The sequence below is a fragment of the Pongo abelii genome, chromosome 11, assembly GCF_028885655.2.
Source record: "Pongo abelii isolate AG06213 chromosome 11, NHGRI_mPonAbe1-v2.0_pri, whole genome shotgun sequence".
NCBI classification, from domain to species: Eukaryota; Metazoa; Chordata; class Mammalia; order Primates; family Hominidae; genus Pongo; species Pongo abelii.
This window is the reverse complement of record NC_071996.2, coordinates 18,576,819-18,720,997: the sequence shown is the minus strand read 5'-3', so window position 1 is coordinate 18,720,997 and position 144,179 is coordinate 18,576,819. Positions and strand designations below refer to the sequence as shown.

General features: G+C 40.8%; 1 long non-coding RNA gene across 3 annotated transcripts; it reads left to right on the top strand.

Moving 5' to 3' along the window:
- Positions 1–58,862: 58,862 nt before the first annotated feature.
- LOC129057932 (uncharacterized) lies at positions 58,863–118,089 on the top strand. 3 transcript variants are annotated; one of them, XR_008522697.2, is made up of 4 exons: positions 58,863–59,099; positions 64,301–64,391; positions 74,294–74,490; positions 117,834–118,089. It is a non-coding gene; the product is annotated as an uncharacterized LOC129057932 (long non-coding RNA). The 3 variants fall into 3 exon arrangements; XR_010135953.1 differs by lacking the exons at positions 58,863–59,099; positions 64,301–64,391 and adding exons at positions 70,976–71,129; positions 72,438–72,979; XR_008522696.2 differs by lacking the exons at positions 58,863–59,099; positions 64,301–64,391 and adding an exon at positions 70,107–71,182.
- The last annotated feature ends 26,090 nt before the right edge of the window (positions 118,090–144,179 follow it).

The window sequence follows — 144,179 nt, the reverse complement described above, 5'->3', positions numbered from 1 at the left end:
AAGCAACCTGAATAGTCTCATATTTATTAAAGAATTGTATCTATAGTTAAAAACTATCCTACAAGGAAAGCTCTCTGCCCAGGTGCCTTCGCTGGTGAATTGAATGGACCATTTACATAAGAATAAATATGTTAATTCTACACAAACTTTTTCAGAATATTGAACAAGAGGAAATGCTCTATTTTTTTGTTGTTGTTTTCTTTTTTATTCTCATCCCAAAACTAGTCTAAGACATTACAAGAAAAGAAAACTACAGGCTAATAATACTATGGACATAGATGCAAAAATTCTTAATGCACTTTTAGTAAATCAATTCCAACAATATGGAATTGGCCAAGTAGGGTTAAATTTTACAAATCAATTTATGTAACTCACTAATTAGAAGACTGAAAAATAAAAATAAAACATATATCATCTTAGTAAATGTGGGGAAATCATTGACAACAATTAGTAGTCAATCTTGATTAAAAACTTTCAGTAAACTGGGGATAGAAGGGAATTTTCTCAAACTAAGAGCCATATTCAAATAACCTATAGCTAACAGTGATTAATGGCAAAACACTGAATGCTCTCCACCTAAAATCAGGGACATGGTGTGGATATCTGCCCTCACCAGTTCTAGTAATCATCATGGTAGAATTGCTAGCAAGTGCAATAGCTTAAAAAAAACCAGGCATTTATATTGGAAAGAAAGAAATAAAACTATATTAATCTGCAGATAACCTATGACATGATTGTCTACATAAAAATGAAATCCACAAAAAACTGCTACAACTAATAAGTGAGTTTAGCAAAGTTGTAGGGTACAATAACAACATAATTGAATTGTACTTCTACATAATATCAATGAAAAAACATAAGTTATCATTTAAAACAAATATTCTCTCTATTCCATAGCACTGCACTCCTGAGAAGCGAACAGGTAGCCTCAGCCAGGGATTTCCATAGCGAGCTTCCCAGCTAGGCTTTTGGTATCAGCCCACCTCCAGGGAATAAGTTGCTACTGATAACATAGGGAGGGGAGCACAAACATCCAACACATGACTTGGACATCTCTCAGAACAGATACAATTTCATGTCTTAAAAAATATGTTTTCGGCCTACTATTTCATGAGGTAATTTTTAAAACTCTACTATTTCCATTCAGCATATGCTTTACATTCTGTCTGAAACCTTGTGTCTTGAACTCCAGGCTATAAGCTGTAAGGTTACATGACGCCTTCCACATTTATTTACCCTTTGGTTTTTGGTAAAACTCCATGGAGCAAGACTCATGCCTCCGTGTTCCCTTCCCCAAATGTACAACAGGGTGGCTTTAGGGCGAAGACATGGGGTCCTGCTTGGTGGTCAATCCCTGGTTATCATGTGACCTGAGGTGTAGTTGGATCTGCAGCTCAGTCTAGAAAGCCATGACAACCCTCAAAGGGTAACCTAGGGTCCTACTGGACCCTCCTCTCTGAGGTGGTCTTACAAAGATAAAGTTTCAGAAAATGGTGTGCATGTGCTGGGTCTCTTACCCAGCCCCTCCAGAGGGATTCCCAGCCCTGAAGAATTGCCTTAGGTTTGATCTCATGTCAAACACAGACCCAAGGCTCTGACCCTTCATTATTTTTTAGCACTAAAAACTAAAGCACTTGGAGATCTCTGTGCATGAAGTTTGGAGGACCTGGCGGTGGGCTCCCATCCTGCCCTGCACAGCCTATTTTCAAGCCCCAGTCCATGTTCTCTCTTTCTGTCTTCTTTAGCATTGGCACCACGAGGCTCCATCTCTGTTTCAGTGCTTCTCATTTCATAATCCTCAACTCAGTGCCCTAGAGGGTATGTTCAAGTCCCAGCACTTCTCCTGAATTGAGCCACCCAGCCAGAATGGTCTACCTTGCTCAGTCTCCTCTTTATTTATTGCTAACTCTTCCTAGAAACACAAGGCAGGGGAGTGGACTGGGACCACCAGATCACTGTGGGCTCAGACATAGGTATTTTCCACAGCAGAACGTCGTGGCTTATCCCCACTCTTCATTTCACTGTAAGGCCTCAGCCCCCAAATGATGATCAACCTGCCTCATTCCCTCACATTCTTGATGGACCCCTCCTGAGACCCACTGCACATCTTCTGGTGCAAAACCTAAATATACAGAGAAATGGGCATTATGAGTGATTTGGGGATACTTTTTGGTCAATAAACAAAGACAAAAGACAGAGAGGGGATTGGACTCTCATTTGCTGAGAGCATGCTGTGCATGGAGCATGTTACCTCCAGCCATTCCTTATGCCGTAAGCAGGCTTTCCTCTCGCACCTGAGAACCTGACCCCTGGACCTAATCCTTGTGGAGATCTGCTCCTGATCCACCCTGATTCCTGCCCTCTGTACTCTTGCCTGTGGACTTTTATTATCCTTCCAACTTCATTCTTGTAGGGTCTCAAATCCTTTCCTTGGCTTCCCTTCAGACTGCCTCTGTGCTGTCATGGTCTTTCTTGGGAAGACCTGCTTTCTCTCTAGGAACAACTTGGCCAGGTATAGTTACCTTTCCCAAGATTACAATTTGGCCCAGGATTAGGTCACATGGTATCTCAGCCAGGATAGAGCCCACGGGCAAGATTAAATTATCTCATCCTCACAGTTAGATCTTTGCAGAGCTTAGCAATGCCATCTGAGAAAGGAGGCATCTGAAGTTATCAAGCTGACAGGTAATTCCGACCAATTCAGCACTCTGCCCCAACTCCAGATTCTGTGGTAGGCATCTGATATGGGGCTTCCAGCTTCCAAACAGCAGCTACATGTTCATAAGCGTCACTGGAGGTCTTTGGTACATTTTGTGTGGTTTTATAAAAAATGATATTTTAAGTGTTCTCATTCATTTTCTCTTTTTGTCAAAAAAAAAAAAAATGCCACAGCATTCAGCGTTTAAGTGGTTCAGGAGGACGAGTGTAAGCAGGTAGAATATGGATCATATCCCCATGCTCTCTCTGAGTCCTCCGTCTGAGCCCCACCATAAGCATAGACATACCGGCTACCACATTACCTCATCTTCTCGGGCTTGACTCAGTGTCCATATTAAATTCTCATAGTTTTTGCTGAATTCATTGACTCCCTGACACTTTTCCATACAATGAAAACGTTCTGGATTAAGATACAATTTATAAGTGAGTTCAGTATGAATTACTACTGCATAAATTTTCTTTTTTTTTTTTTTTTTTTTTTTTTTGAGATGGAGCCTTGCTTTGTTGCCCAGGCTGGAGTACAGTGGCACGATCTCGGGTCATTGCAACCTCTGTCTCCTGGATTCAAGTGATTCTCCTGCTTCAGCCTCCTGAGTACCTGGTATTACAGGTGTGTGCCACCATACCTGGCTAAGTTTTCTATTTTTAGTAGAGACGGGATTTGGCCATGTTGGCCAGGCTGGTCTTGAACTCCTGACCTCAGGTGATCCGCCCGCCTCGGCCTCCCAAAGTGCTGGGATTACAGATGTGAGCCACTGCACCTGGCCATATTGCATGCATTTTCTTCTGGGGAAAAAATCTTGCAAGAAATAGTCCCATTCAATAAAATGACATACAAATGTTTTGTTTTTTTAAATTAACTGTATTTGTAATAATTTATATATTGTAGAATGTACTCATTTAAGTGTAATTAAGTGAATATTCACAAATCTATTCATCCATGAAAACTCTAAAACAATAAAAAATGGACAACTTTTCCATCACCCACAAAGTTCTCTCATGCCCCTTTGATCACTACCTCACACTCCAGGAAACCACTGATAGGATCCTTCACCACAGCTTAGCTTCATCTGGTCTAGAACTTCACATGAATATTACCTTACAGTATTCTCTCTCTCTCTTTCTGACTGGTTTTTTTTTTTCATTTACTACTCTTAGGTTAATATCTAGAGGGAAAATTACTGGATTCAATGTTAAATGTATATTCATCTTTATAAGGAATTGGTAAACTGCTTTCCAATGACCTTGCACAATTTTTCATTGCTACCAGCAATATATGACAGTTCCAGTTCCTTTGCCTGTCACTCACATTTGGTATTAAAACCTCCATTTTAATTTTATTTGTTGCTACAGATGTGTTATTACATTGTATACTGGCGTTACAAGATCTTTGGGGTGTTGTTTTCCTGGCCAGAAATCTCTGTGGCCAGTGGCGCCTTTGCCTGAGTTTTGTTCACGCCCACTGGGCTCATTTTGCTCACTCAGTCTGGCAGGCTGCACTCAGCTCACTCTACTGGCCTGGGTCCCAGGCCTGCCAAGGGTGAGTCCAGTGTGGAGCAATGAGGGATGTGTGAGCAAGTGTGGGGTCGGGCCACCGCACACAGTCAGGCATGCCAGCTGCTGCAGCTGGGCAGGCAGCTCCAAGTGCCAACATGGCCACCCGCTCTCTGTGAGGCTGCAGCCAGACCAGGTGCACCACAAGCAGCTTCCACAGCTAGCACCAGGGAACACGGTGGTGCCCAGAAGCTTGGAGACACCAGGAACCACAGGGCCCCATGGTCTGGGCTCCCTGAAGGGCCACAGCTCTTCTTTCCTTCTCTTTGCCTGCAACATGGTGAGGAAGGGGCATGTCTTAGCCCTGTTTGTGTTACAGCTCTTTTAGGCTTACCATTTGGTGGCTCCCAAGTTCTTGTCCTGCAACCAGGAAGAATGAAGTATGCACACAAGTGGAGGGTGTGCAAGATGAAGAGGAGCTTTATTGAGCAATATAACAGCTCAGAGGAAACCTGCAGGGGGCATCTCCCTTCCACAGCGAGGGTATCCCAAGGAGTGTTCAGCTCCTAGCAGAGAGGGTATCTCCTCTCTGCTAGGCAAGTCATCCCGACAAGAGTTCAGTGGGGCAGAGACGGTGGCTCCCCTCTGAAGCTGGTCATCCTGACTGCTCAACTCTGACTGAGCTCGGGGCTTTTATGGGCCTCAGAGGGGAGGAAGTTCTTGTTGATTGGTCCATGGGTGGCCCTGGGTAGGCCTGGAAAAGCCACCATATATTCCCATTTTGATCTGTGGGACTGGCAGCCCTGACAGCAGCCTTCAGGCCTTCCCTGGCCTGAAGGTGGGGCCTCACTGGGGACCTTCCCCCTTCTGCCCAGGAACGTGTTTGCCTCCTGCTGTCATTTATGGTGTCCAGGCTGTAGGTGCCAACGGGTGCCTGCAGGCCAGCACTGAGCTGCCCTCAGCACCCCCTTGGCTTCCTTCCTATGTTCATCAGTGCCCAAGTCTGGAAGGGGCCAAGGTGGCAGGGGCTGGCATGTCAGCAGTGCCCTGAGCCTGTGCACACCTGGCTGGGCTGCAACAGCTCCCAGGCTCGGCCCTGACTTTGCTCTGAGATCGGAGCAGGTGCCAATAGCAGGGAGAAGCCAGGCTGTGGGAGCAGGCAGTCTTCCTGGGCCCCCAAGAGTGCAAAGAGACCTGGATCCACAGCTGCAGTTTGGGTGGCTGCAGTCTGCGCCTGGGAGGGCAGGGCTCCCACCTGCTCCTGGGCCTCAAGAACACAGGGATGCCGGGGTCTGCAGCCATGGCTTGAGCAGCTGCAGTGGGAACCGGGAACCCCAACTCAGAAGGGACGGGGCTTCCACTTGTCACCAGGTCCAGCAGGCTTCATGGAGTGTGCAGCCCTGCTGTGCCCCCATGCTGCAACTGGCATGATGGCAATGGCCAATCCAGATGGGCTGCCACTGCCATCACTGGTTGCATTTTTCATTTCCTGGTGACTAATGATGCTGAGCGTATCTTTATGTGCTTTTTTTGCTATCTATGCCTCTTCTTTGCTAATTTATTTCTTCAAATTTTTTCCCCATTATTTTTGTTTTCTTATTATTGTGTTCTAAGAATTCTCAATATATTCTAGATACAAGTTTGTAAGATATATGTATTGAGAATATTTTCTCTCATTCTATGGCTTGCCCCTTCAAAGATACCTTTCCAAGACCAAGTCTTTTAATTTTGGTGAAGTCCAGTTTACCAACACTAAAGAAAAAACAACTAACATTGATGCAATACTATTGACTATAGAGTTTTTCACATTTGTCATTTGTCCCAGTAGGGTCCTTTTTTCCATTCAAAGATCTAATCCAGGACGACATTGCATTTCATCACCAGGCCTCCTTAGTCTCCTCCCATCTGTGACAAGGTCTCAGTCGTTCTTTGTTTCTTGGTGATTGTGACACATTTAAAATAGCAGATATTTTGCAGTATGTGCTGCAATTTGTGTTTGCCTGATATTTCTCATGCATAGATGGGGGTTATAGAATTTGGGGAAGAATACTACAGAGGTGAAGTGCCCATCACATCCTGTCACAGCAGGGGCACATGATATCAGCAAGGCTCATTACTGGTGACGCTAACGTTGACCAGGTGGTTAAGGTGTTCTCTGCCAGTTTGTTCCACTGTGAAGTCATACTTTTTTTCCTTTCCATACTCTACTTATTAGAAGTAAGTCATTAAGACCAGTCTACACTCAAGGCCAGTTGGATTAAGCTCTACCTCTTGGAGGGAGGCACAGGACATAATTTGTGGATACATGTTAAAACCATTAGAGTAATTAACAAATATTTGTAACACTTTGAAGCTATAGAACTATCCTGTTTCTTCTTAAAGTTTACCTGTCTGATTTTAGAATTCCTTAGTGGATCTTGCCTGCAGCAATTATTACAGTTGCAGTCGAATGGTGGTTTTCTATTTCCCTGATTCTTTTTACATTTATTATTTGGAATTCTTCTGTAAGGAAGATTTGTTCCTTATCTCAATTCATATATTCAATCATTTAAATTAGCACAGATGCATGTATTTTTATTTTCTACTCTGAGTTATAACCCCAAAACACTTTACTTACTTTGTTGCTCAAGTTTTTAACTTTGGTCTTCGATTTCAGTTTGGCATCTATGCCCAACCACACCCCTTTTTAAAAGCATTTTCTAAGTTTTTGGCACAAGATGCTTCAGGCTTATTTTGTATTTCTTCAGTCCCACCCCTCAAATCATCTACTTCTCCAAGATATTCTAATTCCTTTTATAAGAACGTGGTATTTAGAAATCAAGATTTGATTTGCTCATTTGATTTGTTCTTAATTTGCTCATTGTTACTGGGTATCACTGCCTTGAGGCTCTCAGCAGACAGAGCTTAGCAGACAGACCTAGAAAATATATATGTATATGCATATGTATATACCTATATATTTATGTATGTGTGACTGCATATATTTATATATCTTGTTATGTGTATATATATCAAAATAAATATGAGTTAAGAGTGATATCCATGACTATAAGAAAATGCCAAAAGATTCATTCTAGCCTTTTCTGCCCTGCTTACTTATAACTTCTTTTCCTGACGTAATCTAGCTCTCACTATACACAATTTATTGACTTCTTTTTCAACCCTTGTATACATGTAGTGTAGTTTCAGAATTGCTAACCTGTACTGGTATGAGAAAGAATTATCAACTGGAGTACAGCATTTATGTAAATTCTTTTTGTCTTGAATCTTAGAGTATCCAGCCAAACACTATTTTCCAAAGTTATTGAGGCCAGCTCCTTTATCCCCCAAACCCTTTGACCCTTAAGTGAGATTATATCACACATTTCTAATACAGTTATATTCATTTGTCCCAGTCTGCATTCCACCTGAGAATCCCCTAACACCTTGGTTCGTGGGCTTTTTCCCAATTTGCGTATAGAAAAATTCACTCCTTGTGGTTTACAATTTTATGCATTTCCTGCCATCAAGTTTTTTTTATCTAAAATGTTATTTTGCAATAACTGTAGATCGATTCACATGCAGTTGTAAGAAATAATACAGACAATTCTTGGGTCTACTTTACCCAGTTGTCCTCAGTGGTAACATCTTGCAAAACCATAGCACAATATCACAACCAGATATTGACACTGATATAGTCAAGATGCAGAACATTCCATCACCACAAGAATCTCATAGTCACAACCACACATCCCTTCTCTTCCCACCCCCTCATAAACACAGGCAACCACGAACTCATTCTCCATTTACATAATTTTGTCATTCAGGAATGTTTTATAAGTGAAGTCAGGAAGTATGCAATATTTTGGTATTACTTTTTTATCTAGAGCAATTCTCTGAGGTTTCATTCAAATTGTTGCATGCATCGATACTTTGTTCCTCTTTAATTTCTGAATAGTATTCCATTGTATGGACATAGCACAGATTATTTTAATCATTCACTCATGAAGAACATCTGGGTTCATCCCAGTTTTTGACTATTAAGAATAAAGCTACTAGAAACATATACATATAGACTTTTGGGTGAATATCAATTTCAATTTATTTGGGAAAAACATTGAAGAGGGCAACTGCTTAATTGGTAGTTGTTACATATTTAGTTATTAAAAAAACTACTTAGCTGTTTTTCAGAGTGGCTGCACTGTTTTACATTCCCATCAGCAATACATGTGTGATTCAGTTTCTCTGCATCTTTTTCAATATTTGATCTGTCATTTTTATGTTAGCCATGTGAGAGATTTGTAATGATATCTCATTGTGGCTTTAATTTGCATTTCTCAAATCAGCTAACTATGTTAAACATCTTTTCATGTAATTATTTGCTTGTTTCCCATCTTCATAAGCTCTTTGATGAAATGCGTGTTCATACCTTTTGCCAATTTTCAAATTGGATTATTTGTTATTTTACTGTTGACTGTTCAGAGTTCTTTATGGAGTCTAGATACTAGTTCTTTGTCAGGTGTATGGTTTGCAAATATTTTCTTCCAGTCTGTACCTTGTGCTTTCATTCTCTTAACTGAGTCTTTTGCAGGACAAAAGTTTTTAATTCTGATAGTCTTTTCCTTTTCCTTTTATGGGTCATGCTTTTGGTGCCAAGTCTAAGAGCTCTTTGCCTAGCCTTAGATCTGAGATTTTCTACTCTTTTTTTCCTTAACGTTTTATGGTTTTATGTTTTAAGTCTGTAATCTAATTTGAGTTAAGTTTTGTAAAGATGTGAAATTTAGGCTGAAGTTTTTTCTTTTGGTTTTGGGGTTGGGTGTTTTTGTTTCTTTGCTTGCTTTTTTTGCCTATAGATTATTCAGTTGCTGTACCACCATTTATTTCCTTCATTGAATTCCTTTGCATATTAAAAAACTGTTGGACATATTTGTGCAGGTCTATATCTGGTTCTCTGCTCTGTTTTACTAATCTATTTGTGCATCTCTCCTTTAATAGCACACAGATATGATTGCTAGATCTATGTAGTAAGGCTGCAGTTGGGTAGACGAATTCCTCTCACTTTATTCTTTTTCTTCACAATTGTTATAGCTAGTCTAGCTTTTTTTTTTCTTTCCATATACATTTTAAAATAACCTCAACCATACTTTCAAATAGATCTTTCTGTGATTTTTTGACAGGAATTGTATGGAAATATTGAAGAAACCATATCTTTACTATATTGAATTTTCCAATCCATGAACATGGTATTTCTCTTCATTTATTTAGATATTTGATTTCTTTCATCAGTATTTTGTAGTTTTCAGCATATAAATTCTGTACATGTTGTATTAGATACACACCTAAATATTTCCATGTGTGTTAAATTGGCAGATTTACAGTTTTAAGTGCTATTTTAAAATTTTATTATCATATGTGCATTGTTAGTATATGCCTATATACTATATACAATTATATATACAAATATACAAATATAGTATATGCCTATATACTATATACAATTGATTTTTGCATGCTAATCTTGTATCCTGCAACTTTGCTTAGGTCCAGGAGGGGTATTTTTTTTTTTTTTCTGGTAGATTGTGATTTTCTATGTAGATAATCATGTCATCTGGCAAATAGGGACAGATTTACTTCTTATTGCAGGGAGGTTGATGAGGGCATAGTTATGTATTCACCTTCATGGTACCACCCAGAACAGTTCCATCACCCTAAAAATTCCCTTTTGTAGCCCCTTTGAAGTCAGTATCTTTTTCCTTTTCCAGTCTTTGCCAACCACAGACCTATTTTCCATTCCTATTGTTTTGCCTTTTACAGAATGCCATATAGATGTAATCATGTAAAAATGCAATATGTAGCCTTTTGGTGTGGTATTTTTTAAACTTAGAAAATGTATTTATTATTCATACCTGTTTTTCATAAGCCAATTGTTTGTCCCTTTTAATTGTTTAATATTATTCTATTTTATAGAGACATCATAGTTCATCTGTTCACCCTTTGCAGGATAGCTTGGTGGTTTTCAGGTTTTGAAAATTATAAATGAAGCTTCTATAAGATTTGTGTACTGGGTTTTTTGGATATAAACACATGTTTCCAATTCACTAGGGTAAATACCAAGGAAGGGAGCTCTGGGTTGTATGGCGAGTGTATATTTAACTTCACAAGCATCTGTCAAACAATTTTCTACTATCACTGCCTCAATTCACATAACTACTAGCAATTAATGGGTGTTTCCGTTGCTATGCAGTCTCAGCAGCATTTGGTTTGTTAGTTTTTTCCCCATTTGTTATAATAATAAGCATGTAGTATATCTCATCCTGATTATAATTTTCTAGAGGTTTCCAATTTCAATTAATTATATTTTATCTTTCTTTTTCTCTTTTGATATGTAGTTTTTGGGTACTATCTGAAAATCCTTGAGCTGATGAAAAGTCCTAAACATTTTCTCTGCCATTTTCTCCTAGAAGTTTAATAGATTTAGTTTTCATTTCTACATAAAATTCTTTAAAAATAAATATTGTGTACGCTATGAGTTAAGTGTAAAAGTTTAATTTCTTCTTCCATATGGATATCCCATAGTGTGGGCATTTTCTATAAAAGCTATTCTCTCTCTATTGAAATACTTTAAAACCTTTGTTAGAAATCATTCATGATCCACTGAACTATTTCAATTCTTATACAAAAGTCACACTGCTGTTGTTATATAGCTTTATAGTGTCTTGAAATCAAGTAATGTAGTCCTTCAACTTTGTTCTTTTAAAAACAGTTTTTGGATATTCTAAGATTCTTGAATTTCCATATAAATTTTGGGGAAAGCTTGTCAGTTTATATGAAAGTCTGCTGGAATGTTGATTGGGGTTGCAATGTTGAATACATGTGATGATTACAGACATTCTTGCATGTGTTGCCAATTTTAGGAGAAAATTGCTGTCTTTCATTTTTATTAAGTATGATGTTAGCTAAAGGGTTTTTGAAGATGCTCTTCATGAAGTTACAAAAGTCTTTTCTGTTCTCAGTGTTCTGACAGCTTTTATAATGAATTGGTGCTGAATTTTTTAGATTGCTATTTTTTTTGCCTCTGTGGTGTGAAGTTTCTTTTTATTCTGTTGATAGGGTAAATTACAATGACTAGTTTTAAAATGTTAAGCCAACTTTGCATTTCTTCAATAAACTCAAGTTAGTCATGATGTGTCATTAATCTTATTTCCTGATTTTTAAAAAAGTTTGTGTATCTTCATTAGATACATTGATAATTAGTATTCTTGTCTTCAAATGTTTTATATTAAATATTAGAGTAATAATGTCTTCATAAAATGAATTGGCATTTATTCCATCTTTATTTCCTAAAAATATATAATGTAGAATTGTTAATTATTTCCACCTTAAATATTTGGTATAACTCATCAGCGAAGTCAACTGATCCTGGGGTTTTCTTTGTGGGAATTCTGTCCATTTGTTTGTTTGTTTGTTTATCATCCAGCCCAAATGTCATTTGGGAATTTTTTTAATCACAAATATTTACCTAAAATATGTCTAGTCAGATTTTCTGCTTCATATTTTGTAAGAATATTTTCAAGGGATTAGATCATTTCATCTGTATTGTCAAACTTAACAGCATAAAGTTATTAATAACTTTGTTTTTAATTATTATTGTTCCTTTAATACCTGATATATTGACGCCCTTTTCTTCATTCCTAATGTTGAAAATTTTTGTTCTCTTTCATTTTTTCTTGATCATTCTAGCTAGATGTTTATCAATTTTAACGATTTTTATAAAGAAACATCTGTCATTTTATTTTTCTCTATTGCTTATCTGTCTGTTTTCTACTAATAGATTTCTGCCTTTGTTTTTATTGTTTCCTTTTCTGTATTTATTTTGTTTTATATGCTATTTTTCTAACTTATTAAAGTAGAAGTGTTGGTCATTGCTTTTATACTTTTCTTCATTTCTAACATAAGCAATTAAAGCTATACCTTCCCCACTAATGTTTTAAATTGCAAGATATGATCTTCTTGGTGAATGTTTTATTTACTCTTGAAAGAAAAATGTATTCTGCTACTGTTAGCAGGATACTCTATACATCTCAAGTAGACCAGCTTGGTAGATACTTTTACCCAACGCTTTTGTCGCCTTACTATCTTTTTGTCTGCTTGTTCTACCAATTCCTGAAAGTGTGATGTTAACATGTGCTATTATAACTGTGAATTTTTCTGTCTCCTTACAGTTATATCAGGTTTTGCTTCCTGTTTTCAAAACTTTGTCGTTTGGTGCCTATATATCATGAATTGTTATGTCTTCTTGACAAATTGACCATTTATGTCATAAAATCTTCCTCTTTATTTTTGGTAACATTTCTTATTTAGAAGTCTGCTTTGTCTGATGTTAATATTGCAGGTCCTTCACAATTCTTATGATTAGTCTTTACCTACTATTCTAGGTTCACATTCTTTTATTTAGTCTGTACTCTTTCTTTATATTTAAAGTATATTATTTCATATAGCATATAGCTGATCTTGCCCTATTAGTCAGCGTTTTAATCCTTTTCATTTAATTGGGATATTGTAACAATTTGCATAGAATGTGATTAATACCACCTTGGTATTTTTTCTAATCTGCTTTTGAACTCTTCTTGCTCTTTTCCTTCTTTCTTTTGAATTGAGTATTTTTTAACATTCTATTTTATTTATATTAGTGACTTATTGGCCAGACCACTCTGCTTATTCATTTATTTTAATGTAGTTGCTTAAGATTTTATAATATGCATCTTTAATATATCAAAGTCTTCCTTCAAATAAAATGATACCAGTTCATATATATATTTTTAAAAATTTATATATTTTTTCCAAACATTGTAAGTTGTTTCAGATATTTTTCTTCTACATATGATATAAATGCTACAAAAGATTATTAAGTGTTTTTGATTAAAGCAGTCAATTATATTTTCTTAAATAAATTTATGAAAAAGTTGTATCTTTTATATTTATGTCTTACAATTTTTTTTTACCTTATATACATATTTAGCATTTATGACATTCCTTACTTTTTGTTAAGATCCTAATTTCTCTTTGGAATTATTTTCTTTCAGTCTCAAACCTTTTTAAATGTTTCTTGTACTGCAAGTCTACTGACTACAAATTCCTCAGTATTTTGTTTCTTTAAAAAAGTTTTTGTTTCATTGTTATTTATGAGTACATTTTTCTGTAAATATAATTCCAATTCATTTTTTAAATTGGCACTATAAATGTGCAATTATATTGTCCTCTGGCTTGCATTGTTTCTGGAGAGAAGGTTTTGGTTATTCTTATTTTGTCCCCCCATATGTAATGTGTCTTTTTCCTCTGGCTCCTTTAAAAATTTCTATTTACCACTGGTTTTTAGCGATTGTATTATGATGTACATTTGTATGGTTTTCCTTGTGTTTACCCTACTTTGGTTTCATTTATCTTCTTGGATTTATGAGTTTATAGTTTCGTCAAATTTGGAAACAATTCTGGTTTTTATTTACTGGAGTATTTTTTTCTTCCCTCCTTTTTTTCTTGACTTCTAGTTACACGTGTCACAGTGCTTCAGATTGTCCCAACGTCACTGAGTCCTTGCTCATTTTCAAAACTGTTTAAAAAAAGTCACTGTGCTTAATTTGGATAGTTTCTATTGCAATGTTTTAAAATTTTCTAATCTTTTCTTATACGGTGTGTATGTTAAGCCCATTTGTTAAATATTTTACTTAATATATTGTATTGTTTTACATCTCCAGAAATTCCATTTGCTTCTTTTTTATATTTTCTCTCTCTTCCCTTACTATAGCATGTTTGCAATTAAATCTTGAAGGATATTTGAAGCAGATTTTTTAAAAGTATTTTATGCTAATTCCAACACCTATGTTATTTCTAGGTCTGTTTCTTTTCATTGTTTTTTCTCCTGGTTTTGAAAGACATTTCCCTGCTTCTTTGCATGTCTAGTAATTTTATTACTGATGTTAAACATTTTGTTGACCATCTGGATTTTTTGTCTTTTTAAAAAGTTTTTTGACTTTAATATTTTTAGCTAACTGTTAATTTACTTTGGGTCAATTTGTTTCTTTTGAGGCATGTTTTAAAATCTTATCAGATCAGGTTTAGAGCAGTCTGTGCTATAGGTATAGTTATTATTACTACTAAGATGTGGTCCTTCTGGGTTTTGACAGAATGTCCTGAGTGTTTCACAAAGTATCTGCAATTGGACAGTTTGGAACTCAAATTTCTCCAAGCAGGAGGTAAGATCTAGGAACTTTTCAGCCTTTATCAACCCAGTAGTGTTTTTTAATGGCCTTGTGGTATTTTATGCAACTCAGGTGTAGCTTAGTATTCAGCAAAAAACTCAGAGAGACTCCATTTATTTTTACAGAGTTCTTTTTATGCCATCTTATCCATTACTTTGCCCTGTAATTTTCAGCCACCTCCACCTTCCGGTTCCATTTCTTGTATCCTCAATACAGTGAAACTGCAGTTTTGCCTGGCGTGCCCTCGCTGTGGTGCTTATTATCTGGAAAGTATCTTCATGCAGAAAACTAGAGCAATCGTAGAGGTCATCCACTTTTTCTTTCTCTTCTTGATCATATTTTTGTGTTGTGTCTTCAATGACTGAAAACACTTTTTCATATATGTTTCCTGTTTACTAGTTGGCCAGTGCTACAGAAGAGTGGAAGCAGAAATGCCAATTCATTTTTTTTGTTATGATTCTTGTGCTTTTCAACATTTACCTAAAGACAATTCCAAATTCCACTCTTCAACTTATCTAGGTGGTGTAGTTTTGAACTCCCACATATCTGAGAATGCCCTTGCAAAAGAAAGCACACCAGACTAGGACCTAAGGCTGGGACCTGGGGCTCCTGGCACCAGCGCAGGACCCCATGGCCTGTGCTGTCTTCTCTTCCAGCCTTTGTTGTGCAGAGAGGGATGGGCCAGCCTCAGTCTTGTTCCTCTGGAGGTCATCTGTTTTTCCATTTCTGCCTGAATTACTAAAGGGATTTTCCCCGCTAAAAATCTTTAACACAAGTGGTTGTCATAATGTATTCAGGGCCTAGAATTAAAATACTCTTTCTGATTTGCATGCTCAACCTTTTGTCATTTTAGAAAACTGACGTTGCTTTAGTTATCTGGATTAGTCCTGGGAGGACCTCTGACTGCTGGGTCAGCGCCCTACCCTTTGTCCTGCAGGGTTCTCATCTGTCCCCAGTCATCTCTCTGCATTTGTCCTTTAACTCTTCCTTGTGAAAGAGCCAAACCGGCTTGTTTTCCACATCAAACAGTTTTCTCCAGTGTCACGATTGCTTTACACTCCCTCTAATGTAGGTTCTTTGATAACATGTGTCCATTGCTTGGTGCTCTTAAGGATTTCCCCGCTCTTCCCTCTTATCTCATCCTGTTGTTTTAAAAAGGTCAGCCTGTTCTCTCTTTGGAATATTTTGTTCAGATCCACAGAATCTCCTTTCATTCAGCCTATTGAAAAGCTGAACAGGCAGGGTGAGGTGGCTCATGCCTGTAATCTCAGCACCTTGGGAGGCCAGGGCAGGCGGATCACTTGAGGCTAGGAATTTGAGACCAGCCTGGCCAACATTATGAAACCCTGTCTCTACTAAAAATACAAAACTTAGCCAGGCGTGGTGCATGCACCTGTAGTCCCAGTTGCTAGGGAGGCTGAGGCACGAGAATTGCTTGAACCTGGGAGGCAGAGGTTGCAGTGAGCCGAGATCGCGCCATCACACTTCAGCCTGGGCAACAGAGTGAGACTCTGTCTCAAAGAAACAAACAAACCACCAAAAAAAAAACACACACACACACACACAAAACAAAAAAGAAAAGTAAAGCTGAACATTTTTCTAAAAGTACCAGTTTCTATTTCCCCCATATCCCTTGTTTTGCCATCTTAGGAACTGCATTGTTTTGTGATTTATCAATCCTTAAACTAGAGGTGATCTAGCCAGTCCAACAGCCAGGTTGTGTGGTCTGCTCATCCCTTCTTTTGTTTCATCTGGATACTCTCAAGATCCCCTCTTCGTCTGTAAGTCAAGGATCCTGGCCCAGTTGTCAGGATGTCATGAAATGGTCCTCTGTGGCTCTGGTCCCTTGTGATTGAGAAAATCTTTTCCAAGCCTCATGGGCAGGTCTTCTGAAACAATGGAGGAAACGAGCAGCTGCTTGCCCAGCATGCAGGGATATCAGGATCTCCTGGTCTGCAATCAGCCAACACATTTCTATTGAATATACTTCCCCCAAGAAGCGAGGAGCCATGACTGGCCCTGCCATCCTTCGTGTCTTCTTGGTGAACAGAGACAGCCACCTCAGAGTACGTAGTGAGAGAGGCATCAGTGGTGGCGGGCTGGGGCAGGGTGAATGAGCAATGAGAAGAATCGGACTCATTCTTCGTGTCATGGGAGAGGCAGGGCCTGCTCAGCAGAAGGGCATCTGCCCAGTTTTGCCACATGCACAAGTCCTGGGCATCTAAGCCAAATGTCGGGAATGCATTTGTCCCACTTCAGGTAGTAGCGTGCCGTGTGTCTGCTGGTGAGATGAGACGCAGCTCAGCTCCCTCAGCCCTGGGGGAGGTCACTCACAGGTGGGCGGCGGTCGGTTTCTAGGATTGTGAGATGCTTTCTGGAGATCTGCGCTGTTCTAAGGTGAGAATATAAAATTAATATTCAACTTGTGATGGTGCCACTGCCTTCCACCCATGTGGAACTGACTTTCTCCCTGGCTGAGCCTGAAACATGACTCTCTCCAGATAAACCAAAGTGGGGCAAAGAACTCTCGGCACCCGGGCCTGCCTCCAACTCTAGGGCAGCCCCAGGCAGTGCCCAGATGTTGCCTCTTGAAATCCCCTCTTCCCCCAGCCCCAGAGTCCCAGTTCTCCCTCAGCTCTTTTCGTTGCCCCCTCCCTGCTCTGTCTCCCTCTGTTCACAGGCACTTTGAAGCCAGCGTTCTGGCTTTACTCATTTTTGTCCCGCTGTAACTTTTCTCTACATGTGGTCGAGATCATTCTTGACTTATACTATCGCATAGAGAATCACAGCCCATCCATGCATCCCTAGCCCAAGCCTCATAAGCCTACTCAGACGGCTGTGCCACTCATGCAGTGAAGAACCTGGGGAAGGAGGATGATGGTGCTCAGCAGAACCCATTTCCTAGGGAGCTGACTCATCAGTCTGGACTCTGATAGCAAGGCCCTGGGCCACATGAGAGATAAAGACTGGAAATATTGACCAAAGAATTGTCCACATTCCAAGCAGTTCTTTAGTTGGAGCTCTGAGAGTGAACTAAGTCACCCAGGGTGAAGGAGAAGGGAAGAAGGGTGGAAATGAAATCCCCAAGACAGTGAGCATTTAAGAGAGAGGCAGAGGAGATGAAAGCCATGAGAGGAGATGAAAGACAGGCCAGAGAAAAGGTAAAGCAAAGACTGTGACGCAGTGGAGCCCAGACAACCAAGGCTTCAAGCAGAAGTTCAGCCATACTCGCTGTCAAAAAATAGGAAGGCGACTGGTGTCTGAAAGATCCACTGTACTAGGCAAAAAAGAGGTCAGGGAAGACTGTGGCAGGAAGGGCGAGTGAAGGGCCCCGGGGGCTCAAGGAGCCGCCCAGAGGAGATGAGACAGGAATGCTAAGCACAGACAGCTTTAGGGTGGCCTGAGTGTGGCAGGAGAGAGGAGTTGAGGACAGTGTGAGGCAGGGGGACAGAGGGTGCAGGGGGTGGTGGGCCCATGCATCTAGTTTAAAATGGTGTGACTTGAGCTTATGAATAGAACAAAGAGATAAAGACAGAGAGAGAAAATGCAGAATAGGAGGTTGCAAGGAGGGCGGAGGAGAGGCCCTTTCTCTCCGCTTGTGAGGTTAGCTTCCTAAGAGCACACAGCCTGGTGCCTGGCGCATAACAGCTACTCAGTAAATATTTCCAGAGAGCAGAACAATAAATATTTCTTCCCTTACTCTGCTCCAGTTGCAGAAGGCAGGAGTGTTATGGGGAAGGGAGTGTGGCTGCTACAGAAAGGCTGCTTTGCAAAAGACCCAACAGCTCCACTCCTGGATACAGAGCCCAGTAGCAGGCCCTCTGTGCTGCTTCCTGAATGTAGCACCCTTGGAGAGAAGTGGGCACGGTGTGGGAGGTCATAGAGCTGGGCACCCTGCACAGCGTTCCAGCCCGGCCTGCAGCAGGAGCGCCAGCAACACGGACCAGGCCTCCCTCCAGTCAGCTTTGCTTCAAGGAGGAGAACTTGAGGCAGCAAAAAGCCTGTGAGTAATTTCCAAGTCAAAGTTTAATTTCATTTGCACCCATTCACCTTTGGAAATAGTGTAAAGCATAGGGATGATAACGCTCTGATTTCGTCTGGCACACTTAAAATGTAAAAATGAACGCCTTTATTGATTTTTCTTCACCACAAAATAAGCCATAAAACACAAATAAGTCAACCTCTCCAAGCAGAGCTCGTTTGCAGTGGGGGAACATGCAGGCTGACAGAGCTCATCAAGTACAGACTCTGAGTGATTTCTGAGCTTAAGTAGAACTTATGGGCCAGGGCTGTGACTCCACAATTGCCTTCTATCATGATTCCTCTCCTGGGCCCCATTGAAGCTGTGGGAAGTCCTTGGTAGTGGCCACACCGGTGGTCCTGGCACTCTCTGGTGGAAGCTTGTGCTCCACATCTAAGCACGGAGGGAGAGGTAAGAGCCCAGGGTGTCAAGGTCCTCCGCACACAGAGCCGAGGGCAGCTGGGGAAACAGCCATGCCCTCTGGGGCCCAGACCTGATTATTGCCTCTCTGTGCAGCATTAATTTCTTCTTCTACTCCAGGCCCCCCAGTCTCACCCAATTACACAGTTCCCTCATGTTGTATCAATCAGGCGGTCAATCCGAGAAGCAAAGGCACTAGAGGTGACATTGAATAAGGGATTTGTCATAGGACTAGGCCTTACCCAGGGTGGGTGCAGGCTGGGTAGAGTGCTGCTTCTGCCTCCAGCTCTGAGCCTGAGGTCATCCACCTATGGGTCAGCCAGGCATAGCAGTGGAGGAAAGCAAGAAACGGTGTGGACGAGGTCAAGGGCAACTGGAACCAGGCAGGACACCCAGGGATGCATGCTTGCCCCCATCACCTCCTGCCTGTATGCTGTGGGTGACCTGGGGGAGAACCCAGCTCTTTGGCCATGGTGCTACATCTGCACCTGGCCCAGGTCTTGGAGAAGTGAAGGAAGACATCTAAGGGAACCAGAGACATGTAGGTCTGGGTGCTGCCCTGTTCCTGCCAGGCGAGCCCGCAGGTTGGTGAAAGCATGTGTGAGCTGCCACAGGGCTGCACGCCTGCCCTTGTCTTCAGAGCATAAAAATATGGCTGTAAAACATCCCTTGAGCCAACCTAAGTAGAAACCCTACAGGGAATGGAATCCGAGGAATGTGGTTCCCACCCAGCCACAAGCCCCAGGCCTTCCTTATGCCTTTTCACTCCCACGCCTTCTTTTATGCCTGGAATGTGCACCTATCCTCGTTAAAGAGGTAGGAATTCAGGAAAAGTCCTCCGCCAGTCCATATTCTCTGCAGCATGAGATTCACTCTGACTGGCCACGTGTTCCCTCTGCTGGGGCAACATGGTCCAGGGTTTTGCTTCTGAACCACAGCCCTGCTCTTCCCCAGCTCCCTGTAGCCACCTGGCAGGAAAACAAAGGTACCCTACAAGCCTAGAGATTAACATGGTCAGGGCCCAAATGGGAGGAGAAACCACCCTGAGTTCTTAAACTCCTGCAACTCGGGAGGCAAGACAATTAGAGACTGGCAGAGAAGTAAACTGCCTTCTCTGCTAGGCTGAAGGAACAGAGGAAGGAGGCCATGTCGTTGGGGCCTGGGGGATCACCCTCGGGTGCTGGGGCCACTGATAGGGCTCAGCCAGGGCTGCAGCGCTGGGCATTGCCTGGCACAAGCAGATGGCCGAAACACCCCAGCGTCTCCCTTTCTCTGGGTCTATGACCTCCAGTGCCCCACAGCCCACAGTGGCCACCTACCCCCAATACAGAGCTGATCAGGGGAAACCTGAAGAATCGATCTGAGGGAAAACAGAAGGGGCTTCCCAGGGCTCCCTGGCAGGCAGAGGGGCTTCCCAGGGCTCCCTTCTGGGAGGCAAATGCAGCACTAACTGGGCCCAGGAGGAGGCACCATGGTCCCTGCTCTCAAGAAGCTCTCATGGTGGGCGGATGGGAGAGGAGAAGGAGTTTTTGCAGAGAGGAGGACATAGGGCTGGGGGTAGTGAGGTGAGTTCCCATCTCAGCCTGGGAAAAGCAGGAGCAGGGCGTCCCTGAGCCCAGGCCTTGAGATGAGTCTGACAGAAACCCTGAACCATCTCCAGTGTCAGGAAAGGTGACCTGTGGATGCACCCCCATCACTCAGTCATTCAACTGCCATTATCTTGGGCACCTACTATGTGCCTAGCATTGTGGTCCTCATAATCATCTCTCCTAGGCACACTTGGCTGTTCCTCATTCTGTTAAGATTTCCCAAGACCACCCTCAGGCCCAGTAATTTACTAAAAGGACCCAAGGACTCAGAAAAAGCTGTTAGCCTCATGTTTACAGTTTATCACAGCAAAAGGATATGGACTGAAATCCATAGAGGGCAAAGGCAAAGATCAGGAGAGCCAGGCACAAGCATCCAGGTCCCCGAGTCACGTGGGGACAAGCTTCAATATCCCAGCAACACTGTGTGACAACCCGTGTGAAATGCTCCCAGCCGGGGAAGCTCACTGAGTCTTGGAACCCAGAGTTTTACTGGGGGTCAGTCACATAGGCATGTGGTGTGGCCCCTGTGTACCTGACAGTAGCTATGCAGACTCCACCCCCACAAAGGGCTGACTGAAACCGCGTGGCCCAAGGCCTCAGGAAAACAAAAGCAGGCATTTGTCAAGTCACACTGCTGGCACAAACCATATGATAAAACTCACTGCTAGCCCAAGGTGCCAGGCACACAAAAGCTCTCTAATCAGGCAAGACTTAGAGGCCATCTCCTGGGAGCCAATCAAGGGGAACAATCCTGAGCAGGCTCTTCCTTGGAATGAGCAGCGTTCGCCAGCCCATGCCTATGAGTGAAGCCCTCACTGAATACTTGAGACGACCCATTTCGATCCAGTTTTCCCCTGAGCTCTAGTCTTTGCCACATTTTCCTGTGTTGCTCTGCCCCTGCCCTCCTCCTGGACTTGGGGTTTCCATGTAGGGTTTCTCACCATCAGAATCACTGAATTATGAATCTTGAGGTCTGCTGTGCAATGACCCCCTGTTCAGAAACATTGGCTTAGGATTGGGGTCTTTGACTTTATTAAGTCAGTACTGAGTGAGCACTTACAGTGTGCCTAGAATTGTAAGCATGTTTGTTCCAGTAGTGAATACAGTGGACCCCAGGCTTACCCTAGTAGAGAGTATGGTCTGCTGGAGTGGGATGGGGGAGAGCAGCATGTGATGATGGAGGCAGAGACTGGAGTGATATGTCTACAAGCCGGGGAATGCCAAGGATTGTCAGCAACACAGAAGCTGTAAGGGGCAAGGAAGGGTCCTCCCCTGAAGCCTTCAAGAAACGAATGTCCTATCAACACCTTGGAATTCTAGCCGCTAGAACTATGAAAGAATAAATTTCTGTTGTTTTAAACCACCAAGTCTGTGGTACTTTAAGGCAGCCCTAGAAATGAACACAGCATGGAATGAAAAGAAAGACAAAGCACTGGGGCACTGCAAGAGGAATGCCTGTGATCTAGCTCAAGAGGCCAAAAATAGGATCCGGAGGAAGGAAAACCTTCAGAAGGAAGCTTTACACAGTGGAGGTTGTAAGGAAAAGTGCATGCACAGGGGAGAGAATTCTAGGGTTAGGAAAGAGCACATGTAGCAACTTGGAGGTAAGAGAGAGCATGGCTCACTGGAGAAATGAGGAAATGAGGGAGAACAGAGTCACGGCCTGTGAAACACGCAGGGAAAAAGATGAGGTTGTGAGACTGGAGCCTCGCGAGGGCATCGCTGAGCTGCGAGCGCAATTCCATGTAAGTGGCCTGGCTGGGTGCACCTGCATGGCTAGCTCACGTATTGGGCCTCAGAAATAATTCTTTTGATAGATTTGCTATCATTATCCCCAGTTCACATTTCACCTTCAGATCATGGGAAGACATGACCATAAATAAAGGGGTTGGGAGGTCAGCATCTTTTACAAGAAAATGCCATGACTTTGGTACATGTTTACAACACTGGTGCCTTGCTGGAAACCTAATGCCACCACAGCTGTGATCAATTTTCTTTCCAGCGGACTGCATTGTAGTTTTCCAGGCTGGCATTGAAACCCTCAAAACATCACTGAGGCTGGTGCCACATCTTCCATCCAGATAGGAAGGGTCAGTAACAGGTGTGAGAGCTTCGCTGTCTCCACTTCAACAACAGAGACATTGTTCCATCGTTCTTCACTGTTGCAATCAAGGAAACTTGTCGGTGCCATCCAGGAATATTGCTTGCTTTTCATTTCCCTCGGCTTGTCGTCAATTTAGATTTGGGTTTGGGCTTATGATTTGCTAATCCTGTCCTGACACTGCTTTTAAATTTTTTCTTAAACAAAGCATGTTATGACTGGTCATGTTATATATGTGTTAATTTCGCAAGCATTTTACCAAACACCTCTCTACTTGGCCCTGTGAAAGGTGGTGGGGACACCAAGAAGAATGTTATGTGACTCCTGTGCCCAGGAAGCTCAGAGTTCATAGAGGAGAATGATAAGAGAAGGAATGTTATTATTAAATGAGTTAAGTTTATAAGGTAGCAATTAAGATGTGTTCAGGGTATTCTGTGAGCAAAGAGAAGGTGTAGATCAATTGTCAAAAGTAAATGAACTCCCTCCCACTTATTTGAAAGCCTAATTTTAATGGGACATACTTAGAAGATCACAGGGCTTGGGTTTCTAATTATGTACTGTCTGTTCTACAGAATGTCTTTCTTTAAGAAAATTAGCTCATACATGATTCGTGAATAAGATAATGACATCAGTTTAAAGTGGAGTTGCTTTGGTTTGTATGTGATTTTTTCAAGCACTTTATTTTTTTGTTTGTTAGCTTTTTTTTTTTTTTTTTTTTTGAGATGGGGTCTCACTCTGTCTCCCAGGCTGGAGTGCAATGGCACAATCTCGGTTCACTGCAACCTCTGCCTCCCAGGTTCAAACGATTCTCCTACCTCAGCCTCCTGAGTAGCTGGGATTACAGGCACGCGCCCATGCCTGGCTACTTTGTTGTATTTTTAGTAGAGACGGGATTTTACCATATTGGCCAGGCTGGTCTTGAACTCCTGACCTCAGGTGATCTGCCCACCTCGGCCTCCCAAAGTGCTGGGATTACAGGCATGAGCCACTGCGCCAAGCCGCAAGCACTTTATTGTTTTGTGCCACCAAGTAATAGTGGCTGGGCACTTAAGAAATGTAGATGCTGCTAGTTGTGGGGGAATGCATGCTTCACAGGTGGATGTTCTGCCCACACCTCCTGGCTAAGTTTGGCCACATGCTTTGTCATTGGCATGCTTATAGTGCTCTAAGAAACTAACAGCAAACAATGTGTGGGGTCCCCCATCTCTGGTCTCTGTGTGTTGTGCAAGCCAGCAACTGCATTGGTACCAGCATCTTCTGATCACGAGGTTTCCCTTCCGCCTTTGACTCCATGTCTCCAGCCTTGGCCTATCCTTATTCCTGCTGCCATCATACTACCTTCATGCATTCTTCTAAAGTAAACCCTTATTGATTGCAGTTCCTTTATTCCTAGGAAGTTAACATGTCTTTAAAATGAGCTTAGTGTTTCCATTAGGATTGCCGTCATCTTTTGTAGAGTCTATTACAAAATAGCATAGGTTTTCAGTGGTTTGATCCAATACATTTTCACCTTGCATGTGTGATTTTGCAGAATATGTGGTTTTGAAGAATTACACTGTGTGATGTAGAAAACTATTGCCATCTAACACTCTTATGCATAGTGTGGTGCAACGTGGTGTTTAGAAGCAGTAACAATGGCATCAGGGAGGCCTGAGTTTGAGTTCTGTACTCTTCCTTGAGTCTGCCCTTCCCCATTGGCTCATGAAATGCTTCTACCAGGTGCCGGGCTTCCAGCTGCAGAGGTTTCCCACCCACAGCCCCTTTAGTCTACTCCCACCTTGCCTGGATTTCCCTAGTCCTTTGTGGCCTCAGAAGGGAAACCATATTTCTCCCTGTTCCCATTCTGTGCTCCCCAGAGATGCTGCTTGTCATTTGCTTCCTCGGCCACTCTGACTTCAACCCAGAAGACGATGGTGGCATGAACACCTTCCAGGCCAGGCCTGTGGGATACAAGACTCTGGCTGAAGTGCTCACTGTCCTCCAGAAGCTGGATGGCTGTGTGGGTTGCATCTCCCTTCCCAGTTATAAAAACTGAAGCTTGCATATGCTTAGCAAACAAAAGTGATTCGGTAAAGAGAATTAGCGTTGGGAGGCTGGAAGAAGTAGCAGGGAGTGCTGCAGCCACACAGAGGTTGATAACTGGAGGAAGCAGCTGTCATGCCCAGGGATGGGGGAATAAAAGGAAAGAGATTGGATTACAGATTCTAGAGAAAGGATGCTTCATGCTGGGCTCGGCATCTAAGGAAGGCCATGGCACTGGAATTGCTGGTGCTGACCAGAGGCTGGTCCTGGAATTAGATATGAAACCAATTAGTCCTAATTGGCACCTCCATGCTGCAGTCATCTGGGGAGACGTGGTCATGACTGGTGACTGGTCCCTCATTCCAGTTCTTGGAATCCAAGAAGGAGCAAGTGAATGGTGCCATGCTGCCGGAGAGCAGGGGCAGGGGCCTTGCAGGGAGGAGCTGTGCCCATCACTAGGGTGCAGAAACATTTAGCACCTCAGTAAATCAGTCAGCCTCTGGGCAACATTGATCAAATCACTTATATGACTTGATCATATATCATATAACCTATCATATCAACCTTCTATGGCAGGTTGAACCCTATTACCTGGGCATGGTAGGAAAAACGTAGTCCTTAGAATAAGACTAACTTCTTTGAAGAAGTGGAATGGGTTTTCAATTATAGAATGGATGCCTCTGTGCCTTGGTTTCTGGGAAGCTCAGAGCTAAATTTAGTGTGTAATTCCTCAACTTGTCATCTCCTTTTTAGCTGCTATAGTTGTACACCCCTTCATCTTTCTTGATTCTGATATGTGTTTGGTTTTAATTTTTAGTTGCTCTGCATTTGTGCCTATGTAACTGCCTTAAATCTGAGAATTAGATTCTGTATAAATTAGAAGCAAATAAGGAAAATAAATTGAGCTCTAATTTGAATTCAAAATATCTTAGAGACATGTTTGAAAATAAAAACTAGAAAACAACAAAAGATCAGTTGTCTTTACTGGCTGTACATAGAAGCAATTGATCCTGCAAACCCTCCACTATAGCCATGCCAAACTATTGGCTATTTCCCAAACATGAATCTTTTCCTTTGGAATGCACACTATTCCCTATTCATCCCATCAAACTAACAATTTCTATTTATATTTTAAGGCTGAGCTCAAATGTCACTTCATGCAAGAAGCTCTTCTTGACCAGAGGCTAGGCTAGGTTTTCTGTGTTCTTTGTGGAAACACTTATCACTTTATATTGCAATCATTTCTTAACTCATAAGTTTTTCTCATTTACTATAAACTTTTGGAGGAATTATTTGGTCCATCTCTGTATCACTGGTATCTGCACCATTGCAGACATTATTATAAATATTATTGGAGGAATTAATTAAATAGCAAACAAATTACCTTGAGTAATGTTTCTCAAACTTTTCAAATGATAAATCAATTAATAATATTGAACATCCATGCAAATCACCAATTTTAGATACGTAGTTTAAACACATCTTAAAAATAAAATTAAGGCTTTCAAAATTTAAGTGTGATAATATTTACATATGTGACAGGTATGATATTGATGGAAATTCAACATTGCACCAAATTGTGCATACATGGCTTGATAATGGAGGCATTAATTTAGTGGTTACATCCAGCATTTAGCAATTTGATATAACAGGCATTTTTGAATTTTGAACTTCCTCCAAATAAATGATATATAATCCCTTTAAATAACTTATGGAACTTTTTAAAAAAAAGATGACCACGTACTAATTTATAAGGCAAGTCTCAAAAATATTTGAAAGCTTTTCTGTGGTGATTGATTGAAGTGTAGTCTAGTACTTCCCCCTGCCTGTATCTTCTGCCGCTCTTCCTGTTAAAGAGGGAAACTCGGTTTCACCTCCATTTGGACCTGAGCTAGTGTTGCACCTTGTGTGGATGTCTTTCCACATGGTCTTGTGCTTGCTACTATCACCAGGAGGCCTTGCCCCACCTCATCTGCTGGGGGATAATATCCATGTGGACTTGAGCTGAGTTAGGCGAGTCATCCTGATGAAGGCTATTCTAAATAAAGTGACAACCAGACAACCTCCAGAAATTTGAGAAAGCCCACTAGAGACCAACAAAGCTTCTCAGCTAACCTGTAGATCCATGAGCTAAATAAAAGCATAGTATAGTATTATAAGCCACCAAGTTTTGGAGAGGTTTATTGTAAGGCATTATTCTGACATAAATAACTCTTAGGCATATTAAGTATTCCCTCAGATCAAAGTGAAAGTAAGTCAGAAGTGAGTAATGAAAGTAACTTTAAAAACCTATACATCATGCCTGTAATCCCAGCACTTTTGGGGGCTGAGGCGGGCGGATCACCTGAGGTCAGGAGTTCGAGACGAATTTGACCAACATGGTGAAACCCCATCTCTACTAAAAATACAAAATTAGCTGGGTGTGGTGGCAGGTGCCTGTAATCCCACCTACTCGGGAAGCTGAGGCAGGAGAATCACTTGAACCCAGGAGGTGGAGCTTGCAGTGAGCTGAGATAGCGCTATTGCACTGTAGCCTGAGCAACAAAAGCGAAACTCTGTCTCAAAAAAAAAAAAACCAAAAAACAAAAAAAACCTATATGTAGGAAATTAAGAAACATCCTTTTAAATAATTTATGAGTCAAATGGAAATTATAATGAAAATTAGAAAACTTTTAGACGTAAGAGATATAAAATATGTATCAAATCATATCATTTGTAGAATATTGTTAAAAAAAGTTATTTTAGCCTTAAATGTGCATAGTATAAAAAGAAGAAAAAGTAACAGTAAAGTCTCTAATTTAAAACTTGGAAAAGTAATAAAGAAGAGATGCAATGAAGATAGAAGGAAGGAAATATAAATACTAAAGCTTAGATTAAATATGTAAAAAGAAAATATACAACAGAGAGAAACTACAAAGTTGAAAGTGTGTTCTTGGAAAACTAACAAAGATTCTTTGCTTGACCAAACTTCACTCAGCTTTCTAAACCTTCTCCTAGGCCCATCTGTGTACCTCCTTGTAAAAGCTAATTTTAGCAAAAGAACCCTGCTAAGTCAGTTTAACAAGAACCCCACTCCCTCAATACCCGATCATCCTCCACCATCCCCCAGGTGATGTCCAATCACCCTTGCCTGTCTTCAGTAAGAATGCTATTGGGTCTGTTTAGCCAGAATCCTCTTTAACCCTCATGTTTCTTCTTAGTAATTTTCCACCCGTCGACTTCCACCCTATTCCTTGGCTATAAATTCCTAATAGCCCATGCCATATTTTGTAGTTGAGCACAATCTGTCTCCCATTGCAAAATTCCACTTCAGCGGTTCCCATACCTATCCCAATAATTCTGAATAAAGCCTTCCTTACCATTCTTTAACAAGTATCATTGAATAATTTTTTTCTTTAACAAAACAGCTAGAAAAATTGCTAAACCTCTAGTAAATCTGATCAAAGAAAAGAAGAGAAAAGGAACATATAAGTGATGTTGGCAATCAAAAAGAGGAAATAAGGTTAAACAACAAATATACAAAAAAGCGATCATGAATAATTTCATGTCAATATAGCTAAGGTTTCACTTAGAAGACGATTGACAAAGTTTTAAAATATGTTACTTTACTAATATTTTAATAATTATTACAGGAATATAATTTAAATATTGACATAAGTGAGCAAAAACTAAAAATATTTATAACTGGTAATGACACCAATTTTACTATTGAAAATATATCCAAAATAGCTAAATAAGACATTATTGAATAAAAACCAATGTGTAAAAAAAAATCATGTCCAAGTTAGAATTATTCCAAAATGCAGTTTTAGTTTTCACTAACAAATCAGTTGATATAATCTATTACATTAATTATTAGTTTGAAGGAAATCTCATTATATAATCAACTCAATAGTTTGCAAAAAAAAAAATTGGTTAAAGTAAGCATTCATTCACTGTAAAAATTCTCTGCAAAAAGAAGAAAAATTTCTGATCTGATAAAAGGTATTTATTACATATGTGCAGATTAGGAAACAACAATTAAAAAATCGCTCAGTTGAAAAATGAGCAAAAGATATGAACAGATATCTTAATAAAGAATATATTTTGATGACAATTACACCTATAAAAAATTGCTCAATATTGGCCGGGCATGGTGGCTCATGCCTGTAATCCCAGCACTTTTGGAACCTGAGGTGTGTGCATCACCTGAGGTCAGGAGTTTGAGACCAGCCTGACCAATGTGTTGAACTCCCGCCTCTACTAAAAATACAAAAATTAGCCGGGTGTGGTGTCAGGCTCCTGTAATCACAGCTACTCGGGAGGCTGAGGCAGGAGAATTGCTTGAACCCTAAAGGTGGAGGTTGCAGTGGGCCAAGATTGCACCACTGCACTCCAGCCTGGGTGACAAGAGTGAGACTGTCTCAAACAAACAAAAGAAAATTGCTCAATATTATTTGTAATTAGAGAATTGCAAATTAAAACAACAATGAAATACTACTATCCATGTATTAAAATGGCTAAAGCACAAATAAGCTGAAAATACTAATTGTTGGCAAGGATGGCCAGTAACAGGAATCCTCACTCATTGCTGGTGGAAATATGAAATGGCACAGTAACCTTGGAAAATAGCTTCACACTTTCTTACAAAGCTAAACGTGGTCTTACTACCGGATACAGAGATGATATTCCTAGACATTTACCAAATTTTTTTTTTTTTTAATGCTTATGTTCACAAAAAGCCTACAGGAAAGGTTTATAGGAGCTTTTTTCATAATCAAAAACTGGAAGCAACCAAGAAGTCCTTCAACAGGTAAACGAAGGTAGATTTACTTATTGAAGGAGCAAACAAAGTGTGGTACTTTTGTACAATAGAATATTATTCAAAAATAAAAAAGGAATGGGCTATCAGAGTATATAGAGATGAATTTTAAATGCATGTTGCTAAATTAAAAAAAGAGTCTAAAAGACTACATACTGTATGATTACATTTATGCAACATTCAGGTAAAAGCAAATTATAGGGACAGGAAACAGATCAGTTGTTTCTAGGTTTTTGTATGGGGGTTGGTGAGGTTTGAATAGGTGAAGCGCAGGAGATATTCTTGGAAGGTGGAAGTATTCTGTATGATACTGTAATAAGTACATATGACTCTACATTTGTCAAAACTCATAGAATTTTATAGCACAAGTGAATATGTATGCAAATTTAAGAAATAGTTTAGGAGGCTGGGGGAATCCTGATGGAATGCAGAATGTAATGAAACACTGCAACTGTATTACAAGTGGATGAAACAGTCTCACTGAATGGCTGCCAGGGGTAAGTGCTGACCTAGCTAACTTTAGAAATAAGTAGCATCTCTAAGACTAAAGGCAAAACAAATTGTACATCAACCCTCTACTGTAGACGATGAAGTTTTTTCTTATGTGGATAGAAATTAACCATTCAGATACCTCTCTAACTGGAATTAAAGAATTAAGTAAATGGTTGCCAGATGATAGAAGTCAGCTTTCTCCCTATTGGAGTGTGAGGTTACATAAGCAAAGAAGAACAGAATTATTAGGAGAGTAGAATAATTCATGTGGTAATGTTTAAATGTTGGAGAAATCAGTATGAAAGCATGCTTAGCTTAATGTGGATACAGATGGTATATATAGCAATATTTACAGAAAATTGTACATACGAACTGATATACACCCGTATGTTTCTTTGCTCTGTCCGCTGAGAGGGCCTAGAAAGAATGACACAACTTAAAAGCAGCAATGAGCATACCTAGGGCAGAGAATTTGTTTTGTTTTGTTTCCTTTTTTTTTTGAGACGGAGTTTTGCTCTTGTTACCCAGGCTGGAGTACAGTGATGCGATCTCAGCTCACAGCGACCTCCGCCTCCCGGGTTCAAGCCATTCTCCTGCCTCAGCCTCCGGAGTAGCTGGGATTACAGGCATGCACCATCACACCTGGCTAATTTTGTATTTTTGGTAGAGACGGGGTTTCTCCATGTTGGTCAGGCTGGTCTCGAACTCCGGACCTCAGGTGACCCACCCGCCTCGGCCTCCCAAAGTGCTCGGATTACAGGCATGAGCCACCGCGCCCAGCCCCAGAATTTGTTTCCTAATACCATTCTCCAATTTAAAAAAGTACCTGGAAGAAATGACTGATTTGATAACTGGAGCAGGGAATGTTCAAGATGAGCCTGAAGGTTCTTGTAGTGCCAGAGAGTAAGGAAGTGCTAAACACAAGCACACACACACGTATGTGAGCACATGCATGTACACACACAGTGATGGGCTTGTGCCAAAGGGATACCAGGAGCCAACTAAATTCAATGACTAAGGCTTGAATAATTTGAGCAATAAATAAATAAATAAGTGAATTGTAGACTAAACTATAAAATAAATATTCATGAGTCCATACTGATATCAGTAAATAAATGATACTGATATAAATACATAGATAAGGAGTAATTTTTAAATCTCCTTTGCAGGAAAACTCTAATCCATTTATGTAAATACTTGTATCTCAAGGAGTAGAGCATAACTCCCTGGTTCTTCTGTGTGGGTTTTTCACAGAGACTTCTTTGCAGTGAGTACAATACAGAAAGAGGGTGGGGGAAGCGTGACTTTACAGTGGAGAAACCCACAAACACCACCTCAGCCAGCGATCAAGGTTAACATCAAAGTGTTGTTATGTGGATAACAGGTACTCTTGATGTGAGGTGAGAATGCTACTTCACCCCTGTGATTTTCCTTCCAAAAACCCATGGCCGCAATTTCATCATGAGGAAAATATCAGAAAAATCCCAGTTGGAAGGAAATTCTACAAAACACCTGACTGGTGTTCCTCAAAACTGTTCAGGTAATGAAAAACAAGGACTGAGAAACTGTGGAAAAGAAAGCATACCAATACAAGATGCTAACAATAGGGGAAACTGGCGTTGAGACATAAGGGAACTCTTTGTACTATCTCCTCAACTTCTCTGTAAGTCTGAAGCTATTCTAAAACCAAAAGTATATTTAAGGCATGTACAGCAAATGTCTTACGTACAAAGTGTGAAAGTTGTTCTTTATAATAAGGAAGTAAACTTTCACAATCACTGTGTTTTATTTTTGAAAACTGCACTAAACCTCCTAGTCTGTTGAGTAATGTCAGAATAAATATAAAAGGTTTTAAGATTGTAAAAGTGACAAAATTGCCATTATGTGCCTATGTTATGATTTTCCATATTGAATATCCCCAAAATATTCTAGGAATAATTATTAGAATAAAGTAATTTTAACAAAACTGCCAGATATAAAATCGATATCCAAAAATCAATTGTATTTCCTTTATGTAAGCAAAACCAAGTAACATATTCATGTATGTGTATATAATTATTGGAATAATTATATATATTATATAGGAATAATTTATATATAAATTATATATAAATATCTAATTATAATAGCAACCAAAATTATAAGCACAAAAAGCTGATGAAACTATGACTTAATAGATTTTACAGATGAAAAGCATTTCTTGATATAAAATGCCATTGCATAGTGAAAATAATTTCAATTCACCAGAAATATTTAATCAGGAAAACAACATAACAAAAGAAGTATACCATGTTATGGAGAAAATTATACCCATATGTTGAACGATATTAATCGAGGCTGGAGTAAGTAGAAATTCAGTGTGCCAAAGGTAAGAAAACTCAACTTCAAAGACCCTGTGCTTGTGATTAGTTGCACAGCAATAGTAACTCACACAGCTCCCCACAGACTCCTGGGACTCAGCTCCCCCGACAGTTGACTGGCGCTCCCTGTTTCTTGCCATGTGGACCTTCTCAATATGGCAGTTTGCTTTATTAAAGATAGCAAAGGAGAAAGTCTCCAGCAAGATGGAAGTCACTCTCCTATGTAACCTGGTCACAGAAGTGACATCTCTCCAGCTTTCCACACTGTATGGGTTAGAAGCAAGTCACAGGTTTCACACACACTTGTGGGGAGAGGATTGCACAATGCACGGATGTGAGGACCATTGCCACATCTTTGGAGATGCCAGCCATCTCCAAAGAAGCTGTGAACCACATGCCTTACATGCTTTGTCTCACACACACACATAATTTTTATCGGTTCAACATTAAGTAAAAAGTATTCTTAAAATTTACTTTGAGAAATTGCCGTACTGTCTTCCACAAAGGTTGAACTATACTGGATAAAGAAAATGTGGACATATACACCATGGAATACTATGCAGCCATAAAAAAGAATGAGTTCATGTCCTTTGCAGGAACATGGATGAAGCTGGAAACCATCATCCTCAGCAAACTAACACAGGAACAGAAAACCAAACACCACATGTTCTCACTTGTAAGTGGGAGTTGAACAGTGAGAACACATGGACCCAGGGAACATCACACACTGGGGCCTGTTGTGGGGTCAGGGAAAAGGGGAGGGAGAGCATTAGGACAAAAACCTAATGCATGTGGGTCTCAAAACCTAGATGACGGGTTGATAGGTGCAGCAAACTACCAGGGCACATATATACCTGTATAACAAACCTGCACTTTCAGCACATGTATCCCAGAACTTTAAAGTAAAATTTTTAAAAAAAAAAGTCAAAAAAATTACTTTGCTTCATCAGACACTATATATAGAAGTCTTGGAGGTCAAAATAGAGTGGCATATTAATTCTTAGTCTCCCTGTAAGATTACATTAAGCTATGGACTGCATTTCCTTGTGATCTACTGCAGGAATTAGATTTGCTTTTTAATATTTCCCATCAGAAGACATACTCGATTTCTTTATCAGAAGAGTAAAGCAAGCATTAAATGCTGAGAATGAGCCAAATGCAGTGATTGAGCAATTTGGACCATATTTTAGTCTTCCTACAAAACCTGATTATCCTGAGCTTTAAAACTTCAGCTCTAAAAGTGATAGTTTGAGGCTTTACAAGTTACTCAGTCTACTGATGTGGTATAACACTTGAATAAGTCTTTCAAAATCATATAAATGATTTGCTGACATTTTCAGTATCAGGAGGAGATACCTTTTTATTTCGGTCCTCATTCTAAAGAGTCGTATAGACAGCTTTCTGTCAGACAGCCAGGGCACTTTTATGGGGGAGAGCAGAATTTTATACTCACTGCCCATTTCTTGGAAGAGGGTACTGAATAAAAACACACATTTTGTGGCTGCTGTTTGATGTGTTCTCAAATTTAACTATTTTCTTCTTTACTAAATCAAAAGCAGAATACATAATGTTGACTTCTAGATATTGTTAGATTACAAGCCAGGTTTCTGTCACAGAAGACTCCATGATAGGGTTGCTTAAACGAGGTGGAAGTTCACTTTGTAGGAAGAAACAGTTGGGACCGCTAATCCCGGTGACTGTGATGGATCAATAGTGCTGGCTGGCAGGCCCCTTGCACCTGGATCTCTGCCATGCCTGCACATGCACTCATTCCCAAAGCCCATCACGGCTTAGTTCCTCATCCACATTGCAGCTAGAGGAGAGGGGAGGGGAGGAAGGAGGGCACTCTAATGTACACATTTTGGGCAGAGCTCTGTTATGTGGCCATGCCTAGCTGCAAGGGAGGATGAGGCATGCAGACTTTAGCTGGGAAACCATGGACTCAGAGAAACCAAGGCTTCTGTTTTGTACATTGAGTTTAGTAGATCTGTTCAACGCTCAAATATCCATAAGTACCCTTGTTCCAGTCAGATACCATACTCATCCCCTCTCCAAAAGACATAACATAAAGCCCTATTCAGCTATTGCAGGGATCACAGTTTGCAAAAATTACACTCATTTGCCACCTCTGCAGGGGAGCATGTCCCATGGACTGTCCATCTGGCCACTCCATGTTTTGCCTTCAGGTGAATTCTTGTGTTCATTGTCTCTCATGATTCCTGGCTTTGCCCTCGAGAAGCTGTTCTCTGTCTCTGGTTCTCCATGGCTTGGCATGCAATGGGCATCAGAAACAAGGCCCTTTTTTGAGGACTGCTTCCCTTTCCTTTCATAGCCAATTCCTAGAGGTGATTGTCAGAGGCTTGGAGACCCGAGACCAGACTTCATTAAACATCGTTTCTGTGTCCAGTCTGCTTGCATCTTCAGCCAAAGGGAGCTCCTCCAGGTAAACTTTTCACTCCCGAAACTTCTGGTCTTTGTTTCATGGCCCCTGTGCTCTGCCCTCTCTCCCTCTCAGCTCATGGTGTCAGTCTTGAGGCCATCTGAAACACTAGGCGTGGGTGGGAATTAGCTTTCCTTATCTGATTGATGCCACCATGACAACCCCAATGTCCAATTGAAGGTTCTTAACTGGAATTGCTACATAATGGCTTGAAGCCACAATTCAGCCACAGATAATGCTGTTCTTATGAGAGATTTCTTCCAAAGCCCACTTTTGTGTTCCCCACAGGCTTTGCCATGGGCTGCAGGAGCACCAAGCATGTGCTGGAGTTTTGAGTTCTCTCTGCAGGCCCCATGAGCACGCAGTCTCCCTTCCCAGCTTTGCCCAGACAGTTTTACCAGTGATTTCCTAGGACATAAGGAAGGTCACCAGATAAAGGAAATTATGTAGGGCTTGGAGTTAGATAGCCTGGGACTGAATCTTAACTCAGCTTCTTCCTTTCCTGTGCTCCTGTCACAAATTACAACAAACTTGGGGACTTAGGTACAACACACATTTATTATCTTAATGTCATGAAGGCCAGGAGCCCAGAATAAGTCTGGCAGGGTTAAGACCTGCTTTCTGGAGGCTCTAGAACAAAACCACTTTCTTGTATTTTCCAGTTTCTAGAGGTTACCTGCATTCCACTAAGAGATTGCTACATGTATTTGGCTTTATTTTAGCAGCATCCCACTCATGGTAATATATTTTTACTTATCAGGGTACAGACAGCCTGGTAGAAGTCTCAAAAAGCAATGGCTTAAACAAAATACAAATGCAACAGGCTGACCAGGTAGGTAAGGACCAGTACGATGGGTTCATACCATCCATGACCTATTATTCTGCCTCCATCTTGCTAGTCTGTGTCTCTAGTGCATGGCCCCGTCAACATGGTAAGAGGGCTCAGCACCACATTCACACCCCAAAGAAAGGAAGGGAGAGCAAGACCATTCCCTTCAAAGACATAAACCAGAAGTCTCACTCATCCCTTCTGGGCATTTATAGTTTAAAAGGAACCGAGAACTGCATATTTTAGCTGTCCATATAAAATTTGGAAGGCAATACTAAAGAAAGAAGAGAAGCATTAGCCAACTATGGATCGCTGAGTAGAGTAGCAGTGGGTTGCTGTTCAGGTGCATCTTCCACATCCCTCCCTGTGCATGCTTACCTGGCAGTGTAGGTAATAACCCTGGGGGAGTCACAGCAATGGTGGACTAAGATAGGAACCAGTCCTTTGACTAAGGACTATCATAAAAGCAAACAAAATGAAAGCTACTTAAAGGCATTAGAGGCCAAGCGTGGTGGCTCATGCCTGTAATCCCAGCACTTTGGGAGGCCGAGGCAGGTGGATTACCTGAAGTCAGGAGTTTGAGACTAGCCTGGCCGAGATGGTGAAACCCCGTCTCTACTAAAAATACAAAAATTAGCTGAGCATGGTGGCAGGCACCTGTAATCCCGGCTACTAGGAAGGCTGAGGCAGGAGAATTGCTTGAACCCAGGAGGCGAAGGTTGCAGTGAGCCGAGATCGCGCCACTGCACTCCAACCTGGGCGACAGAGCGAGACTTTGTCTCAAAATAAAATAAAATAAAATACAATAAAATAAAATAAGTAAATAAAGGTATTGGAGAGATGAAAATAGTGAAGAACTACCATCCAGTACTCTAGGAAAAGACAGAGGCCCAGAAAAGTAAGTACAGGATTTGGGGCTGTTTTTTTACTAAGATTGTTTGTTGATTTCAAAGTGCTTGGTCATAAACATTTTTTGTAGAGTCAGCCAATGTGTTCCATGATAATCCCCACTCAATTTGGGTTGAAACACCAAGAGAACAGTCCCTGGCAGTGAAGACAAACTAAAACTATGCTTGGAATGCAGCTTACTTCAAAATAATCTCATATCCTGAAATTGGGTGGAAGTGACCCCATATTACCTGGAAAATGAAAGATGCAAATACCTTCCGGAAGACTATAACACCATCCTAAGCCTCCCATTATTCTCACAAATGAACTAACAAAATATATGTCACATAACTAAAAATAAGCAAGCACATAGGGAGACAATGAATGAATCAGATAGAAATGTTAAATTATAGTTTATTTGTTAAAAAAAATGAAAATACCAGTGGTTGAAAATTTAAGCACAGAATCAGAAACTAGTCCAGAATTATAAAAAACGACCAAATAGAAATTTGAGAAATGAAAAATGGAAAAACTGAAATGAAGAACTCAATTAGTGGGTCCATAAATGTTTAGACACAAAAGAAATTTAAAAAATAACTAGAATGAAGCAGAAAGAAAAAAGGTATGAAAAACAGAGGAGAATTGGCAAAAGACAAGGAATATAGTGAGAAAATATAAAATGTGAGCTATCAGTATCCTATAAGGCAAGACAAAGAAGCAAAACTGAAGACAGAATAAATAAGAACATTGTAAAACTGATGAATAATAGAAATATACATATTTAAGAAGTCTATGTTCCAAGCAGGCTAAAGAGAAGGAAATCCACTCTTAGAAAAACTGCTTAAAACCAATGACAAAGAGAAAATTTAAAAAGCAGTCAGAAAATTCCCCATTTTAGTTAAACACACTATAGCTGATCATTCCTGCTCATTACAACTAAAATCTTAGGACAAACTACATAAAGCAACTGCCTGAGAACTAAGAACAGTAAACAAAAGCAGGTAAAATGTAGAAAGAAGTCAAAATGTAGAGAAGAGATATTCATGGAGGTAAGAATGCCATTTCCCACCATGGCTCTGTCCCAGCGTCAGGCCCCAGTTGTGGAGCTGTGAGGCAATGCAGTAGTGTGTACACTTAAACAGAAGCCTCCTGTGATCTGGAGATTATCAGTGAGGTGGTGCCAGAGAGGAGAGCACTGAGTAGGGAATCCATTATTCTCTGTAGAAATCCACATTAGCTGTAGTGCCACCCCTGAGCTACACTAACAGAGACCAAATAAAAATGGCAAAGGTTTTGGGAACTGAACTAATATCTAAACCATGGCACAAGTGTCAGACTCAACCCTCAGTGTTACATGTGAGGGACAGGCTCACAGATGCATAGCAAAAACAAAACACTTTGTGGTATAAACCTGACTTCTAAAAGAGAAAATCCAAAATTATCCAGAGCCTTATAACAGAATCCAGAGCTCACACAATGTAACATTAATAATGTCCAGGATACAATCCAGAATTACACAACAAACAATCAGCAAAATATGACCAATTCTCAAGGAAAAAGATGGTCAACAGAGGCAAACCCTGAAATGCATCAGATGTTGAAATAAACAGAAAAAAATTATAAAGTAGCTACTATAACTTTGTTCTGTAAAAGCAAAAAACTAACAAATGAAACCCCAAAACCTTGAAACGAATGAAAGCTAAGCATTCTTAGAGGACAAATAAAAACCATAAGAAAGAAATAAAGGGAAATGTTAGAAGTCAAAGCTATAGCACTGGAAATAAAAATTTGCTACATGGGCTCAAAAGAAAATGGAGATGAGAAAGGAAAGGATCTTGAACATAGATTAATAAAAATTAACACATCTGAAACACACAGCAATAAAAAACGATGGATAAAATGAACAGAGGCTCAGGGATCTGTGGAGCAATATCAGAAAGTCTAACATGCATGGCACTAGAGACCAGGCAGAAGAGAAGAAATGGACCATAGTGTAGCAAATGAAAGCAGGGATGCCATTGAAAACTATCTGGGTTACATCCAGAAATTCAGATGGAAGCACACAGTGCCACACCCAAACATTGACTGTGTGTACAATCAACTCTTTACATCTAACTTCCAGTTTACGGGAAATTCAGTGAACAAAAGAATATGTTCAGGATGGGCGCAGTGGCTCATGCCTGCAATCACTGCACTTTGGGAGGCCGAGGCTGGCAGATCACAAAGTCAGGATTTCGAGACCAGCCCGGCCAACATAGTGAAACACCGTCTCTATTAAAAATACAAAAAAATTAGCTGGGCATGGTGGCAGGCACCTGTAATCCCAGCTACTCGGGAGGCTGAGGCAGGAGAATCACTTGAACCTGGGAGGCGGAGGTTGCAGTGAGCCAAGATCATGCCATTGCGCTCCAGCTCAGGTGACAGTGTGAGACTCAGTCTCAAAAAAAAAAATTTTTTTTAATTAAAAGAATATGTTCAATGGCATCACAGGGATGCAATCAGCAAAATTCAGAATGTGAGAATCTCATTGGGACTAATGGCCTACCTTCTTCAAAAAGTAAATTGCAAAGAAAAAATAAATAGAAGTTGAGGGGAGGAACCTATAGACATATTGACTAAATGCAAAATGTGGATCCTGAGTCAAACTATTCTATTGTGAAAGTATTTCCTATAAGAAAGCAGAGAAAATTTGAACACTGAGTAAATATTTGCTGATTATAAAAAATTCATGATTTTTTAAAACTTAATAATGGTAGTATGGCTATGTTTTAAACAAGAGTCCTTATATTTTAGAGATACTGAAATTGTATGGATGAAATAGCATTGGACTTTTCTCTAGAATAGTATGGAGGGGAAGGGAGTGTTTAAATAAAATAAGGTCAGGTCAAATGGTGAGGACGGGAGTCAAGTTCATTCTCTTGCTTGTGGATATTTTGTTGTCTTGACAAAGTTAATTATTTTGACATCCTTGTTGAAAATTAAATGTATGTGTGAGGGGTTTATTTACAGACTCTGGATAATAGTTCATTGATCTCCCTTTCTGTCTTTTGGTACTGCTACATTGTTATTGTTGCTGTTTGTTTAGTGACTTTCCTGAACTAATTCTGTAAAGTTTATATTCTTTATTGTTTATGTTCACCAAAGCCTTAGTGGTGAGCTAAAAATTTTCAGATATCTTCTTAAACATCTTTTTGTTTGTTTTTGTTTTTTGTTTTGTTTGTTTGTTTTTGAGATGGAGTCTCGCTCTGTTGCCCAGTCTGGAGTGCAGTGGCACGATCTTGGCTCACTGCAAGCTCCGCCTCCTGGGTTCATGCCATTCTCCTGCCTCAGCCTCCCGAGTAGCTGCTGGGATTAGAGGCATGCATCACCACGCCTGGCTGATTTTTGTATTTTTAGTAGAGACAAGCTTTCTCCATGTTGGTCAGGCTGGTCTCGAACACCTGATCTCAGGTGATCCGACCGCCTTGGTCTCCCAAAGTGCTGGGATTATAGGCATGAGCCACTGCACCCGGCCTTAAATCTCTTAATAAGTCTCCCAGCCTTCAGTAAGGAGCACTGTGGGCAGGTTAGGGCACACCTTTCTGACCCCATCAGTCAGATGGCTTAGGACTCTGTCTTTGTTTTCACTTCCTGCTTCTACAAAGCCTCAAAGTCGGCCTGAGGGAGAGACTTTCTCAGGTTATCCCTGGGCATGCACACACTATTGCAAATATGTGAGTCCTTCTAGGTCCCCAGGAATCTGCCAGAGCTTTCCAATACCTTCCATGGACGTCGAATTCCCCAGCTTTTCCTTTCAGGGGTTTTACTGGACTTTTTGTTAGCCTCTACTGTTATCACCACTTCAGAAGATGCAATGTTAAACAATCGCCACTGATTATTTTGATAGACGACATGGGAGAAGGTTGTTCACAACAAATGTACTTTGTTCAGGTCAAATAAAGACAAAATATTTGAGTAGGGTTTTCCGGGGAACTGCCAGACCCTTTAATAATAACAATTCTATGCAAATGGGGCTTGTTTGGGAGTTCCAAACCTGCTTCATCCTCTGGCTCCTAGGTCATTAGTTTTCATAGCTACCGTAATGGTAAGTCTGTCTGTTTTCAAGGCTACTGCAGAACTGATGAGAGTGAAATGGAAATGAGGTACGTTGAAATGCCATAAAGCTCTCTGTTAGTACTGACATTCAGCCTTGTTTCCTGGATTGTTGAAAGACTTGGTTAATTTCCAGAATTCTGAAAACCCTGCCTTTGAAAAATGTTGCAGGTATTCTTATTGATTTTATAGAGGAGAAGATATTTTTTGGTCCTTACTGTACTATTCTGGAAGTGACCCCCACTCCAAGAAAAAGGTTTTAACACATCATGTTTATTATCCAGTAATTCACCAAATGTATTGTGATGTATTATGATCCAGAGGGTAAATGACTGGCATGTCGTGATGTAAGGGCAGTGGCAAACAAGGCTATCTGCTTTAGGTTGCACATTCAGCACCTGCTAACGATTTATCAGCTCTCATATGCCAAGATATTCAATAATAATTCCTTCTTTTGTTCTAAGGTTATGAAACCAGCCTCTAACTTCTATAATCTTTTCACCCCCTTTAAGAAGCTTTGAGCAAACACCGGTAAGGTCACGGAGCTCTCTTGTCTCTGAGATTTTCCTGTAGTTATAATGTAGGATAAGCAATCTGTCACAATGTGCATCTGTGCAAGGGTCTGCTTGGTCTTTTTCCTTGCATTTGATGATCAAGACTTACAAAAGATTGAGATTCACTGAGTTCTTATTATCTAAATTGAGCCTCGTACTTCCCCAGGCTGTCCTAAGGGTGAAATAGCATTTCAAAGGAAAAGGGAGGCTGAGATAAGATGTAACACTGTCCCCAAACTATCTAATCCCACACATCTGTATGGGGAATAGCAAACACTGCACAAAACCAGACTACTCAAGAAGACTAGAATGGCTTTCCAAAGTCAGCAACAAATTACAGTTGCCTTCCTGCATCTACAGCTTCCTTCCCTAATACGAGAGGATTTAAATCCAAAAGGGAAGAAGGGAAAAGTGTCACCAAAGAAGTGGTATTTATGAGCTAGAATGGGAAGAAACTTTAAAATCAAAATAGCATTGAGCTCTTTTTCGCATTTACCGTGAAAACAAAAAGTATCTCAGGAACCATCCCAGAACATATCAGTGTCACTCTGAATGCACACACAATTGTTGTGAAGGGCCCAGAGGAACCTGTGGCAAGACCTCAGTCTCATCATTGTAGAGCTCAGTCTCCTTGAAAAAGAAAAAAAGAAACTTTGGGACAACAAACACTGGGGCAATAGAAATGGAATGGTTCTAGTTTGCACCCTTTGCAAGCATCACTGTGGGTAGCAGTGGGATTGTTCACTGCTGCATCTACATCTTTACTGCAACACAAGTCTCTTCTTGAACTACAAAATTTCTTATGAGAAAAGAATATTCACATTATTTGAATGAGGCCAGGTGTGCTAGGTTCAAGACCTCAAGCCCCAGAAAGATGAGTTAAATCTTGAAGGAAATGGCATTTCACATGTGTCAAATCCAGATGCTTTGATTTAGACAAGATATAAAAACAAAAAAGTTGATGGCATTTCTGCCTCTGAAAGATTTAGCTGACTGATAGATGAGATTTGTCCAGCTTCAGAAACAAAAGATGATGAATAATACCTAAGACCTTGTATTTTAAAGTTTGATGTTTAAATTTTAAAAAGACGTCTCATTAAAAAAAGAACATTGAGGTTTTAAATCAGATTTAAATGTTAATTTTAAGCAGTGAAATGGTGAAAAGTTTATAAGATAAATTCCAAAAAAATAGTATTTTTAAAAATTTTATTTTTACCCACTAAACTGAGAGAACTCATTAACTATTGAAAAGATTTGTGTATTTTGTTTCCTTTATCTAAAGTTGTATTCTCCCAAATTACTGAGCATCTGTAGGAGAATCATATTTTCTGTTTCTGTGTCCCCTTGGCTGGTGAATCTCAATGCTGGGTTTCTAAAAGCCGCTAAATAAAACCTTGGTAGAATCGTAAACATCTGTGTCCTAGGAGATTGCTGCAGCCTGGTCTCCCTCAGACCAGGTGCTCCCTCTTGGCTTCCTGGGAGTGGGATTTTTCATGCTGGGAGGGGAAGCCTTCTAGAATTTCTCATCCACTTCAACTCTCTGTTCTAAAAGCTCTATTCCAAGCAAGGCCTTCCAAGAGGGCTGCGAGTCCTTCACTCTACCTATCTCCCGACTGGAGGTGGAAGCTCTACCTCAGATAATGATAACTGAGAAATATTGGCCCCCAATTTTCCTTGCCCCAGTTCCTTCACAGGGACAGTAAAAGAAAACCCTAGTAAAACCACGTCATTCCAGGGTGACCGTACACCTGCCCAAGGCTAAGTCCTCCGAGAGGGACATTCAGAGACAACACTGTGGAGGAAACAGATTTCACTGAAATCATTTGGTGATGACATTAGACAAATAAGAAAAACAAACAAAAATAACAGGATCCCTTGTGGGGAGGAAGAATCAGTATCTAGACAGTATCAATATCAGTATTTAGAAAATACATTTTCTAAAATATCCAGTTTTTAATTAAAAATTTTGAGGTATGATAGAAAATAAGAAAATGTGACCCATACATAGGTAATTAAAAGAAGAAATTGCCTGTGAGAGGACCCAAGGTTGGACTTAGGAGATAAAGTCTCAAATGAGCTATTATTAATATATTCAAAGAACTAAATAAAATAATGCTTAAAGATGACATATAATGACAATGTCCCTTTAAATAGAGAATATTAAGAAATAATATATTTTTAAATGAAAATTCTGGAGTTGAAAAGTACAATAGTATAAATGAGATATTCACTAGAGGAGCTCAAGAGTTGTCATGATCTGACATTAAGAAAAAATCAGCACATGCTTGTAATCTCAGCAGTTTGGGAGGCCGCGGCAAGTGGATCGTGAGGTCAGGAGTTCGAGACCAGCCTGGTCAACACAGTAAAACCCTGTCTCTACTAAAAGTACAAAAATTAGCTGGGCATGGTGGTGGGTGCCTGTAATCCCAGCTACTTGGGAGGCTGAGGCAGGAGAATTGCTTGAACCCGGGAGGCAGAGGTTGCAGTGAGCCGTGATCATGCCACTGCACTCCAGCTTGGGTGACAGGGTGAGACTCCATCTCAAAAGAAAAAAGAAAAGAAAAGAAAAAATCAGCAAACTTAAAAGTATATTAATAAAAATTATGCAATTGGAATAAAGAAAAAATAAAAATGAACACAGCCTGAAAGAAATATGGGACACAATCAAATGCACTAACATATGGATAATGGGAGTTCCAGAAAAAGGGGAAAGAAAAAGAAGGGAGCAGAAAAGTACACAAAGAAATGATGTTTTTAAACTTCCCATGGTGAAAAACATTAATATGCACATCCAAGAAGTTCAAATGATTTAAAGTAGGACTAACTAAAGAAAGCCACATTCAGACATATCACAGTAAAAATATTGAAAGATAAAGACAAAAAGAAAATCTTGAAAGCAGCAAGAGAAAAATTACTTGTCCTGTACAAGGAAAATTCAACAGGATTAACAGCTGAATTCTTGTCAGAGACAATGAAGGCCAGAGGCAGTGGGATAACATATTCAAATTGCTGAAGAAGAAAAAAACTTTCAACCAAGAATCTTGTATCTGTCAAAATTATCTATAAAAATGAGGTGAAAGAAATATGTTTTCAAACAAAGAAAAACAGAGAATTCATTCCTAGCACATGTGCCTTACAGAAATAATACAGGAAGATATTCAGAACATAAGGAAGTGACCCAGAGAGTAATTCTAATCCAAGTAAAAAATCGAAAAGCAACAGCAATAGTAATTACAATAGGCAGTATCATTGGATATGTACTTCCCTTTTTTCTCTGAACTGATTTATCAAGCAATTATTATTGTGTGTGACATATACAAAGGTAATATACTTACTTGACAATAAGATTATTGACATAAATGACCAAAAGTGATTCGGAAGGAAATAGAAAATCTCAATAAATCTAAATAACAAAAGCAATTAAATTAGCAAAATATTTTTTAAGTTTGCATAAGGAAAATGTAAAACACAGATAGTGTCGCTGGTGATTTCTATCAATTATTAAAAGAAAATTTAAATACCTGGCTATCAAAACCAGATAAATATACCACAAAAAAAACTATAGATTGATACTCTTATGAGTATAGACAAAAATATCCTCAACATAATACTAGCAAAACAACTCTAGCAACATATAAAAAGTTTCATCCACTATTGCCAAGTAGAGTTTATCCCAGGAATGTAAAGTTGGTTTAAAAGCCAAAACTCAATTAATGTAATACACCATAGAAGAATAAAGGACAGAAAACACATGACCATCTCAACAGACACAGAAAACATTTTTGGAAAAAATTCAACACACTTTCATGATACGAACATCAATGAACTGGGTTTAGAAATGTTCTCAGCTTGCTAAACGGATCCATGAAAGATATAAGCATCATCTCTAATGGCAAAATACAGAATGTTTGCCCCTGAGATCAGGAATCAGATAAGGACTTTCACTGTTGCTACTTTACTCAATATTTTACTGGACATTCTAGCCAAGTCAAATATATAAGAAAAAAAAAGTATCCATGTTCGAAAAACAGAAGTAAAGCTATCCCTACTTGTATGTGAGAAGTATATAATTTCGTATACAGAAAATATAATATAATTCACAAAAAAATAGAAATAATGAATGAGTTTGGCAAAATTTCTTACGTAGAGAAAGTCTTAAATAATGCACTGAATCAGTATTAGAATTAATAAATGAATCCAGGAAAGAGACAATAAGTGGGCTTAGTAAATTTAGCAATTAATGTATAATTATATTTCTTTGCACTAACAATGAACAATCCCAAAATGGTAGTAAACTATTCTATTTATAATAGCATGAAAAGGAATGGAATACTTGAGGATAAATTTACCAAAAGAAGTACAAGACTAGTACATTGAAAAGTATGAAACATTATTGAAAGAAATTAAAGATGTAAATAAATGGATTAGAATATTTAATAATGTTTAGATAGCAATACTCTCCAAATTGATCTACAGATTTAATACAATCTCTGTCGGAATCCCAGCTGGCTTAGATTTTTTTTCTTTGCAGATATTGACAAGATGATCCTGAAAGTCATATTTCAAATTCAATTCAAGAAGCACATAGTCAAAATAACCTTGAAAAAAGGATATCAAATGGGAGTATTTGGATGTCAGCAAATGGCAGACTATGAAGTTCCTAGCCCTTGTGCTTACACAGAATTATATATTTTTAGGGACATGGATGGAGCTGGAAAACATCATTCTCAGCAAACTAACACAGGAACAGAAAACCAAACACCGCATGTTCTCACTCATAAGTGGGAGTTGAACAATGAGAACATATGGACACAGGAAGGGAACATCACATGCCGGGGCCTGTTGGGGGGTGGGGGGAAAGGGGAGGGATAGCATTAGGAGGAATACCTAATGTAGATGATGGGTTGATGGGTGCAGCAAACCACCAGGCACATGTATACCTGTGTAACAAACCTGCACTTTCTGCACATGTATCTCAGAACTTAAAGTATGATTTTAAAAAAGAAAAAAAAAATGTCTTAAGAGTTGTCAGTACTGACTCTGAAAAATTTAATCAAAGGTATACAGCAACCTAGAAAATACCCCGTGAACAAAACCCATGTTCAAAACTGGAAGAAAGTTATGAGGCATTTTACCACCCCTGCTCCATTTCCCTCCTCAGTGCATGGTGGTGGTTTTGGTCTTGAGCAGTGGCAGCCTGGTTCTAGACTCCTCCCTTGAACTGGAGGAAAAAGAGAGGTCCTAAATTGCAAATTTGCACGTGTCTATTCTAAACTGTCTAACCTGTCTGGGAGCTACCTGAAGGACTACTCACTGGTCTCTATCTCACGTAACTTAGAATACAGGCAGAAAAATTGGTGATGCTTCTTATAAAAGCTACATGGTACTAGAAACCCACAGACTTCTAGGACAAGAAAGTATGAGTGGAGACATATAGTAGATCATCTAAGGTCCAGAGGAGAAGCTTGCGTGAGACTCTTTGGGAATTGAGGACATTCAAAACAGCATGGAAACAGGAGACTTTAGAATGCAGTGGGCCTGCCCAGATAACACATAGACTACTCAGAAAAAAATTGATATAATCTTAAACTAACACCTTGGGCTAATTCCTAGGCTTAGAGCTAGCTAGCTAATCAGTGAAGGACTACCCCAGTACAGAACAAATATTCCTCATATGGTTCCTCTCATATGAAGTACCTAGAGTGGTCACAATTGTAGAGAAAGAAAGGAGAATAGCAGTTAGCAGGGGTGGAGGGAGAGGAGACTGGAAGTTACTGTGTAATGGGTACTGAGTTTCTGCTGGAGATAGGTATAAAAGTTATGGAAATGTATAACGGTGATGGTTGCACAACATTGTGAATGCACCTAATGCCACTGAATTATACACTTTAAATTGGTTAAAATGGCAAATTGTATTTATGTATATTTTACCACAATAAAAATGTATTGAGAATAATGCTGGAGAATGCATACTTCCCAATTGATGAAACTTACTGCAAAGCTGCCATAATCCAGATATTGTGCTGTCAGCATAAGGGTAGACATATGAAACAATGAACTATTATTGAAAATCCAGAAGTAAGTATTTAAATGTATAGTTAACTGAATTTTTTCTATAAATGTAAGTGCTAAAACTAAAAGACTATAAGTAGAAATCATAATCGCATATATTCATGACCTTGAGTTAGGCAGAGCCATCTTAGCGAAGATAATAAAATCAGGCATGAAAAGGGTGACGATATTGTTTGTATGTTTGTCACTCCGAATCTCATGTTGAAATACAGTTCCTAATGTTAGGGGTGGGTCCTGGTGGAAGGTGCATGGATCATGGGGGCAGATCCCTCATAAATGGTTTAGCACCATCACCATCTCCTTGGTGGGGAAGGAGTTCTCACTCTGAGAGTTGACACCAGATCTGTTTAGAAGAGTCTGGCACCTCATCCCCACTCTTGTTCCTGCTTTGCCATGTGACATGCTTGTTTCCCCTTTGCCTTCCATTGTGATTGGAAGCTTCCTGAGGCCTCACCAGGAGCAGATGCCAGTGCCATGATTGTACAACTGCAGAACTGTAAGTCAATTCAACCTATTTTCTTTATAAATTACCCAGCCTCAGGTATTTCTTTATAGAAATGCAAAAACGGGCTAACAGAGGTGAATAAATACATATATAAAGTTAAAAAAAAACTTTCGTGCTATAAATGATACCTTTCAAGAAAATTTTTTAAAACTCAGAGGGTAATATATGAAAATCAAATATGTCATAAAGAACTTTAACCTATAATATATAAAGAATACTCACAATTCAACAACAAAATAAATAACCCAATTAAAAATGAGCAAAGGATACAAATTAACATTTCTCTAAAGAAGACATACAAATGGCGAATAAGCACACAAAAATATACGGAATATCATTATGCATTAGAGAAATGTAAATCAAAGCTCCAGTGAGGTACCACTTCACCTCCACTAGTATGGCTAAAATTTAAAAAGACATAAAATATTATGTGTTGACAATAATTTGGAGAAATCTGACCCTCACATACTACTGGTGTGATCGTAAAATAGTGCAACCACTGTTAAACATAGATTTGTAGTATGACCCAGCAATTCCACTCCTAGGTACGTACCCAAGAGAAATAGAGGCATATGTCCACAGTAAAACATGTACAGGACATTTTACAGAATAGCCAAAAATTGGAAGAAGGGAAAATGTCCATCAACTTAAGAATTAGTAAATGCCATGGGCTATATCCATACAATTGCATATTACCTAGCAAGTAAAAAAAGAGTAAAGTGCATTCTCTTGAACACATGACACAAAATTGATGAACCTTGAACACATTTTCTAAATAGCAAGAAGCCAGTCACAAAAGCAAACACGTTGTGTGATTCCATTTCTATGAGATGTTCAGAATAATTAAGTCTATAGGGAAAGAAGGTTAGTGGTTGTCTAGGATGCAGAAGTTTGAGGGAAAAATGCAGAATGAATGCTAACTGGTGTAACGTTACTTTTTAAAGTGATGAAAATATTCTAAAATTGATCATGGTCATGTTTGCGTAACTGTGAGTATAATTGAAATTATTAAATAGTACACTTAAATGTATGGGTTGTGTGGTATATGAATTACATCTCAAAAAAATCTGTCTTAGAAATTATCTATAAATTCACTGCTCTCTAGAAAGGAAGGAGATAAAGTTTTCTTCTTTTCAGTTTTTCTCAATTTTTAACAACTTTAAATGAATTTGCTCAACTATAACTATAACTTGCAGGGCAGTGATGAGAATTAAATAACAGAATGCATGTATACCTCTTCCAAAGCCTAGAACTCAACGGTTGCTGATAAACAATAGCTTCTGTAATGACACCACAATTTTCACAGATCTGGAGGGTGCAAGGAGGCGCCATGGGGGAGTGAGAACAAATTTCCATAGGTTCCCCAACATAGGAAACTTTCCACCAAGAGCAAGGAGCCTTCTAGGGCTTCCTCGGGAATTTAAAGGGGTGCTTTTCTAAACCCTCACTAGAATAGATATTTGGATTAACCATTTCTCCAACAAAGATGTACACATGGCTAGCAAGCACATGAAAAGAATCTCAACATTTTTAGTCATTAGGGAAATGCCAATCAAAACCACAATGAAACATGACTTCACACCCTCCAGGATAGCTGTAACAAGAAAAGAAAGTAAAGAACAAATGTGGACAAAGGTGAAGAGATTGTAATCCTCATATACTGCTAATGGGAATGTGAAATGGTGTAGCTGCTCTGGAAAAAAAATGTTTAATTAATATCTAGAATTACAGTAAAAACCAGCAATGGCAACTCCTCAATAAGTTATATATGGAATCAGAATGTGACCCAGCAATTTCACTCCTAGGTATACAGCCCCAAAAATTGAAAACAGGTGTCAAAGGAAAACTTGAACACAGATGTTCATAGAGACATGGTTCACAATAGCTAAAGCTGTAAAAAACAACCTAAGTGTCCTTCAACTGATGGCAAACAAAATGTGTTCTATCCATACAATGAAGTAGTACTCATCCGTAAAAAAGATGCAGTACTGTAATAGTCAATGTTCTCCAGCAAAACAGAGTCAATAGCCTGTGTATACAGAAAGAAACCGATTTTGAAGTACTGGCATATGCGATTGTGGAGGCTGGGAAATTAAAAATTTTTTAGGGCAGGCTGTCAGGCTAGAGACCCAGGGACGAGTTGATGTTACAGCTGAAGTCTGAAGGCAGTTTCTGACAGAATTCCTTCTTTGGGAGGTGGGGGAGGCTCACTCTTTTTACTGAGGTTTTCAACTGATTGGATGAGACCCAGCCACTTTATAGATGGTCATCCGTTTTACTCAAAGTCTGTTGACTTAAATACTAATCTTACCTAAAAATACTGTCACAGCAACATGCATGCAGATGTGTTTCGAATTGGCACTTAAAATTAACCATCACGTGTGTTGATACATGCTACAGTATGGATGAACCTTGAAGATATTATGTTAATTAAAATAAACCAGACACAAAAGGTAATGTATTGGATAATTCCATTTATTTGAAATATACAGAATAGGCAAATCCATAGATGCAGAAAGCAAATTAGTGATTGCTAAGGAAATGGAGAGTGACTGCTCACAGGTACAGGGCTTCTTTTTGAAGAGATGAAAACTTTCTGGAACTAGATAGTGGTGATATTTGCACAACATATGAACGTATTAAAGACCACTAGATTGTACACTTTAAAATGGTCAAAACCACAATGCGGCACCAGTTCACACCCCTTGGCATAGCTATTATGAAATAAAAAATAACAAAATAACAAATGTTAGTGAGGATATGAAGAAATTGAAGCCCTTGTGCATTGCTGGTAGGAATGTGAAATGGTGCACCTGCTATAGATAACAGTGTATTTTCCACATGCTGAAACAGTGATTTTTCTCAAAAAATTGAAGACAGAATTACCTTATGACCCAGCAATTCCACTTCTTGTTATATATTCAAAAGAAGTGAAAGCAGATGCTGAAATAGATATGCATATACCCATTTCATAGCAGCATCATTCATAAGAGCCAAAAGGTGGAAGCAACTCAAGTGTCTATTGACAAATGAACGGATAAACAAAATGTGGTGTGTATATATATAATATATATATATTATATATATACACAATTGTGTATATATATTATATATATACACAATTGTGTATATATATTATATATATACACAATTGTGTATATATATATACAATGCCCCTAGTCTCTCTTTACTGAAAACTCTCAGACCTTCTTGCTCTCCTTCCCAACCCTTTAAGCTGGCCAGAATCAAAGTGCAGTTCCCTTCCAACTGAACTCTAGAAATAATTTCCTAGTCAGTTGCTTTGGTTTCCATTCTTTCTATTTCCAATTCTTCCTGATACCACAATAATAACAGCTAACATTTATGAAGCACTTACAGTGACAGGACTGTTCTATGAGCTTCCAATGATCATTCAGTCCTCTCAACAGCCCTTTGAGGTAGACGTTTTTATTCATTTTTTATTTTACATATGACAGTACAGAGGCACACAGAATTTTAGTAAATTGCCCAAGCTCAAGTTCGCAAGGATAGTAAGAGGCAAGGCTGGGATTCAAATCTAAACAGTCCAGTGCACCTGACCATGAAACGTTTAACATCAGCCTTCCTCGAGTTTGACTTTCTTCAGGCCTGTCTTCTTCAGGCAACGAAGAACCCTCCATGGCTCCCTACTGCCTGGGGATGTCTACCATGAAATACTGTTTAGCCTTAAAAAGGAAGGCTAAACACACGCTACAACGTGGAAGAACTTCGAAGATGTTATGCTAAGTAAAGAAGACGATATTGTTTGATTCCACGTATATTAGGTACCTGGAATATGACCAGTCATAGAACAGAAAGAATAGCTGTTTCCAGCGGCTCGTGGAAGGGAGAAGCAGGAAGGTAGGCATTAATGGGTGTACAGTTTCACCTGGGGAAGATAAAAAGTTCTTAAAATGGATGGTGGTAATGGTTGCACAATGAATGAGAATTAACTTAATGCCACAAAACAGTATGCCTAAAAATGGTTACAATGGCAAATTTTATGCTATGTGTATTTTACCACAATAAAAAGATGTTTAAAATGCTGAATATTATGTCAGTGTATTTTACGTCTCCCACCAAAAAAACCAAAAGTGACATGAGACATCGTTGAGCAATGCTTGTCTTTGAAAAACAGTGGCTCAGAGAGCAAGAAGCACCTGGGGATGGCCAGACAATTTGGTATTCAAGTCTTGGCTCTCTATTCATCTCCTTCGGCAAGTCAAGTATAGTTTCACAGACTCAGTGCCATCATCTGTAAAATATGGATATGGCCTGTTTGTGCACCTCAGGCCAGCCATGAACCACCCATCATAAAAGGCAACGATGACAGCTACGTCTGCTGCAGATGATCATTGCCATCATCATTGCCACAGCATCAGTGTCACCATCATCTTTGCCACTGCAGTGCTGTCACCACTATGAATTCCAAGTGATACAGTATGACATCACACAAGTGTCAGGTGATACATTCTACAGTAGCTCACGATTTATTCAGTACACACATTCTGAGTGCCTCCTCTCCACAAGACACATGATGGGGAGAGTCTAGTTTGAGAAAGACAGATGTGAAAAAAAAGGTAAGTGGCTAAATTTCTGGGATGAGTGGATGTGACACTATGAGGGCAAAACAAAAAGGACTGTCTGTTTTTTCAGGTACCAGGGAATTTCAGAAAAGGACAATGTTGATGTGAGCTGGGATTGTCAAGGCGATTTCAAGAAGAAGGCAGAAGGAAAGTGTGCCCGATGGGAGAGAGGAGAGGAAACAAACTAGCTAATGAAGGTGCCAGCAAGAGTGAGAGTCTGAGGTTGGGCCCCGAGGCCAGACTGCATCACATGAGCTCAGAGCCCTGGCTGTGGGGAGGGGATTCAGACAGGGCACATGGACACAGGCTAGGAGCGGATGGCTGGCCCAGGTGTAGAGAGCCAACAAGGCCACCGAGACATCTGCAGGCAGTAGGGGGCCATGGAGGGTTCTTCAGTAGAAGACAGGCCTGAAGAAAGTCAAACTAGAGGAAAGCTAATGTTAAATGTTTCATGATCAGGAGCACTGGACTATTTAGATTTGAATCCCAGCTCTGCCTCTTCTTACTATCCTTGTGAGCTTGGGCAATTTACTTAAATTCTGTGTGCCTCCATACAGTCATATGTACAATAAAATGAATAAAAATGTCTACCTCAAAGGGCTGTTGAGAGGACTGAGATGATACATTGGAAGCTCATAGAACAGTCCTGTCAGCTGTAAGTGCTTCATAAATGTTAGCTGTTATTATTGTGGTATTCAAGAAGAATTGGAAATGGAGAGAATGGAAGCCAAAGCAACTGACTAGGAAATTATTTCTAGAGTTCAGTTGGAAGGGACCTGCACTTTGATTCTGGCCAGCTGAAAGGGTTGGGAAGGAGAGCAAGAAGGCCTGACAGTTTTCAGTAAAGAGAGACTAGGGGCATTATTTCTTCTTTCTCATTTATTTGCCCCATCTCTTTTATTTCTTTTCCTTTTTCTTTTTCTTTCTTTTTCTTTATTTTTTATTATTTTTTTTTTTTTGCGGCGGAGTCTTGCTCTTTCATCCAGGCTAGTGTGCAGTGGCGTGATCTCAGCTCACTACAACCTCCGCCTCCCGGGTTCAAACGATTCCCCTGTCTCAGTCTCCTGAGTAGCTGGACTACAGGTGCCTGCCACCACGCCCGGCTAATGTTTGTATTTTTAGTAGAGACGGGATTTCACCATGTTTGTCAGGCTGGTCTCGAACTCCTGACCTTGTGATCTGCCCGCCTCGGTGTCCCAAAGTGCTTGGATTACAGGCGTGAGCCACCGTGCCCAGCCTATCTCTTTATTTTCTTGACCACAGTGTCATATCACAGAAGAGAGAGGACGTGTTCCTATTCCTCTGGATTTCTTTTATCTTAGCAGTAAAACATATTGGTAACATGTTTGACAAGAAGCAGACTTCCACAGCGGCTGTGCATGGAGACAAGAGACCTGGGTTCTCACCATGCCGTGTCATGCTTTTCCCATGTGACCTTGGCTCCTTCTCAAAAGTCAGGCTGCAGCTTCTCCATCTATGAGCGTTGGTTTGTAACAGTACCTACAGCACTCCTTTTCCTGCCACATTGCTTTTAGGAAATGCTAATAGGAGTGCCAGAAGAGTTCAAGGTTCAATATATTTATGAAATATTTTAATTATATTTTCTTCCTGGAAATTTAAAAGGAATGTCAGCATATTAACAACTTGAGAAATTTCAGCAGAAAAAAAAATGCCTGTGGAATTACACATATCCCAATATCTCTCAACTTCACATGAGTATAGAGCTTATATTTATTCCACAGAGCCATGTGCCAAGGAGGCACAGGCTGGGAAACCCTGGATGAGGCCCTTCCAAACTTCCCACTGCTAACACACCTCTGTAATGTGGTGCTGTGGTTGCAAATGGGCTCTGAGTGCTACAGTAACAGAAGTAGCTCATGTAAGAGTTTTCTCTTACCTCTGCGTGTTGCCCCAGCAAGTGAGGAGCAGACAGCATTTAATACTTTCAAAATGAGAATGCAAGAAAGAGCCCTGGAGGCAAGGCTTAATTGCTGGATTTTGAAAAAGGGAATAAAAGCCCTTCCCTGCAAATGTCAAATGTATCCTGCAGATATTTTCCCATCATGGAAGGTCTCTGTGTTGGGCAGTTTTCAGAACCTAGACAGACAGGTGAAAGGGGTATCTCTCTAATTTCTTTTCATTTCCCCAGGTAATAACACTCTTGAGTGACACTCAGCTGCCTCCTCTGCCAGACTATTAACCTGCAGCTCTCTTGCTGAGCTTCCCTGGAGCTCAGGGAAGGAAGTCCAGAGGACTAGGTGCTTCCCCCGAGCAAAGAACTGCTACTGATATTACTTTTCCTAACCTTTACTCCAAGAATTTATTTTTTAAAATGAGAAATAGGCTGTGAGAGAAGACCTCTTCAAGAAGGTGAAACAAATGGGCTTCATTCAGTCTGGAGGGTGATAAAAGAAAGAGGGTGATAAAATAACTGTCTGTGAGGGCCAAGAGAGGTTAGGCAGGAGGGGGCTGTTTCTTCTCATTAGGAAGTGGAAATGCACTCCTAAGGAATGACTTTAGAGGAAGAAATATATTGGAGGTGAAATGTAAAAAGAAAGTGAAGAGATAACAAATATTAATGGAGTGACTGGATGGATGGATGGATGAATAGATGGATGGGTGGATGGATGCATGGAAGATGGAGACTGTTTGTCAACCCAATGGATGATTGACTATGTTCAAGAGTGACAAAGCAAAAGTCTAGGTTAACAGTAAATTTGTTAAAAATTGTCACTGTCAGCACTGTGGGCTTTAAGCTAGTCTGACACATCAATTGCAGATACTCAATGATTATAATATGTAATAATAATAACATCTGTGTTTTGTTGGCATATGTATTATCTCATACATGTTATCTTGCTTTTTCTCTTAGGGATTCTGTGAGTTAAGTATCATCTTTAGCATTTTACATATAATAAAATTGAGGCTCAGATTCTGTTTATTGAAATTGACACTATTAATTGTAAGACCCTGTTTTATGAACTGTTAAGAAACAAAAATCATGATTATTATAGAAGAAAGATATATTTCAAATGCAGAAAAGGGTGGGGGAGGCAGCGTGTCCAAATGAATGGGATGCTGTAGCTGGGGCAAGGTGGCCACACTCACTCGGCAGCTGTGAGGGAGATCTAGGCTATGAAGCTGGGCCTATGGAGCCAGCCCTATACCCCTGCAGCACCATCCCAGCTGCTTCTTCCTGGTCCCACCTGCGTCCCACTCTGGGTCCTGTTTCCTGCCTAAGACAACATCTCCTCTGGTTCACAGTCCGGCTCCTGGCCTTCCACGTAACTTTTGGCTCCTCCTCCAGCCTCAGTGTGTAGTCTCTTCTCACTTCATACCACTTTGGAACCAAACCTCATGACTGATAATGATTGGGGAGGATTAAAATGGAATATGTCAGCCAGCTCCCCCAAAACCTGCATGAGAGAATAAAGTTTAATAGAAAGCTAGCAGCAGACATGAAAATCATTAAATATTCACTCCCACGCTTACATATAAGCATCTATATCATACTTAGTATGCTTAAGTATATTAAGTAAAGAAGTCTACTTATATACTTAACTCTCTTTACTTCTTAAATATAGATACCAGAACATTTCAGCTGCACATGAGTGGATTAGATTTGGACTCCCTGCCTCTGCATTGAACTGGTCCTGTCAGTTAATACTCCCATATGTGGGTGGGGCACACGAGTGGTTTATGTAAGGCCTCACGAGGATGCTCATGAATTCACTGCAACAGCTCAGAGATCTAGCTGACACACAAACAGAATTCTTCTTAACAGTTGCTGATAATTCAGTTATGAATTAGTTTAGCCAATTAGCTAAATCTCTTAACAGTTTCTAGTTTTGACATGTCTTGCTTATAAGCATTTTGACACGTCTGGAACTACCAGAGGAGTTCTAAGATGTGGGACAAGGAATGAACTTGAAATCCATGTTCTCCACTTTATGTCCTGCACAATTCTATAATCTTCTTTCCTTCCTCCTCCTTGTGGACTAAATAATCTGAATTCTTTGGTTAGGTACCCACATCTTCTTCCACCAAGTCTACAGAAATATTGTGGGGTAGTGAAAAGATCAAAGGGCATCCAACAGAGCCCTCCACTAATTCCTTTTTTGACTGTGAGCAGATAAGGAGGACTCTGTAAGCCTCAGAGTCATCACCTGTAAAATGGGACTAGGAATTCCTTCCTGGAGGAGCTCCTGCATTACCTAACGCATAAAGCACATGAGATGTCTGGCATGTGATAGGTGATCAGTAAGTGACACTTAATGATGCATTTCTTCCTTGGGGCTGGAACAAAGAATTAGATGTAAATGCTCCAGATTTGCATAAGGCTAGGATTGAGTCTCCTCATTACAAACCAATTTGGGGAATTATAAAAGAAAATCTTTCATTTGTGGCAATCACTTGACTATCATTGGATCCAGTCAATCTTTGAGTTGGAAGTTTTTGAACTAAAAGTTGACATTCCTCCCCTCTCAAACCACCACCCTGCCACTGTGCAGCTAAGCTTCGTCTGCATCCTCAGCACCCTCTCCTCATGCCCTTGGCAGTCTGGCTCCCACCCTCAACAAGCCTCTGCAGCAGCTGTCTTCCATGTCATGAGGGACCTCCTGCTTCCCACAACCCATCCAACCCATCATCCATCACTGGGTCCCTTCTCCTGATGGACTGGCTCTCTCAGGCTCCCAGGGTGACTCAACTCAGATGGAGGTCTTTGGCAAGCATAATTTTGGGAGAACATATGGGGGCCATAACGTTGGCTATGCCTTGGGAGTTGAGCAATGTTTTTGTATTCCAATATTTTACTGAAGACCTTCTACGTGCTAAGCAATCTGTTTGTCTCTTACCATCCAGTTTCTACATGAATTCTCACATCAGCTTGCAAGCTGAATAGAATGTGGTGGCACTGGGTGACTTCCAAGGCTGGGTCATAAAAAGAATTACTGCTTCAGCCTGGCTCTCTCTTCCTTGTGATGCTTGCTCTTGGAACCCAGCTGCCAAGCCAGGAGGAAGCCACGGCCACACAGGGAGGTCCCATGTAAGCATTCTACCCAGCATCCCCTAGTGAGGTGCCATCCAGCATCAGTCTTGACCTGTGAGTGAGCAAGCCTTTTGGATGACTCCAGGCCAAACACCATCTGATTTAAATGACTTGAGAGACCCAGAGAACACTCACTAGGCCCAATTAGTCCTCAGAACTGTGAAAGGTAATAATAAGCAATTATTGTTTTCCAAGACACTGAGTTTGGGGTGTAGGGTTAGAAAAAAGAGTGGGGATCAGATGGCTGATGGTACATGTACTGATTTGTGCATTGTTTCTGCTGTGAGGGTATTATTTTGTATAAATGTAATAACTTTTCTGCAGTTAAGATAGAGTTGGTTAAGGTTGTTTCTTCTTGATTTTACTACTGGGGGGATATTGAACCCACAGAGTCCTTCATAGCCTTCTTTTTGTTGTGATGATGGAGGAGATAAGGCAAAGGAACTTTCAGCCTTTGCCCTTTGTTCTGAAAAGCTCTTGCACATCTCCACTTTGGGAAGAAACAGGTAGAATGCATTTCTGACACCACATACTCAGAGTTTGCACGGACGTCACAGGTTAAAGGCTTGGCTTGTAAGACTGCTCTCACTTCAGATACCAGCTGACTTCTGACCAACTGGCTGCAAATTTGGGTGTTCCTACTGCCTCCTAAGGTTTGATGATATGCTAGAGCAGCTCACAGAACTCAGGGAAGCACTCTCCTTATGTGCTTAGTTTTATTGTAGCAAAAGGATACAAGCCTGAACCAGTAAAAAGGAGACTGCACAGGTGAACTCTGGAGGGTTCTAAATGTGAAGCTTCATGGCTTCAGGACGTACCCCCTCCCAGCACGACTGTGTACATCACCAACCAGACAAACTCACCCAAGCCTCAGGGGCCAGTTTTCCCAATAGTTTAATTACATAGGACTGACTGAATTAATCATGGCCACATGATTAAACTGAATCTGCAGTCCCCCTCCTCTCCTGGGAGGTCAGGCCAAGATCAGCTGGCTCAAAACCCCAATCTCTAATCACATGGTTGGTCTCTCCAGCATGGTCCGCCTCCTTTCTGAAAGTATTTTGGTGCCCACTTGAGTTACCTCATTAACATAAACTCAACTCAGGTGTGATCTGAGGGGGGGTGCCGTGAATAACAGACACTCCTATCATTCCAAGGACATAGAGGACACCTGCCAGGAATCGGAGACAAGGCCGGCCAAATACTTTATTATAAAACAGAAGACTCATGCCTGTAATCCCAGCACTTTGGGAGGCTGAGGCAGACAGATCACGAGGTGAAGAGATTGAGACCATCCTGGCCAACATGGTGAAACCCCGTCTCTACTAAAAATATAAAATTAGCTGGGCATGGCATTGTGTGCCTGTAGTCCCAGCTACTCAGGAGGCTGAGGCAGGAGAATCGCTTGAACCTGGGAGGTGGAGGTTGCAGTGAGCTGAGATCATGCCACTGCACTCCAGCCTCGTGACAGAGCGAGACTCCATCTAAAACAAAACAAAACAAACAAAAAACAGAAGACTTCTGTCCTTACCCTGTTCAGTAAGTTTTTCTCATTCTTTGATATGCCAAACAGGCTGTAATTATCCTTTTGACATCCCAAGCCAAATCTAGAAAGACCTTAAACTATCTAAACACTGGATAGTGCTACATTTTAAACTTTTTTTTCCTTGATCCCAGGAGACTGAAAATGATTTAAAGTAGTGTTTGCATAATAGAGATATTCATATGTAACTGGCTGAGAATGAAGAAGCAAGGAAAGCAGTCAGATATATGTCCTTGCCACTCCAGGGCACCCTGCCTTCAGGAGCACAGGTAAGTGGAAGAAGGTCCTGAATTTAATGATTGAGTTTCAGTTCTTCTCATTTGTGAAAGATGGATGTTACAAGGCTGATGTAGAGGCTGAATAGGATGGTACATGTACGGCCCCTGGTATACAGCCTGTCTCAGGATATCAGTAACAGCAACTGCTATCATGACTAGACTGTTATCGAAGTGTAGTGATAAAGGTGCAGGCTGTAAGACAAATTGCTAGGGGCATCCTGGTTGCCTTAATTTGTGGCATCTAAACATGGACAATTCTTTCTAACTTTCTGTGTTTCAGGTCTGTCCTCTGTGAAATGAGGTTAACACATGTGGTTACCATATAAAGTTTGTTCAGAGTCTGAGTTTCACTCTTGTTGCCTAGGCTGGAGTGCAATGGTGCGATCTCGGCTCACTGCAACCTTCGCCTCCCAGGTTCAAGTGATTCTCCTGCCTCAGCCTCCTGAGTAGTTGGGATTACAGGTGCACGCCACCACACCCAGCTAATTTTTTGTATTTTTAGTAGAGATGGGGTTTCTCCGTGTTGGCCAGATGGTCTCTAACTCCTGACCTCAGGTGATCCGCCCACCTCAGCCTCCCAAAGTGCTGGGATTACAGGCATGAGCCACCACACCCAGCCTAGAGTTCTTAAAATAACTTATGTGGTCTCATATGTGTAGTGCAGTGCTTGGAAAAAGTAAATACTTTTAAAACGTTAGCTCTTTTTACTGTTTTCAAGTCTCTTTCCTACATTTGGAGTCTGGAGAGCTGGTTTTCAGACCACAGGCCTACTCAAGCTGGGTAGGTAACCTTGGGTTCTGCATCTGTTGAAAGAAGCCAGTGGATTAAATGGCCTAGAAGGTTTCCACAAGTGTCCTATTTCTCACTGGAGATCAGATCAGATGGGTTTTGAGGGTATGGGCTCACAGGTGGGATGGATTCCCAGCAGCAATGATCCTGCCGGCCAGGCCTCCTCTCACTGCGCCTGTCATTTTCTCAGCCATGCCCCCTGGAGCTGGTGCAAATCAAAACCACAATGAGATACCATCTCACGCCAGTTAGAATGGTGATCATTAAAAAGTCAGGAAACAACAGATGCTAGAGAGGATGTGGAGAAATAGGAACGCTTTTACACTGTTGGTTGGCATGTAAATTAGTTCAACCATTGTGGAAGGCAGTGTGGCGATTCCTCAAGGATCTAGAACCAGAAATACCATTTGATCCAGCAATCCCATTACTAGGTATATACCCAAAGGATTACAAATCATTTTACTATAAAGACACATGCACACAGACGTTTATTGCAGCACTATTCACAATAGCAAAGACTTGGAACCAACCCAAGTGCCCATCAATGATAGACTGGATAAAGAAAATGTAGCACATATACACTATGGAGCCATATGCAGCCATAAAAAGGATGAGTTCATGTCCTTTGCCCAGACGTGTATGACGCTGGAAACCATCATTCTCAGCAAACTAGCATAGGAACCCCCGAAAACCAAACACCGCATGTTCTCATCCATAAGTGGGAGTTGAACAATGAGAACACATGGACACAGGGAGGGGAACATCACACACTGGGGCCTGTCAGGCAGTGGAGGGCTAGGGGAAGGATAGCATTAGAAGAAATACCTAATGTAGGTGACTGGTTGATGAGTGCAGCAAACCACCATGGCATGTGTATACTTATGTAACAAACCTGCATGTTCTGCACATGTATCCCAGAACTTAAAGTATAATAAAAAAGAAAAAAAAAACTGGAGCTTGCAAGCTAGTTTCTCCTCTCCTTCTCTATCCGCCCCCCCACACCCACTACGGACCCTGAAAAGGAACACTGTACCAGTACATTCCTTGTTTTTGTCTCAGTTCCACTGCTGTGGAAAATGTTTTGCAACAAAATCTCCTAAAAAGCTGCTGAGAGGTGAGTAGGACCCAGGTAGAAGTTACTAAGAAGACGAGAGCATGTATAGAGCCTTCATTATTAGGAAGAAGTACCACTTGAAGGGTGGGTTGCTTTTTTATTACAATTCCCACTTTTCAGTGCTCTAACCCTTTAGCTTGAGAACTGGCATGCTCAGCCCCCAAGGAGGTAATTAAGACAAGAAAGACATTTATTCGACTGAAGAATAAACAGAGAAGCTGCCAGCCCAGCCTTGGATGGTACACTGGGTCCCAACACCCTAGAGGACAAGACGTGCCAGCTGCTGCCACACTGGGAGCGCTCAGCAAGCAGCTTTCTTTACAGAAGCCTGCGGTGGGGCTCCCACTGCCCGCCTTGCCGTGCAGTGCTGATCACAAATGACAACAGCCCCTCCTGCTTCAAAATCCCTAGTGATGCATTCAATTTGCAGAAGTCCACAGGCAGGCATTAATATTGTCTCACAGGAAAGCAACCTGGGACTCAGAAAAGTTACGTTGCTTGCCCAGTGCAATAGGTGCATTCTTTTTGCCATAGAATTTTCTGTCCATAGTCACACGCGCGCGCGCACACACACACACACACACACACAAACACACACACACATACTTTTAGGCACAGTAAGAAAACAATGACCTTTTTAGCTAGTCGTGTCTACCAGGGACTCAGACGAAGGGAACTGGCCACATAGGACACAGGCATTTGCTGTTGTTGTCTTAGCAAGTGGCTCCTTTTACTGGGGAAGTCCTGCCTCATGAATTAAATTTAGGGTTGGAGAGTTAGGGAGTATTGAAAGTGACAGTAGGGATCTATTCCATTAGATCTGACTCACATCCTGCACATGGACACTGCAAGCCACAACCTTCCTTTCCTTAGGGGTTACAGAGAACATCAACTCCAACAACCACTTAGCACATTCTTAGGCTCACTGACCACTGTCCTCGCCAAGGATGCCAGAGACTCCCTTGTCCCATTCCATGTTGCTGTGAGAAAAAAGGCAAGTGGGGAGTGGCATGGATCCCTTTTGGCATATTAATGATGGGGACAGTGAGTGCAGCATATGCCCAGACAAATCGAGCAGCCAAGAGTGGTGACTGTGTTTAATAGCATCCCTGCATCCTGTAGAGTCTTACAGGAAACACAGCTCTGGTGATATCTGCAGGTCAGGATCTCTAAGCATGTACACATTCATTCTCTAAGCATGGACACCCAAGCACCTGGCTCTCTGTGTTGTTTTCCTATGGCAGTTCAGCACATAGGGCTTTTAAAAAAAACTCTGATGACTTCACACCACGTCTAAAAATTATTTGACATGCCTCCCAGCAAGAAGTGGAGCCTGAGTCCCCTTTCCTTGAGTGTGGCCTGGCCTTGGTAATTCCTCTCAACTGAATAGAATGTGGTGGCACTGGGTGACTTCCAAGGCTGGGTCTTAAAAAGAATTAATGCTTCAGCCTGGCTCTCTGCCTTGTGATGCTTGCTCTTGGAACCCAGCTGCCAAGCCAAGAGGAAGCCACATTTTCTTGTGGCCACACAGGGAGCATTCTGCCCAGCATCCCCTCCTGAGGTGCCATCCAGCATCAATGTCTAGACCTGTGAGTGAGCAAGCCTTTTGGATGACTCCAGGCCAAACACCATCTGATTTAAATGACTTGAGAGACTCAAAGAGAGAACCACTCACTGTGCCCAATTAGTCCACAGAACTGTGAGGGATAATAATAAGCAATTATTGTTTTCTAAGACACAGAGTTTGGGGTGTAGGGCTAGAAAAAAGAGTGTTTGGGGATCAGATGGCTGATGGTGCATGTACTGATTTGTGCACTGTTTCTGCTGTGAGGGTATTATTTTGTATAAATGTAATAACTTTTCTGTAGTTAAGATAGAGTTGGTTAAGGTTGCTTAGTCTTGATTTTACTACTGGGGGGTTTATATTGAACCCACAGAGTCAATGGGGGATGTATGTTGGGTCAGAAACCTGGACTGAGACCTAACCCTTTATACTCTGACTCACTCAGGGTTGCAGTGTTTTCTTTAGATCAGAAATCTCTGCCAGGCCACACTGACTGGGGACATAAGGTTCCATTGCTAGGGTCCCAGCTACCTGCCTGGAGTGGCATGTTACCAGCATGTCCACAGACATAGACTAAAGAGAAAAGCAGTCACTTCCTCACCATCGGAAAAGATTAAACTCTGGCTCCATTCCTGTCCAACTCTTTCCAGCAAACTCTAGGTGTCCTGGGTAAAGGGTGAGGAGGTGGAGGTGAGTCTAGCTCCCTGCAGCACTGTGGCCCCAGGGTCAGAAATAGCCCTGATTTCTTTTACAATACACTCCACACTCTGTTGTGGGGCCTTTCATGGAGGCTACATAAATGTGCTTGGAATTTATTTTACCCAAGAAAAATGAAAACATGTCTCCCAAAAAAAGCTGTATACAAGAATTTTTATGTTACATTTATTCAAAATAGCAACAAATAGAAATGTCACAGGTATCTGTCAACAGGAGAGTGGATAAACTGGAATCTATTCATAAAATAAATACTACTCAGAAATTAAAAGGAACAAAGTGTGTTTACATGCAATGATGTAAAAAAGTCTCAAAAACATAATACTGAATAAATGAAGCTGTACACAGAAGACTATGCAGAGTATAATTTCTCATGTGAAATTCTGAAAGGAGAAAACATTCTTTGTTCTGAAAACATCAAACTATGGAGAACAGTCTTTGTGGAGATGAGGGTGAGGATGGATGCATGGGGCAGGGGGTACTTCCTGGGGTGGAGTCATGTTCTACAACTTGAAGAGGTTTTGTCTTACACAGCTATGCACATTGTACTGTACACATGCAACGGTACACAGAAGGTCTGTGTATTCCACTTTGCATAAATTTATCTATAGAAACAAGAACCATGAACACATGTAGAGTGCTAGTTAATAATACACATGTTGAAGTATTTGGGATGCTTTGTCAGGGTGTCTGCAACTTGCCTTGAAAAGGATTGAAAATAAGATTATTTGATGGATGGATAGAAACTGATTAAAACAAAGAAAGCAAACTACTGATTGTGGAGGTTAGGTGATAAGTAATGTTATAGTATAAATATATCTCCCAAATTTCATGTGTTGAAAATGTAATCCCCCAGTTCCCTTGCTGATCAAAGGTGGGGTTTTGGGGAGCTAAATGGAATTAGATAAAGTCATCAGGCTGGGGTTACCATGATGGGCTTGTGGCGTTGTATGATGGAGAGGGACCTGAGTTGACACACATGCTCTTGCTCTCTCACTGTGTTGCCTTCAGCCCTATCATGATGCAGCACAAAGCCCTCCCCAGAAGCTGACCAGACACAGCCACCTGATCTTGGACTTCACAGCCCCCAGAACTGTAAGAGGTAAATTTTTCCTTTATATCCAGTGTGAGTTATTCAATTATAGCAACAAAAAGCCAACTAAGACAGAAAATTGGTACCCAGCTGTTGCTATCAATACCTGAATGTTGCTGTAAATACCTGAAATGTGGAAATACCTGGAAAGTTTTGGAAATGAGTAATTGGTAAAGACATGAATGGAGCACTAAGGGCAATTTTGGTGAGGACTTAGAGGAATACTCCATGACCAGGGAGAGCCTGAATCTTCTCAGAGATTAAGTGGCCATGACCAAAATGTTGATAGGAATCTGGGCAGTACAGGCCATTCTGCTGAGGTCTCAGATGAACTGAGTAACAAGGTATTGGACACTAGGGTAAAGGCCATCCTTGCCATTCTTGTTATACAGTCGCAAAGGCCTTGGCTGAATTGTGTCCATGCTCAAGAACTTTATGGAATGTAGAACTTAAGAGTGATGAACTAGGATATCTGGCAGAACTATCTAAGCAGCAAAGCATTCTAACTGCTGCATGGCTACTTTTAACTGTAGACAGTGAGATGTGGGAGTTAAAAAATGACTTAAAATGGAATGTATAATTAAAAGGGAAGCAGTATATAAAGATTTGAAAAAAAAATGCAGCCTTTCCACGTGGTAGAGAATGAAAGAGCATTTTCAGCAGAGGAAACCAAGAGTGTGACCAAGTAACTGACTGATAAGAAAACTAGTGTGGATAGAACAAAGCCAGAGGCTATTCATCAAAACAATGGGAGAAAAACTGTAAGGCATTTTAGAGATCTTTGAGTGCAACACTGTGCATGACAGCTCAGGTGTCTCCTCTTCTTTTTATGAAACCAGCAGTTCCATCACCAGGGCTTCATCCTAATGATCTTTTAAAGTCCTAATGACCTCTCAATGGCCCGCCTCCAATCGACATGAATTCAGCAATTAAACTTCCAGCACATACAATTTCAGCAGATGAGCTACAGCCTGAGTCCAGTCTCTGATCCCTGTATTCTGGTGCAGTAATGCTTGGCTGCCCCAGCTGTGGTTCTGGTGAGTCTAGGTGCAGCTCGACCCACTACCCTGCAAGGTACAAGTCATAAACCTTGGTGAAGATCGTGGTGTGCTAATTCTGCAGGTGCACAGAATGCAAGCAAGAGCTGTGGAGGCACAGCAGCCTCCATTGGGATTTCATAGGATGTATCAACAACCTGGGGGCCTATGCAGAGACTTGTGGCAGGGGTGGAGCCACCCCAGAGAGTGCCTACTAGGGCAACGCCTGATGAAGCTACAGAGTTAGGACCACCACCAAGACCCCACAACTGTAGAGTTCCCAGCATGCAACACCAGCCTGGAAGCACTGAAGTGTGGACTGAGCCCACCAAAGCCACAGGGGTGGGGCTGCCTAAGGCCTTGCGGGCCCAACCCCTCCACTAGTGTGTCCAGGAGGCAGCACATGGAGTGAAAGGATATTCTGGAGTTAAGACTTAATGTTGTTTTCCCAATTGGGTTTTGTACCTGGGACCAGTTATCTGTTCTTCTTTGTTGTTGCTCCCTTTTGAATGGTAATATCTATCCCATGCCTGTCCCATCATTGTATTTTGAAAGTAGACAACTCATTTTGATTACAAAGTCTCACAGCTGGATGGGATTTGCCATGGGATGAATCATGCCTTGAGTCTCACACGTATCTGATTCAAGTGAGATTCTGAACTTTGAACGTTTGAGTTGACGCCAGAATGAGTCAAGACATTGGAGCTATTTGGATGGGGTGGATGTATTTTGCATGTGAGAAGGACATGAATTTTAGGGGTGAGGGAAGAATGCTTTGGTTTGATTGTGTCCTCCCAATTTTATATACTGGAAATTTAATCCCTAAATTCAAATGTTGATGGGAGGTGGGGCCATGGGAGGTAATTAGGATTTAAAAAGGTCATCAGAACTGATGGCTTTATAAGAAGAGGGAGAAACAGCTGAGCTGTCATGCATGCTGTTGCTGTCTAGTCATGTGATGCTTTCTGCTCTGTCATGACTCGGCAGGAAGGCCCTCACCAGATGCCAGCACCATGCTCCTGGACTTGCCAGCCTTTAGAATCATGAGCTATATAAATTTATGTTCATTGTAAATCACCCAGTCTGTGGTATTCTGTTATAGCGGCAGAAAATGAACCAAGACAGGTATCCACGTGTTCGCTTTCAAGTTCTTTCCACTTTTCTCTATTTGAAAGTCCTTATAAAGAAGTTAGAAAATAGAGTGGGGGCACAACCTTGGCATGCTCCCATCCCCCACCTCTGGCATAATTTGTGGAAATAAATCATAACTTGCTTATTTATTTACTTAGAGATGGAGTCTTGCTCTGTCACCCAGGCTGGAGTGCAATGGCACAATCTTGGCTCACTGCAACCGCCATCTCCCAGATTCAAGCAATTCTCCTGCCTCAGCCTCCTGAGTAGCTGGGATGTCAGGTGCATGCCACCATGCCCGGCTAATTTTTTGTATTTTTAGTAGAGATGGGGTTTCACCATGTTGGCCAGGCTGGGCTCGAGTTCCTGACCTCAGGCGATCCATCTGCCTTGGTGCCCCAAAATGCTGGGATTACAGGCATGAGCCACTGTGCCCAGCCCACTTGCTTTTATTTTTATTTTTTTTAAATCTGAGAAGGGAGGCATTTTGTGCATAAAATGTAAGGAGTTCAGTGGTCAGATCTCTGCATCCCTTGTACATTGCAGCCTTGTGCTTGGCTGTGAAGAGAGAGGTATGCTTTCTCTTTGTGTATCTTGTATCATAATTAGCTCTCCTGCCAAAATCCTGAGAGACAGTGACATCTGAATCCACACACAGATTCTAGAAGGCAGCAACCCACGCCAGGATTGCCCCAACAGCATTCTTTGCACCTGCCCAGTGACTGGCAGAGTCCAGGCTTTCATTCCTGTCATCCTCAGTGGGCTGAGCAGACAGCGTGGGGTTTGGGGCACATTGCGTTCTGTGCCAGGGTGCTGAGGAAGAATAAGGAAAGCCATATTTTAAATCAACAAGGAAAGGGATTAAAGATTTTTCAGGAGGTTCTAATTGTGCCTTCATGTAGGCTTATTTTGTAAACCAGAAAGCCATGCTAATATGACAGACCCTAAATGGGGAAATCAACTGAAAACGCTTTGCAGATTTATTTTCATTATGCTCTCAACCAAATGTCTGTGCTCATTAAACAGACTTGTTGTTGATAATTTATCTTAGACTCCGGGCACACAGTCGTTCCACCAGAACAACTGACCCTTGGTGGAGTTGACTGTGGGGAGAGAACAGTGTGAGCTCAGCCCTGACATCCCACCCAGTGCTGACCTGTCTCCAGAGAGGCTGGAATCATAGTGAGAGTCCTACACCGAGATCAGCTAGCAGCCTCTTCCTCCCTTCCCGGTCCGCTTCCCTACAGCTGCATTCACAGGGTTCAGGGCAGGCCAATCCATGACTGTTGACTGTGGGGTTCCCACCCCAAGCATCCAGCCTACGCACAATCCCACAAACAGAGCTGGGTCCAGGCCCACGCATGGGGTCTGCACCCAGGGCCCATAGGCCCTCATTTCTGCACCTCATACCTGCAGTCACAGAGCAGTCTGCTCTCCGGCAGAAGCTCTGGCTCCAAGTTGGACTTGGATTTTAAGCATAGCTCTGATACCCACTGTTACTGTCATCTCTATTCTAAGGAAAGTTCATACCTCATGCTACTGAGGGGAGGGTAAAAGGAGAAGTGAATACAAATGGCCTAGCCCATTTGCTGGCCATAATAGTTAGCAACAAATACCAAAGCAACATAAATAAGGGGAAGGTCTTAGCTGTTCATTCCATGCAGAAGGGCCTCCTCTCTGCCCCCACACTCTGTGAGGGAAGGAGGAGTGAATTATCTAACTGGTACATTTGGAAGCAGAAGCTGGGTGCATGTGTTCAGTTAGCTTCTCCTTCTTGTCTCTTTGGGGCTTTGCCACCTTGGGGGACTCTTGTTTGGTTCTGTCCCTTCATGCCATGAACTCCCAGGCACAGGCTTTGTCCCAGAAAGGGAGGCTGAAGCTCCTCCTTGCCTGGCACTGAGCTGGCTGGTCCCATCTGGGGTTCAGCTGAGGAAGCCTCATCCCAGCAGCTCCCCCACTGCAAGACCATGATCTAATGTCCACCTGTGTGAGACCTCCTTTCCCAGAGAAAACAAGAGCAAGGAAAACTACACCAAAGGGGCAGGCAGAGTGGTGACATAAGCCCGGTCACAGCAGGGGAGGTGGCCCTGTGCTGGCTGCATGTGCCAGGCAGTGAGGTGGATGGGGCCAGTTGCCTTTGATAAGTGAGGATCGGGCAGACATGGCCTTTGGAGAAGGGAGAGGTCTTCAGGGCAGAAAGTGATTTCCCGAAAGTCACAAGATGTGCGTTGGACCTTCCTAGTTGGTGTGTGCATTATATGATAGGTTGATGATTCCAGGCCATTTATGAGAGGCCCTTCACTCTATGGTGGTGGCAGGCCCAGCTACGCTGCTCACTGTCATGTGGGATTCAGCCAGGTGACCCGACACCCTCACTGTAGTCTTCCAGGGAGACTCAGAGGGGACACTAAGAGATTCGCAGCCTGTCCACGCTCTCCTTGATGCTTCCTCATGCCCTCCTGGCACCGAAAGGGCCCCGTTCTATAGGAGATGGGCAAGATGAAGCCGTGTTCCTGGCCACCTGTGCCTGCTGCCTCTGCAAGGCACAGGCCTCCTGTGCTGCAACCACAGTCGGGGGCTCCAGGAAGTCTACTGCAGAGGCTTTGAAAACAGAGCACTGGAGACTTGATTTATTTTCCTTCTCTTTCCTGTTGTCTCCTTCTTATTACATGAGAAATTGTATAAAATAATGAACACCCATTTCCTCACCACCAGCTTCAGCAAGTTTGAATATGTTGTCCATTGGCTTCAGATTTTTAAGCAATCTGAGGACCTCACATACCCCTCCTTGAGGGCATCCGTGTCCCTCATCCAGAGATAGGAACATTTGTGTCAAATATCAATAAACAATTGTTCTGCATATATTCCCATCCCCAAAACATAAAGTGCTAATTTGTAAGAGTTTTAAAATGTTACTCTAAATAATATTTAGTAACATGATACTCTAAATATGATTATGCAATTTGCTTTTGACACAGAATTGAATATTTTTGGAATTTAAATATATTTATTAATATATTAGGCTGAAATCCTTGAAACTGCTGTTATTGTAGGTTTGAAGCAGTTGAGCATTAGCATTTGTACATCACTCAATTGCACAACTCTAGTAAATCATTTTTAACTTTAAATAATTTTATGTTGCATGAATCTATCACAATTTATTAATGCCTTTTACTGCTGGTAGTCATTTAGGGTATATCTAGTTATCCCCCATTATGTTCCCACAATAATTATTGTACATATCAACTTGGGAACACTGTATTGAAATATTCTAGAACTGTGCTGTCAAATGCAGTATCACTAGCCTTATATGGCTAATTTAAATAGATTAAAATTAAACTTAAATACGATTAAAAATTTAGATCCTCAGTCAGAGGATTAGCTGCATTTAAAGTACTGAATACACACATGACTAGTGGCTGCTGAGTTAGCACAGAATGTCCTCGCGTTGCAGAAGGTATTATTGAACAGTGCTCTTCAAAGAAGGAACTTCTGTTTTTCTTGATGCTCTCATTCCCTCAGTTTTTGATCTTATGTTTTTTATTTTTTTCACTTTTTCTATAAGTTAGATGCGTTGCTTTGTTTCTTGAATTAGATGCTTAGTTCATTAATTAGCAGTGTTTTTTTCATTGCTAATGTAGGTATTTGAGACATTTTCTTTCTAGGTACTATTCAGCCAGTGTTTCTACACAGTGTTTTCATTGTCATTCATTACTGTACTCATTCAACAACTATCAGTCAGGTGCCTGCTCTGGGCTCCAGTACTGCTCTGGATGCTGGCGCAGAGCAGTGAATGAGGCGTCCACATTCATGCCCCCGTCTGCTGTTAGAAGACGCACATCATGAAGAAGCAGCGCTGCAGAGCCAGGGTACAGTGGGGCTGCAGTGGGGCTCAGGGGTTCGGGGCATTTGGAGAGTGAGAGTGGGAGGGAGCCACACGGAGCAGAGGTGCATCCTGCAGGGCAGAGGACACAGCTGGGGCAAAGACCATGAGGCAAGACTGGGAACAGCACCCAGGGATATGTTACAATCTTCCCCATGGGCAGGGTGCAGGCAGAACAGGAGAGTCACAACATCTAGGTGACGATGGATGCAGAGATCTGTCACAAGGCTCTCTGTGAGCAGGGCCCAGGCAGGAGCCTTCCATCACCCAGGTGTTGGGCCCAGCGTTATGTCACAATACCCAAAGTATGTGGGGCCAAGGCAAAAGAGGAGAGTCCCATCACCTAGATGATGAGTCCAGTGACATGTCATGATCCCCCCTTTTTGCTGGGGCCAGGCATGAGAGGAGAGTCACATCTCCTAGGTGATGGATGCAGAGATATGTCACAAAGCTCCCTGTGGGTAGGGTTCAAGCAGTAGGCTCCCATCACCCAGGTCACAATACCCAAAACATGTGGGGCCCAGGCAAAAGAGGAGAGTCCCATCACCTAGGTGTTGGGTCTAGTGATACATAACAATTTCTCCTTGGGCAGAGCCAAGCAGTAGAAAAGAGTCACATCACCTAGGTGCTGGGTCCAGCAATATGTCACTGCACACCCTGAGGGGTGGGCCCAGGCAAGAGACTCACATCACCTAGGTGAGGGGTCCACACAGGGCTCAGGAGGGGTGGGCAGGGCTCAGGAAGGAGAGGTGAGTCACATAACCTAGGGGCTAGGTCCAGTTATTTGTCACAATTACCCCAGTGGGTTGGCCCCAGGCAAAGGAGAGTCACATCACAGAGGTGCTGGGCCAAGCAATACATCACAATCCCCGCTGTGGACAGGTTCCAGGAGAAAGAGGAGAGTCACGTCATCTAGGAGACGGGCCCAGAGATACGTGACAATGACCCCCGTGGGCAAGGACCAGACAGAAGAATAACATTGCCCTTGTGCTGGGCCCAGCAATATGCCACCCTCTATTCTGTGGGCAGGTCCAGTTAGAAGAGGAGAGTCCCATCACCTTGGTGCTGGGCCCAGCAATATGTCACAGCACCTTCTCAGGGCAGGGCCAAGGCAAATGTGTAACTTCAACTTGGTGTTGGGGCCAGCAATAGGTCACAATCTCCCCTGTGGGCAGAACCTAAGAAAAAGAGAAAAGTCACATGAGTTAGATTTATTAAGGTTTCTACAAGTATAACTTCTACTGGTTTAGGAGATTTAGTTATAAATCTCCTTTTCATTCTTTTGGTGGTTACACTTGAGCTTTGAGGATACGTTCTTTATTTCAAAATGTCTAAAGTTGATCTATAATTTCCACTTTTGGTCAACAAGTGTAAGAACTTTGATACTGTTTCTTGAAACTCGAATTACTCACTCTCCTCATTTTGCATGTTTCTTCCTACCTGATGTTTCAGTTCACCTTGTTTCTATATTTAATTTTTTCTTGCTTGATATACTCTATCCTGACAACTTTCTTTTTCTCTGTTTTCATGTTTGTCTTAATTATTTCTTCAGGATTAAGTTTATTTCACCATGAAGCATACATTTTGTTAGTTCTTTCAGTCTTTGAGTGGTTAACTTAGCTTTGCTCAGAAACATCTTTATTTGAATAACCTTCAGTTCTCATGCTCACCTTGTAGATAGTCTTATGGGTTCTGTTATTATAAAGAGAAGTCTCCCTATCCTTCCTGTGCAGATACTCTGGCTAGTTTTCTCTTGTGGGTTGCAGTTTCATCAGTGGTTCTCGGTCTGGATTTATTTTCATTCATTCTGCTTGGTGCTCATTATAATTCCCACATGTGCAGAGAATAGGACTAGGAGTGAGTTGCCTAAAGAGAGGCTATTGTGATTGAAAACCAAGTCCTGAGATCAGCTCCATGCATCACAACCTAATTGCATTTATTCCTGTCCTACTTAATAAACTACTATCTCTGGAAATTAAGATTGAGGCCATAATTTATTTTTAGCTACAAAGAGAAAGCTGGCCTGCAAGGTGGGAAGACAGGAAAAAATCTAAAGAGCTGTTGGCTTGGGGGCATCAAGGAGCCTGGGAGATAGGCCACAGTCCTGGGTTGTTTTCCCAGCCTGACACACATGCCAAGACCCTCAAACAAAGACTAGCTGGTCATCAGCTCCTCAAAAATGCGGCAGCCTCCACGCTGATTGGGTCAGCAAGAGCTAAAAGGAGAATCTGTGCTCAGTCAATAAAGAATGCCCTTACCATCAGATGCCTGCTTGCTTGAAAAGAAAATTGAGATAAGTTCATAGTCAAGCTTTATCAAGACATACCATTGACTTCTTTTGCTTCAGAACATGAGCCCTCTCTGTCACTGACTGGCAGGCACTGCCCGTATTTCTGATCCTGACTCCTTTAGGAAGCCTCAATGTGCTTAATCTGAAGTGCCCTATTCCTATTCCCCTCATTGACTGAGATAGGACCTGCTCTATCTCATCAGGAAACCCGGACTGCATTTTATAGCTTGATGGTGTCGGCATGTCTCAGCAATAAGTACATTACAACCAATAAATATATTAATCTAAAAATCCCATTTGTTCAGACATTGTTAGTGGAAAATAAGGTTTGCCAAATTGTAGGAACATCTGAATTATTTTGTTTTTACTGGAGGCTGAAGGAAATTAACCAAATTACCTAAGATCCCCAGCTAGCAATGTTTCAGTCCAGTTTTCACTTTCTCTCTTCTAATATCCCTCCTTCCTGCTCATCTCTCTGGGAAAAGTAAGAAATATTGAGACAAAAGGTAAAAGAAATTTTATTAATATTAGAATGTGTTCAGCAGCAAGAAAGAGAAAATTTACTGTCTTCAATCTTAAGGATATCAATCAATCACTTAATAGTAAGTTGTGCAATGGGCTGTTTAACGGTTTATTCAATAAGTTCATCAAGGACTCAGTCTCTTGCAGGTATGTTAGATTTTTATCCTCACATAGTTTTTCCAATCTAAATATATCTGCAGCAATTCCAGGCTGCATTTTCATCCTAGAATCCTAGACATGCAGGATGTAAATGGGGATAAAAGTTCTCTTCTTTTATTGGAAAATATAAACTTTCCCAGAAGCCTCAGAGTAGATGTCTTCTTATATCACTGGCCAATATCAGTCACATGGCCAGCCCTAGCTGCAAGGGATGCTGAGAGTGAAAACTTCCAGCAAAATTTCTCAGTCCAGGCACATTGCTGCTCCAATGCAAAATTAGGTTTATATCAACAAAAATGTGAAGGAAAAACTTTTAAAGGAACTCACACATTTCCTCTGGAAATTGAGCACTCATGAGTTGCCGCTTAGAGCCATGTCTTGAGCATGAGTTGAGTCCCCCCAGCAGTGGCTCAGGGTGCTGACCTCCCTGCATAATCATGGGCCCTACACCACTTTCCCTACAAATACCTTCTCACCACACTCTGCAGTTTCCTAATCTTGGTCATCAGTGCCTGACCCTCAGAAGGCTGTCACCCATTTAACAGCATTGGCAGAGAGGCTGATGTGCACAAGGCCCTCTGGTAGGTGCTTGAGGACTGGTATCAAATCACCTGTAAGTGAAAGTAAGGAATATGCCAAGTAAATAGGTGTAGGTACTTCAGAGGAGTATCATAAAGCTATGAGTACTTCAAAGGAGGAAGGACCCCTATCCAAAAACAAACATTCTATTTACTCCCTTCTAAAAACAAAAAATATTCCACTAAGTCCCACATCTCCATCCAGCTACTACCTACTACCCTTTTCTGCTTCCTTCTTTTTGCCTTATGGCAAATTTCTTCACCTCGAGTTTGTAACTTACTCTTTATTATTTTTCTGGCTTCACTTACAGAAACTGCTGTTCTCAATGTCACCAATCACATGGATGTCACAAATCACTTGCAAAGTCAACAGACTCTTGTCTGCCTGCACAGTCTTCAGAAAATGTGTCCAGTTGAATTCAAAGCAGGGCATTCTAATTAGAACAATGTACAGAAGGAAAGGAGGTATGAGAGTCTGAGAGGAGTTTGAGGAACAGAAAGTAGACAGGTATGTGTATAGTAATAAATGTAATAGATGATGTTTTAGAAAAGAGTAAACAGTGAATACGTTCTGAATGCTTTTGAATACCCAGTTGGGCATCTGGACTTCCTCCTACAGATATGAAACACCTCCAAAGAGTTTTATATGTGCTCTAAAAATTAAAGACAAAGTTAATCCCTAAACACCCACCTCACCCTCCTCCCCACCCCTCCCATACAAAAAAACAAATAAGAGAGCAAAGGTAATTCAATGGAGAAAGGAGACGTTTTTCAAAAAATGATACTGATACAAATGGACATCACATACAAAAAAATACAACTAGACTAAGACTTCCGTTTTTATAAAAATTAAAATGGGTAATAAACCTAAATGTAAAATGTACAACTATTAAATTCCTAGAAGATAACACAGATGAAATTCTGGGTGGCCTGGGGTTCGACTTTTTGATGCACCAACAAAAGTGCAATCCATGAAAGAATAAATTGATAACTTGGACTTTAATAAACTTTTTATTATTATTATTATTATACTTTAAGTTTTAGGGTACATGTGCACAATGTGCAGGTTTGTTACATACGTATACATGTGCCATGCTGGTGTGCTGCACCCATTAACTCATCATTTATTGTTAGGTATATCTCCTAATGCTATCCCTCCCCCCTCCCCCCACCCCACAACAGTCCCCAGAGTGTGATGTTCCCCTTCCTGTGTCCATGTGTTCTCATTGTTCAGTTCCCATCTATGAGTGAGAACATGCGGTGTTTGGTTTTTTGTCCTTGTGATAGTTTACTGAGAATGATGATTTCCAATTTCATCCATGTCCCTACAAAGGACATGAACTCATCATTTTTTATGGCTGCATAGTATTCCATGGTGTATATATGCCACATTTTCTTAATCCAGTCTATCATTGTTGGACATTTGGGTTGGTTCCAAGTCTTTGCTATTGTGAATAGTGCCACAATAAACATACATGTGCATGTGTCTTTATAACAGCATGATTTATAGTCCTTTGGGATATACCCAGTAATGGGATGGCTGGGTCAAATGGCATTTCTAGTTCTAGATCCCTGAGGAGTCGCCACACTGACTTCCACAATGGTTGAACTAGTTTACAGTCCCACCAACAGTGTAAAAGTGTTCCTATTTCTCCACATGCTCTCCAGCATCTGTTGTTTCCTGACTTTTTAATGATTGCCATTCTAACTGGTGTGAGGTGGTATCTCATTGTGGTTTGATTTGCATTTCTCTGATGGCCAGTGATGATGAGCATTTTTTCATGTGTCTTTTGGCTGCATAAATGCTTCTTTTGAGAAGTGTCTGTTCATATCCTTTGCCCACTTTTTGATGGGGTTGTTTGTTTTTTTCTTGTAAATTTGTTTGAGTTCATTGTAGATTCTGGATATTAGCCCTTTGTCAGATGAGTAGGTTGCTTCTGACTTGTGAAATACATGGTTAAGAGAATGAAATGACAAACTACAGACTGGGAGAAAATATTTTCAAAACACATATTTGATAAAGAACTGTTATTCAAAATATACAACCTACTCTTAAAAGTCAATAATAAGAAAACAAATGACCCAGTTACAGAATGGGCAAGGTATCTGAACAGATACCTCATCAAAAAGATAGACAAATGCAATTAAGCACATGAAAATATGTTCGACATCAAATGTCATCAGGAAACTTCACATTAAAACAACAGCAGTAAAACTATTCTTTATATTATTGTAAATGACTTTATGCATTTGTCAAAACCTATAAAACTGTACAACGCAAAAAGTGAATCCTAATATAAGCTATAGATTTTAGTTAATAACAATATATCAATATCTTCTCATCAACTGTAGTAAATGCACCCAACTAATCCATAGTGTGTGAGAGTTCTTTATACTTTCTGCTCAGTTTCTCTGTAAACCTAAAACCACTCTAAAAATAAAATAAATTAATTTTTAAAAATCACCGATAATAGCCCTCATTGTGTGATTGTTGTTTTCTGATCGAAATGTTGATCTTCTCCAGATGCATTACTTCATTATCAGTTTCTGCACCTAAGTTTCATTAGTTAGAATATAATATCTTTAAAAAAGATATGTTGGTTTTGCTTTTCTTGCATCCCCCAAATACCTATCAAAAGTTCAGAGGTGGTAAATACATGGAGTTAAGACTTAAACCATAATTTAACAACAGTGAAAATTTGAAATAAGATAATATTCTCCTTGGATACAAAGGCATTTTAGCTTTGTGCTAGATGAAACTTTTAAGTTATCCAGTCTCCAGTGAACATTTATTCCAGCTCATTGAAGTTGAATATTCAGAGGACACACTGAATTAATTTGTGCAGGAATGGTATTTTTAAGGGAGGCCATTGTAAATTCTAAATCATGAAGACTCTCTTGGCACCTCAGACAAGAATATGCTATATTGTGAATGTAGCATTTAATTCCTAAAAATGAGCAGAATGTCTTCATCTTCTTATTTTTTTGTGTGTATCAGCATGCTGTATGCAATTCTTTAGTAAACCACATTTAGAAATCAAATAGGAATCGCAAGGCCTGAAGGCACCTTCAGAGGTCATTTGGGTCACTTCCACATTTGCAATGTTATTAAACGCCCCAAATTAAATCTCTCAGCTTATTAAATCTAGACTGTGCTGTTGCACAGGTTTTTATGTGCTCACAAAACCTGTCTCTTTCATTCTGGGCACAGGCATAGACCACACTTTCCAGCCTTCCTTGTGGTTGGTGCAATCATGTGACTCAAGTCTAGGCAAAGGATTACAAACAAAAGACATATGTTTTACTTGGCCCATCCAAAGCTCATACAGCTGATACTCCTCCTATTTCCTTAACTGCAAGAAGAAAGAAAAAGTCCTCTAAGGATCCAGGATTGATGTGACCACAGACTGAAAGGAGCTTAGACTTAAGGGGCCAAATTCCCAGAGAGAAAGGAAGTTCTTTGAAATGACTGATATGCCGATGGAAGGATGGGAAGCCCAGGAGAAAGTCAAGCAGAAAGAAGTGGTTTCACAGATCCCTTGGAGCCTTCTGAGAAGAGTAAAACAAAATTAAGACAAGATTTGCCAAAAAGACCAAGGTCCCAGAGAGAAGGGAAGTAAGCCTATTCTCAAGCTAGAACACAAGAGCCTAAGGTGAGCAGAAAGTGGTAAAAACCACAGCTGAAGAAATAGAACATTATCCAGGGTCTCTTCAATGTTTGGTACATAGTGAGTGGCCTTTTTTGTTGTTTGTTTGTTTGTTTTTGAGACAGAGTTTCGCTCTGTCACCCAGGCTGGAATGCAGTGGCACAATCTCTGCTCACTGCAACCTCCACCTCCTGGGTTCAAGCGATTCTTGTACCTCAGCCTCTCGACTGAAGTAGCTGGGATTACAGGCACCCACCACCACACCCGGTTAATTTTGTATTTTTAGTAGAGATGGGGTTTCACCATGTTGGCCAGGCTGGTCTCGAACTGCTGTCCTCAAGTGATCTGCCCACCTCGGCCTTCCAAAGTGCTAAGATTATAGGCATGAGCCATGGTGCCCGGCCATGAGTGGCTTTTAATTTAATGTTATGAAGCATAAGAAACCAGATCAAGAGAAAAATCCAACAATGGAAATATAGCAATGAAAAATATACTAGTAAATATTTATTATTAATATGGTCAAGAAAATAAATGACACGATGGAGAAATCCACCAGAGGACTGAAATGTATTAATATCGAAAAGAATCAAACTGAATTTTTAAAACTGAAGGAAACAAAAATGAAATTAGGAACTCAGCAGGTGAGCTTACTAACAGATTGGGCGACACTGAAGAGAGGATTAGGAGATTGAGAGACATCAAATGGAATAAGCTCTACTTACCCGTCTCTCTGAATACTAGTGAGAAAGAAAGATGAACGATACACGTGAAACATATGTCAAAACATAAGCAACCTAAGGACAATGATGAAAATATCTAACATTCATCTACTTCAATGTCCAGGAGGAGAGGGCAGAAATAATGTATCAGACAAAATGTATTAGGAGTGGATGAGAATTTTCTAAAACAAATGAAAAACATGACAACAGATGTAAGAAGTACTATGAATCTCAATGTAGTCGTTTCCTACCACCGCTGTCACGAATTACCACAAAATCGGTGGCTTAAAACAACACCATCTATTGTCTCATAGTTTGTAGGTCCCAAATCCAGGTGGGCTCACCTGGCCCCTCTGCTTAGAGTCTCCCAGGGCTGAAATCAAGGTGTCCACAAGACAGGCACTTATCTACAGACTCCAGAAAAGAATCTGCTTCCAAGTTCATTAGGTTTTTGGCAGAATGCAGTCCCTTGCTGCTGTAGAAGTGAGGTTCCCTTTTGTTGGCTATCTGCTGGGATCCCCCTCAACACTTTCTGTTCACTTGATTCCCTGTCATATTGTACACTTCATCTTCAAATGGCAGCAGCCTCCTAGTCTTCCTCAGTCTTCAAGTCTCGCTGTGAATGTACAAGACACAATTTTGCTAAGCTTCCTGCCACTGTATTATAAGGATCCCATTTCTTCTGGTTTCCAATACCAAGTCACTCACTTCCCTCTGAGCCCTGGCTAGTAGTATCCTTCAAGTACAGATGTCTACTAACAGTCTGTTTACTGCAATTTAGGCTTTTTCTAAGGTGATTTCTAAGATTTTTCTAAAATTCTCCTTATTTTCCTCAACAGTGTCCCTATTTAATAGTCTGTTCAAAGGCACCTAGGATTTTTCTAGCATGCTTTCCAAAATTCTTCCAGCCTCCACTCACTGCCCAATTCCAAGGCCATTTCCATCATTTTCAGGCATAGAGAAGTAGAGGGAATGCCAAGTACTGGAAATAGCAAGGGCAGTGAAGTAGGATGGTTTTGAAAAATTCTAAGAATAGACAATAATCTGATATTGCTTAATAAAGTGCTTATTAGGAAGTAAAGGTGGGCTGGGAAAGACCTCTTAGAGAACCTTGAAAGCCATTGTAAGGTATTTGCAGTCTCTTCTGTAGACAACGAGGAGATGTCAAAGTCTTATTAAGACTAATGAGAAAGAAATTTTGCATAGATCAAGACAAACAAAAAGAGAGAGTTACTTGAGGCAATCTTAATGAAAAACATTAAATTCCTAAAGTCCAATAGGATAAGAGGTAGGGTGATGCAGTAGAAAAAAGGACAAAGCCTGGGTTTAAGACCTCTCCCAGCAGCTATACGCTCAGTGAATTGAGGCAAGTTCCTTAATGTCTCTGAGTCTCATTGTATTTATCTGTCTGCAACAGGGCATCTCTGAACTGGGGACTCTGATTTGCCCAGAAGGAATCAACTACTATGTCTGTGTGCATAAGAACAGAGATAGGCAAAGTTGGCTTTAAGAAATGGAACATCCGGGCCACGCACAGTGGCTCACACCTATAATCCCAGCACTTTGGGAGGCTGAGGCGGGAGGATCACGAGATCAGCAGATCGAGACCATCCTGGCTAACACAGTGAAACCCCATCTCCACTAAAAATAAAAATAAAAAAAATTAGCTGGGCATGGTGGCACATGCCTGTAATCCCAGGTACTCGGGAGGCTGAAGCAGGAGAACTGCTTGAATCCGGGAGACATAGGTTGCAGTGAGCCAAGATCATGCCACTGCACTGCAGCCTGGGTGACAGAGTAAGACTCCATCTCAAAAAACAAACAAACAAACAAAACAAAACAAAACAAAAAGAAATGGAACATCCTTGAGGCAAGCAAAATCTAAAGAATAACTGCTTAGGGTAGAATATTGGTTAAATCCTGAGTCAACGACTTGACTTAAAAGTGAAAGGTGCAATGGCAAGTGTGTAGCACATCATGGGTGCACCACCCAAATCCTCTCAGCCCTTCTCACTCCAGCCACTACTTCAGTGACGGGCTGAACAGCCTTGTGGCAACTTCAGACAGATGCTACCTGACTCTCGCTTCCTGCCATGGGATGAGCTGATGCCATGGCCTGCAGCATCGGTGCACCTCAGCCTCAGTCCTTGCACAACCCAGAAATGCCAGAGAGTTAACGCCTTGGGCTACCTTTCACCAAGCGGGGTTAGGAGCTGAGAAAGAGCTCCTAAGGCTCCTCAGAAATGTTCTGCCCTAGTGATGGCAAATCCCATACTCATCCTTGTCTTGCCTTTCCCCTCATCCACAAGCTCTCCTCCTACCCCTGTAGTCCCCATTCTTGATCTCAATGATCATATCCCAAATAATCTACTTGCATACAAGCCTCTGTTTCAGGTCCCTGTCTTCATGGGAACCCATGCTGTGGAAACACTAGATAAAAATAAATTATCTACAGAAAGTCAGGGTCAGTCAGCAGAGGGTTGTGAATGTCAAGGAGCCACAAAAGCAGAGTTGGGCAAGCAAACAAATGCAGCAGATCTGCATGCCAGGGCAGTCCAGGGGAAATCCAAATATTCCAAATACAGTAAGAGACCCTAGGCATCTCGGCTGGGCACCACAGAGAACGTGCGGTTTCTTTACTGAACTTGCCCATTCGAATCCCATCTGGCCAAGCAGTTTCTCATCACTGTTGCGTTGTATGGTCTATGGCAGAGAAAGCACTGGTCATAGCCCCTATCTGTATTTGGTGCCCACAGTGAATGCCCCATTCACAGATTTTGAAGCTGCAGGCTGATCACCAGGATCTGGATGGTCAAGGCCACAGGCCTGGAGGCAGCAGGTCTTCTCTGTGCCTTGCCAAGCTAGACTTTCCCACACTTGCTGCACGACCTGTTTCTCAGGATAGGTGTGAAGATTAAGGAGTGAGACAGGGCATGCCAATGGCCAAGCACAGTCCCTCGCACGCAGTAGGTGCTCTGGAAAGGCAGTTACACTGATAGTAGATTGCAGGCAACAATCAGAGGTCATGGGGTCACGTGGGAGGGCCCCCAATCTTTCTGGGGAGTCCTGCAGCCTCATCCAATAGGCATTTGTTCTCTTAGTCCGACAAGCTATCTGCCCTGGGTGTCAGCACTGAATTTCCTCTGACATTTTCCCTTTTCTTTTCTTCCTATAAATGAGAAATAAAGTATAAAAAGTTGTGCACAGCCTCCTGCCTGCATCACGGCTCTTAGGAGAGATGTTGGCATTTAAATGCCAGACAATCTGGTGAAGTCAGGATGAGGCCAGCCTCAGGCTTGTCTTGGGGTCAGAGGTAAGGGGCAGGGGTCCCCTCTGGTTTCTGATTTAATAAGAGGATTGCTTCCAGCCAAATGCAAGGCCAGCAAGGTCAGCACTGAACACATGCAGCTCCACTGAGAAATAAAGGGGCCAGATGGTTATTACACTGTGTGTGTTTCTTGCAAAAGGCAAAAAAAAAAAAAAAAAAAAAATTCTAGAGTGACTGCAGCAGAGGCTGTTCATCAGCAGAGAGGCACAGCTTAGGCAGGCCTTTGGCTTGATGCTGCTCCCTGGGGGAGGTGTACTTGTGAGGAGTTTCAACACGCCTGCAGATCCCATGAAGATTTGGCTGTGGGCAGAAGCCACAGGGATGGAGAGAGGCACAGCCACTTTGTGAAAATGAAAAACACGCCTCCCTCATCTTAGCTTTCTTAGTTTCCCATTTTGATGCTCCAGAAAACTTCTTAAAGGACAGCTGATGACCACTGTAGCAGCTGACAGCCGTCACCACTACAGCCGTGTGAGTCCAACCTCACTCTGCCCCTCACAGGGTATAAACATGAGCAGCTCCATTGATCACACTAACTTTAGTTTGCTCTATTGCAAGTATGGACTAGAAACATGTGACTCACCCTCTAATAAGAAGGTAATATCAGATAATGTACCTAAGCCCCTGGTGCACATCAGGCACTCCAGAAACACTGAGTGCCCCCTCCTTCATTCCTGGAGTCAAATACAAGGGCATTGAACAGCCCTGAAGGAAGCCTCATCATCCCTTCCGGAGGAGGTGGATGAATGAGGAGCCCCAAGGAGTCACGCTGTTCAGCCCACTCAGACAAGGCTTACGCCTGCTCCATCTCAGGGTGTTCACTGTGGAGCGCCCATCACCAGGAGCTCTCTGTGCTGATGTGGCCCTCTTAAGGATGGTGGTGGCATTGTCACTGCTCTCCCATGTTAATTAACTGGGTTGTTATTCCAAAGTGTTAATGGCCAGAACTGTAATTCAATCAAGTAAATAACATTTCAAGCAGTTAATAAAAGCAAAGGAATTTGTAACCACCCATAAATGTGATTTTGTAGACGTAGGCCATGTCTAAGCAGTCGGTGGTCTGTCCTTGCCACACAAATGTCAGACAACCAGGATCACAAATGCTGCGTGGGAATCTGTTGAGAATTTTTCTCTCCATATGTTTTTTAAAGCAAACTGTGTTTCTTTTTGCCTCTTCCCCCCTCATTAACTTTCAAAATGTGTTTTCCTTAAGGTTCCACCTTGGGGAAATAGCCATTCTCGCCCACTGATGCTGCTTGTGAATTCAGTTTTATGAGGAGCTGAGATCCAAACACCACCTGACTTGTTGTCGTTCTTTTTAATGCCCTCAGCTTTTTGGTTATAATCTATTTTCCATAACCATAGTTAATACCATGCTGTGTCCCTGCAGAGTTTTCAGCATGCATGGGAGAACATTACCTTAGAAGAGATGTCACTTCCTCCAGTGGAGTTTCAGAGTCTGCTGGACACCTTCCTTCAGCCCCTCATTATGCCATCTCTGAGCCCCACCTCTTCCAGCTCTGAGCTGGGTTCTGAGGACTCACAGATGGACTGGATGCTGCCTCTGATCTCAGAAGATCCACATCCACTCTCACACCATTGGACCTGGCCATGTGTATGTCCCTGCTATGACTACCTCTGCCCTGGCGGCACAGCTGAGTGTGAGGTCACCTGCCAGAGAAGAGATAGCTGCTCCAGCCCCAGGGCCCCTTCCCTGCCCAGGGCCTGTGCTGGAGGGTCTGACAGAAGCTGCTTCATATATGCCAACCTTCCATCTGCACAGGGCTGATGGGCCGACTTGGTTTTGATTTGTATCTTAGTGCCTTCTACTTCCAAGTGACCATATTGCGTGCATTTTAGCAAATGAAGGAGCAATATGAGTGTGGAGTGACAGGAGCGGGGACTCAGAGAGGGGGCGGGGACAGCACCAGATGTGGAGAGAGCACCTGTCAGGAACGTGAGGTGCCTGCCTGGGCTCTGTAGGACTTCGAGCTTATCATGCTGCTGCTCCTGCTCCATTCCATTAATGCTTCAGTCACCCACTCACTTACCCATGTGCCCACACACCCACTACTCAGCTGCTTACCTGCTCCAACCACCTACTCTCCTACCCAATCTCTTCCTACCCCCACCACACACTGTCACCACTCACAGACAAACTCACATATTATCCACCCACCTCACTCATCCACCCACCTGGGTACTTGGCTACTCACACTCTCTTTTAGCACCCACCCATCCGCCCACTCAACCCTCCACCTAGACACCCACTCATCCACCTAGACACTAACTCACCCACCCAGCAAGACACATATTCACTCACCCACCCACCTAAACATCCACTCACCCACCCATGTATACACCCACTTACTCACCCAGACACCCACTCACTCACCCATCTAGATACCCACTCATCCACCCACCTAGACACCAACTCACTCACCCACCCAGCAAGACACCCATTCACTCACCCACCCACTTAAACATCCACTCACCCATCTAGACCACCCAAACACTCATCCACCTAGGCACCCACTCACTCATTCACCTAGACACCCACTCACTCACCCATCTAGACACCCACTCATCCACCCACATAGACACCCACTTACCCACCTAGACACCCAATAATTCACTCACCTAGACACCCACTCACCCACCCACCCACCAAGATACCCATCCACTCACCCACCCACCTAGACACCCAGTCATTCATTCACTTAGATACCCACTCACTCACCCACCTAGACACCCACTCACTCACCCCCCTAGACACCCACTCACCCACCCACCTAAACACCTACTCACTCACGCATCTAGACATCCACTCACTCACCCACCTGGATGCCCACACACTCATCACCTAGACACCCACTCACTCATCACCTAGACACCCACTCACCCACCCAGCTAGACACCCACTCAGTCATCCACCTAGATACCCACTCATCCACCCAGCTAGACACCCACTCACCCACCCACCCACCAAGGTACCTATTCATTCACCCACCTAAACCTCCATTCACCAAAACATCCACTCACCCACCCATCTAGACACCCACTGACTCACCCACCTAGACACCCACTTACTCATCTAGGCACCCAAGTACTCACCCACCAAGGATCACTCACCCATCTAGACACCCACCCACTCACTCCATCCATCTACACACCCATCTAGACACCCTCTCACCCATCTACCTAGACGCCCAGTCATCCACCCATCTACACATCCACTTACTCACCTGCCTAGACACTAACTCACTCATCCATCTACCTAGACGTTCACTCACTTATCCACCTAGGCACCCACCTACTTACTCATCCAGGCACCTAATCATTCATTCACCCACCTAGACCCTACCTACTAACTCACATAGACACCCACTCACCCATCCTCTCATCCACCCACATAGACGCTCATGTACTCTGTCACTTACTAAGCTGCCCCTTACTCCTTCACCTTCTCACAAAAGGTTGCTGACCAATGACCCTCTGGGATCTGTGAGCTTTGTTGTGGGGAGGAAGAGGTCAATCAGGCTCAGATGCCAGCTAAGAGGCTCTTCTGGCCCTGTGAGGGACACAGACAGTGGCTGTATCACTGAGTGTACAATGACAGAGAAGAGCAACATGAGGCAGGAGCAGAGAAGAGAGACATCACCCAGCCTAGGAAGACAGGAGAGGAGCTTTGAACTCAGAGGCTAGTCTCCAAGTAAGAAAGAAAATGCTGGTAAATGCAGGAGCAGAAGTCCGGAGCTGAGAGGGATGCAGCTTCTCTAAGAAAGTCATGGGATAGAATAAGGGTGGAACAGGATGGGTGGGTGGCAAGAGATGGTCTTGAGAGACCAGCAGGGGAAGCTCCTACCAACCTGAGGATTCTTTAGCCACTAAAGAGAGCTACGACTCAACGTGGAGGCAGTGGAAAGTGCTAACATGGCTATAGGCAGGAATGACTCACTGCAGATGTGCATTTGAGAAAGGTCTCTTTAGTGAAGCAATGAAGGCTTTGACTTCATTATCTGCAAAAATAAAGTTACAGACTATGGTCTCTCAGATCCTTCCAGTTCTCTAAGTTTAAAGCTCTCCAAGGGTAGGAGTGGGGAAGGGAGAGCAATTGAAGGGTTGTTCTCATTTTGCAGAAATACTGAGGAAGCACAGGAAGTTAAATGACTCCCTCTGTTCCCACTCCCAACCCCAGAAAATATCTTAGAAGCCAAAGAAAGACTCTGCTTCCTGCTCCAAGCCAAGCTTGTCTTTGAACCCAGCAAACAAACACCTGGTCTTTGTGGTCTGCACAGGTGTGCACTCTGCCTTGGCCTGGGGCAAAAGCTATAACGCAGCCAGTCAAATGACTGCATAGCCATCTCCACTAGTACCATTACCCAAAGATGCTGGAGATTTTTATGCGTAGATAGGATAAACAAAATCGTGGCTATTCATGTTTAGTAAGCGAAATTCCCTCACTGAAAGAGGACCCTGGCAGAAGTGGGCTCTAATTCACCCATTGATCTGGTCCTGTCTGCTAGGCTGGAACACCATTGCATTGTGTTGTTGCCTGTTCTTGCCACAGCTTAGACCAATAGAGACTGCAGCGAATCTCTATCTAGATTAACTTTAGCCACATCCTCCATTGCAGGAACTTTACTAGATCTGAAGCCAGAGACTCAAATTCCAGGCAAAAATGGGATGATTCTCAATTTGACAAAAGTTTTTCATTCAAAGCCCCAACCAGTCCAGTTTCCAGGCCAAGAGGCAGTGGGCCAACCACCCTTCTTGGAAGACTTTCCTCTAACCTCTTCCTGGCCAAGCACAAGGTTTGATGACCATTCTCTTTTCTCATTCCATAACCATCATGATGGTGATGCTCTCCCAGAGTGGACTTCTAATCATGATTTAGAAATTTAGGAAAAGTGTTAATTACACATAGACCCTCATCCATACACAATTTACACCCACACAAGTCTCATCCCCTTTAATGGAAAGTGTGCCAGAGTCTTTCATTCCGCAGCAATTCATTGAATGCCCATCATGTGGCAAGGTCCCAGGAGAAACACAGCAGTAAAACACAGCCACCTTCAAGAGACAGGCCATTGAGATAATAATTAAAATATACTTTGATAAAGCTATAACAGTTGTCAAAAAAAGGATGACAGAGGTTGTGGGGGATGCCTGCCTCAACTTGAGGGTGCACAAGGCTTCACTAAGGATTGGTACGTGGACTGGGTTTTGAAGAATGAGGTAGAGAATGGCTAAAGAACACCCTAGGAAATGGAGGAGATTTGTGTAAAGGCTTAGAGGTCTTCAAGGTGTTCTCACACCTGCAATTCATCCCACATGAACAGGTGTAGAGGGATGGAAAGTGGTGGAAGATGAGATTGGATTATGAGAGGGGATGTGTGGAAGCCTACAGAGCTACTCCACAGTGTCTGGATTGAAGTGTAAAGGCTATGGTAGTTCCCTAAAGAGTTTTAATAAATTGAAAGACAAAATCAAATTTGCATTTAAAGAAATTATTGTTACAGAATGGAGACTAAATTGGGAGCAAGCATGACTAAAGAAATATAGTATAAAGTAATTAAATTTAATTAAAGTAACTAAATTAAAGAAATATAGTATAGATGCAATCTAGCCAAGATATGATGAGGATTTATTAACAATAAGTACAAAGAGTGTATATTGAAGGTGGTAAAGGCAGGAATTCACAAGGACCAGTTTTCCCATCAGATGGGGAGAGTGAAGAGTTGAAGGAAAAGTTAACTTTTCCAAGATGCTGGAATTCACCAAGACAAGCAAGAGGAGGAACAGGATTTGGGTACAGAATCACAAACTTAGCTTAGGATCAGTTGAGTATGTGGTATCTCTTGCACACTAATGTAGAGAAGGAGTGTGGAGGGCAGTGGTCTCTATAGGTCTTAGGTTTTTAAATTGAAAAATTCTATTTTTTTGTTATTTAAAGTAAAATTTTGTCTTATTGCAAAAGGAATAATATTTATTGAAGAATATATGCAAAATAGAGAAAAATAATAAAAAGCAAATTAAAATTCCAAAATAATTTTCCTAATCACAGATAGACACTATTAATATTTTGGTATTTATTATTTCTATGCATATGCAAACCACAAATCTTCCTTCAAGCATCTTCAGGTCTATCTACAATCCTCTAATGTTTGACAAGGATGGTTTGATCACTCAGTCCACATGTTATAGGAAACCCAGCATTTTATTTAACAAATAGGCAAAAGCATTGTTGTGTTACATTCAACTTTCACTCCAATCCTCTGCTTCTGCAACATGCTTAATCCCACTGTCTTCTCTTCCTGCAGTTTCTGTCTTCTTTTTCCTTACTGATTCTGTAAGTTTCTGTCTTCTTTTTTCATATTCATTTTTTTCTTATTCTCCACAGCATCACTATCCAAAGGCTCTAATATGCAACAAACTTTCTTGAAGCACAGAAAATTACTTAATGGATCAGGTAGTACAGGCAGAAGCCATGGGTTTGTATTAGCTATCCGTGTGATGATATTTCATTAGCAGCAGGGAATTTGTGTCTTGCTCCTGATCTATTCTCTCAGTTGTCCTCAAACCTGGTTCACTGTCATTATCTTGGTTTATTTCTGACTAAATATTATTCTCTTACCTTTCCATTGCTTGTTCTGGTCCATGATATTCCAGTTTCTTTATTAGGAAGAGCAATTTATTCCTTTGTCTCCAACACTAAATAAGGCTCTGGACATAGTGTTAAACACCAAAAAAACCCATGTATAAAAACAAACAAAAACATACAGAAGCTTGGCAATTGCTGTTTTCTTATATTAGATTTAATTTCTGGACAACAATGTGAACACATAATTAGTTTTCTGTGTATTTTTCTGCACTGAATTATATATTCCTTACAATGCAATTTCCAATAGTTTTATAGCACTCCAATCTATAACTACGCCAAAGTTAAATTTACTAATAATTTATTATTAGACATTAGCCTGTTTCCTTTGTTTTTCACTATTCTCAATATTTGAAGGGACTCTTTCTTGGTAAATCTTTGTCCTGCTTATTCCTGAAATACTTCAAAATGGGCAATAAAGACTGCTGAGTATCCTGTCTAGAATAATTTTCAGTGTATCTCTGCTTTTAGTTGTTTCTGAACTATTTTACCACTGTAAAAATAGTTAATCATGGCTGGGCGTGGTGGCTCACATCTGTAATACCAGCACTTTGGGAGGCCGAGGAGGGCGGATCACAAGGTCAGGAGATCAAGACCATCCTGGCTAACATGGTGAAACCCCGTCTCTACTAAAAATACAAAAAATTAGCCAGGCATGGTGGCAGGTGCCTGTAGTCCCAGCTACTCGGGAGGCTGAGGCAGGAGAATGGCATGAACCTGGGAGGCGGAGCTTGCAGTGAGCCAAGATCATGCCATTGCACTCCAGCCCGGGTGACAGAGCAAGACTCTGTCTCAAAAAAAAATTAAAAAAGTTCATAATGCAAATGATTTTTTTCATAGAAAAACAACTGAATTGTGTCCTGTGTAATGCAACTGGAATGCTGGCCAGTTTAAAAATTATTTGTAAACTAATTTCAGCTTTCCTGATAGCTTGTAAATGTGTGTCCTTTCCATTCTCCTTTGAGCCAATTGTAATAGCATATTTATTTCATTAAAGATGAGATAAATGCCATCTTTGATATGTATTTATTTTATATTTTTACAAGATTCATGATTTTACATTTCTTAAAAAAAATTATTTAACATTCCCTTGACATAGATTTCTAGAAGTAAAACTATTTGGACAAATTTTATACATTTTGCTATGATTTTTGATATGTATTACTAAATTTTCTTCCCAAAAGATGGTATTGATTTATATTCTCATCAGTAGTATATGAGATTATCTATTTTTACATATTATTAATATAGATGTATTATAATCATTATCATAATTGTAATACTTTAATAAAGTACAGATGAAATTGTATTGTTGTGTTAAGTTACATTATTTTCCTTTCAGTAAAGGTGTCTTAAAGAACAGTCCATTATCCTACCCTTCTGGTTTCCAGGAGGAAGATTTTTCTCTAAATACTCTTCTTTCCCTCCATTCATTACTCTCCCTGGAAGTAGAAGCGGTTAGTTGGTTGGTAGGTGGCAACATTTAGCTCCATGTTTCACAATTATCTGGAGCCAGTGGACCAAATGCTTGATCTTTTTCTAGCCCACATCTTCCACTCAGGCCAGGGGGAGCAGTGACTTGGGGAACTGTGATGCCTTTCAGGTGTGATCTCCAGTGGGCCTTCTCATGCTCCAGACTGGGTCCAGCATATCTTTTCTAGCTGTGTCCTTTTGCCCAGCATGTTATAGTAAGCCTGCTGACTTTGTCTTATTTCTCAAGTGATTTAGAACCTGTGTAGGAAATATGAAGTACCATTTTGTTTACTTGGTACTAGTCATTTGCAGATCTTCATGAATAAATTGTCTACACAGAGCCTTTGCCTGTTTTGGTCTTGAGATGTTCATATTTTTCTTTGTGATTTGCAAGACATCTTGATATAATAATGATAATAGCCCATAGCTGTCACATGTGTTGACTGTTTTCCAATATTAGTGCAAATACATAAATACGTATATGTGTATATGTGTATGTTGTGTACATACACATATAATTATACAATAAATATACATATATACCCATACAATCACATATACACATATGTGTCTTTGCTTTTTCTTCTTCAATTATTCATAAAGTCCATGCTTATCCAAAATTTCAAGTTGAAATGAGTTTGTCAGGGATTGTGTTGGTCGCTGTTTGAATTTCATAGAGAAGCTTCTCAAGTTATTGTGACCTTACTTTGTCAGATACAAGATTTAGTAGCCTGTGGGCATAAACAAGATGTTAAGAGCTTTGGGTCTGAGGAATGACCACCCTCATAGAGAGTCCATTACAGAAGCTCCTCCCCTTTGCCTTGCAAGGCCTGGGGCTGGCAGTAACTGGGGTGAGTACTTTCTGGATTTCCTTTGGTTGTGCCTTCTGGAATTCAAGGTGGCTCCACTGAAGGGCCAGTGACTCCCCGTATTTGCCTCTCCTTACCTCCAATGCTGCTGGGTGTCAGAGAATGTTTTGGGAATCATGCTAGGATTTTTTTCTTCCATTTACATTCATAGTTTTCTATGAAAACTATTCCTTCATGCAGTATTTTGGTGACTGGTCAACATTTCCCTAAATCCAGTCTCATGTCATAGATCTATTGTCTGGAGGAGATTTGGGAATGTAATCACATCCTTTCCTAGTTTTTAGTAATGGTATGGATGTTCCCCCTATTTTTTATATGTGTTTAGTGAGGCTAATAGCTAAAGATGCAGAATAGGTAAATACATATATTGCAGCTACCATCTTTGCTAAAACTTCTATCAGTGCATATGAACTTGGTTGGGAATTGCAGATTTAAATATCTTAGAAATTAACTACCAGGGCAAATATTGTCTTTGGTTTTCACAATATGCAGTTGTCCTTCCTTTATGAGACATTCAAATGGCTGTGGTCATAGCCCCTTGCAGTGTAGTGGAGCCAAAGACAAGTTCTGGCCAATGAAATGTGAGCATAAGTCACCAGTGCCATTCCTGGGCTGAGGCAGAAAAAGTGGCCCCAGAGAGGTAACTGCCCTCTAGAGTGAACTTTGCATGCAGCAAGCTATAAAATTTTGTTGTGTAAGTCTGACAATCTGGTGGATGTTGGTTACTAGAAAATAATCTAGCCTACCCTCTTTATCCTATATAAAAAGGTTATTATTGACACTTCTGTATTAGTGTTTCCTGTTTTTTCTTTGCTTTCAAATGAGGGTAAAACAAATAGGAGAATTAGAAACAAAGAGATGGGCTATACTTGAGAAACTATAATATGCAGCTAACATTGGACATCACAAGAAGAAACAAAGGCAATAGGATTTTTCCACGAAGAGTTTTGGCAACAACCTTTCCCAAAGCTCTGGAACCCAATCCAGACCCCTTTCACAAGGTGAATTCAAAGTGTGTTAAAGCTGTGTTCATGTAATGTGGTACTTCAACTGCATTAACAATGATTAAGAGTAGCTAGAAATTGGCAGTAAGAGGACCTAATTTTATCTAGGCATTTGAGGTCTTTGGGGTTTCGTTTCAGTTAGTCAGGTTCATGAAATGGGGAGGAGATCTAACACCACCAAGAGCCCCTGAGGACAGCTCATTTCACCTTAGCAAAGCCCTTTAGTGACTCTTAGGAGGCACTAAGCCTCTGGGATACTCCTTTTCCAAAAGGAATATGTAGCTAAAACACATGCACTTACCTATTCTACATCTAATTTTAGCTATTAGCCTCACCAAACATATATAAAAATAGCCTCACCAAACACATATAAAAATAGGGGGACAAATCTGTACCATCACCTTTTCCAAAGACTGCACCATTCCAGAGTTTCAGAGTTCACTGCAGACATCACAATTATAAACCCAGACTAGGAACGATCATCTGACATTGGTACAAGGGGACGCATGAGGGAGTGAAAAGAACATTTGTCCAAGAGTCCTGAATAGTGTCTCCATCCCTACCAGTAATCACCTACGGGACTTTGGGCAAATCTTTTTCCCTCCTTGAGCTTTAATTTTCTTATTGAAAATCTATTCTATCCTAAAAACCATAAGTTTTCTAGATGAACTACTCTGTAATGATGGTTTAATTACTAGTCAACACATAAACACCAAAGCTTAACAGCATGCTACTAGTCAGGAGCTTGGCTGCCTATCTGTCTATTTAATTTCTATGCACTCAAACCATGCAGTACAGCCTGAGTAGTGACCTGGCATGCAAATGCACACACAAAGTAGAGATGGCAGCCCTTTTGTGAAGAAAGGCTGATTGCAGCTGCCCATGGCCGGCCAGCCCCATCTGTCTGCCTTCTTTCTCTCAGCCCTTTCTTTGCACTCAATATGTTTCGAGCTTCTGTGCTTTACAAGCCTACAGTAATTTATCTTGTGCACAGAAAGAGTATAAGATGTGACCTAATTAAATTAAAAATACTCAATTAATGGGAAGCTAACAGAGAAAACCATGATAGTTTAGAGATTTTACAGCCACTGCATCAATAAAACTTGTTTTCCCACATGACCTGCATTTCACTGGTTTCCTTTCCTTCCACTATTTATTCTGTTTGCAACCATTGTAGACAGAACAGAGTATTACAGAATCACAGCAATCTGCTCTCTATTTTTAAACTGCAAGGCTGAAGATCATTCTTGCTCTTCTCATTCAATGTGAGTGCTCATTCCAATTTCTTTAAATCTGGATGGATTGTTTTATAGTAAGGAATGGCAACAAAATGAATTGATAGGTAACAGAAGGGAGTCTTCAACAGGCTTTTTAGGGTAGTGGCATTAAATGGTGGGATGCAGAATTTTCTTGAAAATACCAAAAGGTCATTCTGCAGATTTTCTTTGAAATATTTTTTCCAAATCTTTGTCTTAAGAATAAATATTTGAAATAAAGATTAATCACAGTAAGAGTAACACTGTGCCCATCCAGATTGGCATTCTAGTTCTTATTCACTGTAATAGAGAAAGACAAATAACATAGGAGAAAGAGAGTCACAGCCTAACAAGCAGAGAATGCACTCTTGAGATAACCTGCTTGGCTTCATCCCAGTTCTGTCACCTACTTGCTACAAGCACTGAATCACTTAATTTCCCTATGCTTCAGCTTACACATTTGTAAAAAAAAAAAAAAAAGGTGAATGATAAAAGTACATTCTCCTGTGGGTTGATATGAGGGTTAAACCATTTGATATATATAAGTGTGTACATAGTTGGCATTCATAGATGCCGTAGGAGTGTTGGCCGGGACAACTTACTTTGAGGAAAGACTCTTCAGAGAGCATAGTTTGGATCTTGCCCAATAACTCTGATTGGGAATGATTAGCAAGGGATGTCAGGGATATCTGCAGCCCTTATCAATTCCCATGACCCAGGGACACTCAGGTGTGAGATCAGGAGGGAGGCTGAGGTCATGGTGTCCTGAAAAATATGAAGGAGCAATCAAGTGCAGAGGCTGTAACATAAACTCAGAATGTAGCATGATATTTCAGAGACAAGGAAATCTTGAGATTAAGAACTATTTACTATTTTTCCTTTCTAAACATGAAAATCCCAGCCAGGACCCAGAAGTGTTATGGTGATCTGTCTGGACTTGTGTTGGTTTTTGCAGCTAAAGAATCGAGATTTGGGTCAACCGTGCATGCATCCATGAAGCAGCTTAAAACCACGCCATTTTCCCTGTATTACAAGGAACTTTTAGTGGGGGTGCTTGGGGTGCAGATCCCACCTGCTCTTACCAATGCCATCAATAACATGGTCAAATCCTATGAGAGTCTAGGGAATGTGATCTATGCAGGCCAATCTGAGACTGTACACTAATCAGATGAGACCAGTCTGTGATTAGCCCATCACAGCTACTTTTTGTATATTTGTGCCTTGAGTCACCTTTCTATTAGAGTTTCAGGAAAGGGGAATAAAACCTGAATCCACTTGCTGGAATAAGACTCTAATAGCTCAAACTTTCATGCTAATTCACTAACAACACTGAAAGTGACAAGAGGATCATAGAGAGCTGTGAAGGTAGAGCACATGCTATTCAATGAGTTGCTTATATTTGCATCTACTGAGAACAAAGCAACTAAGAAAGGGTGAAGTTCCAAAGGACTCCTTTGATTTAGTCATTAGGGGATTGTCTGATTATGAGAGATAAGTATATGTTGCTAAGGAGATAGTTCAGAGGCAACTGGATGGGCTGGGAGCAAAAAAATCTCAATTGTTTCAATATAACACTTACTAGCAAAGAGTGTGGGACAATCTCATCATTTTTCTGATTCTTGAGTTTCTCATCTGCAAAACTGGAGATTAATAACCAATGTGAAACTTTCTTGTATTCTAATATTTCATGGTACTCAGTATCAAAGCCTTTCTTGAACCTCAAAATAGAAATACAGAATAAGGATGTTGGAAAGAATACTCAGAGAGCTGCAGGAAATCAGTGAATAAAGTGCAGATAATGTGACACTTGGAATGATTTACATAATAAGTTAATAGTAAAATTAATTGGGATAGGGGTAACTGCACTCAACCATAAATGAGCAACTGGAAGAGGAATCAGATCCATATCCAATATAAGCTCACTGTCAAGAAAGTTTGTAAATTTTATGACTAAATAAAATTGAATAAAAATATTTTATAACAGAAGTGACATCAGCAAGCTGAAAAAATACGAGATTCCAATTCTCACAGACCCATATAAACATTGATTTTTGACAATCAAACACTGTCAGGAATATCTATATGGGAACCTAGGAATACAGTGAAGAGATTCCAGCATGCTATTCTAGCAAAAATATAATTACAAATACAGTTAAGAGGGTAAGAAGAACAGTGTCACTTTAACATATTACCCTTCCCCCAAAGCAGCACAGCTCAGTGCCAAGAGAGACCTCATTGGCCCACAATTTGTCCCACATGTGAAAGTGAGAGTAATGGGAGATCCTGACTTCCCCAGGCTTGTGAGATATTGCCCAAGAGGCCCAATTCTGCCTCATTCCACCCAAACTACTGAGAGCATCAGCACATACAGTCTAGAGGAGTTAGAAGTAGTGAAAAAGGGTGGAGGGCTTACTGAAACTTTCAAGTGAATTTCATAAACTGGACACATACTATTAACTGTCCTGATAACTTTCCCAAGAGGCCTACCTATGACCCCTGTGAGACATCTCACCTAAAACCCCTGCATGAACTGATGTGTGCCCTTAGCATTCCACAGGTATCCTTGAGATGGTGTGTGAAAATCTCTGCAGCACAGGTGAGTCCCTACAGATTATGAACAAGCACTCACAGAGAGACAGCTTGAAATATTTGGAATATTGAAAGACGACATACAATCTTAAAAAGAAGAAACAAGAGGTGTGAGACAGGCGCATCCACAGAAAAGGCCTGACAGATTCCCCAAATATCTAGCTGGGCTGACTAATAAAAGTCTTTCTGTCCTAAAATTAGTCAGTAAAGAGTAGAGGAGAAGACTACTTCTTCAAACGCAAGGACAGTAAGACAAACTTCAAAGAACATAAAGAATCAAGAAAACATAACACCATCAAAGAAACAAAATAAAGTTCCAGTGGCTGACTCCAACGAAATGTCAATCGACAAATTGCCTGATGAAGAATTCAAACTAATCTAAGAAACACCGAGAGAAAATCTAAACAATATTAGTAAAACAATACATGAACAAAAGGAAACATTCAACAAAGAGAGAGAAACCATAAAAAAGAACCAAACAGAAATTCTGGAGCTAAATAATATAATGACTAGACTAAAAATTTCAATGGAGAGCTTCAAGAGCAGACTCAATAAAGCAGAAGAAAGGATCAGCAAGCTTGAAGACAGGTTATTTGAAATTATTCAGGATGGAACACCAATTTAAAAAGGAACAAAAAAGAATGAAAAAAGCCTATGTGATTTATGGGATACAGTCAACAGAAACATTGTATGCACTATGGAAATCTAAGAAAAAGCAGAGAAAGAGAACAGGGAAGAAGCTTATTTAAAGAAATAATAAAAGAAAATTTCCCAAATCTGGAGAAACAAATGAACATCCATATCTATGATACACAAAGGACCTCAATAGGCTCAACATCAAGAGATATTAACCAAAACATATTATATTCAAATTGTCCAAATTTGAAGATAAAAAATTAAAACAGCAAGAGAAAAATTAGATTATCATATACACAGGAACTGTCCTAAGACTATCAGCAGATTTCACAACAGAAACCTTGCAGACCTGGAGAGAGTGGTATGATATTCAAAGTGCTATAAGAAAAAAACTGCCAAGGAAGAGTATTTTACCTGGCAAAGCTGTCTTTCAGAAATGAAAGAGAAAGAAAGACTATTCCAAACAACTAAAAGTTAAGGAAGTTTATCACCATTAGACCTGCACTACAAGTAATGCTAAAGGTGCTCTTCAAGTTCAAAGAGAAGAACACTAAATAGCAACAAAACATATGAAATTATAAAACTTACTGATAAAGGTAAGTATAGAATTAAATTCAGAATACCTTAATATTACAATAATGGTGTGTAAATCATGTTTAATATTAGTATGAAAGAAGACAATTATAGAATAATTATTGCTACAATAATTCATCTATAAATACACATTATAAAAAGAGATAAAGAGATTTTTATATGATCAAAGTTAGTCTGACATCAGCTTAAAATAGACTGTTACAAGTATGTTTTATGTAAGCATCATAGTAAGCACACACAAACAAACCTGTAACAGATACACAAAAGATAAAGAGAAAAAAGTCAAACATAATCATACGTAGAAATTAAATGAACAAAAAAAGAGAGCAAGAGAAGGAACAAAAGAACGACAAACCACTCTGAAAGCAGTTAACAAGATAGCAAAAGTAAGTCTTCATCTATCAATAATTTCTTTAAATGTAAATTAAATTATCAAATCAAAAAACACAGAGTGGCTAAATGGATTAAAAAACAAGATCCAACTAAATACTACCAACAAGAGACTAACTTTAGCTTTAAAGACACATATAGGCTGAAAGTGAAGAGATAGAAAAAGATAATGTATGCAAATGATAACCAAAATAGAGCAGGTGTGGCTATCCTATATTAGACAAAATATATGTCAAATCAAAACTGTCAGAAGGGACAGAGAATGTTAACTATATAATGATTAGGCAGTACGTTCTTCAACAAGAGATAACAATTATAAATATCGATGTACACAACATTGGAGCCACTAGTATATAAAAGAGATAGTAACAAAACTGAAAGGAGTTATACAAAACAATACAGTGATAGTAGGGGCTATGGTCTGAGTGTTGGTGTCTTCCCTAAATTAATATGTTATTACTAAATTCCCAATGTGATTATATTAAGAGGTGAGGCCTTTGAGAAAAGATTAACTCACGAGGGCAGAGCACTCATAGGGTTATTGCCCTTCATGTGAAAGTCCAGTGTTCCCCCCTTCTGCCATGGAAGAACACAGCAAGAGGTACCATCTAAGAAACAGAGAGTGAGCCTTCACCAGACACCAAACTGCTGACACCTTGATCTTGGACTTCCCAGCCTCCAGAATTGCGAGAAATAAATTAATATTATTTATAAATTACCCTGTCTAAAGTATTTTGTTACAGCAGTCCAAATGTACCAAGAAAGTAGGAGACTTTAATACCCTACCTTGAACATTACATAGATTATGCAGATCAAAAAATTAATAAAGATACTACATTTTAACAATACTATAGACTAAATGGACATAACAGACATATATAGAACATTTCATTCAATAGCAACAAAATATACATTCTTCTCAATCACACATGGAACACTCTCTAGGATAGGTCATGTGTTAGGCCACAAAACAAAGTATTAACAAATTTGAGGAAATTGAAATCATAACAAATATATTTTCTGAACACAATGGTATTAAAATAAAAACCAAGAACAGAAGGAAAATTAGAAAATTTGCAGACATGTGGAAATTAATCAGTGCACTTTTGAATAACCAAGAAAGTCACAGAAGAAATCAAAATGGAAATTTAAAAATATATGTTTATGCAAATGAAATTGAAAAAAACAACACATCAAAACTTACAGGATGCAGCAAAATCAGTTTTAAGAAGGAAGTTCACGGCAATAAATGCCTACATTAAGGGAAAAAAGATCTCAAATAAACAACCTAAATTTACACCTCAAAGTACTTGAGAAAAAAAGAATATACCAAACCCCAAGTTTCCAGAAGGAAGGAAATAATACAGATTATGGCAGAAATAAATTAAATAGGGACTTAAAAAGTGATAGAAAAGATCATTGAAAGTATTAATGAGTTGTTTTTCTGAAAAGGTAAACAAAATTAACAACCCTTTAGCTAGACTAATTAAAAAAAAGAGAGAAGACAAATTAAAAATGAAACAGAAGACATTACAACTGCTATTACAGAGTTATAAAGGAACATGAGACTACTATGAATAATTTTATGCCAACAAGTTGGATATAATAGAGAAAATTGATAAGTTCCTAGAAACATGCAACCTACCAAGACTAAATCTTGAAGAAATAGAAAATATGAACAGAACTACAATGACTAAGGAGATAGAATCAGTAATCAGAAACCTTCCAACAAAGGAAAGCCTTAAAGCAGATGGCTTGACTAATGAATTCCACCAAACATTTAAAGAATTAATGCGAATCCTTCTCAAACTCTCCCAAAATATTGAAGAGGAGAGACCACTTCCAAACTCATTTTACAAGGTCTGCATTACCTTGATAACAAAACTAGACAACACCCTACAAGAAAAGAAAATCACAGGCCAATATCTTTGATGAACACAGATGCAAAAATCCTCAACAAAGTTGAACAGCATAATAAAAGCATTTTCACCAGTATCAAATGAGATTTATCCCTGGGATAAAAGGATATTCAACATATGCAAATCAATAAATATGATTCACCACTTTAGCAGAATGAAGGAGAAAAGTCATAGGCTCATCTCAATAGATGCAGCAACATCATTTGACAAAATTAAATATACTTTCATGATAAGAACTCTTAACAAATTAGGTACAGAAGGGATGTTCCTCAACATAATAAAGGCCATATATGTCAAGCCTCCAACTAACATTATACTCAATGGTGCTTTTCCTCCAAGATAAAGAAGTCAAGAATTACCCCCTCTTGTCACTTCTATTAAAAATAGTACCTGAAGTACTAGCAAGAGCAATCAGACAAGAAAAAAATAAAATAAAATGCATCCAAATCAGAAAGGGAGAAGTAAAAAAATCTGTATTTGGATATGACATGATTCTATATGTAGAAAACCCTAAAGGTTGCAAAAAATAAAAAGATGTTAGAACTAATAAGTGAGGCCAGCCATGGTGGTTCACACCTGTAATCCCAGCACTTTGGGAGGCCAAGGCAGGTGAATCACTTGAGGTCAGGAGTTCAAGACAAGCCTGGCTGACATGGTGAAACCCCATCTCTACTAAAAATACAAAAAAGTTAGCAAAGCGTGGTGATGGGTGCCTGTAATCCCGGCTACTTGGGAGGCTGAGGCAGGAGAATTGCTTGAACCTGGGAGAGAATTGCTTGAACCTAGGAGACGGAGGTTGCAGTGAGCCAAGTCGCACCACTGCACTCCAGCCTGGGTGACAGAGCAACACTCCATCTCAAAAAAAAAAAAAAAAAAAAAAAAACCAGGAACTAATAAATGAATTCAGTAAAGTTACAGGATACAAAATCAAAGTACAAAAATCATTTGCATTTATTTACAACAGTAATGATTTATCTGAAAAAGGAATCAGGGAAACAATACCATTTATAATAGCATCAAAATAATAAACTAGGAATAAAATTAAGCAAGAAGATAAAAGATCTCTACACTGAAAATAATAAAGCTTTGATGAAAGAAATTAAAGATGATATACATAAATGGCAAGATATAATGTGTTCATAGATTCGATAAATCAATATTTTAAAAATGGTCATACTCCCCAAAGTCATGTACAGATTCAACATAATCCTTATCAAAATTCCAATGATATTCTTTACAAAAATAGAACAATTATAAAATTCCTGTGGAATCACAACAAAAGATCCCAAATAACCAAAGCAATCCTGAGAAAGAAAGACAAATTTGGAACCATCACACTCCCTGATTTCAAATTGTACCACAAAGCTGTAGTAATCAAAACAGCAAGGTACTGGCATAAAAACCAGATGCGCAGACCAATGGAACAGAATAGAAAGCTCAGAAATAATCTCAACCATATATGGTCTACTAATTTTCAATGAAGAAATAATGGAGAAAGAATTATCTCTTGAATAAATGGTGTTGAGAAAACTAGATATCTACTTGCAAAAGAATAAAATTAGACCCTTATGCCATTTATAAAAAGCAACACAAAATAGATTAAAGACCTAAATGTAAAACCTGAAATAATAAAAATCTTAGAAGAAAGCTTAGGAAAAATGCTCATTGACGTTGGTCTTGGCAATGATATTTTGACTAGGATTCTACAAGAACACAAGTAACAAAAGCAAAACTAAACAGATGGGACTACATTAAACTAAAAAGCTTCTGTACAGCAAGAGAAACCAACAAAATGAAAAGGCCCTAAAGATTTGGAGAAAGTATTTGCAAACTGTATATCTGATAAGGGGTTAATATGCCAAATATATAAGAAATGCACACAACTCAACAGCAAAAAAAAAAAAATTAATATCCTGATTTAAAAATGGGCAAAGGACCTGAGTAGACACTTTTCTAAAAATATACAAATGTCCAATAAATATATAAAAAATGTTCAACATCACCAATCATTAGGAAAATGCAAATCAAAACCACAATATTCATATTACCTCTCACGCCTGTTACAATAGCATGTGTGAATATATATATAATACACATATAAATGTATACGTAATATACATGTAACATATATTTCTAATAATATGCATGATATATATATATATATATTTCTAGTGTTGGTGAAAGTGTGGAAAAAAGAAAAGTGAACCATTATACATTGTTACATTGTTAATGGTAATGTAAATTATTCTGACCATTATGGAAAACAGTATGGATGTTCCTCAAAAAATTAAAAATAGACCTATCATATCCCAGCAATCCCTCTTACATATCCAAAAGGACTGAAATTGAAAAGATATCTGCACAATCATGTTCATTACAGTACAATTCACAATACCCAAAGGTTAAAAAATCTAAGCGTCCATCTATAGATAAATGGAAAAAGACATGGCATGTATATACAATGGAATATTAGCCATCCTTTAAAAAGAAGGAAATCCTGCCATTTGCAACACCATGAATGAACCTGGAAGACATTATGCTACGTGAAATAAGCCAGACACAGAAAGATAAACACTGTATGATCTGACTTATATGTGGAATCTAAAATAGTCCAATTCATAGAGGCAGAATAGAATGGTGGCTACCAGGGGCTAGGGGAAGGGGATGTGAGTAGATGTTGATGTTGAGGAGCACAAAGTTTCATGTATGCAAGGTGAATATGTTCTGGAGATCCAATACACAGCATAGTAACTATAGGTAACAATACTGTACTCTCTATTTAACATTTGCTATGAAGGCAGAACCTGAATATTCTCACCGTACACACCAAAAAGGTAACTACATAAGGTGTTGGATATACTTATTAGGTTCATTTTGTTGATTATTTAACAATATATTAGCATATCAAATCATCAAGTTTTATGCTGCAAATATAGACAATTTTTAAAAATACACTTTATTTTTTATTTATTATTTTAAATACAAGCATAACTAGAAAATCCCTGAGTATTAATTGATTGTCTTTTATAGACTGAGGTGAGGTATATACGCTTGGCCTGGTAAACTATGAGAGTAGAGAAGACTGAGAGGGTCTGAACCTAAACAGGATCCCACCTTGGGGTGTGGCCAGTGATAAGGTCAGAGCTGCCTACAGGTGCCACGCAGATATCTGGCCCTCTAGAGAGCAATGGGAAATCAGAGAGGGGCAGCTCGGAGAGGCCTCAGGGCCTGTGTCAGGGTAACTGGGATCTTGGGCCAGGTGGGAGGGTCACTGATGGGAATGGTGGAAGTACTTACATTCAGAGTTCCAAGAAGGTGGCCCCCCCAGGAAGGGTCTTGTCCAGCAGGGGTGGGTGCTCCAATCTGTGGGTGGCAGGAATATGCTCCATTTCAATAAGGCACCACTGAGTAGGAAAGGTCCTCAAATAGGCAGTGAGGCAGGGGTAGGGATGTCAGCACAGGGACTGAAGGTCAGTGCTGAGTTATAGAAGGAAGAGAAAGGAACCAGCATGTGCTAAGTGTACGTTGCATATCACATTCCTGATACTGCACCAGTCTGCCTGCAAATCTTTTCCCAAGGAATCCTCACACAAGCCAGAGAGTATTACTTACAACACAGTTTGCACTTGATGTAACTGGGCTCAGAGCCCCCAGTTCATCATGAAGACTAAGTGAGATCCAAACCCTGCTTGGGCTCTAAAGTCTGAGCCCTTGCAACAGTGCTCCTGAAGTCCCCTGTGCTTGCTGGCCTGTCAGGATGGTTCTGCAACTTTATGAAGGAAGAGCCTACCAAGAGGGACTGGACAATGGGAGCTAGGTAGGCTCCTACCTGCCACCACAGGAATGAGAACACCAACACACAGGCAGATGACCCACAGGAGCGCCAGCCTAGAATTAGCCTTCCCCAGCACAGACTGCTGCAGCTCACATGTGCCTTGTTGGCATAAGGCAGCAGCTAGCTCCTTGGTTCACACCATCTGCTCTGTCCTCTGCTCCTTTTCCTGGTTGACAGCTGGACCTTCAAGTCCTCCAGCTTCTACCAAGTCTTCTCACTCAGCTTCTTAGGCTCCTGGGCCACATCCATGTTTAGTTTCAAGAATAAGAGCAGAACACCCCTATTATCCAGAGTTGGAGGTGGTGACAGATCAATGTGGCTTCCAGTTCATTGCATGGGTTCCTGATGGTCCTTGTGGTTTCTGTTTGTCTTTCCATATTGCCTGCTGAAACCCTGATGACTGCAGGTGCAACATCAGCTGCAGATAAACCTTAACCAGCTTCCACAATTGGATAAGATCAAACCTCCATAAGTCCTTTATTTTGTATCACTCCTGGTGGTTTTGCTTCTTGGATTTCATCTGAGAAGTTCTGTTTTCAGTATGCATCTCTGTAGATGACCAGAGGACATCAGGAATAAGAATATTTCATAGTTACTGTAAAGATTATACACACACATACATGTATGCATGTATCATTTATATAAGGGCCTAACTGAATGCCTAGCACAGAGTAGGTCTTCAACAAGAGTAGCTATCACTAATTGCTTCATTACAAAGCTGGGTCAAGCTCTAGTAGCAGTTCCACATGGGGTGCAAAAAGGCTTCATAGTTTTTGGAATCTGAATAGGAGATCAAAAACGATCTGCATTGCAATTCCCATGATGAGGAGTTTAATTATGAACAATGGGAAGAATAATGCATGCGGATTGTTTAGATAGCTAATGGCCTAATATGCTAAATATAGTTGCAGTTCCCTAACCAAAAGCTCGGTCTGCTCTATGGAAGCAGACTGAAAACCCCCACTGCTATGCAATGAGGGTGAGAACAGCTGGAACAAATGTTCTCCTCCTTGCCACTGAATGATAAATCACACCTGTCAATGAATAAAACATTCTGTCTCAGCAATCAAGCAATGGATTTTTAAGAAGCCTTACCGTTTATCAGTTTAGTTATTGATTACCTGTGAAAGGTCATTTCATCAGAGGGATAATGAATGGGAGAGCAGAGTTCCAATGTGCAATGTGAAGTGAGTTCATAAGTTTGCCTCCAGAAACTTGATAGTATTTAAACTTGCCCCAAAGCATTAAGGAACTTATAATACATGTAACCACCTGCCGTTGGATTTCCGATTAACAATAACAGGTGTACTAAGCAAAAAACAGACAAATGCTGATTAAAGAAACTGAGGCCAGTTGCCCACCAGCAGCATTATCCAGAACTTTAGGACCCTGAAAAAAACAAGACACGACTGTGTGCATAACAGGAGGCAAGATGAGCAGTTTTGAGTTCACACCTGAGGTCTTCTCCAAACCCTAGGCCAGCCTGGCATCATTTTGTTCAGATTCCTTGTCATTTTGGTTTTGTTTTGAGAAACATGATTGTGCTCATTGCATGAGCTGCTCAATTGCTTAACAAGTGATGTGCCAGTAAATATTTAACAACTAGCTCTCTGAGAAAAAGGAGCTTATGTGCAGTGTTCGTCAGTGTATGGTCTAAATGTAGTGTGGTTTAAATACTCCCACTATGGATGATTTCAAGCTGTCAATGTGATGCCCCTGCACTCAAAGTTGGGAAGAAAGGCTAGCAATCAGCTCTTATGAGTCAGTATGAGCCAACTCCAGCCCACACAGTGTGAACCGCCAACACACCTTGTCTGTATTGTGCCGGCTTGTGTCCTGGAAGTTGCACCTATCTCCACATTACAAGATAGATGCCTTGGACTCCTTTCTTTTATGAGCTTCACATTTATACTCTTCCTTCTGCCAAGAGACATTCTGCCAAGTGTCTTCCTTGCAGCAGAAATTTAGAAAACAACATCAAAAGTAATGAATCGTCTAAGACAGGAAGGTTTGAACTATAAAAACAATGATGTGCAAAACTTACCTAGGTGTTCTGCTATCAAATAAAATAATGGTTATTTTTCCCAGGCCAAAGGAAAAGAAAATTGCTGGTTAACCATTTTTCTGTAGTAAGCATTGAGGGTGCCACACATCTGCCTGTTTTTCTGTTTAATAGTGTTCAGCCATTAATTTTGTACTCACGTTATGATGACCTCTTCCAAATTAGCTTAGGCCCAGCTTTCTCACCTCTAGTCTTCACTGGAAATCAATAGCAATCCAGGATTTACAAATTTTTGACTTTCACCTTTATTGATGAATGCTCTGAGTTAGTGTTCTAAATTACCCCCATCCTGGAGTTGGCATTTTGAGATAGGAATGAGGTACAAGATGCAGTAACTGAAGAAGTAATAAAGCACAGTAGTCAACAGTGCAGACTGCACAGAGTTGAGCAAGAATACTGGGCTCATTGTGAATCTGTTCTTGGACAATTACCTCCTCAGTTTTCTCATCTATGAAATGGAGATAAGTTAGTAGCTGCATGTAGCAGGTGACATCTGTGTGCTGACATGACAGACATTCCCAACTCCTCTTCTCTCTTGTTGCAATTCACCCCACTGTACTCTACCATCTGAGAAAATTAAATGCATATTTTGCCAAATTTCTTTGCTAAAAAAGGATAACCCTATAACACAATTGTGGCCGTATCATAGGAGTAAAAGATTTCTGGTCTCTTCTGAGAAATATTTTACTTTGTCTGATAACAGGGACACATGTAGCTGGCAACAACTCTTCCTTTTTGGATGTAAATGTGATGTCTGGGGAAGCAACAGTAGCCATTTGGTGACCACGGGGTAAGAGGCCCATGGGAAAGGCCATTAAGAATCAGAGAGAGCCATAAAATCACTGCCAGGGAGACTCTCTCCAGATTTCCTGCGATACAGGATGAACACGTTGCCTGACAAATAGAAAGGATGGCAATTTTACATGTTTATGAGTCACTATTCAGTCTGTCATTACTATTTATTACTGTACAGGATTCGTGCCTTCTGCTGTATCGCTCACAGCATGTAGGGCACTGGACTGAGGGCAGCAAGGCTGCCAAAGGCTTACCATTTGATGCCACAATCCATGCCTTGGAAGAGCTTTCAAGTTTAATAAGGAAACAGATAAATGCATGCACAACAATCTGAAGGCATTTAAAAGCAGTGATTAACTATATGACCACGTGTTTCAGAGAGGTACTATACGATTTCTGAAAGAGATCCATGTGGTTGGAGTGGTCCAGGGAGACTTCATGGGGAGGCTTGTCTTAAGACAGGCCCTGAGGGGCAGTGATGGAGTGGGATGTAGGCAATGAAAGCACATACTAACTGGGAATCCCCTGTAGAAATGGCCATAGAGCTCTAATAATGTCTGCTTTGGGAGATGCTGTTGGTTCCTCTTGATCCCTTCAATCACTCCATTCTCCCGCCAGCCACTGGTCACCTGCCCCTAGTTGCTTTGCGTGTTGGCTGCTAATGGCTCACAACTGCCCCTTTCTCCAGAGAATCATACTTAGCTATTAGAAGCTGCCTGATTGGGAGTTTGTGGCCCCTCCCCTATGGACAGCTCACAGCTAATGACTAGGTGATAAAAGTCTGGCTTTTTGCCTAATTGCACTCTGCAATACAATTCACACACAAGAACTCCCCATGGGATCAGGCTGAAGTCAGTCTCCAGCTGAGACCGCATCTTTGCTTATCTTTGCCCTACTCTGTCATCCTTCCTTCATCCCCTTTCTCCTGGGATCATTTCCTCAATAAATCGTGCAAATCCCTGCCTCAGGCTCTGCTTCTAAGGAACTTTGGTCTAGCTCATGATAAAATACTCAAGGAATGTTGAGTAAATGACTTATTGAGGCAATAGCGGTTTCACACACTTGTTTATTCATTTGTTTATTCCTTCTTCCAATAAACCCATGTTGAGCATCTGTTGGTGGTGCACTATGCAGGCATCTATAAGGCAGAGCAAAGACCCTGTGCCCTCAACAGACATCATCAGATACAGAATACTGTGTGTTATGGAGAAACAGGACAGGACTAAATGCACAGGTTTTTGGAGGTACACAGGCCTGGGATGAATATTACTTTATTGCTATCGATGTTACTGTGAAATAGCTCACTTCTCTAAGCCTCTTTATAACTCTCTGAAATGTAGTAATAAACTAATTAACTGCATGATTAATAGAATTTAAATGAAATAATGGGTAAAACTTTCTCAGCTCATAGTTGAATCTGAAGTGTGCTGAATGTTAGTATTACTACTATAAGCGCTAGGATTACAAGTCTTTACCTTGGGACCCAGGGGAAGAATGACCTACACATGGGAAAGGAACAGTGGTGAGAAAAGGTATGCTTACATTTATATCTGGTTCCACTTTCTAAATTCTCCTTGAAGCCGACACCTCTAATGATGTCCTAGATGTTATTGAAATTCAACCTGAATCTCTCTCTTTTCCATTGTTACCTACGTGCTAAATTTACCAACACAGAATGTCTTCATATTAAGAAGAAAAAGGAAAGAAGGGAAATGAGAGGGAGGGTAAGAAAAGATAAAAAGAGAGAAAGAAGAGAAAAACATTGTCATCTAACATTGAGTTTATGTCAGACAATTTATCAAAAATTCCCTGGCAGGAATGACCTTTCAGAATTGCCTCTGGAATTACTCCTTTCCAGTGGGAAATGGCAATTCAGCAAGCCCAGTCGCAGCTACAGCACATAATAAAATGAGAAACTATCCTAAATAGCTTATTTGCTGTAAAAGTACATATTTGGAGCACCCCGTGCTATGTGGTTTCACCTTCATCTTGGGTTCCAAATACCCTGGAAAGGCCCTAATAAGAAGACCAAATGATTTGAATCTCTAGCACAGACATTGGGAGAATTAGTAACTTGGCCTTAGCAAGTGCAGTTTTTTCCTCATAACTGCCAAAACAATCATTTTTTATTCAAATGAATTTTATTCAACAGAAAGTGTTATTTAATGGGGCTTCAAATTGTTATTAATGTGTTGTGTGATGGCTTAGGAAACACTTCAGGATTTGTTTTGTATCAAATATTTACCAAGCACTTCTTTCCTGCCAGCCCCTGTGTTGCAGCAGGCTACTAGCTATGAATATGACATGATTTCCATCCTTTAGGAACCCAGTCATGATAGCGATAAGCAACTCAAGTTGTAACTACAACACAGTGTAATAACAGCAATATCTGATATAAGCTTTTTATGGAACCACACATGAAGGCCTGGTTAAACTGACAAATGTAAATGGTATCAAGAAACTTCTGATAATGACATCCATATGCATTGACACACTCAGGGAGGGCTACAGATCAGCAAAGTCACAGCACCAGTGGGGTCCTCTCTACAGTCCCATGCCCCATATCCTCAGGACAGTGCTCATGACTCTTGTGGGAGTATCTCCTCTCTAGGGGAATCACTCTTTTCCTCTTGGATTTATCAAGTACCATGTTTCTAATGACATTTCTCCTTCAGCATGTACCTGTTTCATTATCAGTATCTCCTAATTAAATCCCTAGTACTTAGGTCAGTGTCTGGCCCAAAATAGAGGCTGCCTTAGTCCATTTATATTGCTATAACAGCATACCTGAAGCTGAGTAATTTATGAGGAAGACAGGTTTATTTGGCTCATAATTCTAGTGACTGGAAATTCCAAGGCTGAGCAGCTGCATCTAATGAAGGCCTCATGCTGCTTCTACTCATGGCAGAAAGTAGAAGAGAAGTGGGTGTGTGCAAAGACATCACATGGCATGAAAGGAAGCAAGAGAGAGTTTAGGAATTTGAATTTGCTTCTAAACCAGCTCTCCAATAGTTAATCCAGTCTCGCAAGAGTGAGAACTCACTCCCACAAGATGGCATTCATCTATTCGTGTGGGATCTGTCCCCATGACCCAAACACCTCTCACTAGGCCCCACCTCCCAACAGTGCTACATTGGATATCAAATTTCAACATGAGTTTTGGCAAGGACGAATCACATCCAAACCATAGCAGATGCCCAGCAAATCTTTGTTGAATGTGATTGTGTTGAAAGAGCGTTCCTTTGAGTGGTGCTATTCTAGTGGATCCAGTTGCCTTATGGAACTCAAGGATTTAAGCTTTATATTTATGGATACAAATTAGCTGGAACTTATTTCAAAGTGGTGAACTTATTTCACACTGGTGAGGACTTTAAACCAAGTTCTGGGGTCATTACTGATACCCAAATCAACCACTTACTAGGTATGTGAATTGGAGCAAGTCACTTAATCTTTCTGAATCTAAGTGGTCTCACTAGCAAAGTCAGGGAGAATGTAGGTTTCCCATTGATACAATGTTTATTATGATGCATACAACAAAATGATGTATGGGAGAGCAGGTGACCCATGTTAAAGTACGAACTCTGATTGCTTCCCTGTTGCTGTTGTTGAAGTTGAAGGGCTGGTGTTTGAAAGTGGCTTTAGATTCATTGTGTGCAGCACCCAAGGGTTGCTCCAGGACTAATGGGGGAAAGCCCTAGAGGGAAAGATTTCAATAAAAGAAGGAGGATTTTAATGGCCAGAGCTGGGTGAGTCTTACGCTCTGCTGGCTCAGGCCAGTATAGATTATAGAAGACACCCAGGAGTGGGAAGCTACTTGGCCTCTGCCACCTTGGGGTCCCTGAAAATCCACCTTGATTTTTCCATGGCTGAGTATGCCCTCTTTTATTTTATTATACTTTAAGTTTTAGGGTACATGGACACAGGAAGGGGAACATCACACACCGGGGCCTGTTGTAGAGTATGCCCTCTTTTCTTAGAAGGAGTTGGTGGTGGGGAGGGCAGTGGGCAGCATTTTCTGTTGCCCAAAATATTTCCCCAAGGGGCCAGTTTCCTGAGAGTGTACTTTGTTTTTTGTGAGCTATTGTATTACTTGTAGCAATCACCAAGCACGTTTGTGATCCTTCACAGAAACTGACAAAACATGGACATCCAGTTTGAGAGTCCCAGAATACTAATTTGTAAACCTGTCAGATTTGTCACAGTGGTGAGGAATGGTGTTAAAATTGCTTTCAACGTCTTAATTAGTGGTAGCCTTTTAGAGAAATGCAGTATCTCCAGCTCATTTTTGTTTCTTATTTTTCATTTGTTTTTCAAGAAAAAGATGATTAAAATTTAAATCGTGAGGATCACCAGAAAACAATGTGCAATTTAGAAATGCTGATGCAAATGTGATTGAGGGTAAGGGGGCTTTCAATTTCTCCAGAATACTAAATAGAGGGCTCATTCCTGCGTCTCGTTTCTTACGCTTACACTTGACTTTAGAGCCTGGGACTGAGAGGCCCTTTGGAGGAACTGTGGAAGCCTCTGGTATAGTAGAGCAGCAAGCACCTTTGATCTGGTGTGAAAAACTTCATTCTGAGATGCCTGAAAACAGTAGCACTATAACGGTTGCTATTTACCGGGGACTAACTATGTACCAGGCTCTCGGCATTAGTAGATTACATCTCTTCTGGACTAATTCTAACAAACCTATAAGTATCATTAACATCCAGATGTTACAGACAAAGAAATGGAAGCTGTGAGAGGTAACGTGACTCCCCTGATCACACAGCCAGCAAATCTTTCTAATTCTGAAATCTGCACTTGTAATGACTATTTCATCTTACCCTTGGAGTAAAGGGTCTGCATATCTTCACCAGGAAAGCAGTGATGACAGCTGTGCTCCCTGTCTCCTGCAGGATGTGGATGGCCCGGTGCCCACTTACCTTTGCTGCTTGATCTCTTGCCGGGTCCCTGTGCTCCTTGTCCACACCCAGCAGGCAGTGACCTGCAGAGTGTACTGCATCATACATCCCAGTGTCTGCTGTTACTGTTTTCTCTGCCATCTGATAGTTGCCATTCCCGGCACCTGATAGATGTTTATTTCCCATCAGAAGCTCAGAGCCTTCCTGGATTCCCCATAATTGATTTGTAGATATCTGTTTAGGACCTCCATAACTCACTCCAACTTAGAAGTCCATTTTAGATTTTTTTTTTGTTCATTTGTCTAATCTCACAGAATTTTCCACAGAGTTCATTGAGAAGGAAATAAAATTAATTTTCATATTGTTGCAGGACCCCTCTCTGAGGCTGGCACATTGCACCATAATACATATTCGATGAGGGGGGAGGAGAAGGAAGCCTGAGGGAAGCTTTGTCTAAGTTTCTGTCTAGCAGCTGCTCTTTCTCTGCAGAATAATCTCCAATAAGGGGAAAAACGCATGGAGAAAGCAAAACATTAAAACTGCCAGGAAAGCAGAGACTCTTGTCTCCATGTAGCTTGGTTTAGTTCTTTCCTGGGAACTTAGCATTGTGGTTGTGATACCAATCCAGGTAGTTGTGTACAGTTGTGGTTCTTTGCTCTCTTGGCTGTATAATACAGGAATGTATCACCATTTACTTTTTTTTAAATCCTTTCTACTTTAGGTGGATATGTGGGTTTTCTCCAGTTTGCATCGTTATGACTAATGTGAATAATGCTGTGGTTACCAGTCTTTTACATGCTTTGGGTGCATTGATCTTGGCTGGATACCTAAAGAGTGGAACTGCTGGGTGTTAGAGTATGTGTCTGCTCAAACTTGGTAGATACTGCCAGGGGTGTTCCAAAAGAATTGTGCCAGTTTACACTTCCGGCCACAGAGTATAAGCATTTCAGTTGCTCTGAACCGTGTGAAACATTTTTATTGCCTCTATGTTTCATTTTAGCTACTCTGGTGGGTGTGTAGAGTTATATCATTGTTTCAGTTAGCGAATGCTGTGTAACAAACGATACCAAAACTTACAGGCTTAAAATCAAAACCATCTTCCTACATTGTGCAATTACATGGGTCAGCAATCTGATTTGGGTCAGCTGGGGAGTTTCTCTGCTAATCCTTCCAGGAGTCATTCATGCTGCTCTAGTTATCTCAGGGCTAAATTCGTACTGGATAGTTCACCATGGCAACACTCCCAGGTTTGACATTTGGTATTGGTTGCTGGCTCTGCCTCTCTGTCCATATTGCTCTCTTTTCCTTAAGGAGGCTAACCTGGGCATCTTTGCATGGTGATAGCAACATTTCAAGGAGGCACATAACATCACTTCTTTCACATTTTATTGGTAAAAGCAAGTGGCAAGGCCATTCCAGGTTCAAGAGTTTCTAAAGTTTTGTATTTAAATATGCTATATTTGTGAAAATAAACATTACCTTTTTATGGAAGGAGGGGCAAAAACACCTTGCAAAGGAACATACCTGCAGAGATATAAATTAATATGGCCATTTTTGCAAAATGTGATATTAATTTGCATTCCCCAGATCATTAATAGATTTTAGCACGTTTTCACAAGTTGATGGCCCTTGCATCTGCTATTCTGTGAAGTGATTAAGTCAGTGAACTCTTTGAAGGTGTTCATGATATATTTTGGAAAAATGTACTTTATTAGATATATCTGTCATATATAATCTCTGCTCTATGTGCTAGTCTTTTCATTCTCCTAACAGTGTCCTCTGCTAAATGTATATTCTCAATTTTAATGTCCTCATATTTATCAACTCTTTCTTTAAAAATAGCACTTTTGGCCAGGCATGGGGGCTCAAGCCTGTAATCCCAGCACTTTGGGAGGCCAAGGCGGGCAGGTCACCTGAGGTCAGGAGTTCAAGAACAGCCTGGCCAACATGGTGAAACCCCGTCTCTACAAAAATACAAAAATTGACCAGGCACGATGGCAGGAGTCTGTAATCCCAACTGTTCAGGAGGCTGAGGCGGGAGAATCACTTGAACCCGGGAGGCGGAGGTTGCAGTGAGCCGAAATCACGCCGCTGCACTCCAGCCTGGGTGACAGAGTGAGACTCCATCTCCAAAAGGAAAAAGCAGTTTTATTCCCTGTTTAAGAAATATTTTCCTGACAGAAATTCATGAAGATAAATTTTATGTTTTATTCTTAAAGTATTATTGTTTTGCTTTTCATATTTGCATAAACAATCCACCTGAAATTGATTTTTGTGTAAACTTAGAGGTAAGGATCAAAATTCATTACTTTTTTCTGTATGGTAACCAATTGATTTCATATAATGTATTGAATATAAAAATTTATATACACTACATGAGGGTGCCACCTTTGTCATATAATAGATGACTATATTATGCGTCTGTTTCTTGACCCTTTATTTTATCCATTTCATTTGTCTTTTTCTGCACCATTATAAAAAGTGTTATGTATTTTATTTTAAGTCTTGACATCTGATATTGCAGAATAATCTTTCTGCTCATCAAGATTGCCTGTTATTTTTGCACTTTGCATTTTTTAAACATTTTAGCATCAGTGAGTCAATTTTTTGAAACAACTAGCTAGGATTGTGATTGAGATTGCTTTGAGTATAACAATTTGGGGAGAAATAACATCTTTGCAATATGGGTTTCTCCTGTCAATGAACATGGTGTATCCCTCCATTTATATTGTTATTCTTTAATTTATAGTAACTATATGGATTATAGCAACAATACTGTGTACTCCTCAATGTGAAGGTACATATTTCATGACATTTATTCTTATTTGATTTTGTAGCTGCAATTTTATTAAGATCATTGTAAATTCACATGCAGCTGCAAAAATATATATATAATAATACAGAGAGATCCTCTGTACAATTTACCAAGTTCCCTTCAATGGTAACATTTGGCAAAAGTATAGTAATATGTCAAAACCAGAATACAATCTACTGATCTTATTAATATTTCTCCAGTTTTACTTGTAGTCATTTGTTTGGGTGTGTCTATTTAGTTCTGTATAATTTTACCATAATTATAGGATTTTGTATCCATCACCACAGTCGAGATGTTAAACCATTCAATTGCCTCGAGATTCCTTTGCACGGCTCACTTATCACCAAACACACCTTCCTCATGCTCATCTTGCTGCCTCTCCTAAGCCCTAGAAATAACTTACCTATTCCTCTTTTTTTAAATGCTGTCACTTCACAAAGTTAAATAAAGAGAATCACACAGTATGTAACATTTTTGATTTAGCATTTTTGTACTCAGAAAAATTTCATGGAGATTCATCCAGTTGTTGGATGTATCAGTAGTCTATTCCTTTTTACTGCTGATCAATATTTAATGGTATACATGTAACACAGTTTGTTTAACCATTGGCCTGTTTAAGAGCATCTTGACTTTCCAGTTCTTGGTGACAACAAATAAAACTGCTATGAACATTCACATACTGTTTTTGTGTGTGCGTAAGTTTTTATTCATTTTATTCTCAAGAGAGCTACTGCTGGTTTGTGTATGTTAATTGCATGATTAATTTTATAAGAAATGAAGAAACCATTTTTTAGTGACTGGACCATATTACATTCCCAACAAGGATGTATGAGGGATCCAGCTTCTCCCCATTCTCACCAATATTTGGCACTGTCAGTTTTTTTTTTTTTTTTTTGAGATGGAGTCTTGCTGTGTTGCCCAGGCTGGAGTGCAGCGGCGTGATCTTGGCTCACTGCAAGCTCTGCCTCCCAGGTTCAGGCCATTCTCCTGCCTAGCCTCCCAAGTAGCTGGGATTACAGGCACATACCACCATGCGTGGCTAATTTTTTGTATTTTTAGTAGAGACGGGATTTCACCATGTTAGCCAGGATGGTCTCCATCTCCTGACCTCATGATCTGCCCGCCTCGGCCTCCCAAAGTGCTGGGATTATAGGGGTGAGCCACCACACAGGGCCAGCACTGTCACATTTTTTAAAAATTACATATTCTGATAAATTTGTAGTGGTGTCTCATTGTGGTTTTAGTTTGAATTTCCTTGGTGGCTGATGGTACCGAACATCATTTCCTGGGAGCTCTTTGGTGAAATTTCTGTTCAGGTATTTTGCTCATTTTCCATATTTAACTGGTTGAATTCCTCATACAGTCTAGATATTAGTCCTTTGACTAATGTATAGTTTGCAAATATTTTCAACCAGGCTATAATTTGTCTTTCTATTGTCTTCACATGAGCTTTTGCAGAGCAAAAGTTTTTCTTTCTTTTTAATATTAATAATGCCCAACTTACCAAATTTTTCTTCTTTAACCATCTCTAAAAATTGTACTATTTTATATAGACTATTTAATCCATTTATATTTAATGTAAACAACTGATATATCTGGTTTCTTAACCTTCATCTTACTATTTGTTTTTATATTATCTTTTTTATGTTCCCTTTTGTTTATCTTCTTCTAGATTAATCAGATATTTTTATTATTCATTTTTTAACTTATTATTTATGCATTGTTTTACTTTTATTTAAGAATTTACCTTAGATATTCTAATTTGCACTCTTTTTTAAAAAAAATTCTAAAAAACACAGGACACGTGCATAACATGCAGGTTTGTTACATAGGGATACATGTGCCATTGTTGTTTGCTGCACCTACTGACCCATCCTCTAAGTCCCCTTCCCTCAACCCCCCACCCAACAGGCCCTGATGAGTGTTGTTCCCCTCCCTGTGTCCATGTGCTCTCAATACTCAACTCCCACTTATGAGTGAGAATATGTGGTGTTTGATTTTCCGTTCCTGTGTTAGTTCGCTGAGGATGATGGCTTCAAGCTTCATCCATGTCCCTGCAAAGGACATTATCTCATTCCTTTTTATGGTTGCATAGTATTCCATAGTGTAAATGTACTACATTTTCTTTATCCAGTCTATCATTGATGGGCATTTGGGTTGGTCCCATGTCTATGCTATTGTAAGTAGTGCTGCAGTAAACATACATCTGCATGTGCCTTTATAGTAGAATGACTTATATTCCTTTGGGTATATACCCAGTAATGGGATTGCTGGGTCAAATGGTATTTCTAGTTCTAGATCCTTGAGGAATCACCATACTGTCTTCCACAATGGTTCAACTAATTTACATTCCCACCGATAGTATAAAAACATTCCTCTTTCTCCACAGCTTCACCAGCATCTATTGTTTCCTGACTTTTTCATAATTGCCATTCTGACTGGCACGAGATGGCATCTCATTGCAGTTTTGATTTGCGTTTCTCTGATGATCAGTGATGTTGAGCTTTCTTTCATATGTTTGTTGACTGCTAAATGTCTTCTTTTGAGAAGTGTCTGTTCATATCCTTTGTCCACTTTTTGATGGGGTTGTTTGTTTTTTTCTTGTAAATATGTTTAAGTTCCTTGCAGATTCTGGATATTAGACCTTTGTCAGATGAGTAGATTGCAAAAATTATCTCCTACTCTGTAGGTTGCCTGTTCACTCTGATGATAGTTTCTTTTGCTGTGCAGAAGCTCTTTAGTTTAATTAGATCCCATTTGTCAATTTTGGCTTTTGCTGCAATTGCTTTTGGCATTTTTGTCATGAAGTCTTTGTCCATGCCAATGTCCTGAATGGTATTGCTATGTTTCTTAGACCACAGTGCAATCAAATTACAACTCAGGATTAAGAAACTCACCCCAAACCACACAAATGCATGGAAACTGAACAACCTGCTTCTGAATGACTCCTGGGTAAATGTTGAAATTAAGACAGAAATCAAGAAGTTCTTTGAAACCAGTGAGAACAAAGAGACAACATACCAGAATCTCTGGGACACAGCTAAAGCAGTGTTAAGAGGGAAATTTACAGCACTAAATGCCCATATCAGAAAGCTGGAAAGATCTCAAATCGACACCCTAACATCACAATTAAAAGAGCTAGAGAGGCAAGAGCAAACCAATCCAAAAGCTAGCAGAAGACAAGAAATAACTGAGATCAGAGAAGAACTGAAAGAGACAGAAACACAAAAAACACTCAAAAAAAAAAAATTCAATGAATCCAGGAGCTGGTTTTTTGAAATAAATAAATAAATAAATAACAAAATAGAGAAACCACTAGCTAGACTAATAAAGAAGAGAAAGAAGAATAAAATAGACACAACAAAAAATGGTAAAGGGGATATCACCACTGACCCCACAGAAATACAAACTATCTAATTTGCATTCTTTTTCTGCATAACAAAAAATATTGATTTTATATTTTCTCCAGTAATTCTAAAACCTCAGAACACTTTACTTGCATTTGTCAGGGCCTATTTTTGTGCTATTGTTCCCCTGAATTTTAATTCTACATGCATTATAAACTCTATGTCACATTGCTATTATTGTTGGTGTAGTATATCTTCCATCAACATCAATATACATCAATATTTTCTTACAGATATACTTCTTTCAATGGCTTTTTTTTCTGCAATTCTATGTTTCCCTGTGGGGTCATATACTTGTGCTTTAAAAAATATTTTTCTTTTCTTTTTTTGATAGAGGTCTGTTGGTAAGAAATTCTTTCAGTTTTTCACATCATTTAACTGATAGAAGAGATTTTCTCATAATGAAACCAATTCATTTTTAGCTATCACTTTACTTCTAGCATGTGTGCAAAAATATTGGAATTAAAAAATTAGATTTTGAAAAACAAGTTAATCAGTCTAAATGAAAAATTGTGCTTTATTGAGTGAAATGCAAATGTTCCTTCTGCAGATACTTTTAAAAAGACATTATCTTTGGGTGCAGTCTTCTTAAAATAACCACTAACTTTTGAAATAGATATTGACACATCTTCTGCAGACATGTCTTCTGGTTTCTAGGCGGTCATTAATAACACTTTGGCTCTAATGATTATTATGTCGGCATTTTGTGCATGCTTGTTAACATTCTCGAAACACTAATTTCTGTGCTGACTTTGTCATCAAACATTTAATGTTTTGAGCTCACTGCTGCTAAAAGTGTTTATTAAAATTTTTGAAAATATTACCAAACAATATTATTAATAAGTATATTTACAAGATGAAAAAAAGAAGTAAAAGCATTGAGACCACTCTTAGAGCCTCAATGGAAAGGCTCTTTGGTGTCTATTTATTTTTATCATTATTTTTCAGATGCACTCAACCACAGATCCTTCTGACCCGAAGGTTTATGCACCTTGAGGACTGCTGAACACTGTGACACAACTAGCTGGTGCATCTAAGAGACTGGCTGGGGCAGCAGCTTTGAATACTTCTCCAACTACCACAGAGACTGCAAGACATCCATTCAGGCACAACTTATTTTATCAGCAAGCCTTCTGCAAGCCGTTCCCAAAAAGAGAAATGAGCTGTGGCCTGGAAAGGATGAGAATAAAGGGACACAGTTTGCTGCCGGTGGTTTCAGTTTTAATCGTGCTCTACATTGGAAAACTGTGTTTACTACACACACACACACATATATATATATTTTTTTTTTTTTTTTTTTGAGGCAGAGTCTCACTCTGTTGGTCAGGCTGGAGTACAGTGGCACAATCTCGGCTCGCTGCAACCTCCGCCTCCCAAGTTCAAGCAATTTCTGCCTCAGCCTTCTGAGTAGCTGGGATTACAGGCACCCGCCACCACCCCTGGCTATGTTTGTTTGTTTGTTTGTTTGTTTGTTTTTTATTTTTAGTAGAGACAGGATTTTACCATCTTGGCCAAGCTGGTCTTGAACTCCTGAGCATATGCTTTTTATATACATTACTAGATGAAATCATGGAAGAACAGGAATGACAAGGTTCAGGTCTATGAAACCCAATCTGACTTATTTTAATGCAACTATTCATAATAAAAGTTACTAAAACATAATATCTGTTAAAATATAAATATAAAATATAAATTTTAACCAAATGGAATGCCAAGATAAAGATTTGTTGTTAACAAGGACTCACAGAACAGGATCAACAGAATGGGAAGAATGCCTGGAGAAAAGGGTCCAGGTATCAGTAAAGACATCACACCCACAGTGATCAGGTTATCAGTGAGTACCAGTAGATACCGAGTGGAAGGCAGTCAGTGTCTCCATTTATACCCAAATGTCTGGCGTGTAGTTTGCTACATGTAACTACTAAGTTGACTGTACAATCATTGCCTTTTTATTAAGTTCAGTCATTCTCAGTGATCATTCTAATCCGAGAACCCATTTATCCAGCTACTATTATAAGAGGGCACCTAGGTAGGACTGACATTTAGAAAGGTTAACATCAGATGAGGAGCACTGTCTGTGGAGTGTCAAAATTTCAGGGTCTGCCACATTTTCACAGTAGCAAAGAGAATGAAACAGGACATTAAATGTGTAGTCACAGGTCAGAGTTTTCATTCCTTTAAGAACGGAATACTTGAATAAAACAGAGAATGGGTGTGACGTTGGAAAGCTACATTGATACGTGAAGAGTCCTCACATGGCAGGTGAAGGATTAGAACACTTATCCTTAGGTGCTGTGAGCCATCGAAAGCTTGTAGGCAAGAAGCAGAACTGTGGGAGGAAGACTGAAGGAAGATTAGTGTGGTAGAGACATGGGAGCAGAACGGAGGGAAGCCTGAAGGCAGGGCCGCATATCAAAGCAGCAACAATTGTCCAAGGATGAGGCAACAAGACTAAGGGATTGTTTTTTCTCTGATATTGGATTTACTTTGTATGTTCAAATTTTACCACTGACTGGAAGTTTTGTGACAAAATAAAAATAGGCACGGCAAGTCTCACCCGGCATAAACAGATGGGGCTTCAGAAATTCTCTGTAAGTGTCTACACCTCTGTCCTTGGACCACCATTCCTTTCAATGGTGAAGACTTTGGGTCTGTTACCCTGTGAGGTTTCCCTGTGAGGTTGAAACCCATATCAAAAGTGTTGACAGTACCTGCTGTGTTGGGTGGACTTCCTCCTGAGTGAAGGTCCTCACCCTGAGTGAGTTCTTTCACTTGGAAAAAAGGAATTTGTTTCATTGGGAATGGTTCAATCTAAAACAAGGATTAAAAGTAAGGCCCCAAGCCTTGGAAAGGAGAAGAAAGGAATATTATTTTTTGAGCACTAATTTTATGGTAGCTTCACTTCTCGTTTAATTCCTCAGTATTAGAACAGAGATATTATAATACCCATCAACTGATAAAGAAATTAACATACAGTTTAAATTATGCAAGGTGATAAATCTAGTCATTGGTGGAGGGAAGATTCTAAGCAAGATGTGGTTAGTGATGGAGTTCGTGGGATTTCCATGAACAGCAACAGGAGAAAAGTAATAAAAGATCCTGTAGTCAGGATAGGGATTACACATTTGACTATATAAACCTTTTCCTTTCACTTAGGTACAACCTAGATCAATTAATTAAATGTTACCAGCAAGCCAATTACAGCAAGGCCAAGTTAGATCAAGAATGAAGCAATGTGATATTTTAGGGGTGAGTTAGTACCAGTGTCACTGTGTATGTGACCTGTGATCAATTGCTGCTTTTACTCCCCTGATATTTCTCATTATGGGCTGAGGAAATTGTTAGTTTTCCTCTTTCAAAGGAAGTCACAGGACTCAGTATCAGTCTTGTCAAGCATAATGGAGGCAGTTTGATGTTGGACATAATGATGAGGATCAAGGTAAGATGCCACAGGTGGGACCATGAGTGGGAGCCACTGAGCTTCACCAATGCACAACTCTGCTGAGGGCAGCAGTGCAAGAGGCTCTTCCTTTCTCCCCAGCTTGGTCATACTGCACCCAAATCATCATATAGGCTCTGGTTCCATTAGTGCTAATAGCCCTGCAATGCCTGACTTCAATACTGGTCACAACATCTCTGACCTTTGAAACTTAAAGTCAGTCACTGAGTTCCCCGGTTGACACTAATGCTTCCCACAAACCCTGGCTAACTTAAGGTAGTCCCAGCCATTCTTTGCTCTTGGCTGTCTCCAGTAGGATGTTCACTGACGTTACAATCCTTGGGACCCAAATTTAGGCATTGGAAAGGTGGGGGAAGAGGGTTAGTCCTGTCCTACTTCATCTTCAACTAAACAAGAAGGTGCCTACAAAAGGACATGGCTGAAACCCCACAATGTTGGTGAACAGTCTGGAGATCTGGTGGCCTGGAACCCACACCAGGAAGGAGGACTGGTTGTTAGCATTCTGAGCCCTGGGACTGCTGAGACTCTGAATAATGGGAGGGGAGTTCAGACAGAGCCGAGCCCTGTTAACAGTCCGTCTCCATGCCAGTGGGAGCATGGCACTCAGTGATTAGCGAACCTCTACTTCCACAATGCAGCGAATGCAGTTTTAATTGAAGCCATGTTTTTTTTTTACAAGTCTTTCATTGTGTCCTTTAGTGATTAAATTAATTATTCTCTAATACTTACATACTGGGCAATTTTCCAATCTTTTAGTTATAAGGAAAATATAATAAAATTACAATGAGATATCACTACACATCTACCAGAATGACTGGAGTTAGAATGCCAACTGTTGGCATAGTTACAAAGTGGAGAATTCATTCACTGCTGGTTAGAATGCAAATTGATAGAGTCACTTTGGAAAACTGTTTGGCACTGTGCACTAGAGCTAAGCATATGCACACCATATGGCACAGAAATTCACCCAACAGACATGGGTACTTACATGTCCTGAAAGATATGTTCAGACATGTTCTTAAAGACATTATGTGGAAGAGACCCCAAAGAGGAAGCAATCCTGATAAGATGGATGAATAAAGTATGGTATTTTTATACAATGGAATACTATTCACCAATGAAAATGAACAAAATAAAACTATACTCTAAAATATGGGTGAATTTCATAAACAACGTTTTCTGAAAGAGACAGACACAAAAGAGTAAATAATGATTTATTCCATTTATACAAGTTTTAAGATTACGAAAACTAATATGTGCTGTTTGAAGTTGGGACAGTGTTTACCTCTGGGAGGATGCAGGGCATAGCAGGGAGCATGTAGGGGGCTTCTGAAGTGTGGTGATTTTATGCTTTCTGTATTTCTTACATGGGTGTGTTCTCTTTGTCATAAGTCATTGAGGACTTATGACTTGTACAATTTTTGTAGATACTGCACTTCAATTTCAAAATGTTTATAAAAAGACCCATCAGTGTGCTGTATTCAGGAAACCCATCTCACGTGCAGAGACACACATAGGCTCAAAATAAAGGGATGGAGGAAGATCTACCAAGCAAATGGAAAACAAAAAAAGGCAGGGGTTGCAATCCTAGTCTCGGATAAAACAGACTTTAAACCAACAAAGATCAAAAGAGACAAAGAAAGCCATTACATAATGGTATAGGGAACAATTCAACAAGAAGAGCTGACTATCTTAAATGTATATGCACCCAATACAGGAGCACCAAGATTCATAAAGCAAGTCCTTAGAGACCTACAAAGAGACTTAGACTCCCACACAATAATAATGGGAGACTTTAACACCCCACTGTCAACATTAGACAGATCAACGAGACAGAAAGTTAAAAAGGATATCCAGGAATTGAACTCAGCTCTGCACCAAGTGGACCTAATAGACATCTACAGAAGTCTCCACCCCAAATCAACAATGATAGACTGGATTAAGAAAATGTGGCACATATGCACCATGAAATGCTATGCAGCCATAAAAAATGAGGAGTTCATGTCCTTTGTAGGGACATGGATGAAGCTGGAAACCATCATTCTCACCAAACTATCGCAAGGACAAAAAACCAAACACCACATGTTCTCACTCATAGGTGGGAACTGAACAATGAGAACACTTGGGCACAGGAAAGGGAACATCACACACTGGGGCCTGTTGTGGGGTGGAGGGGGGAGGGATAGCATTAGGAGATATACCTAATGTAAATGACGAGTTAATGGGTGCAGCACACCAACATGGCACATGTATACATATGTAACAAACCGGCATGTTGTGCACATGTACCCTAGATAGATAGGTAGATAGGTAGATAGGTAGATAGATAGATATAAAACAAATGCGATATCTTTCTCAAAAAAAAAGTGTGCATATGTATGTGTGTGCATCCATGTGTGTGTGTGCAGAGAGAGTGGGAGATTTATTTTAAAGAATATTTGTGGGGCTTTATCTCCTTATTCAATGCTTCCAGGGAATTTTGCTTGGGTGTAGCCTCCAGGCCTTTCAAGGGACACGCCCACATCAGGTAGTGGGGCAGAGGGAGGAGGGAGCATTGCCCTGACACTGCCCCAGCTACTCAGCCAGGGCACTGGGGGCTTCGGTTCTGCAGATGGTGAAGGTAAAATTCTGGCTACTACTATGCTGTTCACAGACCCCATTCTTCCTAAGAGTTTGAAGCCCACTTGAATATCCATGATCTTCAGTTGCAACATTTTGAAAAACCCCAAAAAGTCACTATGGAGTGAGTAGCGATGGGGCTAAGGGGAAAGTCTGTAATAAACCCACGATAGAATTACTTTTAGTTTCTTCAAGAAGAGACAGTTACAGGGAAGATGGATGGGGAAAAACAGAAATAATGGTGTGCTCCATCAGTGTGGGATTTGCAAAGCAATTCCTCTTTCAGTGGAGGACTTCAGTTTCTTCACGGGGAATTAATAACCATGTCAGTCTTCAGTTCAATTATGGTCAACAAATATTGCCTGCATTCCTATTATGTGCCAGATGCAATGCCAGGTGTGGAGGATTCAGATGAAGTGTGCAATTACCACTGTGATCGTGGTTGACTCCTTAGCCAAATGGATGGGCACACAAGCAAAGAGCTTGACAGTACAAATGATTTCACAGAAAGGCAAACAATTTTTGCAGGATCAATAAAAACAGCATTGGGTGACTAATTACAGATTTCTAACTAAAGTGTTTTATTAAATTGTGGCTTTCTTCCCCCACATAAACAGAGTTGGCTGTCCAGGGCTTTGGTACAGGCTCTAGGAAGCCACCTTCATTCCTTCTGCTTTACCATGTTGGTGTGTATCCTCCTTCCTCAAGGTCACATAATGGCTGCTGGAGCTCAAGCCTTTTGTCTAAGTTCCAGAGACAAGGAAAGGGAAGGTAAAAGAGCAAAAGGAAGACCCTGGCCATTTCCTTGAGCCTCCACCCAATGATGTCCCTTACATCTCATTGGCCCGTCTTACTGCAATGGTATGTGGGAAATGTAGTCTTGTATTTGAGCACTTTGACACTCTGAATACATCAGGTATTTATTACTAAGTATATCAGCTGGTCTTCAACCACAGGATCAGAACCACTATGAGTTATACAGAATAAGGGAGTAATGAACAGGTTTGGACCATTTGTAATTTTTGGAGATGGTTAAGTAGTCTATGTAAGCCTTTATCTTCATGCCTGGTATTGGTTCTGAGCCTTAAGTCAGCCTGGCCATTAGTCAGGAGGAAGACTGGAAGTGACATGAGGGATTGCAAGGACAAACTGGAAGCTATTCGCATGACTGGATCCCATAAAGACACACTGGAATCTGTGAGGATAAACTGGACCCCACATCTGTCTCTCACAGTCTTCACCCTTAATGGCATGGGTGACCTGTAGGAAAAGCTGATGCCATTTGCAAAGAAGTGATGTGTGCGCTACCCAGAACTTGGAGCAGCTGAAAGAGGCAGTCTGTTAGAACTACAGGAGCCAGGAGGCAGCAAGGCCAGCCAGCAGGGCAGAGACAAGAGTCCCCAGCCCAACAGTGTCTGGTGCCCTACATGGTACTTCAGAGCATACGCAGAGCCTGCTGCTTCATCTCTGCCTCCCAAATCTTATACAAACTCTTTTCTTTTCTGGTCAACCCTTACCCAAAACCGTACAAGAGGGAATTCAGGGAACAGTAGTTCCAATTTAGCTAAGTTGATATAGTTCAGGACTATAGTCTCAAGGTAGAGGGGATAATGGGCATGGTGCCAGCAGAGAGCCATATCTCCCACAGAAGGAGAGCAGTCAACCAGAACTGGGTTGAGAAGGATGACGTGTTTTCTAAGTGCACAGGAAACTTCTCAGATGAGAATAGCATGTGTGCCAAAGAGGAAGAAAACAGCGTGGTGTTCCACAGGCACTTCCAAATTGCTAGAGCATGTGACAAAAATGAGGTTGGAGGTGTGGGAGGAGAGGAAGCTGAGGACCATAGAACTATATTCACCTCCGTTTTATGTACATAACCTTGTAATGTCATGGAAAACATTAAAACTCCTAACACCCCTGTGTTTGCCAGGACCTTGGCCCCTTGCCAAGCATATGGGGCTCCATAAATCAGTTAGAACTGTGTCCGGGTAAGTAACAGAAATTCAAATGACAGTAGCTTAAATAGAAAAGGTGTTATTTGTCACATATTACAAAACGTCTGGGAAAACAGGGCAGGTGTGATAGCTGAGCAATGACATCGGGCCTTTTCCACACATGTGCTCTGTTATCCCTTCTGAGTGTTTCAGATTGGGTTCATTGGAAACAGATGTGAGACCAGGCATTTCCTTAAGAGGATTTACTGGGGAGAGCTTTCAGGAGATGCACCAGTTAGGACATGAGGAAGGCAGGTCCGGGCAGTGGGAGATGCTGAACAGCAAAGCAGTAACAACTCATGCCTCAGTCAATCCTAAGAAGCCTCTGGACCTGGGATGCCCCTCAGAGTCATCCCAAATGCAGGCCCTCCATATCCCACATCAGCCCAACATTGCCTGGGCTGTGGCGGCTCCTTCAGGCCAAGGGCAACCTTAAGAAGCAACACAGTTGTGTCTTCAGCTACCACTCTCAATATACGGGGGACAGGTCTTGGCAGAGCCCTGTGGAATCTACTACAGTTGATGAGGTTTAATCCTTATGCATGTCACTTCATGCCACAAGGTAGATGCTATGCCTCATGGTCTCACATCCCCTCCTAGGCAGGTTCTAGAGGTGCAAATGGGCAGAGAAATTCCTTTCCAACAAGGCTGGGCCTTTCCACTCATGAAAAGTGTGTCCTTCTGAGGGATTTCTACCAACACTTTATGTGCTTGAACTTTAACCCATTATCAGCTCTACTGTTAGGGAAGTTGGGAGTTTAATGCTAAGGATACTACTAAGGACTCTTAAACATCTGCGTTCTGTAGTAAAAGGAGGAAGGAATAGGCATTTGGAAGACAGCAGGTCTGACACCCTGCAGATGGTGACTTTAAAAGGAGTTAAGTAGACTTGGTCTCTGCCTACCTAATGTTCAATCTCAACTGGCAAAGGTTCAAGGAAAATAAAACCATGTCACACTATTAGTGCAGAGGAATACTGGAACACAGCTCTGGAAAATAATTACGAATGGATGCTAGAGAAACTCTAGCACATGAAGGCATAAAGGAGATGAGCATGTGATGTGTGTTTCAGCATCATTTATAGCACACATCTACAAAGCCTAAATGTCCAATGGAGGGACATGGATGAATAAAATGCAACTATTCATATAATTTATTCATTCACTCACAAATGTTTCTTGAGGTTCTATTAAATGTCGGCCTTCATGCCTCCTTTTCAGGGCCCTGAGAATTGGCCAAAAAGACCTGGCTCATCCACAGTACCCTGTTGCTGGTCCGGTTACTTCTTTCTGAGGCTGCTTTTGCTCAACTAGACTCCTATTTGTTTCTTTCTTAAAGCTGCAGCAAAACTTTGATTTGACTGAATGCATCATGTCCTATTTATTGGAAATCATTGTTAATGTCATATTTCACAAGATATCATATAGGAGGCAAACAGAGCAGTGTAGTCCCTAAAGTCTTGGCTTCCCAGTCCCAGCTGGCAAGACCCTAGAGCTAACTACATCTGGGTCAGGCAGAGCATGTCCAACCGATTACCGTTAAGTATTATTAAACACTTTAAGTGAAGCCAATTTTTACATCCGTGAGAATAATCGAGGGGTTGTGTATTCTGTACCTCTGAAGAAAATGGGAAAGAACTGATGACATGATTGACTCAAATTCCACCACAATTACTTTAATTTATCATTTTATTATTTATGTTCTTCATTCAAAATCATCTGTCTTTAAATGACTATTCTTGTGGATTCAAAATCATATAATCAATCTAATTATATGTTTGATTTTAAGTTATGGAGACACATTCATCCTGTTATCTGTTTATGAATAAATATTTTGACACAAACATATTCTGTATAATCTAGAAGCATTCACATTTATGATTTGTAGTACATCTCAATTCCATTCACCCATGCTGAGTTTTTATCAAATGCAGGTCACTAACCACCACATGCTGTCCCATGGCTGGAGGAAATGAGTGGGGCTATGAGGTGACCTCCCACTGGAGACTGGAGAAAATAGCCCACACCCCAAAAGCTGCACACACACACACACACACACACCCTCCACAGTGCTGTGAGACTTATTTCTTCAGAAAACAAGCCAAGAAAATGGAGGAGACCAGGCGTCTGAGTCGGCCAAAGTATGTGCCACTTGCCCTAAAGAGAGAAACTCAACCTCATTCAGACCCCCCTTACTTTTGTTTTAGAAACAATCTGACAACTGACTATGGGGCTCTGGCCCACACCTTCACCTCCACCTAGTGACTCTCCCAGCTCACCCACCCCACCCTGGGGGAGCAGCTCCCGAATGCCCTCAGGGGAAATGTTTCCTCGTTAGGAGTGTGAGCCAGTGGGCCCCAAAGGGTCTCACGGATTCAGCCCACCTTTCCAGCTCCAGAGCCCAGGCCTTGACCTGCCACTGTGTCTTCTCCACAGGGTCTTCCATGTTAGTGCAGCCCCCACCTCTGCTGCAGCAGTCTCCCTCTGGGGTGTCCCCACCTCTGACCCCTGCAAGCCCTGATGCAGGACAGGCGCTGTGCTGACACAGGCAGTAGGTGCCTGTTGCATGAGATAAAGGCCAGGCTCTGGGCACGTCATGAACCACTCTAGCCATCCCACCTGTCATTGCAAGGACCCTCCCCACAGGCCTTTGGAGGAGCTGCCTTTGCCAGAATCTCCCCAATTCTGTGCAGCTGAGGGGGTGGGGGTCGAGCCTCCACAGTGCTCCCTTTCGGCCTCGGAGGGCACCCTACACCATTGCTCACCCCTACTCTGTACCCCTGCCTGTGTCGGGTCCCTGCTGCAGTGCCTTCCCCTCTGACACTGCCCTCAGTGGACGCTCCAGTCCACCTCCACCCTATCCCTGAGCTCAGTGTGTCCCCATCAGTGCCACCCTGTAGTGACCCCACCTGCCAACAGATCGCTCCTTCCTTTCAGCCTCCCACAGGGATCTGGGCTGCTGTAGGGCCCCCTGAGGAGTGCTATCTGACAATGCTAGTGCCACAGCTTCCACGGGATTCCTCCACTGCCCCTGCTTCCTCCTGCTCAGACCTGAGTAAGCCTGAGTTGAGTGTCATGGGGCTCTCAGAACCCCCTTCCCTTCCTGGAAACTTCTGCTCTATCATGCGATAGGTTGGGATCCCTGGGAAGCCACCTCTGAGATGGGCTTTAGCGGGGCGAGTGTTTATTGAGAAGCGTCCCCAGCATCAGTGCCTATGAAGGGAAGGGACGAGGTTGAGCAATGAGGCAGCACTGAGGACAGCCTCTGTCGCCTGCTCTGGGGGTCCTCAGGCTAGAATGGCATTTGGGGCTGTCCTGAGTTGGGCCCGGGGGCCAGGCCTCTGTGCTCCTGCCTGATAGAGTCCTGGTTGTCTGGGGTGCCCTGAGCCAATGGCTCTCTGCAGCTGTGGTGCTGAACTGACAGTGGGCCTGACCGCTGCAGCCTTCGGTCCCTGGAGTAGCGAGCTCTTCATGAAAGGGGCCCACCAGACCCATGCTCTCCACCAGGTCTGTGTTTCTTTTTGGAGTTTCTCTTTTGGGTTTGCTTTTCATTCCAGCCTGGCACACAAGCCCTCTGCAACCTGCTCCAAAGACTAACCTGTCCTTCTGCCTGAGCATCCCCTTGCTGCCCTCCCCTCTATTCCACTCTTACCCACTCAGATTTTGAGAGCCAGGCCAGAGCTCCCCCTTGTACAGATGGTTTGCTGAAGGGCCTGGCAGGTGGGGTCACTCTGCCCTCTGTAAGAATGCCTGGACGGAGGGCCAGAGACAACCCCGACCATCCCTTTCCATCAGTGACAGCAGAAAAGAGCACCTCTGTGGACCTTCCCAAACAGAAAGACCAAGTTCTTGTGACCAGGGTTTGCTGAAGGAAAAATGGTCATGAGCACTGGAAATAGTAGCTTTTAAATGTTGTCACTGAGGTGGGTTCCTGTGCAGGATGAGGAGCAAGACCAGCCATCTTGGCCTTGCTCAGAGACACAGGAAGAGGTGGATTCCTTATGGAGAGAGAGGTGGATTCTTTATGGAGAGGGAGCAGAGAGAGGACAGGGGCTCAGGGATGGCCCCCACACAGCTCACTGGGAGGCTTGCTCTGAGTGCCAGCCTCCTGCCCAGGAGACTTGGGCAGTTGGGGTTGCAGAGGTGAGTTAGTACCAAAGGTGCACCCGACTGTGTAACACTTGTGGAATAGATAATGCAACCAGGGATGGCTGCAGTGCTTGAAGGAAGAGTAATATTACAGCCATGTGGGTGAACGTGAGTGTGTCTGAGTGTGCCACGCACACCCACCCAAAGAGTCCAAGAGCAAAGGCGTGACTGTTGGACAAGCATGAAACTGCAAATTAGTGCTTCTGATATGATATTGCATCATGAATAATCAGGACATTCTCCTAACCTCAGGGTGTGATTTGAAACTGGGAGTGTGGCCATATGGCATTATTATGCAGCAATACCACCGTCAACCGTGGCTCCAGGAATAGAATTATTTCTTAAAGAGGTCAGCCTTGTGAAAGTCTCTGTTTTGTTTGGGTTTGTTTCTAAATCCTGCTAAGCAGAACAGTGAGCTAGGGCCATAGGACAAGAATTCCTTGGCACAGTCAGCTTTGACTAGGAATTGCACTCGGTTAATGACTAATCTTGGCAGCTTCTCGCTGTGGCAGCCTTTCTCCACCATTTCAACTCTATTTTTAAATGCTAGTTGGCTCTCCCACTTTTACTTTGTTAGTGGGGAATCTCACATGCATTAATGGATACAGCAATTAATACCCAGCTGCCTGATCTGAGGTTTGCAGGCTGTGTGACCTGAACATCCTTGGTTGCATACTCTGTCCTATAAGTGTTCATGGGCCTGGAACAGGTGGTACCCGCAGACATTCTTAAATGTGACTCAGTAAGAGAATCCAGTGTTATGAAGCAGGCATTGCAGTGGAGAGTCTCCACTACTGAATGACGTTCAGCCCATACAGGCCACTGATGTACTAGAACTCAATTCATTTATTGTGTAAGCTGATCTTTCACTGCTATGAAGAAATAGGAGCCTGCGTTTCTCACACTGGATTCTTTGTGTCTGTCTCATTTGTGTCCTGTGAAGCTTCCAGCATGAGGCAGACACACGACTTCCGACTATAGGGAGGTGATGTGTGAGCACTCCTCATCCTCACTTTCTTATTGGCACAGTCCACTCCAACCCTCAGAGCCACTCTCAGGGAGAGTGGAGTCCTCTAGTACACGAAGGAGACCTCCTGCTACTCCTCATCCACTCACTGAGCATTAGCAAGACGGACTGTGTGGTCTCCAGAAGACACTGAACTCCAATGCTTTAGCAACACTACCTCCTAGACTTCTCAGCAAGTAATAAAATCTACTTCTGTCCCACCGCGTTCCTTCCACTCCACAACGCTGCACACTGCCTCATTCTATTGCATTTTATTTCACTCCACTTACTCTATTATGTTACAGTCAAGTATTACTACCATGTCTTGGGAAGCACAGAAGAAAAATATGGAGTGAAGCCAACCTTTCTTTTTCCCTAGATCGACTTTATTGTGATACAGTTTACATAGAATAAAAGCAGCAGATTTTAAGTGTATAATTTGATGAATTTGATAAATGGATGCCCCTGTCTAATCCACATCCTGATTAAGATATATGACTTTTCATAAGCCTAGAAGATTATTTTATGCTCTTTTGCCAGCAATTCCCCCACCTCAGTCAAACATGAATCTGATTTCTTTCATCATAGCTTAGTTTTGCCAGCTCTAGAGCATCATGTAAATAGCATATTCTATAACATGGACTCTTTCACTGAACATAACATTGTTGAGATCTCCCATGCTGCTGCATAGCTCCATAGTTCATTGTCATTTTGAGTAGTGTGTTATTGTATGGGTATACACAACATGTTATATACAAATATACACTGAAACAAATATACACGTGTATAAATATACCACATTTGCTTATATATTCACCTGCTAATGGACAAATTAATGATGGGACTTTGGGCTATCTTTTTCTTTTTAATGTGGAAAGATTAAATGCATGAAATGGTGAGAATAGTACAACAGTTTACTTCAAATAAATAACTAAATATATAATTTACAGTGTAAATACAGAATAAAAATACTAGTATAGTGTGTTGGAAAGAATATGAGATTTCAAGTGAAAAAAAAGTTTTGTTTTCACTTCTGCAATTACCTAGGTACCTGGGAAATCTCACAATCTTTTTAATGTTGGCTTTTTTCCACATAAAAAGAAGCTATCATCTTCTGGGAAGATAAAGTAAGTAAATTTTTGCTTATTCTTCTTGCTAAGAATAACTAAAATCACTGGAGATTATATAAAAAACCAACATAAGAAGATTCTGAGTAGTGAAGAGAATGAAGCACACTAAGAAGGGACTTTGGGACCCAAGGAACAATACCGTAATGAGTTCCCTGGGTGTCCTTTTGCATTATACATCCCTGACTTGGAGCTGAAAAGCCAGCAACCCAGAAAAGCAAACAGATGCAGATTTTAAAAACCACAAAGGCCAGGCGCGGTGGCTCACACCCGTAATCCCAGCACTTTGGGAGGCCGAGGTGGGTGGATCACCTGAGGTCAGTCATTTGAGACCAGCCTGGCCAACGTGGCGAAACCCCATCTCTACTAAAAATACAAAAAAATTAACTGGGTGTGGTGCCACATGCCTATACTTCCAGCTACTCCGGAGGCTGAGGCAGGAGAATTGCTTGAATCCAGGAGGCGGAGGTTGCAGTGAGCCAAGATTATGCCATTGCACTCCGGCCTGGGCAAAAACAAACAAACAAACAAAAAACCAAAACCAAAAACAAACAAAAACACCACACATACATACAACAGCAACATCAAAAAAAAAAAAAAACACGAAATACCCTCCTGCTTTCTCTACTCAAAGCACCAGAAATGGGGTCATTCAAGAAAGACAGAAATATTTTACAAAGTAACCACTGCAGGCAAGTCAAACATGAAAGAAAAGCTCAGGCTGGCAAAGGCAAACTGCAGCCTAGATGTCTACCCTGGCCAGTCTGTAATAAGACAGCCAGCACCTCTTTCTGTACTATGTGTGTCAGACAAGCCCAAGCAGGGACATTATTGCCCACTGCCCTTCCTGCCGTGCTGTTAGTGGAGACCACAGGGAGAGATTGGTTTTCTGCCCCCAACCGGCAGCAAGAACACTGCTTCCCTGCCCTAGTGGGATAGTGTCAGAGGAAGCCTAGTAGAAACTCAGGACTTTCATAACAACACACAGGTAACAAGGCCACCTACTTCCATGGTGCCAGTGGACGCCAGGTGGGGAGCTGGGTCATTGCTATCTCTCTCAGCCAAGGATATGCCAGGGGAGGCCTAGAGGCAAGCTAGCACCCCACACCCAACCAACAACAAACATGAGCCTCCTGAACTCAGGTAGCTGTAAAGACCAAGTGGGGAACCTGGACTTCCACTCCCACCTGGGGGTAATGAGGTGGTTAGCCCCTTTCCTCCTTACAGGGGCTTATCTAAGATCCAGAGACTCCTGAGTTTTACCAACAATGTCCAGGTCACTTATCATATTGGGAGCCAGGAATATCTCAAACAAATTGAGAAGAGACAATCAATATATCAACACCAAGATAATAGAGATGTTAAAAATATCTAAGATTTTAAAGCAAACATGATAGGGGTGCTTCAAAGAGAAATTATAAGTATTTGGAAAACAAATTAAAGAGTAAAAATCCTCAGCAAAAATAAAATAAAATAAAAGTCTCACCCAGAAACCAAAGATATAAAGAAAATCCAAACAGATATTTTAGAACTGAAAAACACAGTAGCCAAAATAAAAAGTTTAGTGGATGGTATCAACAGCAGAATGGAAGGGGGGAGAGAAAAGAATCCATGAACTAGAAGACAGAGAAGTAGAGATTACTTACTTAGAAGAGAGAAAATAGATTGTAAAAATTAAAAGCCTAAGGAATTTGTGGTACTATCACAAACATCTAATCCTATCATAAGAATTACGGAAGAGGAGAAAGAGGATGAGTCTGAAAACGTACTTGAAGAAATACTGGATGGAAACCTCCCAAATATGGAAAAAGAGAAATAAACTACAAATTAATGAGGCTAAGTGACTCTAATGGACTTAAAGAAATCCACACCAAGGTAAATCATACTTAAAGTTTTAAAAACTAAAACAAAGAAAAAATCTTTAAATTAGACAGAGAAAAATGACAACTAACCTATAAAGGAGAAACAATCACTCATGCATACAGGTGCAAAAATCCTTCTAAAACTATAGAATTCATCAATCAATAAAAAGAAGTATACACTGTGTCCAAGTGTGGGATGCAAACCTGGTACAGTATTTGAAAATCAGTCAATGCAATTCATCATATTAACATGCTAAAGAATAAAAACTATATCATCATAGCAATTGATACAGAAAATCGTTTGACACAATTCAACAATCATAAAAACTCTCCGAAAATAGGAATAGAAGAAAACTTGATAAACAGCATGTACAAATAACCTGTAGCTAACACGGTACTTAATGGTGAGAGACTGAGTGCTTTCCCCCTTACGTTAGGAACAAGGCAAGGATGTTGTCAACTCTCATAACAATCAACTTACTGCTGTAAGTTCTAGTCAGTGCTATAAAGCAATAATGAATAAAAATAAAAGGCCACCTGATTGCAAAGGAATAAATAAAATTATTTATACTTGAGTTGCCCTGATTGTCTACATATAAAATCCCAAGAAATGTGCAAAAATCTCATTGAATTAATAAGTAATTTCAGTAAAGTTGCAGTTTACTACATCACCATATAAAATTAATTTAGCATAGATATTAGTAATGGAAACATGGAGACAAATTTTAAATAAAATATCATTTAAATCACTGAAAAACATGAGAGAATTTGGTATAAATTTAACAAATCACGTATAGGACTTGTATGTTGAAAAATAGAAAATGTTGATGAAAGAAATCAATGAAGATCTAAATAAATGGAGAACCATAATATGATCATGGATTGGACGACTTAAAATAGTGAAGGTGTCATTATCCCCAAATCAATATACTAGTTAAAGATAATTTCTATGAAAACCCAAGATTTTTTCTGTAGATATGAGCGAGACTATTCTAAAATTTATACTGAGGGACAAAAAACTAAAACAGCTTAAGGAATTTTTAAAAAATAAGAATAAAGTGGAAGTAATAAGTCTACCCAATGTTAAGACCCCTTCTATAGCTACAGTATCAAGACTGTGCCATCCTGAAAGAGGGATAGGCCATAGATCATCCTATGAGGCATATGTGAATTAGAGGTGTGTTGCTTAATTGCCAAATGTTTGTAGAATTTTGGACTATCTTTCAGTTATTTATTTCTAGTTTAATTCTACTGTTATCTAAGAACATAGTTTGTAAGATTTCTCTTCTTTTAAATGTGTTAAGGTAGGGTATAGGACCTGGAATAAAGTGCAGCTTGGTGGATATTTCATGTGAGCTTAAAAAGAATGTGCATTCTGCTGTTGCTATGGAGTATTTTATAAATGTCAGTTATATAATGTTGATTAATACTGCTGTTTGGGTTCCAACTTTTTTTTTACATAAGTGAAAACGGAACTCAAAAAGGAAAAATAGACTTTTCGACAAATATAGCTAGAGCAATGGAACATCACGTAGACAAAGAAAAATGAAGCGTGACCCAAACCTTACACTGTGTATAAAAATTAAAGTGCACCATAGACTTAAATATAAAATTTTAACTTATAAAAAGTTTAGAAAAAAACACAGAAAGTCTTGCAACCTATATGTATGACTAAGCCAACAAGTCTTTCACTTGGTACCAAAAGCACAGTTCATAGAAGGAAAGAATGATAAATGAGACTTCATCAAAATTAAATATTTTGCTTTTTGGAAGACTCTGTTAAGAAAACAAAAAGACAAGCTATGGCTGGGTTAAAATAGAGTAAAACACACACCTGGCAAAAGGACTAGTATCTAGGATATATAGAAAACTTATGAGACTCAACTTTAAGGAAACAAATGATCCAGTTATTAACACATGGGCAAAAGATTAAAAGAGATATTTTACCAGAGGATATACAGATGGCAAATAAGTATAAGAAAATATATTTTTCATCATTAGTCATCAGGAAAAAATAAATTAAAGCCACACTGAGATATCATTGCACACCTCTCAGAATTTCTAAAATATAAAAAGATGACAATGCCAAATATTGGCAAGAATTAAGAGAAACTGTATTGCCCATATATTGTTTGTATGAATGTAAAATGGTACAGTTACTTGAAAAATGTTGAGCAGTTTCTTAAATGGCTAAATGAGCAACTACCATATGACCCAACAAATGGACTGATGAGCATTTATTCCAGAGAAATGAAGACTTATGATTACTAACAACCTGCACCAAAACTTATTGCAGCTTTATTTGCTGTAACTCCCAAAGAGAAAAAACCCAGATGTCATTCTTGACGTGAATGGTTAAACAAACTGTAATATATCCATACTATGATATAATACTTAGCACTGAAAAGGAGTAGACTATTAAAACACTCAACAACCTAAGTAACTCTTCAAAGAATTATGCGGAGAGGAAGAAGCCAATCTCAAAGGTTATATACTATACGATTCCATTTATACCCTGTGTGTATATCATACATGCTATTGATTCCATTTATATCCTTGAAATGCCAAAGTAATAAAAATGAAGAACAGATTAGGGATTATTGAGTGAGTAGGGGCAGAAGAAATGTGGGTGTGGCTATTAAGAGGCAGCATTGGCGGTCTTTGTAGAGATACAATGTTCTGTACCTTGACGGTATCAATGTTGATGTCCTGGTTGTTATATCTTACTATAGAATTGTGAGATGTTCTATGAAACTGGGTAAAGGGCATACAAGATCTCCATATTATTTCTTACAACTGTTTGTAAATCTATAATAATCTTCAAATTAAAAGTTTAATAAAAATTAAAGAAGCTATTCACACCTACCTTCTCATTCACACAGCTCTATAATCCAGACAAACACAGACTAAAATATACTTTCTTTATTGTTTTATTTGTAATTGATATAATTATATTAACATGATAAAATTTAATATTTTGATATATATGGCTCATATATTGTGGTATGATGATATCAAGCTAAGTATAAAAATATACTTTCCTAATTTATATTCCTTTCTTAGTGTTTAATGGCAAATTCAGTTCATTACCATTTTGGCTACTTGCCGATTACACAAACAGAACTGTTTAGGGTCATTCTTACATCACATTCTTACATCAACAGAGGTGCGAAGTTTGCTTTTTGCCTAAAATTAAATGCCAAAATATACCACATATTCTAGTGACACTATGGTTGTTAGGCTAAAACTAGCTCAAGAAATTTAAAGGTTTTATATAAACTGTATATTTCCATGTAAATATCAATTAGGTTCACCTAATACAATTCATCAAACATTTTTTAATTGCCCACTGTTTGCCAGAAACTCATGATATAATGGTAAATGACATGTGTTCTATGTACTCAAGACACAATATTGTGGGAAGAGAATTAGGCATACAACGCAGACACTTGGATGAGGTACAAAAATGCACAGAGAGAGATTATCAGCTTCCTGAGAAGGGGCAGGGGATGCTTTAGTAAAGCAGGCCTATCTGGGCTGCATCATTAAGAATGACTTAGAAATGTCCTCTGTGAACACGGAGGAGAACTGAATTTTGGGAGAAATGGATGTCACTTGGAAATTTACAAAAGCATGAAGCTTTCGTCATCAGTGATGATGACAGTGACAGTGATAGTAGTGGCAGTGGTGGTGGCAATGATAATGGTAGAGGACAGTGAGGGTCACCAGTGACGGTGGTGGTAGTTGGTGAAGGCAAGATTGTAGGTTGTGGCAACGGTGGTGGTATTGGTGGTGGTGAAGGCAAAGCTGGTGTTAGCAATATTGTCGTGGTAGTGGCAGAGTCAGTGATAGTATCAGTGGTGATTGCAGTGGTGATTGTGGTGGTGGTGGTGGCAGCGGTGAAAATGAGGAGGATGGAAGTAGCAACAGGGATGGCCGTGATCTTGGCAGTAGCAGTGGTGGTGGTTGCAATGGCAGTGTTGTACTTGGTAGCAGTGTTGGTGGTGGTTGCAATGGCAGTGTTGTACTTGGTAGCAGTGTTGGTGGTGGTTGCAATGGCAGTGTTGTACTTGGTAGCAGTGTTGGTGGTGGTTGCAATGGCAGTGTTGTACTTGGTAGCAGTGTTGGTGGTGGTTGCAATGGCAGTGTTGTACTTGGTAGCAGTGTTGGTGGTGGTTGCAATGGCAGTGTTGTACTTGGTAGCAGTGTTGGTGGTGGTTGCAGTGGCAGTGTTGTACTTGGTAGCAGTGTTGGTGGTGGTTGCAGTGGCAGTGTTGTACTTGGTAGCAGTGTTGGTGGTGGTTGCAGTGGCAGTGTTGTACTTGGTAGCAGTGTTGGTGGTGGTTGCAATGGCAGTGTTGTACTTGGTAGCAGTGTTGGTGGTGGTTGCAATGGCAGTGTTGTACTTGGTAGCAGTGTTGGTGGTGGTTGCAATGGCAGTGTTGTACTTGGTAGCAGTGTTGGTGGTGGTGGCCATGTTGGTGGAGTTGGTGGTAGTGACAGTTTTGTTGGAGGTGTTGATAATGGTGTTGGAGATAATAGAACAGTGTTGCTGTGGTTGCTATTTGTGGTGGTGTTAGTAGGATTCATGGTGATATTGGTGTTTGTTAATAGTATGGTTGGTTTTGGCAGTGGTGGAGGTGGTGGTGGTGACAATGTTGATAGTACTGGTGGTGATGGTGGTTGTAGCAATGTTGTTGCTGGTTCTGGTGCTGGTGGTAGTAGTGGCAATGTTGATGTTGTTGCTGGTGGTGGTGGCAATGTTGATGTGGTTGTTGGTGGTGGTGGCAATCTTGATGTTAATGGTGGTGGTGATGATGGTGGCAATGTTGTTGTTGTTGGTAGTTGGTGGTGGCAGTGTTGTTAGTGATGGTGAAAATGTTGGTGGTGGTAGTGGTGGTAGGAATGGAGATGTACATAAACTGGGAAATAACTTAGGACCAGACTGACATTCTCTATTATGGTTACAGAATGGAGGTTGTGGACAGCCAGGGGCTAACAGGTATGTTCCTAGGAAATGTCTTTAAAAGGACAGAATTGAAAGTGTGTGTGGTGGGGGTAAGTGGAATAGCGAAGATCAACAGTTTCTTACAATTTCAACAATATTCTCTATAAGACTGATTGTATTTCTGAAGGCTTATCCAACTTTAAAATCTTGCTGCTATCTATCTCCATTTCTGCCCTTAAGTCAGGATGTGACCTTCAGCAAATGATTTAAGCTCATTGCCTACATGTTCTCATTCCTCAAATTAAAGCATCAGCCTCACTAACAATTCTCTTAGAAAGGATGACTACTCTTGTGCTCAAAGGAGACAAAAAGGCGCACACTTTCATTATCAAGACAAAATACAAAGGGACTTCTCTTTTGGCAAATCAGGCTGACAAGAACTGTGGGCTGAAGGTCCCAAGGCTGCCGCAAAGAGGAGGAACCGGGTGTCTGTGGGCTGAAGGAAGAAAAGACAGTGCAATGTTTGGAAGTCCCTTACTATTTAAGGATTAAAAGTGGGAGAGAAAAAGAGCAAACAGATTCAGAGTGGTGTTATTAAGAGATCTTGGGAAGAAGAGAAAGCTAAAGTTGCCTATTATTTAAAAACAGAAAGAACAAAGGAAGAACTGAAAAGAGTGATTATTTGCATCAAGACCATGCTCTTTTCAAATTGCTTTTGCAAGCACCATTATTCCTGAAAATGGCCTGCAAGCAGAATAGGTATGTAGAGAATACAAATTCAGGAACCTGAAGAAACTTATCTAGTGGTACAGAGCTAATTGATGGTAGAGCTGAAGTGAAAAGTCTTGACACATTGGAAAGAGCACAGAGAGGGGTCGTTAGAGTTCTGAGGACACACTCCTGACTACCTACGTTTCAATTTCTTCACCAGAGAAGCTCACTTCTGAAGCAAGGGCAGGGCCCACCACAGACTTCTCTTCCTCGTACATTCAGAGAGTGGCACGGAGGATGAAGCCTCCCCTGGAAGCAGGGGTCTCACCTCCCAGCCTGCCCCAGAATGCAGTAGTAGTAGTAGGGGGGAAGAGAGGCCAGGCCTCCAGACATCCAACCAGAGAAGGTTGAGGGGGAAAAGAAGAAGTGGGATGAGCTGATGTCTTCATCACTCCTTGCAGTGCAGCCAAAGACTTGTCTGAAGACGAATGTTTTTCAAATAACAGAGTGGCAATAAATAACCACTTAATTTTTCTTTTGTCATTAGCTTTTTTTTCCTCCTTAACTTCAGAAGAACATTTAAGAAAACTCGTATCTTCTGCAGTGATGAAACAATTAGCTAATTGTTAATTGTTCCTTCCTGTCAATTTTTGATTTAACACTGTTTAAACTTGAAACGACATGCTCACATGAGTTCGTTTTTTTTAAATATTATCCATCTAATTTTTTCATTGAGTGATATCTGGAGTGATTTTTAATAAATTTTAATTAAAATTAATGCTGGACCAGGGTACTTGGATTAATAATTTGTTTTTACTTCTCCATGTTGCTGCAATTTTTAACCAAACAATAAAGTCATCAATATTTAAAACCAAACAAAACAGTAAGATAATCCCTAAAATAATAAGGCAAGACAGGAATGTAGCAAATTACAAGAAAGAAAGCATAGGTTTTATTTAAAGGTCAATTTAGCAGAAGTAAAAAAAGGAACAAGGGGAAAATAAATAGAATGGATTTCAATTGGCAGCTATGGAATGAGGTGGAGAAAATATATCTAATCATATCCATTATAAAATGAAGTTTACTGAATTGCCTTTAAAAAGATATAGGAACTTGTATTTAACTTCAAAACAAAACAAAGTGAAAAAATAAAAGGAGGTTTGTAAGAAAGTGATAAAGATTTATCGACAAGTAGAAACAAAGGAACAGTGGTTCAATATTACCATCAGACAATGTGCTCAGGGCCATAGCCACCAAGAAGACCTGAGTCATTGATTTTACTACCTCATAATGAAATTCAATACATTTAAATAATAAACTATTAGAGAGTACAGGTTCTGGAAAAATGGAGTAGATGTACTTATCACTATTCCTTCAATGAGAAAACAACTAAAAATCCTGGAGCCTGTGCAACACAAACATAAGAATACTCTAAAAGGTAGAAAGTAGAAGGACAATTGACTGGGGACCTCAGGATGCAAAGAGTAGTGGGGTGGAGCTGGATGGAGAAACTGGACTCCTCCCCATACGGCAGTAACAAGAAGCAGTTCATTCCCCCAGTGGAGCGGCATCATTAGAGGCCTCTGAAGCAAAAGGCTTAGGTAAGATCCAGCATCTTATAACATAATACCAAAAATTCCAGGTTATAATTGAAAATCACTTGTCATACCAAGAAACTGGAAGTTCTTTAAGAGACAATAGACACCAACAGTGAAAACACACAGATGTTAGAATTATCTGACCAAAATTTTAAAGCAATCATCAGAAAAAAGACTTCAGTGAGCAATTGAAAACACACTTGAAACAAATTAAAAATTAAAAATCATCAGAAAAAATAGCCTCAGCAAACAAATGATATAAAGAAGAACCAAATTAAAGTTTTAGAACTAAAATATGCAATAACTGAAATATAACCTCAATGGAGAAAGGCACAGCAGCAGAATGCAGATGACAGGGGAAACTTGGAGATAGAGTAAGGGGAATTACCCAGCCTGAACAAACACCTAAAAACATCGTGGATGAAATAAACAGAGCCTCTTCATCCTGGGATGAAAACCTAGGACCTGTGGGGCTATAAAGTAAAATACCTAATATTTGTATCATTGGAGGTCCAGAAAAAAAAGAAGAAAATGGAGCTGAAAAAGTATTTGAATAAATAATGGCTGTAATTTTCCTAAATTTGACAAAATATAAGATCCAAGAATCACAGCACACTTCAGAAAGTATAAACTCAAAGAAATCCATACCATGATACATTGTAGTAAAACTTCTTTAATGTGTACAGAGAGGGAGACTGCCTAACAATGAAGATTAATTTGCCAAGAAGACATAGCAATCCTCAAAGTGTATATGCACCAAACAACAAAGCTTAAAAATATGCAAAGTAAAAACTGAGAAACAAAAGGAGAAAGAGTCAAATCCACAATTAATTGGATACTTCAACATCTGTCTCTCAACAATTGACAGACCAAACTGACAAACAATCAGCACATATATAGAACTCAATAACAACATTAACCAAAACGAACTTATGAACGTTTATAGAATACTCCACCCAACAAAATCAGAGTATGCTTTCTTTTCAATAGTCTATTGATCATAGAACAAATATAGACAGTATAATGGGTCACAATAAAAAACCCTGACAAGTTAAAAAATTGAAATCATATGGAGTTTTCTGATGATCAACGTAGAAACCAGTAATAGAACAGTAACAGAATAATGTCAAATAATTAGAAACAACACACTTCTAAATAATGTATGTCTCAAAGAGGAAGTATCAAAGGCAAACAAAAATACATGGACATAAAACAAAAGACAAGCTATAAAAATTGGGAAATCACAACTGATGCAATGCTAGTGGGAAATTTACAGTGCCAAATATTTACATGTTTTATACACCAGTCCAAGGCTTGCCAGTGGCCTGATCAAATGGCCAGGCCACTAGCGGCAACCCTGGTAGTGGCAATCTGGTAGTGGCAACCCTGGTAGTGGCAATCTGGTAGGTTCAGAGTTCTCCACGTGCAGCAGGAACATGGACATAACTGCAGCAATTTCCATTGCAGCATGGGAGCGAAGGCTAGCAGTGGTGCACACAGATGATAAATCAATACCAATGATCAAATCCATACCAACTCCGTGGTGGGAGCTATGAAAATAGAAGTTTGTAGGGCCCCAAATGTGCCTGCCCTTACTCTAGTTTGGGGAAGGGTTCTGGTATTGGTGACTCAAAACCAGAGAGCTGTTTCCCCTTGTCTTGGGGACAGGGTTGTGTTGGCCACAGTTACCTGTGCACCAATAGCTAAAGGGCTCAAGAAGTGCAACTTTCCCATTTCCCTATTATTTCTAACCCTGACATAGGATCTCCTGTCTCCCCAGGCGACAGAGGAACATTGGGTTGATCGACACCTAGTCTTCTTCATTTCTGAAAGTGAAGAAGTTTGGGCAAAAGCAGGTGGGCACTCTGACCTGCCCCCAAGACCACAGGGATGGCCAGAAGGGACAGACCCTGCATCAATCACGGGGGCTGCCAAAGGCCAGTTCTGGGCTCACCTGTCAGGATTTGAGCACACGCTTTCTGAGGTGGGAAAGAGTGTGGGGAGCCAGTGGGCAGAGGGCCAGGGTGTGGACAGCTGTTTCTCAGTCAGGACTACCAGGGTGGTGCAAGGCGGTCGCTCAGAAGGCCACGGTGGCAGCTGGTTGCATTTTGTTCTCCTGGCAGAGGCTGCTGTCAGTGCACTGTGAAGGGTTTGCAGTGTCGCATTCCATGTCATACACTCTTCCTTGCTAACTTTAGCAGGATTGCCTCTGGAGGGGACTAACTCTAATGGGCAGCTGAGCAAAGTAACCAAAGGGCTCCATACTCTATTTCTTGTGAATTTTTAACAACTTGCTGCATTAAAAGGTGTTTATAGGTTCCAGGACCTGTTTAGAGTGACTCAACTTATAAGAGCCTCCAACAATCTTGGGTCCCATTGTCAGAGTGCCATAAGCTGTGGCTGGAAGCTGCTTCCCTAGCCTTCTCTGAACCCCTCTATTGGATCCCTGATCTGGCCCACTAGGGGAGATTAACCGGGGAACTGGGGCTAAAAAACCTAACCCCCGTCTCGGAGCCAAAAGGCTTATATAAACAATTTGCTGGCATCCTCCAAAAACGCCATAGCTTCTGCTAGGATGGCATGAGACCCTAAGACCCATTGGCCTGGCTGGCAAAGTGCCCCAGGGGATCCTCTAGCACCTTCCAAGACCCACTGGCAAAACAATCTGTGGGACTCTCAAACTTTTGCAAAGGATCAACCCTCTACAGTGCCCCATGTTCTCTACTAGAGCCTCCCAAAGCTGCCCATGGAATCCTCAGGCTTTTTGCCCTTCCAGAATGGTATTGTACTTAACTGACTACTCTGCTTAATGTGCCACTTTGTCAGGGGCTGAGCTGAGCTGGAGAGAGCTGAGAAGCCAGGTATCAGAGCAGCCAATTAGGACAACACACAAGTGAAATTATCAGCCAAGTGTTGAAGCATGCACGGTGATAGTGTAAGCAACAGACTAAATTGGAGAAAGCAAAGCTACCACCTGTTCTATTGTCCCCAAAAGAAAGTTGCCAGTCAAGGGTGGCATCAGTTTTCTATCAGACATGAGGACTGTCTCCCTGCCAAGGGTATCCCAAACAAAAGTCTCCTGCATTTTACAGGCCTGGGGGCCTGGAGAAGAAAGAGGTGGAAGACCTAGGAGTGGAAAAGTACTTAGTATTGACTCAGAGGAGAGAATAAGTGTCCTCAAGGTGCACCCTTCCTTCCCTCATAAGGAAATATCAGCAGAAGCCCCAGAATCAGAGGCTTCCAAGTGGAAGAACCCAGGTTAGGGATGCACATCTATGTAAGAGCAGTGCCAGCCAGGGACTCCTTGGCTGCAACTCCTTTTGGGGACTGCAATGCACTGGCGTGCTCCAGGCTCTGGTGTGGGGAGGGCAGGTAAAGCCTTTGTAATGGCCTGTTGTCAGGCCTGAAAAGTCACGCACAGATCATTTAACCAGGAGCTGGACTCCTCATGAGAAAAAAAGCAACATAAACCAAAAACAAGGATAAAGAGAGAAGTAACAAGGATAGGAGCAAATCAATTAAAATTAAAATTAAAACAGGAAACAACATGGAAATCAATGAATTAAAGTGCTAATTCTTTGAAAAGATCACTAAAATTGACAAGCTTATAGCAATTGAGACGATGATAAACAGAGAAAAGATACAAATTACCATTATCAGGAATGAAACAGGTGATAACTATCACAACTCACCCAATACAATTATTTAAACAGCTCTATAACTGTCAAGACAATTGAATGTAAAATTAAAATATTTTTCAGAAAAAAATCTATATGGTTTTATAAAAAAAAATATACCAAATATTCAAACAAACACCAAAT